Here is a 143,445-nt window from a genome sequence, read left to right on the forward strand (position 1 = left end):
TGTGTGTGCGGCAGAGAGAGAGGGGAAGTGTGTGTTCCCTCTGAATTTTGAATAAACGTTCCCTCCAGTGGGGCTATGCAAATTACTGTCTGTCTTATCACAAAGGGGGAACGCAGGTGCCATTTGAAACGGATTACACATCAGCCACAGGAATCAGGGCTGAACCCCTTCATTAGCATAATAAGACACTCTTTCCCTGGGCTAGTCTTTGCCATACCTGCTGGGGGGGTGTGGTCTACGACATCACCCTCAACTCTCTCCTCCTCCTCTCATTTTGATCAACACAAGCTGGGAACTGTGTCAACACGCCTGAGCTCAGCTCTGCTGCTCTGCGCAGTGCTCCGTCTGGCTAAACAGGCCCGTCCAGCTAGCGTAGTAGCAGCGAGACACTGACATACATTATCATCCAGCAGGCCAGGCGAGTAGCTGTGCCAAAAGCATCCAGATCTCCCTCGGCTCCTCTCAGAACGGCGCTGTGTTAGGGATGTAACCATGGTGACTGGTTAGCTGGGGGGAGGGGGGGGGGCAGAAGAGAGAGCAGCAGGTGTCTGCTCGGAGCTGTGGGGGAAGATGGCGGGTCTCCTACCGTACCTTTTCACCACCAGAGTGAGTGTCTTGTGGGAGCCCTTCACCAGGCAGATGGCCTCCTGTCTGAAGCCGCTCAGGGGGACCTCGTTGATGTTAACGAGCTCGTCTCCCACCTGGACACTCGCGGCCGCCGCCTTGCTGCCGTCCTCCACCTGAAACGGAGACACTCCACAGATCAGCACTGACACACAGTACTCATAGCAGATTCAACCATTTTCACTAACAAACACAAACAGCCTCAGAATAAATAGAATATAATAAACGTTTGTTTAGAGACGGCAGGTGGGTGGGCTTATTTCTAGAGAGGGGCCCTCAAAGGGTCTAAAAATGCATCAAAGAGTCCCGAGTGTCGGCCAGGCCGCGTCGGGGTGGAGTCAAAACAAACCACATTGTGTTTGCGCGCCGAGAGGAGCCAGGACACCGCAGGGCCCTGGAAGGGCGCACACCTGGAAAAATACAGCCCCCCAGAGGGCGGTGGGGTGGGCTGGAACCAGCACCAGCACCAGCGGTGGCGCAGGCTCACACAGATGCAGGCTACACTCCCAAGAGTTGTTAAGCCATCGCAACCCCATGACATCCCACTCTCGCGCACGCACACGCACGCGGGGCTCCGAAGGGAAGGTCGCCAAAAGAGACGGCACGGCCGCGCTCAAAAAAGAGAGCCGGGGCGAACAAGAGCGGAGCTCCTGGATACCAACCATGAGGGCCGTGGACGTCATGAGAGGAGGGATGGGGGGAGGGGGAGGGCTCAGAGGGGAAGAAACAAAGTAGGGATGCATGATATATCGGCAATCATATCAGTATCGGCTGATGTTAGTCATTTTTTTTATATATCGGTATCGGTCCAATGTGCAAAACAGGGAAGATGTGAACAATTATTTCTGTCTAACTGCTGTTGTGTGTTGTTTTTGAGAGGAAACAATGTGTAAACCTATGATTTATCGAATTTTCCAAATGTTTTGGAAATAGAGTTTACATGTGTTTTTCAGTATACAAAATGTGATTATCATGGAAACTTGTTTTTATAAAGAACATATCGACATCGGTAAATATCGGTTATCGGCCATAACAGCAATATTGATATCTGTTATTGGTATCGGCCAAGATTTTCATATCGGTGCATCCCTAAAACAAAGGCTGGGAGAGAGCGAGAAGACAGAGAGGGAGAAGGAGAGGCTGCTTGGCAGTTAGCACAGAAACACGCAGTCAAGCTCTGCAGCTGACTCCACTGTGATCGGAGTCAGGGGGCTAGGGCTGGGGGCGGGGACTGGGCTGTATGACTCAGACACAGAGGCATGTGTATCTTTTCACCCAGCCAGGTAGAGGACTCGCTGTATACCAGAGGCCAGATAGCACCAGCTGAATCATATTTCCCCTTTCATTATCCTCCAATAAAGAGAGGATTTGGAGAAACTCAGAGGTGGGCGGGGGGGGGGGGGGGGGTTGGGGGATTGATTGTGAAGGGTAACATTTTCACGAATTCCTGAAACGGTGCGTAATGTTTGTTCTTCCTGTGCATGGCATGGCCTTACAGCACTATGGAGTCCAGGTTTATCTGTGCCTCACATTGCTACAGTGACGGAAAGGTGTAGGCTAACAAAGAGTAGGACAATAGATCACTATACTTCTCACACTGACAGCATCCCAAACCTGGCCCTATCAAAATCAGTCCGGTCACAAGCCTGCTAAAACAAACTTGCTGCAGACATCTGGGGACCTTATCTAACAAGGTCAACACGTTCATACCGAGAACAGTGCTTGACCAATCGGACCCACTCATTCTGTTCTAATCTGGCTGCATACGCAGTAAACTCTGTTTATTATTCCAAAATCAGCAGGTTTGACTTTCGTGGGCCGGTTCCACGGAGGCCGGCGCACAAGCAGGGCTAAGGTATTTCAAGATACCTCAATAAGCCCCTCTTAAAATAACCGGCATAATTCAAAACAGCCGCACAGGATGCTCCTTTTCTCCACAGAGAGAAAATAAATTGCTGAAACAATGGAAAAGGAGTTCCTCGGAGGAGCAGAGCTAGGCACAGGCAGCAGAAAAGCCTGACGGTGAGCTAATGGTCTTTTTCCCCCCCAACGTTCCCATTGTAAACCCTGGGCTTGTGTCGGGCGGACGCGCTATCTCCTCAAGACCGGTCTTCCTCTGCGGTTCCATCGCCCCCCAACCCCGTCATCCTGGAGTCCTCCGTGTCCCCCAGAAATAGCCCTGTGTCTCCCTCGTGTGCGGCTGAGAGGAAGGAAGTGGTAGTGGCGGATAAGGAAGGGGTCTTTTTCTGCTGACCGGCGTCCTGTGCTGCCAGGGCGCCGTGATCAATAAATCAATCAATCAAAGCTTTATTTGTGATCGCGGAGCATCAGTCTGGCCCTGCAGCACCTCGCCTACGCGTAGCTCAGTGATGAGGCCAGATGACCAGGCCTGGACATCTCCAGGCGTTAACTAGTGCGGACGTGAGTCACGACGCGGGGGTTTCTGTCTCTGGCCTGGTCGTAAATCTGCTGCTGGGAGTAGGTTGGGGACTGAGGCTAATGGAGACAGAGCGCATTATAACAGAGCCATTCCTATGGGTATTCCACATGAGTGTGTTGGGCTATTTGCTAGGGAACAGACCTTCACATACCTACTATTTCTTAAGCCTTCTAATGTGGCCTTCATTTCATTAGCCTTTGAATGTGGCAAATGGCCTATAGGAAGTCTAGTATTGTTAAGACCTAGCCTGATAAGACAGAATGTGAATTCGTTACACTCCATTGTGTCATGTAGCAACAACCAGACCAAACTTCAGTGGAGCGGGGCGGGTGGATTTGAATGCCGAGGCTAAATAAGACCTTTTGTTGTAACACCTTACAAACTTTGTTTATGCCCTACAAACGTCCAGAACACAGGCTCCAAAGACAGACACAGACACACACACACACACACACACACACAATCCCTGACTAGAAACATGCCCAACTCCATGTTCAACATTCCACTATCCCATTCCCATCCAACAGGATTTTTCTTACCAACAAACCTTGAACCATTCCCTCCCCTAACACATACAGAACCACCCCCCCCCCCCTCCCACCGACAGTGATGGAGTCTAAACATTCCCTGGTGTGGGTTCCCATCTGCCGACCGATACCACTTATGTCAAATAATCAAACCCACTCAAAAACATACAATTTGTAATTGATCAAAGATTAAGATTGTCTAGATTTTTTTAACTCGCAGCTAAGCTATTCTTTTAAACAAGTCAAAGGACCTACAATGTTCCAATCAGACATTCACCCTCCATACTACAAAGGTTGAGCAATACCCAAACAGACCAGAGCAGGAACTTGTCTCACAAAGAATGTTTAATTGGCACAACCAGTTTGTAAATGTGGGTAGGTGATTGTTCAGGACAAAAAACATGTCATGACATGTTGAGTTCCAACGTTTTTCGATTTTCCACTGCAGCCTTAAAAGCAGTTTTGTAATGCGAAGAAGTGTTTCCTGAGAGCGTGTATGAGGTGCGTGCAGTGTAAAACAGGATTATTTAGGTTTATTCAGACAGGGGACTTAAACAAAGTCCATGAAGATCTTTGGCAAAACATAAGGTATGAGTGGAATGTTAAGAATTTTAATTAGATCCAGATTATTTTTTCAAAGTTTAAACAATGCTCTGAAGGTCTTCAATCTGGGCCTTTATGCTCTTTTCATTTACGAAAGTTATGAAGACCATAAATGAGGGAAAATAACAGAGCCTGTAATGTCAGCCCTCCCCTGTGAGTACTGTGTTCCTGCGGCTAGTACACTAGAGATCACCAGCACTGGCTGCTGTGTGCTCATAGTGGAGTAAGCTATATAGAAAGAACAAGACAGACGGCATGATGAAATGTGATCTTTACAAATAAATCTTTCCTTCACACACAACAACACAGACAATGAATCCTAAGTATTAGCCTAGGCCTGGGCTACGTTGCGCATTTGATAACAGAGGACATCAGACTTAAGATATTGTAAACATCATCACCACTAAGTGATGTCTATGAGTAACAGCGACCCTGGGGCAATGGGAATTCATCCATCTCGATCTTACCCTCTTCATCACTTTGCCTCTACACCTGGATTCAATTCAACAAAATCAAAGACGGCAATCTGAGGAACCCTCCAGAGAAGCTCTGGATCTTTAATCCTGGCTAAATTTATCACAGATGCCACATCATGCCATTCCAACAGGCTTCAGGCTGTCAGGGGTAATTCAGTACATTTGGAGAATCTAGCAAAGCTCCAACATTCCTCTCCTGTTCCTGGTACTGCCAGTTACTCATGGATGGGACTCTCAAGCTCACCCAAAACACTCAACACTAATATATAAGAGAGCAAAGCTTGAGTTAACAATTCCCTATAACCTACTGGAGCTGATAACAGACACAAACATGCCGCATACTGTGAGTGCAATTAGGCCTACATCACTTCACACCATGAGACTTAAAAAAAGAAAAGAAGCAGAGTATTAGCTCTACACAGTCCACATCTGTGCTGATGTAAGCTTTTTAGTTCATGGCGTCCAATTTTCCATGTGATAAAAAGAAAGCACGTTGTCATCAAATATTACCAAAGCTAAACAATTTGTTAATCATACCTCTAAAAAAAAAGAAGAAAAAAAAGAAAATCAAAGACTGACATTGGCGTAGCCTACATTGGGCTACAGCAGTTCATGTGATACAAAGACAGTCAAAAATTAACATCTCACCAATTGTTGATGTGTGACCGTTGAGGTTTGAGTACTGAGACCAGGTCCCCCGGAGCTCTGCTCTGGTATTCAGTGACGAAAGGTATCGAAATACTGCCAAGCCTAAAACCAACGTTGCGATACAACTGGGAAGTGGATTACACTTAACAATTCAGCAGTGTGGCCAGACCATAAGCTTTCAGCCTCTTAAATAGCCTACTTAAGAAAATGGCAGGAATTCTGCTCATTTGAGTCACATGTCCTTAAAATCTACAGAGTACAGGTGGTTGCTACTCTGCTGCTCTGAGCTCATACAGTTCTCGTGCTTAAATGGAACGATATGATATACGTGTGGTGGACTTCGGACCTGTTTGGGTCAATACAGAAATGACACACAAAAGCAAGCAGACGACGAATTCCAGACAAACAGGAGCTGGCGTTTCTCCTCCTCAAATTAACCAACAAGGTCCTTTGTGGTAAATCATTAACCAGCCAACAGAGAAGTAGCCCGAGTTAGAGGGTGATTTTATTAATGTTTCCCTATCACTGGCACTCACCTCTATGCAGTTTGCACATTATGGTTAATCTCACAGACCAAAACACAACTATGGGAAAGAGATCTACATTGTGCTTTAGCATCAAATATTAGTGGACAACAAATTGCAGCACTGCTGTATAATATAGCCTAAAAGTCTCCCCGTATTGCACAGGCAACCTACAGGCCACGTGATACTGAACAGGGGCCTCTTTGGGAAGAAACACTGGAATGTGTGTCACATACCTGTGGAGGGGATGGCGCAGGTCATGTTTGATACAGAGACAGCAAAGCAGTTTACAGTGCGAACCAATATGGGGCTGCAGAACATGGAGCTGTCACTCAGCTTGGCCAGACAGGTTTATAGAGCAGGAATATGACTTCATAGACCCGGATGACAGAAGGACTGGGGGGAGGGGGGGGACGAGGAAAGCCTGTGTTCTTTTTTTCACACATTAACTGAGTTTTCCGTCAGCTTCCGCTGGTAATCTAACTCATTCACACAGGCAAATTCATCACTGGTCCTCGCCAGCTCTGGCTGACAAGCATCCTTTTACAGCAGGAAGCATTTGTCTTAAGTCAAAAATCTTAGGAACATAAAGTAACAGAAAAGCACATAGCTGGGTGTGAGTGAGGTAGGGCCTCAAGCAACGGGCAGGTACTGTAGCTGTGAATCACCCACATTTTGGGGCCAAAAATCACCTCGTCGAGTGATTACCTTTGTTATGAGTAGAGGTTCTCGATGCTCCCGGCCTCCTCGGAGAGTAAACCCCCAGGGTGCACCACCAGAGAGAAGCACATCCACAAGCCTCCAGCCCTCACCGTCCCTGGTCCTCTGATCCAAGTCTCCCGGCCTCTCCATCACTTGCCGATGGCTTTGATCTGCATCTGAAAGTCGGGTGTTACTCCTACTGTCCCCGGTATCCATGGCACTTTGAGGAAAAAAGATACAAAACACACAGCAGTTGTTTTCCCTGGCAGTAGAGGCAAATTAATTTACTTTACCGCAACAATTGACTACATCCCTACAGCTGCGTTGACACCTGTTCACACTCCAGACTCTCTAATGCTCTTACGTTAGAGAATTAAACACAACGTGTTGTCCACATGCAGGCGAGCTAAATAACCTCTCTTCATCTTCATCGACCAGCAGCAATACTTAGGTTTTCGGTTTACAAGCCAGTGGCAACCTGCAGGCAGGCAGTACCACATTTACTGTAACTGAAGCAGATGGTAACACACAAAAGGCAATTCTGATTATGATTGGTAGGTTTCACATAGCCTTCACAAAGTTCAGAAAGGTTACAGCCAGCCAGGAAGAATAATACGGGCAAAGGCTCGTGCTCAACGGCGTTTAAGTGACTTACCTAATGTTAATGTTAATGTTAATGTTAATTCAACTTGCTGAGAAGGACTTCGCTTGCTTGTCGCGCTGCCCAGTGGTAACGTTAAACAGCTTTCCAGGTTACGCATTCTTCATATCTTCACTTTGCCCTGATAAATTACCGGACCAATTTTAATAAACAGAGTTGTTTACGGACAAACACGCTAGTAATTCGCCTTTCGCCAAACAAACGTTAGCTCGCTAGCTAGCAAGCCTGAAGTCTGTAGATTGCCTGCGGTGCTATTGGAACTACGGATTAGCCTGCTAACGTTAGCTCAAAGCAACATGAATGACCAGAAGAAGGGATGGTTACTGACAAGCGCACAACCCAGTCAGTCAGCCAACCAGCCAGCCAGCTAGACAATAGACCCTGCCACCGGCTGCGCAGCGCAGGGATGTGACTGTGCAAAGTCAGCTAGCTCCCTAGTCTTGCTAACGTAAAAATATCGTTATACGCTCGCATAAAAGTATACAGATTTATACCACTGATATAACTAGCTGGGTAAGATGCTAATGGACAACGACTTACAACATAAGCAGCTAGACTAGTCAGGCAGATACAGAAACCATGAGCGCTCACTCAACAGGTTGATGATGGATGCAATTAAAGTTGGACAACACAATAGCACCACCTGGTGGCGGTGGACACGTTTAAAGATATCTTGCTTACTTTATCGTTCGTATTATTTTGCTACATAGCCAGCTAACGTTAGTTTCTCTGCTATCTGATAGCTCAAACTTGTCTAGCTAGCTAAACTTACCTGATGTAGTCACACCATGGAGTCACACTCACGACCAAGCTAACTTAGAATAGCTAACATTAGCTAACAGTTAACTTTAACTTAGTTTAGCTAGCTTTAGCTTAGACCTTCAACTTTGCTGTGGTTGCAACTTAAGTTGCTAGCTAGCTAACATTGTAAAATCTAGACCAGTCCAACGGTTAGAGTCAATATCAAGAGTTACAAAAGTATTTAAACATCCAGTGCTACAAATCCAGCGTTTGCTGTAGCTTGTGGGGTGCCAAGTTTTTGAATCAGACTAAACACAAGAGGACTTTCAGAGGTTGGGCGAGAACACATGCGTTACCACGACAACACTACTTCTCTGCACTGGGTAAGGGTCGGGAGGAGGGCCAGTTGTCCTCAACGCGGAAATTGATTACTGTTTTTGGTGTCGACGTTGACGTTAACAAGCGAGCAACTAACTAGCTAGCTAGCTATAAAGTTAGCTGACTTGGTAGATAGCATTATCTTTAAACACTAACATGCTCAAAGGCTGGGGTACGTGGCTTGGACTAGAGAGTGCGCCAGGTCCAAAGACATTGCGGATTGAATCTGCTGATATTACTGATGTTAAAGACGAGAAGACCACTGATAGTGAAGAAGTAAACATACCGACCAGTGTTGACAGAGATGGCGAGGATCGGCCTCAGCAGCTTCTGCAGAAAGCAAAGGGGTTAAGTGGTAAAAGCTATGTGATATAACAACTGCAGGTGTCTTCTACCAACAGATTGTCTAGATGAGCTCCATGCCATATTAATTATTTCTTTTCATAGCGCATGTGACATATTTTCTTTGTTTCCTAAGGACGCCTTTTCAACTTTGCAAGCAGTACCTCAAAGAAACTATCAGAATCCGTTGCCGAGACGGCTGAAAAAATAAAGAAGAGTGTCGAGGAGGGGAAGATCGATGGTATTATTGACAAGGTGCATCTGTCGCTGATGATTCCCCGCCAGTGAATTGACTATGGCCGGATTTCCCGAACGAGTTAAGAAGCACTTAACTCCAAAGTACTTCTTAACTCCATTACAAAGGGTTACTTAAGGGTTCCTTAAGAAGGTTCTTTATCGGGAAACCCGGCCAATATGTTCTGGATATGTGACCGTTTCAAAGTGATCTAGACATAAGTTGTAATTCTTTATATATATTTTTTTACCAATAGACAATTTGGGGAGATTTCCAGAAAGAACAAAATAAGTTTGTTCAGGAGAGAAATGCAAAAAAGACTGGCAAGTGTCACAGCTTTGTTTTGATACAAATTTGATATATGATAAGACTGTGGTATCTACACATGTTATGTTTTGTATTTTTTTATGTGTACGTTTATTGCTCCCCCTAAATAGATGCTGCAGTTCCACCATGGGTTGGTTATAATGAAGAAGAGACCATACAGCAACAGATGTTAGCCCTCTCAGCTGTGAGTGTGAACAAGAGTGCCTATACAGAATCAGATTAACACAGTTGAGATTTTTTGCACACACATCGTTGGTTGTTACAGGACAAGAGGAATTTTCTGCGAGACCCACCTGCTGGCGTGCAGTTTCAGTTTGACTTTGAGCAGATGTACCCGATCGCGTTGGTCATGTTGCAGGAGGACGAGCTCCTCAACAGGATGCGCTTTGATCTGGTCCCCAAACAGTGAGTGTGTGACCTGACTGAAATAGTGCTGTTAGCATAGCCTTATGTATTGCTCAGTCTTGAGGTGTGTGGAGCTTGATGAAACTCTCTCTTTTGTGTTGGTGTCAGTGTGAAGGAGGATGTCTTCTGGAGGAATTACTTCTACCGTGTCTCCCTGATAAAGCAGTCTGCTCAGCTCACAGCCCTTGCTGCACAGCAACAAGCTGCGAGGGAGAGGAAAAACAGTTCCAACCCTGACGATGATCAGAAGACAGGAAGTAATATAAATAAATAAAAAATTGATTATGAATCCATAATCACATTATAAGTAATGAGGCTTCTGTTGTACTACTATTTATTTAATTGCTTAATTATTTTACAGATCTTGTGAGACCGAAACCCCCTCCTACCATCAATGCCAAACCTGAGACCAATGAGGTAAGAGAGTTAGTTTTCATACCGTTTGCACATATCTGCCCACCTGCCTTGCAGTTATTGTGAATGTAGATGAATACTTCATACTTTCTTCTATCAGAGACCAGACACAGTCAGCTGATTTAAATGAGACTGTGTGGTCAGTCACACTCTCTCTGTATGATGACAGGATGAGGCGGACATCTCCACCTGTCCAGGAGTGTCTGAGTTTGTTAGCGATGCCTTCGACTCCTCCAGCATGAAGAAGGAAGACCTACGCAGAGAGATGGAGCAGCTGGAGTTCACAGAGGACGGTAAGCAGTGGAGGGTCTGAGAGAGACCACAAGGGCTAGAGGCCACAGACTTTGAAGTCTGAGCTTTTTGGCTCCATGAGTCAAATCAAATCTGTTTATTATCCCATCACTGTACACGAGTGTACCAGCGATTTAAATTCTTGGGTGCGCGAACTACCAACAGTTACCGTATTTACATATAATAAAATTAAACTCAGCATATTAAACAGACACAATATACATATAGTACACTATAGACATGTAGACATACAGTATATACACTACAGAAATAATGGACATATGCTACATATAGACATATGATACATTATCAACATAATAAACAAATGCACTATAAACAGATGGCATATACAGTATAATGCACATAATGCACACACTCAGGAGTTAATAGTCTGAGGGCCTGAGGGAAAAACTACCAGAATGTATGGGGTCGTGTCGCTTTTATGTCAGAGCAGAAAGAAGGAGTAGGAGACTGTTGTGCTTTTCAGATGAGACGGCAGACTGGGAGAGGGAGCTGCAGCGGGAGCTCCAGGACTACGAGGTGGTGGCCAGCGGGGAGAACCCGGGGGAACAGTGGGAGAGGGAGATCGAGGAGCTGCTGCAGCAGGAGTAGAGCAGCTCTGCAGGTCCACTCCAGCCTTTGGAATTCCTTTAGTAAAGGAGATGCGGTAAAGGACCAGAGATAAGCAGCTGTCGCCCACGTCGGGGTCGGAACTGGTGTCGCCGCGTCACTCGTCAGTATTACTTTCAACCTCAGTGATCTTAGGTCCTCTGACTTATACAAACGCGCTTTGACCACCTCTTATCAACACTGCTTTAGCCAGCATTGCCACCAAAAAGCTAACAGTTCGACAGTGTGTGGGTGGGCGGTATTTATATGGAGTGAATTTAACCAATTCAGCTTGGTTACTGTACATAAGCACCCTCCATTTTACACATCGGCTAGTGCTTCAGGGCCATCTTGGACAGCTCATGTCCCAGGCCAGACCACTTCATTCAGTTTGTGCGTCCTGGATGATGTTCATACCCAAATGAGAGTGGATAATCAATCAAACAGATTTGAAACCTGCCTTGATATGCTAGTGTAGAAGATTATATTTATACCTTTCATTGTGACTTCTGTGTTTCATGGATATAGATGTGAGTGATGCTGGCTCTAGGCCTCTGAGGATGTGTGCAGATCAGGCATTTTGTTGTCATGATAACAATCCACTACAAATCTGTGCAGAATCTTTCTAACAGAATTATCTTCATCATGATGATTAAAAAGTACATAGATCCATAACTGTCAAAGGGGTTTATCATGTACACATTATATGCAACAAAATGCCTGATCTGCACACATCCTCAGAGGCCTCTTAACTTTTGTATTTGGATGTGGTTATTGATATAATCTTGCCAGTGAGCCTTACCCCAGTTTAGACCAGAGATGTCAGTGCTGCCAAAGTGTTTTAATGAAATCCAATGCCACATGTGTCTGTCTTTTCTATCATTCTTGCTATATTTTGTCTTGTTTCATCTTGTCAAATACCCCCACTATTTGAGTGGTGGGATTGTGATAAACTGGATGTAATTCATACATTGCTGTTTTGAAGTAGCCTAAGCCAATTAATATTTTTCCAGTTGTTGAAAAGATTTTAACCTGTTTCTTTTTAGCCCAATAATTCTGGCAAAGTCCCGACAAATAAATATATTCTCTTAAAACCAATCAATTATCAATTTGCCACTTTGTTGAACTACTTTTTATGATCTTGGGATATCTCACTATATAGATGGGGAATGAATTGTCAGTTCACAAGAAGACACCAACACTTATGAATTGTTGTAAACAAATTAAATTATATTTTTAAGTTGGAACACCAAATACTGGTTCAAACAGCAATACATGACAGCTCTCCAAACAAATGCAGACATACCTGTCATTACTGACATGGAGAGGCTGAAATAAATGAACACATGATGGTTGACATGCCCTGCACTTTGGTGAACTTCTTGTTACATCTGCAGTGGCTAAGACTAGTGTGCAGTTGTACATCACAAATCACAGTGGCACATTTCTAAAAAATAAATACAAATCTTGGCACTAAATTCAATCTTTGTGCTTACAAGTATGGTTAAATGTGACTAAATACAGTAGTTGAACTGATTCAAAGTTTTAACATATAATTAGAATCAAGGCAATTAAACAGGAAACAAAAACAACTCTTTGGTTTTATGTTTTTATGAAAGTAGTTCACCCATTCCCCGGACACAGGGAATATGCAGCTCTCAAATACAAATCTGAGGACACTGAATAACACAGTGCTTACTTGGGATTGTGGTAAAAAAAAAGAAAAAGAAATCTTCATATTTATGTGTCTGTGTTTGGCCATCTGAATGTACACCACTCATTACATGCATTTAAGCTGTGGCTCGTTCCTGAATTAGGCCTAGTCAGTTTTGATTTTAAAAAAAAGACAAAAATAAGCTTTTCACTGTATTATAAGAAAAACTGCAAACTTAATTAATGCCCAGTCTTGCTAAACTATATTCCCTATGTTGTTCTCATTTATTGACAGATAAGAACACGCTATTGAAAATCATTCTGAACTACTGTGGACATGCGTGCTGATGATAAAACAATAACCCAATGTGAGATAGGCTACCCTGAACAATGCTGCATTGTGCGTTGGTAAAAAGATTAAATGACAGGTTGAGAGGTGGCATGTGTGTCTGTGCGCTACATTAGCAGACAGGAGCATGTGTGTGCCTGTGTGTTTGTGCGTTACATCGTTAAGCAGACAGGAGCACGCGTGTGCCTGTGTGTGTCTGTGATCTGTGTGCGCTACATCGTTAAGCAGACAGGAGCGTAGCTATCAGACAGAGGAGGAGGATAGGTAGTGGTTGAGCAGGGACCAATGTTTATGTCAGTCCAATTTCTTCCAGTACACTGCGCGGGGTCTCTGTTTCCTACAAAAGGACAGGGGGCGCAGTTGAGAGATCACACTCAGAACAACAGTAATGTTGTTTGGGAAACGCACTCGGCAGAAAATCCTTCACTCACTTCAACAGCCATGCAGTGCAATGTACACTCTCAGAAATAAAGGTACAGTGGAGATACGTTTCGTTCTTTAAGGTACAAAATTCACAAATTTACCCTAAGGCACAATCTTGTTCCCGGGGGATACTAATCAATTTTCCAAGTAAAAGGTAGTCTATAGCCTACGCTACACATTGCTGAAAGGTAGGCTACTGCTGATATCAGACAGACCGAATTGTCAACTCGTTAAAGGAGTAGTAAAGGGAAAATGCATGTTTAGCCCTGTTTTAAGGTTACTTATGATCATATACAATGGTTCAGATCAAAACGTTGACAAAGCTAGCATTTTCGAGAAAGTTGATAATTGCTCTACCACCGTTTTGGTCAAACAATGGGCGTGGATGGGCATCTTGAAAAATCATTCAAAAACATTTTAAACTCTCGATTTCAAAGACAAGAAGCTCACCGAGGGTGTAATTGGTGTCCGTTGGTGTTCTGACATCAAATTCACCGCAAAGTATGAATCCTGTAGGGTTTTATTGATCATTTTATGAAATCCATTGACTTGTATTGAAGCGACCGTTGTAGATGTGTAGATCAATCCGCAGAGGGGATTCTGAAGCGGAACTACTTACGTTAGCTATTGTTATTGTTTATGTTGCTAGGCTACCTAGTTTGCGGAAGTTTACACACGTATGTGCTGCGACTAAATAGTTATATGCTAAATATGTAAAAAAGCCTTTCCAGATGAACTAGAATCTTACTTTATGGCGAATTATATGTCAGAACGCCAACTAACACCTAGGTGAGTTTTCTGTCTTTGAAATCGAGAGTTAATCATGTTTTTTCAAGATGCCCATCCACATCGTATGACCAAAACGGTGGTAGAGCAATTATCAACTTTCTCGAAAATACTAGCTTTGTCAACTTTTTGATCTGAACCATTGTATATGATCATAAGTAACCTTAAAACAGGGCTAAACATGCATTTTCTCTTTACTACTCCTTTAAGAATCAGTCAACTTTGGAGTGGGCGGATTCGTACTCTGGGCGCTCCAGCCACCATGATGTGTGTGTGTCTCAGCATTGCCGCCCACACCAAAGGTACGTGCAGGCGTTCTCACTGTGTGACGAATGTTTGTTTTGTTGATAGTCCATGATGGCCAGCAGTTTGGACAGCATTCGTCTCCTACTGCACAGCATTCACCAACCTACTTCTCATCGGCCACCTTCTGGGCTGGAATGTTGGTATTCTATCAGCCCTCTCTCGGTAGCTATTTTTGTGCATGGCTTTAAGCCAGCACCTAGGATAGCGTTTGTCACTCAGCTTCCTTACTCTGGTCAATGTTGACCTGCATTTCTCCATTGGCACCACAAGAGACAGTAGTCCCAGCACACCAAAATAAAAAACACCATAATCAACCCGCCGATCTCTACTGCACAAGTAGAGTAGCGGTGAAAGTATTGGACTCCCACCCGGGAGATCGGGGTTCAAGACCCGATGGGTATGATTTTATGGGACTATACCCCAAACCTCCAAACGTTCATCCATTCACTCCAACTTTTGACCAGATAGCACACAGATATCGGTCCTCCATCGGAATCAGACCGAATCCGCTGGAGTGTTTCTACTGGGGAGTGTCTAAAGAGGCACCGTTGTTAAACAGCTGCAGAATTTCTGCTGGCGAGTCGGTAGCGGTCTCCGAGCGGAATTCCACTTGCATTTGCACGTGCTGACGCCCTGCCCTGTTGCCCTGCCCTGTCGCCCTGTCACATATTGAGGGAACATTTGCTACTCAAATGTTAACGCTACTTATCGTTGCGGCAGCTATCTTAGCTAGCTGACACATTTAGCTAACTAGCTAGCTAGCATTAAAGGTAAAGGTAAAGTAAATCTCACTCCAAACCTTTGGTCAAACTTGGCAGCCCTGGTTGTAAGTCTTTTATTAGTATAGAGATGGATAACAGTGTGAGGGATAATTATATTTGAACAAGGTGATGAAAGTGTACTGGTTCAATCCCTTAATGGTGAGATTCTACCACAATGTTTTATCATTGCTTAGAAATGCCCGGTAGATTAGTGTTAGCCCTAGGTTGCTAGCAATGGCATCGGTAGGGATTTTGATAGCTTCTTCATACTATTATGTAATCTCTGGTTATAGGCTATTGGTAGCTAAGAGTAACTGTACTGTTTGACTTTATGTTCATTATGCTCTGTTGTCCAAGTATGTTTTAGTCCACGTTCTTTTTCATTGGCTACAAAAATGTATTACTGGTGAAGGACTGTTTTCGGCCACAGGAGGGCAGCAACAGGCTTAGATAGACTGTTTCAGCAATTCAATGACTATTTGAGTTAGGCTATTTAGTTATTTGTGTAAGTATTTCTGTTAGTTATATATTACATTTCTTTATTATTTCAGAGACCACACACTCACTGTCTGTTTATGTAAGTGAAGAAAATGAAGGTCAAATAATGCTTATTTAAAGGTTATTATGATTAGTAAGGCACCATTGGTTTGATGCAATTGTGTAGGCTAAATATTCTTTCTAATAATCTTAAAAGGAACTGATCACCGTAACACTAGGGGACATTTTAACTAATCTCTACCACTCTTTCTTCGCCTCAACTAATTATCTATCCATCTTCATCCAACTTCCTCAACAATAACCTGACCATTGTTTTGCTTCAGCCATGGTGTGAGGAAAGGGTCTAGGCATGAGGAAACGGTCACGGTCTCTGTAGAGCACTGTGGGAGGATCAGTCTGCTACTGATGGTGACCCTCTGCCTGACCAGAGTGTTGGGTAGGGGATGGGATACATTGTCCATGATGGCCAGCAGTTTAGACAGCATTTGTCTCTACGCAACTACTCTCAATGAGTCCAGGCTGCCCCTGGAACAGAGCCCCAGCACACAGCATCAGCCTCAAGCCCAGCCTGAGAGTGCTGTCATTGTGAACTGGTGGTTTAGGCCCATCTGCCCCAACCGTACAAATCAGCCACATTGTGTATGAGCAAAAAATAAGTGTACTCTACCCTAAGGCGTGCAGAGACTATACCCTTCAACAACTGCAAATCAACTGCCCTTTTAGGTACGGGGGGCTTGTACAGCACCGCCCTCTAAAACGTGCACTGCTTTTCTCACCTAAACATCCCTGCCACTGCTGAACCCTAACGTCCTGTAAGGCCCTGATGTTCCTCACCTTGACACACGCCTCGTCAAGCCCTGAAGGTGCGTAGATCCCTATTGTAATTTTAGTTTTTCTTATTATTTTCCTTTACCCCCTCCAATAACCCTTGAAGTCATCAGGCAAAAATACTGTAACTCGGCATGTTGCAACTACAGACTATGGGTAACTACGCCACAAATCCAAGATGGCGGAGAAACCGGCATTCAAAATGTATATAAAAAAAGGGCCACAAAGTTCAAGTGCTTATAATTTTGTACAACAATAATCTAGGGAGATTAAACTCACTGGATACGAAGAAGGCACTGCCATGTTGTACCACGTCGAAGCATTTGCGTGACTCTAGCACTTAGGACATGGTCAGTAGCCTACACGGGCTGGTAGTGGGGGTGCAGGCAGGATGGTAGTACATTATGCACTATGTGTAAAGCCATGCCCATCACACTTTCATTGTATTTTCATTGATGTTATAACTCAAATGTGCTGTAACAGTATGGCCTGTTGATGGGCTTGTTGCTGCGCTCATTTGTTGCTGCGCGTGCCCATTGCGTCTCTCATTTGTTGCAGTGTGGTCGTTGCAGTGTGGTCACTTGAAGCTTGACCCCGTATAGTCGCTTGTGACTTTAATTTAGAGCATGTTACTGTAGGTAGAGGCACACACAGTACAACTTTGTACCCATAGCTTTGTACCTTAAGGGTACCACCCCAGTGACAAGCATTTGTACCTTTTCAGGGTCTTTTTTGTACCCTTTTTTCTGAGAGTGTACCCTCAGATTAACATTTCAGTTTGAAGGCCTTTGAAGACAGTAACATCTCCCCAGAGGACGCCCCCACACACCACAGTGGTGATGCATGGTAGGGTATCTCCCAATCAGCAAAAGCTCTCCAGATGATTTAAAGTCAATTACATTTACAAAAACCAAACTATAAGAAATGATGAGACCGCAAACCAGACGAGAAAACGTGAGATGGATGAGAAAACATGAGATGGATTTGAAAAATGACAAATTACCTTTTGTGGTGATATGTCCATAACAAATGACTGGCATTGCCAAAACTAAAATGACCTACATTTATCTTTATTATTATCATCTCATCATATTTATCATAAAGAACCCAAGATCCAATGAGTCCCCACATTTGCAAGACAGATGTTTTGTCTAGTTCCATCCAAATGCAAGTCATGTGAATGTCATCTACACTGTATGATGCATGGTCAACGGAAACAACAAAATCCACAGTAGTTATAGACCTACATGTTGTAGTCATAGTTTATGTAATCTATACTGTAAAACAGAGTGACACAAAACGGAGTTAACACTTACTTTGGCATCCTAAAGGTTCGGCACAAAGTAAAGAGAGGATTTGTGTCAGAACAGAGGAGAAAATATCAATTATTTACTCCTGTGAAGGGATAGATGAATCATTTTCCACATACTGATACTTAAGCTTTTCCATTTTCAGCAGAGAACATTCTACACACATATCCAGATCCATAGCTTCTAAATTATTCAATAATTACAGGCTGTCACTGTTGGACAGAACACCCCTGCGCTGTCGGAAACTTATGGTTCACCCTGTTTATCTTCCTGGCAGATAATGTGTTATGTTGTAATACAAGCAGTTTTCATCGTTCTAGGGCCAAACATCTTGTGTGTGTGTCAGAGTACTGGTGCTTAACTTTCAACAAGATGTAATTTATGAAGACACAATAGCCCACCACTACTCTTTCACCATGTCAAAATTACTAGATTGTCAAACAGTATCTTTGAGATGTATAATATTTATTTATCTTCCATTATCCAGAGCAACACACTGTGTGATAAAAACACTTAGTGGGTTTGACTCCTTAGATATTCTATACTGTAGGTGTAGCAAATGTAGCTACTTGGCTATTTTTTTCAACTGTCCGAGAGAAATAACTTGACTATAGTTTTGACTCTGTATAAAACCTGCTACTAATTAGTAAGGCACATGCACAAAAACATACAATGACATACAGAACATAGTGGTTAATATCTACCATTGCCCATCCAGAAGGACATTGTGTGTTTAATGGTTTGATTCAAACATGAGAACCTTATCTCCAGTCAATGACAAATCAGTGCAAACAATAAAATGACTCATATCTAGTAACTTCTCACACAAACAGAATTCAGTTTCTCTTACCTTAAATAGGGCCTCCTTACAAAGTTAAATATCTGATAAATCATTTCTATACATAACTTTTTCTATAAATAACTTTCAAAAACGTAAAAACTATATCTCAGTGAATTGCTGAAGAATGGTTGCTCAAATCCACTAAACTCACATTCATTAGAACAGAGGGGACATGGTCTCGCTAAGATATACAGTACTTTGTAACTTCCTATGCATGATCTATGGTGAATCCACCAAATGGAACACAAACACAATTCAATGACTACAGAATTAATAAACAAAACATTAGAACAAAACCGTAGAATGAAGAGTCCATGGCCATGGTAGTAAAAACACATGAAAAAGGCCATCACTTACACGTTTCTCAGGGAGTAGAGGGACTGTATTAGGCATACCTTACACTTCAAGCCATGCACTATTAGCAGAGAGACATTGGAAACACTGGAGGTCACACAAATGTGTTGAACTTGTGGGAGTAACTGACAGTGGAATGGACCAATGATGATGTGACGCTGATGCTTGAGGCAGAGAGGGAGGAGCCAGGCACTCAGGGGAGGGGCTCAGCATGCAAGGTAGGTAGCAGAAGTAGCAGCAGTAGTAGTGGCAGCTGTTCAGTACACAGGCACATTAAAGTACTCATGGCGGGGCTGGTGGGGAGAGAAATGCACACAGCTTACAAGACATTACTGTACAAGCCAAGATCTCCCCCCCAGCACACACAGCATCCACAGCAAACAGACCAGAAAGAAACAGCAGCAGGCAGAGCATTGTCTACTTATCTCCCTCTCAGGCCGAACTAGGGCGGGCAAAGGGTCATCAGAGGTTATCACTTTCGAATAAGACTGTGCTATTGTGTTGTAATTTTTGTAATCTTATTTGAACAGGAAAATCATTGGATTCCAGTGATCTACAGTACTGTAGAGCTTGATGGAGAAGTAATACCCATGTGGTATTCTCTGTATGGCATACTAGAATGGATCTAGCTTGCTTTCAACAAGCAGAACAGATCTGTTGGCTGCATTCTGATCACAGGCCTTAAATGGCATTATAAACAAAAGGTATAGTTATATAATATACCTTAAACTTACAAATGCCAAAACACTGAAAGCAATACATCCAAAATCAGAGTTGTCTTCAACTGGGACTGTATCTGTAGACAGAGCTTATAGACAGACTCAACAGGCTTCAGGAGATAAGGAGAAGCAAGCACACAAACAGACACACACGCACATGCGCATGCACACACACACACACACACACACACACATGCGCACACACACACACACACACACACACACACACAGTTTCCCAGTAACATACATAAATATTTAGTAACAGCCTCCTATGAAGACGAATGGTTACCATTGTGGGGGGACCAGATATATGGGATGTAAACTATATTCATAAGTAGGGACACAGCGGGCAATACTGTCTGTCTAACTATGAGGGCTCTAAAGGGAAATCCACTATTCACACATGTACTGTTTACGTATTCACCTCAGTGGCTCTAACTCTGGAAAAGACCAGAGGATTCAGAGGCCATATTTGGGACCAGCATACCTGTGGGGTAAACATTGTTTGAGGGGGAGAAAATTAGCCGAAACCTTTTAATAACACTAATTACTGTTGCAGTAAGACACAAGTTTCCCGCAGACCACAAGAAAGAAACGTTCCTTATCCGATTAATCTCCCAGCACTTAAATACAGACCTCCCTGTGTGGAGAATCTGCTGAGGCAGTTATTGAAATGACCAACCTGTTTGCTTGCACTCCAATAGCAGCAGGCTCTAGAGAAAGTTTTCATTAAAGGCTAATTAAAATAGTTTCACCCAAATCCCTGGAGGATTGTCTTCCTCCCGTGTAATTACTACACTGTGCCTTATTAAGCCCTCAGACCCAATTCCTAATTTTAGCTCTCTCCCTATACCTTATCTTTCCCCGATTCTACCAGCTGGTGTGAATATGGTATGGAGACCTGCAACTGCTCAGTGGTAATGCTGCGATAAACACTTTCAGCTTCTAGACTTCCTCCTCCATTACTCCTACTTTTATTTTACCAGGTTAAAAACCCACTCCTCTAAACCTGGTGCAGGATATGACTAGCTTGTAACGAGGCCTGACTCTGCTTACTGACCATGCAGGTAGAGAACTCAGCAACGGTATAGATGAGATATGGACATACTAGTCATTCTGTTCAATCATGTCCTACTAATGAGGAGGAGGTGTATTATGTGAAAGACAGCAATCCCCATCATCTGGAGAAGAATTACTTACCACGTTAAACAGACGTTAAACAGACGTATTTCCCCAATTCAACAATGGCACTTAATTTTCCAGTTTAAAGTAATTTGGCCTTTGCAGATTATCCCAGACAGGTTTGCTCATCATGGATACTTAAATATGCAGTCATTACCCAAAGTATTGACAAATTAACAGCATGACACCACTTGGCTCTCTGCTACAGCTGGTGTTTACAAAGAGATAAAAACTGTACCCCGTACACAAATGCACTGTACCTAAATAAGTTAAGTATGAACTGTCTGGGGAATCAACAACAGCCTGAGGTGGAAAATTAGTTGTAATTGCCAGATTGAAGGAACATTCCATTCCTTAGTCAGAATCATATCATCATCCAATCCAAACCATCTCATGGCCATAGTGGTTTCATTCAAAAAGATAGTCGTCTCACAGGCAGCATAGCTTCTGCCCCTGCATGCCTGTTTGGTATCTTTTAAACAGCATTGTAACATAATACAATAATACAATTCTTTATCAATCTGTAAACATCATTCAGTAGCAAATCTTGTCTTAAGTTACAACGCTGCCACTATCATCATATGAGATGAGACATATACAGTAGGTGTTGAAATATGCTGCCTGCTTCAGACTTTGTGAGACTGTATTCAGACATGACCAAAACCTTCCAGTTTGGGTTCATGTCTGATGAGGTCTCTCCATCCTGCTTTCCCCCCCAACAGCATTATAAGGCACATGTTCCATGTGAGCAGAATATGCTGCATGCAATCAAAAGGACGCGCCACTCAGTGTAAACCCATGCTGCCTGAGCGACAGCATCAGTCTGGTATTTACCAAGCACTGGGATGGAGGCATGGACTCTAGCCCCTCTATAAGATCTCCTCATTGGGTAAACCTCCCCAGTCTTCACTCTGGCTCGACAAATACAGAATCGAGCCAATCAGAGACTCGTCTCGTGTAGTCAGCTGTGGAGCGGGCACTAGAGACTCGTGGCTCCGACTTCAGACTTCCAGAGTGAATGAATAACCACGATGACACAAGAGGAAACAAACGAACTGTGCCAACCTAAGAGGATGTACACGGCAGTATAGGGAGGGTGAGGCTCGTTCTCACAGCAGGTGGTAGGAGGGAGTGGGTGTGCTGTTGAGAGGTGAGAGGAGGGTCAGGGGTCGGGTGAAAGCACTAAACTAACTTTTAAAAGAAACTGTACAGACTACTGTAGCATCGTGGGAGGAATGTGGTGTGCTCGGCTTCTGCAGCACTGCTCTGAGAGTAAATAAATCCCTGATCCAGCTTCTTTCACAAAGACTAATATCCTTGGGGATTGATTTGTGTTTGCGTTGCTTGCTAGAGGTTCTCTAATCAGAATGGCTCCCCTCTGAATAACTCAGCTTTAACTAGAGCAATTTGCAGAGTGAGAGAGGAGACTGTTGTACTGTAGTACTGTGGCTGGCTGATGATATCTGCAGTATAGCCGCAGTCACCTGTTGGTTTCAGGGCTCATGCTGCATGATACAGCAGAGGCAGACATACAGAATAGCTACAGCTGATATAATGGAACAGCTAATTAAGCTCCCCTCTAAGTACAATTCTCATCTAGGTCAGTGTTCTTTGTGTGGTCTCCACAACACAAACAATGGGACTCTGTTCCAGGGCTGCATGTCTGTCTCCGCTTACATAAACCCCAAATCCCATAATATCACATGGAATGTCTGATTACTACAGAGATCAGATCTGCTTCTGGGACTGTGGGTGAGGTTCTCTGCGATTGAGAAGTGCTTCTTTCCCCCGGAAAATCATAATCCTCCATCATCAGACTAATCAGGTTCCAGAACAGTTGATACGGTGAGAGGAATATTTATCATTAATTCTGAAGTGCGGCTGAGCATAGCAATCTTCAATGAGACTCGAGCCGCGAGATGGGAGGAGGACGAGTTCTTTTCTTCCTACCGAATCTCATGTCTATGAAGTATTGCTCTCAGGAAGGCTGCTTAGGCTCTGTTACTGGTTAGTGTTTAGGACTAACTACATGATATAAGGATTACTACTTGTAAACATTAAGAAAATCCCATACCAGTAACAACATCACGTTACTGTCAACAGTATTATTCAAGTGAGTGACTTGTTTCACTAAATATACACTAAAAGGAATAGGAATATTGTTGTTGCTGGTATGCGGTTTTGTGCACTTACTCGGTACTACAGTTATAGAGCTAATGACTGAGAACTACAGCTGCGTTCTGCTCTGTGTAGGTCAATGAACTGTACCTGGGAAGAGACGGATGGGAAAGTCTAGGTTCTGCAGATCACAAACGGGAGTAGAGAGGCAGAGATGGGGAGAGAAAGGCACGTCAGCTGTGATCAGAAGCAGAACATGGAAACTAAGATGGGTTCCCTATGGAGGGGAACAAAGGCCCACATCATCTGCCAAATGGAGGTCTTCTGCATTCATGGCTGTATCCATGTTCTTCATGCTTTTTCAGCTGAAGCAATAAAACGATGTACGTGTCTAATCCATGTTAGGGGCAATTACACGCATGTGTGAGACTATGATGCTGAGCTTGTATCTCCTTGTGGTCCTCACCCAGTGGTCTGGTTATTTTCTGACTCCTTTAGCTTCACTAAAGCCAATAAACAGTGGCATAGTTCTCCAGACAATGAGCATGGCATGGTTGGGTGTCAATAGATGTGTGATAGTGGTTATTCATAAAAGGATCGTTTGACTCCCAGTAGGAATGGTGCAGTGCAATGACTTCACTTTAATCCGATCTGATCCCTTTATCTTGACAATGAATTGCCAACACATTAACTTGGGGATAAGTAAGCTTAGGTTAGCTTGGGGGGTCAGCTCACTGATTGGGGGGGTGGATTGGAGAGTCCAGAGTGGAGCCTTACCTCCTGCAGCAGATCAGCCTGCTCGATGGCCTTCAGCACGTTCTTCTTGGAGGTCTCCTGAGCCTCACCCCCTAGCAGGAACTCATCCAGGATGAAGTAGGCCTTCTCAAAGTTGAAGATTATATCCAGTTCACACACCTGCAGAACAGAGACCCAATAACACTGCAACAGACCAATATACTGTATATATATTATATAACAGGAGTGCTTTTCTGCACTAGTTGCACTGATCTAGCTTGACTGAAGCACTATATCTATCACTATGGCAAACAGCCACAGACTGACTGTAGCTGTCAGGTGTGTGTAAGTGTGTGTGTGTTGGAGGGGGGGGACGTACGCTGCCAAAGTACTTATCCAGCAGCTCTACATATCGGTGGATGATCTCCAGCGTGATAAGCTCATTATCCTGGTCCTCGATGGCGCAGCAGAAGTACAGGCTGGCATATCTGAAACAGCACAATGAGCAGGATTCAGCACAATTCTAAACGTACACCAAAAAAGAGCAAACCCCTTTGAAACAGCGCCAGTGCACACTGTGAACCTGACAAGAGGCTCCACTAATACCGTATAAATATTCAGTGAATAAAGGAGCAGTGCTGAGTGTGTGCATTCCCCCCCCCCACACCCCCGCTAAGAACGGAGGAGGTGAGAGAGAGGCGTCGGTGGTGCTTTCCGGTCCCGTTACAGTAGAATAATCGGCAGACTTGGGATGACTCGCCGTTTATCGCCCGAAGAGGCCGGAGACAAAGCGCAGGCACAAACCATCTGTCCTCCGACACCCCGGAGCTCCCGGTGACATATATCACCTCCCCTGACTCACGCCAGAAGTGCTGAGCGGGTGCTTTTCTGAAATAAAGTATTGCTGTTTTCAGCATATGGGATTCATTTAACGCCTGGTACAGTAGCAGGCTGATGAGTGCTGCATCAGTCAAGACCTCCTTTTCCCCGTGCCTTCCTCATTCTTTATCCCTGGTAATCCCTGAGGCAATCTCATCGCATGTGACTACGGGCTAAGCGTGGACTCAGTTGCCTGTTCTGAGACAGGGGAAGTAGGTAGGCTGAGGAGACAGTTTGATTTGGTAGCTGCACATTCACCAGGAAATTAAGTTTTCAATCTGTGACAGACCGAAGTATCTCTGCAACACATCTCAATTTCTAATCCCTCAGATCATCTTTGATTTTAAGAGTTTCTTCCTGAAAAACATACATTTGGTACAGAATGTAAGCCTTTCTTTTTCTTACGAGTTTGAATCCTGATTGTTTGAGTAATCAAACAGCCCTGTGAAACATGAACACTGTATATTCTGTTAAGTGCTGCCATTCTAATATGCTCTCTGTTGGCCTTCAAGCTACGAGGTTGTGGCTAGTCAAATCTGTTAAGTACGTGCTTAGGGACTAAAAGTTGGCTTCTGTTCACGGTTCTCTAGATAATCTCAGTATGCTGCTGTCTCACTGGACCTTGAAATGAGGAAACCAGCCTGTGGTCATTGGTAACGAGCTGTCAGGTCCTGACTGCATAATCATTGATCAACACTTCGCACCCAGAGGATTCATAGTAATTAAGCTCAGTGACGATGCTGAGGTCTGCATTTTCTCCCTCTCTCCTGCTGCTTAAACAGCCAGGCAGATCTCTTCCTCCGTGACCTGTAACAAGCCATGCTGACCTGCCAGTTTCTAGGTCAAGTTGTTTTAGTATTTCAATAGCACACACTGTCTGTGCCAGGGACTGAATATCTGAGCTTTACATATCTAAACCGGGGGGTGTCAGTAACAGATTCCCTATAAGTAAAACAGTAACCACTCTCTAACCTACACACACAATGAAATGATAGAAGCTTTTCCCAGGACAACGCGCAAGTAGGTTTATTTGTCATGACGTACAGGGTACCGGTACAATGCAAAAAACAAAGTGTGATGAGCGAATAGCATCTTCTGCATGCTGGGTGTGAGTCTCAGTCCTGGTACGGTGGTACTTTATCATTCTAGTAATATCACTGTCAGGACAGTGTGAAATTTCACTCCAGAAATGAGACGTGCTGCTTTGGGAGATTCGCAACCTCTGTCATCAGCTAGTGTGGTTGTGTGGATACATGAAATGATCATTTCTGAAATAAAAAAAGTGTGTTTTACTCATCGAACTTTGACACTGACCTCTTGTAAACAATCTTGAGGTCGCGCCACTCTAAAAAACTGCACATCTTTGGCTTCCTGGCCAGGACTGTCTGCACCAGCTCGCGGGTGATCTTCTTCTTCTCCTTGTCAGACAGGGGTACATACCACTTCTGAAGCCTGAGCTTCCCCTGCCGACTGAACAGCAGCATGAACTGCATCTGGACGAGCAAAGAAAAAATATTTAAAAACATAGGTAGAGAGACCAGATGGAAAAAAAAAACAAAAAAACATTAGGGACCAGATGAAAAAGTAAAAATATTAGTAGAGACCAGATGAAAGGGAACAGGAAGGGATCAGCGGGATGTGAGGGGGGATTGAGGAGCAGGCAATGGATTAAAAAATAATAAAAATAGTGGGGATTAGAACACAATTAGCTACAATATAATTAGAGATGAATGTGGCATTGCAAAGATGATAATATTTGACTTATTGACAGTTTGGAAAATAACAGACTATAGAAATGTAGCTTAAGTGAAAGGAGGATCAGTCAATTAAATCTATTCACAGCCAAACTCAAATTGCGCAAATGAGTTCAAGAGCATGGTAAATTATAGCGTAATCCACCAGTGGATGAACCGCATCTAAATTACAGCATTCATAGACATGCTCAACGTGGTCGACGCGTAAATATTTCAATGACATATCAGGTTGTCACATATAATGTAGGCTACCTAGGCATACCTGCCTGGTGCCAAAGTAGAAGCATCAGACCAGCTACCAATTGCGCTCGACCAACATAGCGGTGTTCAGACTTGACAGACGTCAGCAAAGGCGGAGAATGACTTACTAAATATTTAAAGTCAGGTCTCGAAAATTGCATGTGCGATAATACTTACCTTAGAGCATGAAGTATATTCCTCACGAGGGTATGTACTCAAACACTGTCACGATGAGCAGCCTATCCTACAGTTAGCCTTTGCGTGCGTTTCTCTCGGAATCATTCGAGGCTTATCGGCCGGTAACTTATTCCAATTGGTCCAAAAACCACTGTCTATAATTACTATTGGTTAGAATATGCCATTAGTCCCGCCTACTCAGTGAAGTTGAAATTCGGGATGTGTTTGGCTGTTCAGCCCTTCACTCAGAATGTCACCCCAAACGTAGCCTCAGATTTGATGCAATCAATGAATGACAACTCTATCACACCTAACAAAGTGAACTACTCACAATTACAAAACCACAATCAAATTACAAAACCAAACCACAAAACAATCACAACAAAACTACATCACTTATCGGCAAACACAAACAAAAGCACAAAGCAAAATGCAGTGCTATCTGGCTCTAAATCGACAGTACACCATAGCAGATTATATGAGCGTGGTGACTGATCACCTAAAACGAATTTGACCAGGTAGACTGAGTGAGCACAGCCTTGCTATTGAAAAAGGGAGGCAGAGGAAAACCTGGCTCCCTGCAGAGTAGAGGCTGTGCTGTTACTGCGCCCTCAGTGAACCTGAAAGAGCTGCACGAAAGCAAAGGCTTTCTTAATCTATTAGATGAGAAAAAACTGCCCATCCTACTAGGAGAGGATTTAAAAACAAGTAGGTTAGCAGCAGTCTGTTGCTGCCTGACAAACTGAGGGACAGTGAGTGAGTCACCTGACACTGTCGTTACATCTGACTTTTTTTTTCCTTTTAATTTATTACCGATTTACCGTTGCTGCTATATTGACAACTGTTTGTCTTGTAGCCTAACTTTCCTTGTTCCTAATTAATGTTTTTTAATGTCCAAACTCTGCTTTGGCAATATGTACAACGTTGCGTCATGCCAATAGAATTGAAATGCTATAATAGATCGAGTAGTACATAAGCTAAAGCTCTGCAAGTGTTGAGAAAGTTTAACAGTTGCCATCTGGTACCATAGACCTAAAAGGTGCGTGCCCCCTAGTGGCTAGAAGACGGCAGGCCAACTGTACACCTGTGACTTTGGCTTGCTTTTGCCACACGACTTGACATGAACACTTTCCATCACCACACTTTCTATTACCACAGTTCGAAAAACAAACTCAAAACAATAAGCATGCTACAAAAGGTAAGTACTTTATTGCATTAAATTATGTACAAACGTAAAATCAGGCATTAAAAGCGTTGGGTCGCAGGGTCAAGCAGCATACACTACAGGAATGTGGAGTGTTCCCAGGGCAGAATGCACCTCTAGCTTGGTGATAGCACCGCGTCTGTTCAACTTTGATAGTCGAGCTGCTTCTGACCCCACCTGTTGAGAAAGCTCTTGGGGAAGATGTCTTGGCAAACTGTGTAGCCTGGTCTTCATGGGGCAAATCTGTTCAGAGTAAAGTCGAGATAAGTGACATTCTGCAATCTGACTAGATACAGGAATTAACTGGTTTTAGAGCGGGCCTACCTCCTTGTGAAGCCTGTACATGTAGGTTAAATGAGCCTCAACCCTTCTTGGCTTTACATGCAACTTTTTGCCGTTTTTAGCCATTGCAACTCCAGTGTTTTTCATCTTGCAGTTGTTGTTCAGTGGGTTCTAGCAAAACAATAACCTACATAAGTAATTTCACAGCAAAGTTCACAACCGTTGACTTGTTCAGTTAATTACTTACCAAGCCAAACCTCTCAAGACCACAGGCTCCTGCAATCATTTCAGCCCAGGAATATTTATACCGTTTCCAGATAGCATCAGATGTCCTTGATTAGTAATTAGGTGACAGGACAACGAGGTGATCATGTGATGATCAGAGGGAGTTGCCAGAATGCTGTAGGTCTATGCCCCTACTTGTGCAGTTACATACGTTCATACTCCATATGCTCATATCCACCTGTAATGATTGTATACGGTATGTATAATCTAGATTATTTTAGTTCCAGCCTTCTGATAAGACAAGTTAAATGCTTTGCTGTCGTATGGTAGCCTACTGTAGGCCTGCTTATCAGGGAGATTTGAGAGTAGAGAAGAGGATGCAAGCTAGATGTCACGGAGTGACACGCATTTCAGACTACACACAGGCAGTGGAACCTTTGCATTCAAAGAGTACCAGTTTTGGCCTTATCATTTACATGGACCCTGGCACATTGGGGGATGTGGTGGGTGGGAGTTGTGGGCAGATATGAGCAGATAAAAGGTATTAGATAAAGCCTTCAGTGGCCGGTGGATTAGAATAATCCTCTAGCCTCGGGTAGCCTATCTCTGCACACATCATATTCCTGCACACTCCGGGAGGAAGATGGAGGTAAACGCGCACTGGGCGGCTCTCTTCTCAATTCTGCTCTTTTCTCAGAGTAAGTTTGTCCATCTCTGCTCCTCTCCCATGACCTGCTGATGGTCGACATCTGTAGACATCTGTTATTCTCTGCTTCTCCTTTTGCTGTCACTGGTGGTGGCTGTTAGACTAGATAGGCTAATGAAAATATTAGGTTATGTAGAATTCTGTTGTCTTGGGGGAGGTCATATCACTTTCTGGATAAAATCTAATTAGTTTGGAGAACTATGACACCTGATAAGTAAGATGGGGCCAAATGGACAATGCCAATTGATCATGCTTGCCAAAATCCATGACTTTTTCTTCAAATGCACTAATAATGTGTGAACTCTGTGGTTAGGCTAGTCTGAGTGGTTCCGCACGTAGGGCCTAGGCCTCTGTCAGGGTTATCAGTTACTTTTTTTCAGTTTCTTTTTTTAATCTACACCCCTTCACCTGTTTCTCTCTTTCTCTTTCTCCCTGCTCCTCTGTCGGCACAGTCCCAACTGGTGTTCACATGGAACAGGTAGGCTGCTGTCTGTCATCAAGTGTCCTAATGAAGGCTGAAAGTGGATTCTGACTGGCTCTGGAGTTGCTCAGTGTTTTAACACGATCCTATGTGTTCGTCTGTGGGCCAGGAAGAGGATGCGCAGGAGCAGGACCAGGAGGTTGCCGAGACGTGCACGTGCGACTGCGATGGCGGGAACTCTCCCGCGGTAACCGCGCCACCCGTCCTGACAACGGTGCCGCCTCAGAGCCGTCTTCTGAATTGCATGCCAGGTGAGGACACCGACCACCCAGCTGTGGTTCCCTCGATCTCACGCTGGAAACACTTCTTCAACTAGCTGTGACACACAAGCCCTCATGTCCCTAGCCAAGCAGCTCGACTATCAAAGATGAACAGACGCGGTGCTATCACCAAGCTAGAGGTGCATTTGAGATTGGGAAGGTGACTTTTAGAGGATGTGCGGTTAGGGCAACGATGACGTGCATGTCATAAACTGTGCCAGGATCAGATGGATAACACTCATGCTACTTTTCTTTCTGACCGTAACGTAGGATGACTTGGTGCATCTGCATATTTTTAAGCTTTGGACTATAGCCAAGGTTTACGTATAGGGACTTATTAGTAGGATAATATTTCATAATTTCAGACATAGGAATTGACAAGTTTGCTTTCCTGTGGTTTTGCACAATTATGAGTGAGTGGAAATGAGATGGCACTTACAGCTGGTGAGAATGTCAGCAGGCAGCCGATGGTTTCCTGCTGTTTCTCTCCCCCTAATTTGGCCGTGCCTATCACTGCGGTGATGCAGAACCGTCCTTATCCACCAGCCTGTTTGGATTGAATTCAAGTTGCAAAATGACCTGCTCTGTCCTCATTGCGTAACAAAATAAGCGTGAATACAGCTTTCTGGTGGGACAGATGACAAGGCTGCAAGCAGAAGAGGAGAGAGAGAGAATGGCATTATGCTGGATGCTGTTAGATAATCCCATTACTAGTACAGCAATGTGATGAGCAGATTAAGGGGCCTGAAATAGGGCATGTCCTTCAGCCTAAAACAAGCGTGATGCTGGGCACAGCAGCACACATGGTGGGGCCCTCGGCTCCTTTTCCTCAGTGTGGTCATGCCAAAGATCTGGGAGGCAGACAGAGAGTAGCACATCATCATCACACTTAGCTGGATGTCAACCCTGTGTGTCTAACCAGAGGATGAGCAGTTGGATGACATTGCATGTATCTCGCAAGTCCTTGGTGTGACCTGGCTGCATTCCCTGTGCTGTGTGGCTCAGCGGAATGTTGAGGCATCATGTCCTCTCTGCAGGAAGCATCATCTACATTTACATCAGCCATCTGCCAGCCAAAGATATTCAATTGAAATGTATCAGATCGATTTGAAGGTATTGAATACACAGCATAAGGGCAGCATTACACCATTAAATTACTGTACACAAGCAGTCAGACTACTCCTGGCAGAAAAAAAATGTCAAACTGGAGGAGGTGAATCACAGATGTAATAGCATTTGATGTTGGCTTTTTGCCATATTTGCTCTGTCACGCCAGGATCAGGGCTCTGGATGGATCATTTGTGATGTAGCTAATCATATTAGGATGCCAAAACACTCAAACAGTGCTATTACATTTCTTTAATTTGCCACTTACTATGCATCTGTCAGAGAATATGAAAAAAATAAAATGTTATTCCTATTGGAACAGGCATAACATGAAATATATCATGAAAACAGTTGGTGGTTATCTGGGTGAAACTATTTGATATACTGTATACTGTATGCCTGCCTTCCACAGAGTGCCCGTATCACAGGCCCCTGGGCTTCGAGGCTGGCTCTGTGACACGGGACCAGATCAGCTGTTCCAACGAGGAGCAGTACACTGGCTGGTACTCCTCCTGGACCTCAGGCAAGGCCCGGCTCAACAACCAGGGTTTCGGGTGAGTTCCCCTCTGACGGCACTGCCACAACCCCATCCACTGGCTCTGGCCTCTAGACATTTCCCAAGCTCAAATGCCTGCTTACAGTCCTGTTGTGCCGATGGGAAAAACATCCATTTTGACCCCCTTTCTCTCAGGTGTGCCTGGCTCTCTAAGTTCAATGACAATTTGCAGTGGATCCAGATCGACCTGAAAGAGGTGGCCGTGGTGTCTGGCATCCTCACCCAGGGCCGCTGTGATGCAGATGAGTGGTTGACTAAGTACAGCGTCATGTACCGCACCGAGGAGCACCTGAACTGGATCTACTACAAGGACCAGACAGGCAACAATCGGGTAAGTGGACAAGAGAGGCACCCTGTAAAAGTCAGAATAAATAGGGGGGGAAAAAAGGATAAATGTTTTTCAAACATTTGATTTCTCTGGATATGCGAGGGGGGCGGTATGGTATCCATCATTGTACTGTTGATGACGTGGACCGTTATGACTCCTCCTCGCGCTCGCCCGCCCAGGTGTTCTACGGGAACTCGGACCGCTCCTCGTCAGTGCAGAACCTGCTCCGCCCCCCCATCGTCGCCCGGTACATCCGCGTGCTGCCCCTGGGCTGGCACACCCGCATCGCCCTGAGGATGGAGCTGCTGATGTGCATGAACAGATGTACCTGAAGTTACAGCACAGCCCTGCAGTCCTCCAGTTACAGCCACGCCTCCACCCCCCCAGTCCACTTCACCCCTCTGTCTGCCCCTCCCTGACTCTTGCCAAAAGGTGGCCACTGGTCCAGTAGAGCTGCCCTGCCTAGCAGGATATAGCGCGGCGACCCGGAAGTGATCCCCTTCGTCCTCAGTTACAGTATTCTCTTCCTTCACGTCGGTCTTGTGTTTTTCTTTTGGTTTGGTGTTTTTCTTGTGTTTTTCTTTTTCTATTGTGTATTTTTTCCCCCCTCCATTTTTTTGTGAAATTGTTTTGGGTTTAGCTTACATAAAGGATGGATGTCCTGTCCTGTAATGCAATGTACTGTACTGTCCCAGTCTGTCTATCTGTTAAGGCAATAGAGTTCACTACTGTGCACCCTGGAGATTCCTCTTTCATTCTCTTTCAATTGTACATTCAGGGCAACTGTTGGCCAAGCAATAAAACCGTGGCGAACCAGAGAAATGCCACTTATGCAAAGGCACATGTACAATGCATAAATTATGCAAATACAAAGGGATGCATTTACTGTATAATGACAGTTGATTCATTTTATTGGATATTTTATTGACTGTAACCAATGTAAACATGGATATTCTAGAAGAGCTGACCTTTCTCCCTGTAGTTGCTGTTCCTGTGAAAATGCTCCCTTAAAAAAAAGCTCCTAATAAAACATTAACTATGCTACTAATTTATGCCTGTAATAAAAAGCACAAACATAATACTTTGTTTCATACAGTTAAGTAACATTTTCAGTTATAAATATCACAAAAGAAATAATCACACATTGGTATTAATATAATACAGTGTTCTTGTCTCAACAGCAAAAAAATAAAGATAATAAATGGAAACAAATCTGAACAAAACAGAATTGTGTTGAGAAGAAAGTGTTTACAGTCCTGCAACTTTGAAGTACCTAGAATACAGAAAACACATTACATAGGAGAGTCAGAGCGTGAGACACCTGTGTTCTGTGAGCATTCAGGGCTCTGTCTGTGACTGGCTAGTGACCACAGAGGGAGGAGGCATTTGAACAAAGAGTGAGAGTTAAGTTAGTTTCTGACCACCAAGTCTGTTTAAAGTGCACCATTCAGAGAGAGAGAGAGAGAGAGAGAGAGAGAGAGTGTGTGTATATAGGTGTGTGTGTGTGATGACGTTCAGCCAGGCTACTCGGCATGGCATTCATCCTCCCATGAAGAAATACAGATCAGCAAGGAAACAAGTAAACCGTTCACTTAGCCAAGATGTCCTGTCCCATAGGACTGACATGGACAGATCTGCTCTGCATTGTACAACACCACTCAGAGAGGATCTGCTGTGTTTTAAGTCGACATACACAAGCACAACACCGGTCAATAGTCTTTCTCAGCTACTAGTAATAATATAAAAAATATCTTAAAAACTTCAGTTTGGATGAATAGGTGCCGTCCACAGATAAAGGAAGTACAGAGGACCATTTTTTCCAGAAGGAGGAATCTTACATCCAATATCAACTTTAGACTTATTTGAGAGCTATTCACAAACTGCTCATATGCATTTCAGTACCAATAGACTAATAGCAGCATTAGTTCATATAGATCTTACAGCTATACAACTTGAAAACCGAGTGTACATTTTTCTCCTAATGTATGATACAATATTGTTGCTATTGCTAAAGTCATCGGCAGTTGGCGTAACTGGCCAGGAGATTGTGGTAGTGTGACAACAGAAGCAATGCTAGTAAGCACAGCTGGGGCTGTGTGGCGCCGTTTAACAAACTGTTCTGACTTTTTACTTTACATCAGCAACACTTACATTCTGATATACAATTGACTTGAATAGATCAAAATATATTGTGCATAATGTATTTACCCTGAATATAAGAAAGCTGGATGCTAAATGTTAGTTGAATCTCATTACAATAGATCCTTAGTTCCCCTGTTGGGATAAATTATATTAAGTGCAATGCTTCCTTGTGTACTACAGGGGCGGAGTAGGTGATGCTAATAAAACAACTATGTTACACTCAAACAGTATTGCATTTTTCTTTTAAAGCACATGCACAATACAAGCTGTTTTGATTGTCAACTCACATAAATTACACTGACTACAGCAATGGAATTGAAAGATAATTGCTTTGAAATGGACAAATTGTGTTGAGGTGAAGTGCAGATGGGTTCGTAGGGGATCTCTAACCAGTATGACAGGGGACATCTAGAGGCAGACGGTCAGATCAGAAAACCAAAAGTCTCTCCAATGTATCATGAATGCAGTACAAAGTAATAGACAAGACGGACCAAAAATCAATAAAATCTTAATTGTTCAGACGCCTTTAGATAAATGTAGTCTTTATGAAATATGGAAATACTATGCCATAAAATTTAATATATACTTATTGAGAAGAAACTAAAACTCTTAACACTTAAATAGCCAAACTCTTACATCTTAAATAGCCATATATATTATTCATTTGTAATGTATATACCGGTACTTCATAACAAAAATTTATATATTCAGCATTACATAGATAATATTACAAATTCTATCAAACATGGAAGCTTAAAAAAAATAAAATAATTGAAGACGTGAGAAGGCCCACCTTTGCGGCTTATTTGCGAGCAGTGTCCGACACTGAAGGGTTCTGGACGGGAGCGAGGTGTCCAGCGGCACGGGGGCCTGCTGTGGGTGTGGAGGAGTGGGAGGGACTACAGCGCAGTCTCTTTCAGGTCATTGAGGTTTGGCATCCGTGAGCGGGAGGCGCGTCCGAAGCCGTGCCCGTTCTGACCTCCCTTGCCCCCCATCTGCTCGGGGTAGGGGTTCCCCTCGGTGGCGCGGCCCAGGGCGGAGGCGTGCCAGCCGGACTCCAGCTGTCCCGGGAGGGGGTAGGCTGCCTGGCGGCTCTTGAGCTGGGGGGTGCTGAGTCCCGGGAGCCCCCGTCCCTCGCCGAAACCCCCTTTAGAGGAGGGCGGGTTGGGCAGCGGCTGGAAGCGCATGTCTGAGGGGGCTGTTTGGTTGGAGGGTGAGGAGGAGAGGTGCAGGAGCTTGCGCAGAGACTTGAGGGGCTGGCTCTGGGTGAAAAAAAAGTATAAAAAGGTGACTTAAAAGGTACAGTATAGCAGAACTATGGACTTGTCCGTATGCTGTTACCGACACAAGACCGTCAGGCTGATTATCAACACTCAACATCGACATTCGAAAGGACGTGAAAAGAATCCAGATGCGTAGTAGTAGTAGTAGTAGTAGTAGTAGTAACAATTTTAGTATAGAAGTAGTAGTAGTAGTAGTAGTAGTAGTAACAATTTTAGTATAGCAGCAGTAGTAGTAGTAGTAGTAGTAGTAGTAGTAGTAGTAACAATAGTAGTGGTCCTGCTTCTACTCGTAGTAGTTATAGTAGTACTACTAGTAGTAATAGCAGTAGTAGAAGTCTAGTAGTGGTGGTGGTACTGTAGTAGTCGTTGTTGTAGTTGTCATAAGTACTCGTAGTAGTAGTAGTAGTAGTAGTAGTAGTAGTAATAGTATACCCCCAGGTATGAGTGTGGGGATATAGTCTGTCCAAGGATTAACTATACCCCAGGGGTAAAGTGTCCTAGGATATTTTAACCCCAGGCCTGAGTATTGTGGGGTTACCTAGGGGGGATTAATCTGTTTTCACTTTAACCCCCGGAGGTTAGTCTGACCTAGGACACTTTAACCCCGAGGTTAATCTGTCCTAGGACACTTTAACCCCCGGGGTTAAAGCGTCGGGGGGGTTAATCTGTCCTGTTACACCTGGACTGCCCAAGCTGGGGCGCGATAGGAGGATCTGCACGTACCTGGGAATCTGACGCTTTCTCCGGTGGCCAGTCATTATCCCGGTCCCTCTCCTGATCCCTGTCTCTGCTCTTGTCCCGGTCCCTGCTCTTGTCCCGGTCCCTGCTCTTGTCCCTGTCCCTGCTCTTGTCCCTGTCTCTGCTCTTGTCCCTGTCCCTGCTCTTGTCCCTGTCCCGGCTCTTGTCCCGGTTCCGGTGGCGGCTGCTTTGACTGGATGACCCAGATGACCTGGAGGACTTCGGTATGACCATGTGATCCACCGCGTCGCTGGGGACCTATCAGCACACAGGAAACGGGTGCCAATCAGACATCAGTATGTCACAACCCTGCCCTGACAAGCATCCCCCAGAGCATGCACTCCACAACACAGCCCTGACCCACGGCGAGGGAGGACGAGGAGGACACACCCGCCAGGTCCTAACAGGGGTATCTCAGAGTCTTAGAGGGCAGCTAATGGTTTCTCAGACTCAGGTGCACTGTCGCCCTTATTCAGGCGTACTGGACAAGGTCTCCCTGAGGGATTATGTTCGTCACATTCATTGTTCATCCGGCCCACAGTCCCACTTCCCAAGAAGCCTTTGTGTGACTCCATCTGGCCAGATAACATTTAAGATAAAAATAAAGATAAGACAAGACTTTATTGATTGGGGGAAATGAGGTGCCCCCAGGGGTAAATTTAGATGGGCTGTCGTCAGGTAGAGACTCCCAGGAACACAGAATAGATATTTAAATGGGGAAGGACCATGAATAGGGCTCCAGACCCTCATCACATAGCTGCCTATTCTCTCCAGCTGGGGTAATTGTGCCGGTCTGAAATGGAAGGTGGCTAATGTAGGCCCAGGGATAATGAGTGGCTAGCTCTCCGGGGCTAACAGAAATGCGTCTCTGGCCTGGCCTTTCATTCTCAGCCTCACCGCCTGTTTCTGTGCCCAATGTGATTCCCTGTAACGTTACACGCTCATTATGTGTCCACCTGGCCCCCTTGGAGGCATCAATGTCCCGAGGACGAGATCAGACACCGCTCTGTCCCTCTCTCTGTACGGACCTCTGACCCTGAACTAGAGAACGTCACTAACCAGGACCTCCAGTATGTTGCAGTGAGTGTGGGAACAATCTCCCGTAGACCTCAGCTGTTTCCTCCTCCCCCATGGAGCTGGGGTGTATTTTGGGGTGCAGCAGGAGTGATATTGTGCAAGATTTCATCAAGCATAATCAGCTCCAGGTGTCAGAGGAGCCATGCAAACCCCCCCCCTCTTTATCATCATGAACCCACCCCCGTCCCCGTCTTTCCAACCAGCCCAAATCAGCCCCCCTTACCCCTCCCCCTCCCAACCCCAAATCCTTAACCCTTACCCCTCCCTCCACATGCTGTTGACTGCCCGGCTGGAATCAGTGGTGAGATCACAACCCCTCAGACCAACGGTATGGAAGAAACTGCCCTCCGGATCCATAGAGCAACTTACATGAACTGTCCAGCCATATTTGTCCAACATGAGCAAGCCCAATTTTGGAAGGAAGGTCGATCTACCAACGCCATTACAATGATGTCCTTTATACACTGAATAAGCTTTTTGTACTGTAAATACATATTCACTTTATCGAACACAAAGTACTGTAGCATAATTCTATGCTACAGTACTTTGGAGAAGTATCTGTAGAAGTATCACAGAAATATCCTAGATGAATTGCTTGATGGATCACTTAGGGTTTTAGTTTCATATTCATCATAAAATGATCATCATAAAAAACACCTTTAAAAGAAAAGTTTGGAGAAAAAAAAAAAAAGAGTTGATTAATGGTGTTAATGGCATGCGATGCACGGTGGAGGCAGGGTTATATGGAGTTAGAGTAGCAGTAGTGTACAGTGAAGGAGTGCTATACCATGGGTGAGGACACTACAGGGAGGACCCTCACAGACGAGCTATGCTTTATGCTATTCTTTGAGTTAAACAGGGGGAAAAGACATTTCTTGATGTTTGGAGTCCTTCCTTCAGGTTGTTCCGTCTGCAATATAAGAGGCACATGACTACAGTGGTAGACAGGGAAACTTGATATAGGCTTAAACAATAATAACAACAACAACCAAAACAACAACAACGTATGATGTTTGTTTTTTTCTTATGATAACATACTGTACAAGACACAGGTAACAGAAGCCATACAGAGACTGACAGACAGCTTTGCATTGTTTAAATAGACATACAGCGCATGTAGCTGTAACATATGCCCAGTATGATGCCCTCTACAGAAACCACCTGGATAACGGAGGGGGTGGGGGGGGGGGTCCGTGGTACACAGGGGGGTGAGACAGAACCGGAGGTCACGGGAACAGAACCCACCGTTTGGGACTTTTTCTTTTTCTTCTTCATTGCTCTGAAGAAGCCCTGTTTCTCCTTCTCTTTGGACGGCTCGGTGGGGCTCATCACCACGGTCTCCGGGCCGGCCCTGATGAGACGCAAGGAGAGGAGGCTGAGCTGGTGGCGCCGAGGCCACACCACCGCCCCCACACACTCCTCCTGAACCACCGCACGGCGGACCGCCCCCACACACTCCTCCTGAACATGACCAGGGTGGTTGTGCACCTCGTAGGTTTGTGTGTTAGTGTAGGGTGATCTGTAGGGTTTGTGTGTTAGTGGAGGGTTATCTGTAGGGTTCGTGCGTTAGTGTAGGGTTATCTGTAGGGTTCGTACGTTAGTGTAGGGTTATCTGTAGGGTTCGTACGTTAGTGTAGGGTTATCTGTAGGGTTTGTGCGTTGTGAGATGACCAGCCTCAACATGACCAAGGGAGAACTGCTCACCAGGGGTCGAAGGCAGGCTGACGTTTGGAGTGGCTGGTGCTGCCGTCCCCTGCCACCGCCGAGGCCCTGCTCTGGCCGCCGCCCTCGTGGAAGTTGTCTGGCCGAGGAGAGGGCACTGTTCCCACGCCACGCCGCAGAGGTGACACGGTGATCGGAAAGAAATAGGGATAAGCACTGACCGTATGGCATAAAAAAGTGAACTGTGCCAGGCAGGCAGACATGACAGTGGACGAGGGACAGGCTGACCTCGGTAGAAGCTGCCCACCCGCCTGGGCATGGACTCGCTGTAGATGATGCGGTTCTCTTTGGAGGAGACCCCGTCCTCCGGGTGCTGGTCGTGGTACATGCCCACCTGTGACAGGAGGGGGGGGGTACTGGCTGAGTTAAACGCAGGGAAGAACTGGCCTATCTGAGAGGAGATGGGGGGGGGGCTAGGGTTTAGTGAAGATCTGTTGTTTGATTTTGTACAGAGCCATTAATCCACAAAGCGGACAAGAGGAAGAAACAAGAAAAGTAGAAGGAGGAGGAGGAAGAGGAGGAGAAGCAGTAAGAGGAGGAGGAAGAGGAGGAGGAGGAAACGGGAAAAGGAGGAGGAGAGGGCACAGGAGGGAAAGGAAGGTGAAGCCCACTGGAGAGAGAGAACCTGGACTGGAAGACATTGTAGATAAAGTAACAACGCCAGCTTTTACTAGTGCTGTTCACTCAGAGCAACAGTCCATATAGAAAAACCTAATTATAGAAAAAATGAATTATTAGAAAAACCATATTATCCCACTCTGAGGACTCAAGGCTACATAGTTCATACAGTATGATGAGCTACAGTCATCCTTCAGAGGGAAGCAAGGCACACAGAGAGAATATTCAGAGAGTATTTGATGCACTGAGAGAGAGAGAGAGAGAGAGAAAACGAGATGGAGAGAAGGAGGGGCAGAAACAGAGAGAGACAGAGAGAAATAGAGAAGGAGAGGCAGAAACAGAGAGAAAGAGACAGAGAGAAACAGAGAGAGAGAGAGATGGACAGACAGAGAGAGAAACGGAGAGAAGAGGCAGAAACAGAGAAAGAGAGAGCCAGAGGGCGAGCGAGAGAGACAAAGAGAGAGCGAGAGAAGGAGAGGTGGGGCGCTTGCGGAGGAGTGGGTGCGCGGGGGCAGCGTTTTCGGACCTCGCTCTTCTGCCGCGGCATGTGAAAGGAGCCGGCGTTGTCCCGCGTGGAGTCCCTGATCGGAGGTCTGCTGTGGCTCACCTCTTTGGGCACCTGCTCACTCTGCTGCTGGTGGGCGGGGACATTAACACAGCACACGCACTCTTAGGCACAACAATAGATACTGCAACACTGCCACAGCGAGCCACACACAAGGGTTCAGTACAGTAGGTGTGTAGCAGAGCCGTACAGTAAGGCACTCGCCAGCAGCGGTCAAGTGAAAAACAATACAGAGGGGAAATGACTCAAAATAGATAATTGCCTGTTACTGTTTTCTCTCCTCACTTTTTTTCTACTGGGCCAGCAGGAGCTCGGCAACACCCCCCCCCCTCACTCCTCCCCCGCACTGACACAGGGCTGCACATTAACAGCCCGCTAGCCGTCCCCTGTCAGAGAGGCATGGCTTCATGTGTCGTTACAATTACAAGCCAGAATATCGAGGAGCCCCTTCTCTGCGGGGGCTCTACATGGCGCTTGTGTGTGTGTGTGTGTGTGTGTGGTTTAGGGGAGGTGGCTGGCTGCTATGGGACCTGGGGCTGAGGAGGGCGGAGGAGGACTGACCCTGCTCATGTCGTCCTCCCTGGACGACCCTCCGGAGTGTCGGGGCAGGGTGCGGTGCTGCAGCTGGGGGGAGAGGAGCTGGAGGCTGCTGGCCCTGGTGGGCATGCCCTGCCCCGCCGCCAGGCCCCCCCCGCCGCCGCCCCCCTCCGTCCCGTGCGTCCTCTGCCGCTCGCGCCGCACGTACATGGAGTGGCGGTGCGGCCGCTGCTGGGAGGAGAAGGGGGAGGTGTAGCCCAGGCCGTAGGCCAGGGCCTCGTGGGGGGCGGACAGGGAGTGGACGTGGCTCCCTCCCCCTCCCCCTCCTTCTGGGTCCAGGCCGTCAGGGGACTTGGCATCCTCCGACGTCTTGTGACGGGAGGAGGTGCGTCGGGAGGAGGAGTCCAGGGTGCCGCCGCCGCCGCCGTCCCTCTCGGAGCGCGTGCCGCCCCTCCCCGCCGGGCTGTGGCCCTGGCGCTCGCCGTGGCGCGCCGAGGGGCTGCCGGGGGCGTTGAGGTCCAGGCAGCTGGTGGGGAAGTAGCGCGACGCCGGCTCGGCGTCGCCCAGCAGCCGCGGCTCGCTCAGGTTCCCTACGGACTTGGCGTCGCCGAGCGTCGCGTGGCTCTTGGACAGGTTCAGGTAGGCGGCGGCGGCGCCCTTGGAGCCGTGGAAGGAGGAGGAGTCCGGGTAGCCGTGGCGGCCGTGCTTGTCCCCGGACTGCAGCGTGTTGTTCTTCCCCTCCACGAACGAGTGGCGGTGTTGCTGCTGCGAGCGGGCGTTGGACTTGAGGTACTTGGCCCCCGGGCCGTCGGAGGAGGCTTTGACTCCCGGGTTGAAGTCAAAGTCCCCCTTGCTCTTGGCCTCCTGGGGGCCGAGCAGGTGAGGCAGGTTGTTGTTGGCCAGGTCCTTGCTGCAGGAGGCGGAGCGGAGCAGTGTCGTCTGCGGCTGGTGGCCCTTGGGGTGCAGGGTGGGGCTGAGGCTGGCGTTGGCGGACACGTTGCCGTTGAGGAAGCCGTCGTTGCTGGGGTGGAGGTCTTCGTGTCGGGGCAGGCTGGAGCAGTCCCTGCTGCTGGAGCGATGGTGCCCAGAACCCTTCCCCCCCCTGGGTGACACAGCAGGGAGGGAGAGAAAAGAGAGAAAAGAAAGAACATTTTTCATTTTTGTTTTTCTTTGTTTCGCCAATCCTTTGTTGATCTTGTCTGTTAAGTTTGATTTGAAAGAGAAGAGAAGAGAAAAACGAACATTCTGGTAAGATTTAAAATATAAATCCCATATCCCAGTATGTAAATTTACTCTCCTGTCTACTGCATGTGCTTGGAGCTACATTGCGGTCAAAAAAACATGAACATCAACATTAATAACACAAAGTGAGATGTTAGTTTAGTTTAGTTTATCTTAGTGTTAGTTTTCTCTCTTCATCAAAGAATTATAGTAGTGTACCCACCACCAGTGTGCTGCCGTGTCAGTGTGCTCTCCTGACCTGATGGGGGCGCTGTTGTCTCCGTGGTGGGGCTTTCTCTTGGAGGAGCGGACCGGCGTGGGTGTGGGAGGGCCCGGACGCTCCACCAGTCGCTGGGTCTGGAAGGCATGGTGATTCAGGCTCTGCTCTGTCAGGAAGCGTTCCGTTGGACTCAGCAGCAGCAGGTTCTGACACACACACACACACACACACATGTGCACGCACACACACATGCACACACCCACGCACACGCACACACACACACCGACACATATACCCAATAAGCATAGTTAGAGACACATCACCGACAGCCACCATTAGTTCCTCCCAGCAAGCTCAACATTCAAGCTGTAATGAGTCATCGTCATTATCAGAGCTGGAATATTCCAGGGACATTATGTTGTGTTGCACTGAATAGAATTTTGAAAACACAGATAGTTCTGATGTTTCGGTTTTGCCTTGACGTGTCTCCTTTCTTCTGCTGAAGGCATGAGGTGACTCACATAAGGAGAAGTTTTTTTATAATGCACATTTATATTTAGTTCCATTTTAACAGCCTCAAGATTGTTTGTTGCAAACTCAGGTTGGTGGTGAGTCACTGGTGACCAAGGTGAGCCTTGTCTTCTTCCAAATGGCCCCTTGGACCGTGAGGTGGGAGATTCTTTTCTTTTTGCCTCCCACCTAACATTATGAAAGTGCTGTTATCTCCGGCCCTCTCTGGCACATTTAACCGTTTGTGGCGCCTCCCTGTTCCGAGCGGCTGGGGGGCTGCAGGGGAGGCCCCTCTCACAGAACATGCAATTACTGTTCGCGTGGCCCTCCATGATGTCGCATTAGTCATATCAGCCCAATAATGAACGCCAACAGCCAGAGAAAACAACCCAGAGAAATAAAGAGACTGGAATGAAAGTGGAAGCTACAGGAATTAAAACATATGAAAAACAACACCTTCAAATGACATTTAAAATGTATCTCGTGAATGGTCAGTTCTAAAAAGGCTGATTAATAAAGCAGCGAATAAAACGGCTCATTCTCTAAAAACTAAGATGCCGAGATGAATTCAAAATGGGTCGGTAATTTTTGTTAGCAATGAGTCACTGCCTACAGGAAAAAGCACGAGTGCGCCAGCTCTACCCACCAGCTTGACACGAGCCTGTTTACAGCGCAGACAGAAGCAGCACTAGAGCTGAGATGGAGCAGGGACATGGCACTGATGCATTTAAAAGGCCAGGTGTGGAGAGACATGTACTGTAGTGATTCACAGGGACACGGTCTCAGAGGCAAGTCCCCTGCAAAATGTTTCAGTGAGTGGAGAGCCATGCTACACTGTAGATGATGCTATTCTATAAGACACTCAGTAGTCCAGTTTGAGTTTTGTGAAAAGTGCTTACAAAAATGAAATGCATTATCACCTTATTATTTATTATTGTTATTATTATTACTCCCACAGCAGTTGCCCTGGCTCCTAACCCCTGACCCCTACCTTCATCAGGTCCAGGAGAGCGCCACTGATGATGCCCAGGTACCTCCTGTCCAGGGTCTGAGGGTGGTTCACAGCAGGGAACTGAAACACACACACACACACACACACACACACACGGCAGTAACATCCTGAGCATACGATCATCATTAAATTATTATTCCAGAAGCCCACGCAATATGATAAAAACCGACACAACCGACCTTAATGTTTTGTCAGGAGCCAGGCTGACTGGGTTGGCTAATGAGCTGTCGGGGTGATTGAGGTCAGGTACAGTAATGATAGAGGGATGAAGTGTGTTACTGCTGACCTCAGACCAGCTGAGACCACCTGTCAGGTACAGTAGCCCACCTGTCAGGTACAGTAGCTGGGGACACGAAACCGTGGGAGAGACAGGGCCAGAGAGACACCAACTCTCCGGGCGTTAGAGCCCCTGCCGCCCGCAGACTAACTAGCGCACGGAGCACAGCCCGAAGAGAGCAGGGAGGTGGGCGGAGCTCCGGGTCATCCTGAAGTGCGTTGGCGTTTGCTTGTCAGTTAACCTTTTTTTTTTTTTGCATACAGGGACGATAAACTCAGTGAAGCGTAACAAAACCGAGGAGCCTCGTGACGTTTTGAGCCAAAGAGTCCGAGACAGAATCAGGTTAGCCGCTGTTGACTCGCGCTTTCCAAGGAACTCTAAATGGCTGTTAGTTCCTGGCCAGGGGGAGGGGGAGAAGCAGCATGGTGCAGAGTGAGAGGCGGTTTAGAGACGGATATAGGCCTGTTACTTTGATATATTTAGGTCTATTAATGTACCACAACACCAGCACCAGCCGCAGCAAATACCAGCCAGATCTTCATCATCATCATCAGCAGCATCATAGCCTTCCCTCAAACAGTAGCATAGAGATGTATAATGAGTCACTGTGATCCAATCAGTCACGCCACAGCAAAGCCAGCCAGGAGAGCAGGAGAGGAGAGGGGAGGAGAGGCGAGGAGAGGGGACGGGAGGAGAGACACGGGAAGAGAAGGAGAGCAGGGAGAAGACTGAGAGAGCGTTAGTGAATAAAGGGACGGAAAAGAAAAAAAAGAGATGGGGCGAGGAAGAGAGACAGACGAGCGAGAGATGGAGAGAGAGAGATGGAGAGAGATGGGATGGAGAGAAATAAAAGGAGAGAGCGAGAGGGAGATATGGAGAGAGAGATTGAGAGATGGGGAAGATGATGCTAATGAGGTAGAGAGGAAGAGACTGAAATAAAAGGACAGAGGGAGACAGAGGGAGGAGGGTGAGAGGGAGAGACAGCAGAGTGAGTGGGTGAGGAGGGGAGGAAGAACAGAGGGATAGGCGGGTGAGGGGCGGGGGGGTGAGTAAGGGGGCGTGACCTACCCGCAGCCCATGGAAGCGGGGGTTGTTGTAGAAGAGCTTCATCTGTTCCGGAGGCAGGGGTCCCAGGACCTTCTGGATGGTGAAGAGCTGGTCGATCTCGCTCTCCCCCGGGAACAGCGGCTGACCGTCACTCAGCTCCCCCAGGATACAGCCCACAGACCACATGTCCACCGCCTTCCCGTAGGGGGCGCTGAGGAGGAGGGGGGGGGGGGGCGTGGGTCATTAATGCTAGTCGCGAGAGCTGCCGAATCTTAGCGTGACACCCCTCACGTTGGGAAGGGTAGCGCTAGGCGGGCCATCTGGAGCCGTTCCTGGCCAGGGCAGCGAGGGACAGACTCACCCGAGCAGGAGCTCTGGAGAGCGGTACCATCTAGTGGCGACGTACTCGGTGTAGTTGGCGTCATTCCCCTCCGAGAGGTTGCGGGCGAAGCCTGGACAAGATGAGCCAACAGAGGAAGTAAGGAGGGGGGGGGGCTGCGGCTGTGCCCACTAACGCCGCTTCGGCACCGACCAATCAGGGGGCGGAGAGCACAGCTTTTGAATGTTCACTCCGGCAGACATAACAACCCCATATCCAAACGGGAGGAGTGGCGAACATTGCGCGGCCGACATTATGCTGCCAATATGGCGTGAGGGACAGAGCACCTGCTCTGGCTCCCTCTGTGTTTGGTAGAGATACAGGAGGCTTTCAGAGGAGACACACACACACACGGACACGTGCGCACACGCACACACACACACACACACACAAACACACACACACACACACGGAGCACTGGCAGGGAGAGGTGCGTGTTGCTGTGAAGGTTGACAGCAGTGATCACACATAGATATGGGGTTACTTCAGAACCGGGAGGCTGAGCTGTGAGAGGAAGCGGAGTCGGGTGGAGCCCTGCGGCACGGAGCTCTGACAGCGAGGAGGCGTGGCGCTGCTGCTCACCAAAGTCACACAGCTTCAGGATGTCGTCGGAGCTGATGAGGAGGTTCTCCGGCTTGATGTCTTGAAGAGGGAGGAGAGAGGGAGAGGGAGGGAGAGAGAGAGGAAGGCACCTCATAATACTGCCTGGCAGTGGAGAAGGGGGGGGGGGGGGGTTGTCATCAAATCAACCGTAACTGTAACACCTCTCTCAGCCACATGCTGTGTTTCTGCCTCACAGTGAGGTCAAACAGAACCGGCTCGGAGGAAAACACAGAAGCCAGATCAGAGGATAGGGACATGGTGCTTTTGTCACAGACAATCAGCAACAGAATGTTCCGTCGGGTCATATCCGTGCGGATAGAAAATCCATAATATTGTCACATTTCTGTCTGGATAAACACGTCCCAGGCAATCTGGAGTCCTGCTCTGCTCGCAAGACACTTGCCAGAAGCTGACATCATGCGTAACAGACGGTTCGACCGCGAAGCCACGAGACGTGCCTCCGGTCTGCAGATTGGGGGGAATGCTCGGACTCTCGAACCACTGCCAACTCTGGTTCGTGCCGTGCTACCGGCCCAGCTCTGTCCCTGCGCGGGTGGGGATGTTAATGGTGGGGATCTCAGTGGTCTCCAGTAGCTAAACATCACACTCGTACATCTCGCCTCTTACCCCTGTGGACGATGTCGTTCTTATGGCACCAGTGGATTGCCTTGATTAACTGGTAGATGTAGTTTCGCACTTTCTCGGACGGCACGCCGTTGGGCAGCTCTTCCAGCAGCTCCAGCATGTTCTGAGAGAGGGAACCGAAACGGTCGAGTTTACCAGACGGTTGTTAGCTGTTTAAACACCGTTCGTTCACCGTTCTGGGGGTTGCGTCGGATGGCCTCGAGGCTGCGAACTGTAGGTCGCCTCTGCGGTCGCCTCACCTTCTCCACATACTCGAAGACGAGGTAGAGCTTCCCTCTCCTGCGAAAGGCCTCCTTCAGCTCCACGATGTTCTCCTGCTTCAGGGTGCGGAGCATCTTCAGCTCCCGTAGGGTGGTCTCTTTAACCTCTTCATTCTCTGTGGTCAGCAGACGGACATACGGGTGGCCGCGGGGTGAGAGAGAGAGGGAGGGAGAGAGAAAGAGAGCGAGACAGGCCGCAGGGTGAGAAAGGGAAAGAGAGGGAGGGAGAGAGAGAGAGAGAGAGAGAGAGAGAGAGAGACAGATAGGCCGCAGGGTGAGAGAGGGAGAGAGAGAGAGAGAGACAGACCAACAGACGGACAGGCCGTGGGGAGAGAGAGAGAGGGAAAGAGAGACAGACAGACAGACAGGCCATGGGGAGAGAGAGAGAGACAGACAGACAGGCCGTGGGGAGAGAAAGAGAGGGAGAGAGAGAGAGAGAGAGAGAGAGAGAGAGAGAGAGAGAGAGAGGGAGAGAGAGAGAGAGAGAGAGAGACAGACAGATGGGTCATGAGGAGAGTATGCAGGTAGGAGAACTCATTAGGTTAAACGGCAGTTGAAAGTTAAAGACTGGACACAGAACATTAGAAAAAGGAATCTGGCATTGTGAGAAAGAACAGTGTTACAGTGTCTTTCCATGAGAAAATAAATGAGAGCTCAGTGTCACATGGGAAATGTTTTTCTGCAGCATCACAGCAGCCTCTTACCTTCACTGTCCTTGAACTTCTTAATGGCCACAATTTCATTGGTCTCCTGCAATAAAAAAACAAACCCAATTAGGATCAGCCCCGCTCAGGAAGCTTTATAGCAAACAAACCCACTCGCGTGCACAGACACACACCCACCCACCCACACACAAACCCACACACACACCCACACACACCCACCCACCCACACACACACACACACACACACACCCACACCCAAACACCCACACACATACACTGGGTGCACTGACTGACTGCACACACCAGCAGAGGATAATGAAAGAAACGCATCAGATCTCATCTTATTATGCACGCTGCTCGCCTCAGTTCCCCTAAACGCCGGCTCCCAACAATAGGAGCAGCAGAGGAACAGACTGGTACAGCGTTCCACACAACAACGCAATTAAGATAAGGGCATCGCTATCAGAACGGACACAGAACGCAAAGGTGACTGAGCGAGCAACATAACAGTCTGAACTGCACAACGATGTGAGTGCGCAAACTGAGATCGCACTCTGTCTCGTTGGTACACTGACTCTTCTCTCTGGGATCTCTGTAGCTGGTCTCTTGTGTTACACGCTCATCCCTTTCAGCTCTCTGGTGTTCTCCGCATGTCCTACTTAGGCCTGCTGGAGCTGCCCGTTGGCGCCAAGCTGTGCTCCACTTTCCTCCTCAGGCAGACACATAGACAGACAGGCAGATAGACCGGCAGGGAGGGAGACAGAGAGGGAGAGACAGACAGGACAGGCAGACAGACAGACAGACAGGGAGGGAGACAGAGAGGGAGAGACAGGCAGACAGACAGACGGGGAGAGGGGGGGGGACAGGCAGCGAGGGAGACAGGCAGGGAGACAGGCAGAGAGACAGACAGACAGTCAGACAGACAGAGACAGTCAGGCAGACAGACAGACAGACAGAGACAGTAAGGCAGACAGACAGAGACCGTCAGGCAGACAGACAGTCAGGCAGGCAGACAGACAGAGACAGTCAGGCAGACAGACAGAGACAGTCAGACAGAGAGACAGACAGACAGTCAGACAGACAGAGACAGTCAGGCAGACAGACAGAGACAGTCAGGCAGACAGACAGACAGAGACAGTCAGGCAGACAGACAGACAGACAGACAGACAGACAGACAGAGACAGTCAGGCAGACAGACAGAGACAGTCAGGCAGACAGACAGACAGAGACAGTCAGGCAGACAGACAGACAAGACAGACAGGCAGTTTGCCAGCCAGCCCTCCTCTCAGAAGCACACAGGGCTCTAGGATGACTCACAGCAGGTTTAAGATCCGGAGGATCACAGCCGTGAACACAAACATCGACTGGGCCTGGATGGAGCGACGGGATGCAAACAGAACGGAGGAGTAGAGGGCGAAAACAAACACACAGGTTAACATGCTAAACATGTCATCCTTCAACATTTGCCGTTTAAAAAATCAATTTAGGTCAGGCCTACAGTGGGACCCAAATATATTGCAGCCGTAGCAAAGCAAAGCATTTTCAATTTGCCATTGTGGGAATCCATCGCAGTGGCTAGAGAGAGAGAGAGAGAGAGAGAGAGAGTCTGTAGGTGTGTTTGATACCACAGTGGTGCCAAGTCCCGCAGTGCTGCGTTGAAGGAGGCTAATTTGGGACCCGAGCCACGGCACGTCCTCTGCAAACAGAGCGTCACGCGCAAACACAGGCTATGCTAATGACTGATGTTTGCCTAGATCCAACAGGTACTCCCCCACTTGCCTACATTCGGTACGAACTAAAGTTGTCATACTCATACCAGTTCTGTGGGGTGTGTGGAGGGGTTGCTTGATCACTCTCCTCCTGTCCCTTGTGGTAATTATGAGCATGATTTAAAATAAAATAACACTTCAGCTGACACCCATCTCCATCACGTGGGGCCGGCTCCTCCCTTCCTGCGTGTTCTGGTCAGGGGCCGCCCTGCGTCTCGGTCGTGCCGCGCGCCCACCTCTCGAGCAACGCTTTATTTTAAGCCCTTTTGGAATTCTCGAGTGGCGCCGGATCGGAAGGCTCATTTATCTCGGAGAGGCTGCCTACTGGAGCCGCGGTGCAAAGCGTTCATCACAAACCCGCCTCTCGCCACCTGTGGGGGCGCTAAGCGAGCGTGAGGGCCACGCCGAGGCACCTCGACTTCCCTGCCTCAGCTCCTCCTCACGAGGTGGGTCTGGCTCTATGAAGCTCATCTTTGAAATAATCTCAACAGCTTGTCTGTGCTTGATGGGTACTTGTCTGATTGAATGGAACCAATGGGATGTGTCCCACCTGACACTTCAGGAAGACTCAAGCAAACGCTAAAGGAGTTGAAAGGATTTGTGGCCTGCATGGCTTTGTACGAAGATAAAGAACGGGAATGGAGCAATTATTTTGAAAGGGTTAAGACCTGGATCAAAGACAACATCGAAGTTGTAACAGCTGGAAAGTTGGTGGTATAAATATGGATTTTCTGCCAAGGCATGCTCTCTGTAACCCAGTGGACTTGTGATGTTGACAGAACAAGGAGCCTTTGTAGCGTACAGTAGGTAGACTGGTGGGCTGTAATGAGCCCAGATAAACATGACAGCATAATGACTAGTCTGGGGAAACATCAGGTTCATCTATCCATTGGTGGAAATAAATAAAACTCAGTGCCAGTTCAACAGACATTTTACCACAGGCAGAAAATTAAACTTGCATGTTAAATCATAAACCAGGAATAAACCAATAAACCATGAATAAATTATGAAAAGGCACAAAATATACACAGTTTTGAAAGTTTAATATTTTGGCACACTTGAATGGAAAATCCTCTGTGGTAGGATATGCGTTAGGGTATCTGACGATTGCGAGTCACAATATGAGTGTAATCATTGAACTGGAGAGTTCAAAGGCCACAAAAACACCTCAAAAAATTATCCAAATTAAGTAACGCTAAACCCAAACATAAAAGCGGAGAAATTTGACAGATGAAACAATTAATTTGGGCCATCACATCAAAGATCACATGGCTGTGCGTGGGCCATGCCAATTGGACCATAGCCATGTTAATTGACAGCGCTTCTACCCACGAGCCCTGGTTGTGGGCTCCTCTAACACCATAGTGAGGACGAACAACAGTCAGAGAGGGTGAGTCAACAGAGCATGACAACAACAGGTGGAACAGGGTCAGACTGTCTGCATTCAACAGGGACAGAGAGACACTCCAGCAGCAGCTCAAAATACCAGAGCTCTATCTGGGGACTACGGGGAGCATAGAACATTCCCCTCTCCAGCTCCCTCTCACCTTCTCTCTACACTCTCCCTTCTGATGGGTTTACGTAGTCAAGTCCTCCACTGAAGGTGACCTATTTACCGCTACGTGCAAAAGTCCTTTTTTCCTGGCCTGTCCCAGTTTCTGTACAGGGGGTGCAAAAATAACCGCTCCCTTCAAAAGGGGGCAGACAGATTTTTTTTGTGTACAGAACGATCCCATATGCTACTATGACTTTTAGCTCATCTAAAAAGGGTGGACAATATAGATTTGAAATAAATGTTTCTAAAACATGAAGGTCTAATGCATCAAGAAGTTGCAAACATACAACTTAATGATGTAGCCAACTCCTGCTGGCTGACTGTTTCAGTCCTATGTCTGTTTAATAAGTTACTTATTAATTGAATGGATAATAGAATGTGGGTAATAGATAACAGAATGCGGCACACAGTGTAACGCAAACATTAACTAGCACCTCAACGCATTCCATGAGTTTGGCTTATTCCATAGGTTATATAAATAGGGCCTACTGTACTGATAGTGTCTGTGGAGGTAGTCTAACTCGAGTCTACCATTCAATACGCTGTGTGCGATCAATAGGTTGTGTCATTTGACTGCTGGTAGCTATGAACATAAAAGTTGTGACCCTACCCACTGTAACCTTTAGGGTTATGTCAAGACTAAAGGGTTGTGCTGTGCCTCTTTCCGACCTGGATTGCCGGGGGAAACCATTAGAATTACTGATTAGAGCAGCTGACTTTGCACAGTCGAATTCCTCAAGGCGTTGCTCTGTGGTTAAAAAAATCCTCACCACCACTGCACTGTTCACCCTTTTCCATCTAGTCGCAGGATTTACTGTAGCCTGCACGGGCACGTAATGAAGTTGGGAACAATAGCAGCCAGTGGAGTGCCTCTGCACTTGGCTTACCATGGCGGCACACGGCCAAGGCATGAGGTTGTGGCTCATGTTTCACAGAAGTGAATGCAGAAACTGACATGGACACAATGAGCATAGAGCATCAATGAAAACATACAGCACATAAGAGACAACAAACCCTCCTGGGACGTGTGGCGATAGGGCCTGTCTGGCATGCTCCCTATGCCCCTGTGGTGTGGTTACTACTGCTACAGCCTCCCTATTCCCCTGTGGTGTGGTTACTACTGCTACAGCCTCCCTATTCCCCTGTTGTGTGGTTACTACTGCTACAGCCTCCCTATGCCCCTGTGGTGTGGTTACTACTGGTACAGCCTCCCTACGCCCCTGTTGTGTGGTTACTACTGCTACAGCCTCCCTATTCCCCTGTTGTGTGGTTACTACTGGTACAGCCTCCCTACGCCCCTGTGGTGTGGTTACTACTGCTACGCATGGATACGAGAAAGGGCTTTTAATAAGTTGTCGTGACAGACATCAGACAAGAACCGTACTGTAATCCACACTATTTTCAGAGGGAAGACAGAAGAGTGCTGACAACTAATAAAAAAGTTGTGTTCACCACATGCCAACCTCTTGTTTAGCTACTACTGTATCACTTTACTGTAGCCTACCCCTTGGGATTTTGCTGTGGGATCAATACTGCAGTCAGCAGAATCTCTGATGCAGTGTCTGGCAGCATTTGAGAAGGTGATATTAGTCGCACTGTGTGAAATACTGTACAACATAAAGCAGGTGGGCAACTCTCCCATATCTGGCGTAAGACTCCTGCTTTTGATCTTTATATTAGTGATAAGTCTATAGAAACATATTTCCATAGGGCGTATGTGTGCCAGCTAGTGTTGCACGATAGGCCTACCGATACTAGAAAGGTACCACGATACCTTGCCGTCAAAAACGGTACAGTACCCCATTTTATTAGTACCGGTACTTTAAGAATGGGACGTATTTCCGAGTTGTGTCGGGGCAGTGTGTTGGGAAAGTGTGTCGGGGCAGTGAGCGTGTGTCTCACTCTCCCGTTTCGAGAACGAGAATGACAACGAGAACGAGAATGACATCCAAGTTACACGTAACGTTTTGTCAGCGTTGCTAGAAGTTATCAGGGTTACATGGAAACATTATTCAACACCATTCACAACACTGCGAGCATGCGCGTGCCTGTTGTAAACAAACCCTGACAGTTATCTAAGAAAATAATTTATTTCAAACGCATTTATTTAGGGTTGCCTGTCTTCAACTAAAGGAAATCTTGGTCAGCCTGTTCTCAGGCCTACATTTCCAAATTAGGGTGAACCTATTCCTTAGTGAGAAATTAACTAGTAGGCCTAATTCGTTAGCATACTGTAAGTTATTATTGTTGTTGTTGTTATTTCTTTTGATGTAGGCCTGCTAGACCAGGCGCTTCCACTCAACTCGCTTCCACTCGACCTCAAGCCGGTCTACCCTGGATCATATTCCATAATAACCTCTCATTTTGTCCATCCATCCAACTGATTTAAATAAATGCACTTTCCAATGTCTGAATGAAATCATGAGTTTCGCTAGTCTGATCGCACTCCCCGTTTGAGCTGCCAATCCGAGTCTTAAATCAGACTTTTTCTCTTGAAGTTCTGGTAAAATCAAACATGTTTAACATTATCGGAAGTTTTTAGTCTTAAAGGGGTAGTGTGCTATTTTGGACATTTAGCCCTATTTGTGGTCTGTCTACCATGAACCTGTAACAGAGACCATTATTTCACTGATCATTCCAGTATTGAGCTAGCTGAAGTTTTATGCTCTCACTGGGCTACAATGGAAGTCAATGAGGCATACGTAAATGCGTTGGAAAAACACTGATAAAGTGGTTTTCTGAGATGGGAAGAACAGGGTGTTATCTTACCAGTCTCAGTATACTCTCCAGTGAAATGTATCGCAGTCCGAATGTTTTTACATGTTTGGCATGGCTTGGACATAAGCATTCCCCTGGCGCTTGTTCTCATTGTTCCAACAGAGTGCAAGTCATACTGTACCAAACACCTACACATATTCTGATTGCGATACCTTTCACAGGAGAGTATACTGAGACTGGAAAGAGTACACCATGTGCTTCCCATTTCAGAAAAACACATTTATCATAGTTTTTCAAACACATTTAAATATGCCCCATTGACTTCCATTGTAGCCCAAAGAAAACCTGCATGAAAACTGCAGCTAGCTCAATGCTGGAATGGTCAGTGAAATTACAGTCTCTATGTTTCAGGTCCATGGTAGACAGACCACAAATGGAGCTAAACGTCCAAAATAGCACACTTAATGCAAACGACCTGCATGATCCCAGTCTTTGCAAAATCGTTAAGTTTGTGACTAAAAACTCCACATCTAGATTGAGAGAGGGTATCAAACTTTTAAATCTTTTCGACATCTAGTGTATGGAGATTGCACTTTGTCTAAATTATATCATGTTGCTGCTGTGTCTTTGGAGATTGCATATTGACTAATGCATAAAAGAATAACATAGATAGAACAGATTAGAATAGCAGATATAACATATTAGATAGAGATAACATATTCAAATTGAATAGAATATCCTCACAAAATGAAATCAAGTTAGGCCTATTTTTTTTTTTTACAATGCTGCACAACCATGCATTTTAGAGAGATTGGTCTTGGACTTTTGTCAGCAGCATCCTGCTTAAAATACACTCCCGCGGCTATGTGCGGAAGCAATCAGTCATCAGTCTTAACATAAATCATACAATTCGGAAACTCGTAGTCTATTTTATCAATATTGCATAGGGAGGAAAAGTAATCTCATCGCCCCCTAGTGGTAGTGTTCCTAATGCCGAGAGAATGAATGGGATTTCTCATAGACACGTATTTTGAAAAATTATATCTTGGTCGAAAAGTTAGTAGAATGCCTTAAACGGCAAATACTTGGAGACAAACTTTATTGATTCTGGTGATCATAGTTGATTTTCAATCACAATCCGAATTATGAAAATATTTTTCTTAAATTCCATTGACTTTGACTGGAGGAATGGAGCAATTTCGAAAATTTGAAAGAAGGCAAAATACTGTTTGAAATTCTCACGGTTAGTAGGTTATTACTGTAAAGACACCCACAAGTTTTTGTTTTGATAACTTCACCGAAATGGCTTCATATTAATTATTCGAAAACCCGGTCTATGGGAGTTTACATTTAAACTCCTCTCCAATAGGAATAAATCTGCTAGGGGCGCATGTTTTCACTTTCCCTCCAGCCTATAGCCTATTTTTTGTAGTTTTCAAAGAACGATCTCGAAGGGAAGTGAAAGGGCTGCTCAGTTGGTTACTCTAGACAGTGGCAGAGGATTTCCAAAAGCAAAAGCACCTATTTGGCAATATTAACCTCATAACATAAATGAGGCAATCTGTAAACTCTGGATCTCGTCATGCCGTAACGTGAACACCGTTGCCCTGTGCTGCGAGGCTGTGAGCCACTCTGCTGCGCGCGGGCAGAGTGAAGGAGAGGGATCAGTAACCTGGCTCCCACCTCTGAATCTGAATGGCAATTCAATCTGAGTGTCAGACCAGTGGAGCAGAACAGACATTTTCAGTTGATAATTGTAGCATCCCAAGCTTATTATTTTACAAAGAAGAGTTTTTCTTTTTTAATTTAATGAATAAAATAATACAAATATATATGTAATTTATTTAGTTTAAACAGTTCACATTCCTGCTCCGCCTCAGCAGACAGCAAACACTGAGATCAGTAGACTACATCTGACATTGTATTATTCCATTAGTCTACTTTTCCTGATGTTTTAGGTTTTTGCCGTGGTATCGTTTCAGTATCGGTAACAAGATTTTTTTAGCAGGTATCGTATCAAAGTTGTAATTTTGGTATTGTGACAACACTAGTGCCAGCAAAAAATCTCACGCCAGCCAGTGAGCAAAATAGGGTGGAGAGAGAAATCTGGTACACTGTAGGTCTAGGTAAAGTAGGACATGCCTGTCTGGTACACTGAATTTGCTCCCTAATCTAGAATGAACAGGTTGATACCAGTACTGTAGTTGTAGAGTAGCATGGAGTCCCCTGATGGCATTTCCACCGGTCCCCCCTGAGAAAACACAGACAAGGCCATCCGTGTGTCATTAAACTCACGGCCACCCTAGACCTAGTCAAACGATTCACTGCTGCAACCATTAATTTGCCTGGCTTTGTCCACAAAAAGGGGAAACACGCAGCAACAATGATACCAAAATGTTAAAACACACTGTTTAGCCTATAGAAGTAATACTTTATTAGATGTGCGTGTAAAGAGAGTAAAGTAGAGCTCACGTCAGGTGTCCTCACTAGTGACAACACTGGCTATCCTCCCTATTGAAAATGTTGTTTTTTGTGTGTGGCTAAAATTACCTCATGCTATAAAAGCTATCCTCATATTCCATAGGCAACTATAGGTATCCAGAATCTCATTATCTGATACAAGTTATTGAGACCTTCAAACAACTTTCAAACTAGCACAAACCAACAGTATGTCCTGCATCAGCTTGATCGGTCCCTAGACACCTGAATGAGCAATGTGTGCTCTATCACTCAGAAGCCCTCAAACCAAACATGTCACATATGTGACGCTCCATCAACCACTCAGGATGATTAATAAAAGATGAGCCTTGGTTTCTAGACCAAATCTCCTCTGCACTCCAGGGCATTGAAATCCAACGACCGTGAGAGCTTCCTGTCACTCCTGCCTACTGGGGAAATACACCCATTAGCTCACACTCTGTTCGAAATTTGTGACAATTAATTGCAACCATAGAAGTAACTTAACGTCTATTCTATTCTACCATACTGAACAAAACCAAGGTATGCATCGTGTGAATTAAAGAAGACACACACACAAACAAACACAATATACGCAACCTTTGTACGCTATAGACAGTGAACCTCTCTGAGTGTAGTTCTGTAAGCACAGCCAGCTGCAGAGAGGATGCATGACGCACTAGTTTGACACAGACACAGCTGTTTTCCCTGACCAGTGAGTCTGCCTGTCATTGTCAACAACCATTCTTATACCCTTCTGGGCCATAAACTGCTCATTCACTGTAACCAAACACAATTTAAGTGTGAGTGAGTGAGTGTGTGTGTGTGTGTGTGTGTGTGTGTGTGTGTGTGTGTGTGTGCCAAAGCTGTGTGAGCATGCATGAGCTCAAGCAGTTCTTGAAAAAGCAACGCACTGTAAATAACTACAAGGGAAGAATATGGCCACTTTGAAACGTGAAAGCTACAAATATGTTGCTAAAAAAAGGACAACTAAAATCCCCAGCCTATTGTATTGGGGATAATTGGGACCTAATCATATAGAGTGCTGTTGTGTATAATGGAGATACCACACTGGTGCTTGCAGCTGCTTTTGGAGATGGCTTGGGATCAATCAGTCTGGATTATAAAGCTCTGTAATTACAGGCTGTGATTCCGGTCGACTACATGGCTTTCCTTTTTTCTCACACTCATCTGGATGCATTCATCTCAACATACGCTTTCTCTTTCGCTCACACACAGCACACTCAGGGCACCATCTCTGCTTCTCAGAAATAGGCTTGCTGGTGTTGTAGACACCTAGAGACTACGCCTCTGATGTTTGCCATGGACCCGGCCACGTAAATGTTCAATAATATCGACTTTGTTTAGGTTTTTTCTTGCTCTGTCTGAAATGTGTTCCTGTTATGTCTGTTTGATGTGATTGTATAATATTCGGCTGGAACCCAATTTCTCCATAATGAGGGATAATCAAGTTTTCTACTACTGCTACTAGGTCTATACTGCAAATGTCTATCTCAATTCCTACTGCAGTGCCATCATCTCCTTAAATGGACCAGCAAAAGAGGACAGGGGTATTAAATATACAGCATCTTGTCATACTGGGTTTATGAGTTAGCTGAGTACTTATTCATTAATTCTGCTTGTCATAGTTGTGAGTGCCTGAGCACTCAATGCAGGTCTCCAACCATGAAAAGTAACACTACCACATTCTCAAAGGTTTTGATCTGTGGCTGTCTTGAATACACAAAGTGCACAGACATTTGAATCCTTCAGTTCACACAAAAGTAGGGCAGAGATCCTACGTGGACGCCTCTCCTCCTTCCTTGGCTGTCACCGCGAGTGTGTGTGGTACCACTGCAGCATATGGTCTGGTCTTCTCACCCATGAAGGCTACAGTATCTAGGCTTGTTTGGAGGAAGCAGTGGAAGATGGGACCGGGTTAGGGATGGAGAGCCCATCTGCCCTCATCAGCAGGGGAGGGCACAGTGGCTCTCTGTCGGCATGCCCCGACTGCTGAGGTGATTGGTCAGCCTATAAATAAACTCTTGTTACACTTGCAGCGGGGTGGATGAGGATGAGGCTTAGGGGCGAGAGCACAGTGGTGACCTGGGGCTGTTGGACTGCCTCCTAGCCCCGGGTGGACTAGATTATTAACCGGTGGACTAGATTATTAACCGGTGGACTAGATTATTAACCGGTGGAATAGATTATTAACCGGTGGACTAGATTATTAACCGGTGGAATAGATTATTAACCGGTGGACTAGATTATTAACCAACACCCTCAACTCTGATGCTTTATCCCACAGCCTGAGCCCAGGTAATTCAAACTAAAACACACTGTAACTGCTAACTACCTGGTACCAAATGGTCCACTGTGGCAACTGCATCGATTCATAAAAGAAACTAAGTCCAATGCAGTTAAGAAATTAAGTTACTGGGTGAGCCTGGGTGTTTTTGGTGGATTATCTTCATTGAGATTAGAGCTAAACTAATCTTTATCGTTGAAAACCAGAGCAGAGATAACAGGATTTTCAGATTATCCCTGAGAGTCTATGGTAATAAGATATCCCCCTGAAGGCTCAAAGAAAACCACAGTAGTAAAGAAATACCAGACACAAAGGACCATTTGATTCAGACGTTTGAACCCTGCTTTACATAAAAGCTTGATATAGTCTGGTTATGTACAGGGCCTGTGTTCTGACAGCATACATTCTGTAAACCTTGTACTGCAGCGTTGGATCTCACCTTGTGTCTGCACTTCAGGACAACACCATAGGCACCTGGATGGAAAAGAGACAGAGTGGGTAGAGTGTGGTTATCATCACACACAAGTATTCATAATGCACTTTACATTATAGCGTACAACTACATTAGTCTACTCCCTATGTCGTTGGAAATAATGATCTATGTTAGGGAATTATAGGCTGCACAGCCCTGATCTCAGTGCAGGCAGAGCCTGGCTGTAGGAACAGCAGGGCTGGGTGGGTTAGTACAGTAACTGGGACATTCAGTAAGTGTTGGAGAGCCTCCATAGCTCTGATGCTATCAACTCTCTGGCATGACATCCCTACCCAAGAGCTGTGGGACTGAGGAGGGGGCAAATGAGGAAGAGTTCAGAGGAGCATCTCAATGTCACCAGTGTGAGAGCAAGCCTCCAGGAAAGACCCAAGACTATCCTTTCCTTCAGAGGACACGGCTCAAACGTTTAACTGAGGTCCATACTGTATCTCATAGCATCAATGCATCACAGAGTGTTCCCAGATATTGTCTGCTGGCCCCTTTAAGAGGCTCATCCTGGGGCCTGCCTTCTCTATATATGGAAAAGGAGGTCACATTCACAGTGGGGAACTGCAGTAAATTTACATGAGGTTAAATGGGATGAAAAAGACAGGGACTCGGCCTTTGACTAGAATGATAGATGGAAGAAAAGCGCTAATCAGTTCAAAATGTAATCAAAATGTTGTGATGTTTCAGCTAGCCTAGTATTAAATAAAAATCCTTATAGATTTACTGCATATCGAAAAAACAATCCGAAAAAAGACTACATTCACTTAATTTCGAGTAGAATGTTTGTTGAGAAAGGCCTTCAAATAATCCCTCTGATTCAGGTTTACTCAATCCATAAAAATCAATATAATTGATTGACCTCGTAAATGGAGTGCAAAAACTTTTGTTCTGTCAGTTGTATCTCAAATGGAGTATGTGTAGACTTAGCCTTTAATGTCAATGTCATTTTATTTATTCACCATACAGTAGCTGTGCAGTAGAGTTGAGTTGGATCCCTTCACCTCTCCTTCAGTGAAACATGGCATGAAACTAGATAATCCTTTCAAGGTGAAATAGTATCAGAGCCTGGACAAGCATGTAGGTCCATTATGGCCATCTCTAAAGTTTGCCTGAGTCCGTTGTGGGAGCGCGGGGAATGAAGCTGAGTGGGTGACTAGCATCATCACCTCAGGGCATATGCCACCCCACATCAACCACTTAGCTTAGGAGAAATGGCTAGCCCACCAAAAAAACAACAGGAGACCCAGAACGTTGGAGGGAAAGTTGGTGGATGAGACAGCCTGCAGTAGGCCTACATCATGCAGACTGGTATTGCTGTTGTTTGCTACACGCACAATTATACATACTGTAGACATGAGAAAATAAGCAAATCATTCAAAATGTCATATCTCATGGTAACTCAGCACCCTTACCTTCACCTACAATCCCAAGGACTTCAAATTTATTCATTACATCACCGATGTCTGGAATCTTCATGAAGTTGAAAGGCAGCTGGGGTGAGGTCAGCAAAGCTCACAGACAGAGGTCCCAGCTAGGGGAGGGTGTGTGGTGGCCAGCTGTGGGCTCCAGTGGGGGCTCTGCTGGTTGTGGACCAGAGCACACGCCACATGCTCCTTTTAATTCGACCCTGACCTGGACACAATGGACATAAACAACACAAGTTAGCTAAGCCAAAGGCTGTGACAAACAACCAATGATCACAGCGGTGAGTGAGTGAGTAAGTAGCCTTGAGAACCCAATGGTTCTCGAGCCTAGCGGCCCATAGGGCAGGAGCCTATCTCCTGATTCCTTAGCAGGAGGCAGCTTGATGTACAAGTACACCCCCTGGACATGACGAGTTCCAAGCAGGGAGGCATTGGGTACCATTTTTATAGTCTTTGGTATGACTCAGCTGGGGATCGAATCCCCAACCACCCAATCTCAGGGCAGACATTTAACACTGTGACACTAGTCACAGCTGACAGTACATGCAAGAAAGTAGCCAGGTCCCTTCAGCTTTCATCATCGCTCAGGAGTAGGCCAACCATCAGGTGAAACACTCTTCTATCAGCCTTTCTCTGAGACAGCGTTAAATTGGGCGATATCCGACCCTAGGGGCTTGTTCGGCGGAACACAGAATATGCAAATCATTTTGGCCTAAAGATACCCCTGATCCAATTTTCAGTTCCTATCATGTCAGTTCATTTTCCAGTTGCTACATTTCTGGTTTCATCATTTTCCCCGCTGGTGAGCTTAAGGGCTGACCGCCTACTCACCTCCTCACTGTGCTACAGTACATCTCTATGGGTCCTGTTCATCAGTAGTATGCAACAAAAAATACTCTAAAATAAACTCTAAAAATCTCTTAAATAAACTCTGTCTCTCCCGTGCAGTAAACATTGCAGATGCTCTCTGTACTGTACCATATGTACTGCACTAACCTTCCTGACAGCAATCAAGACGAACAGACGGATGGAAACCCTGGACAAGACTGGGGAGGAGCATGGGCAGGATGGCAACAGGTGACTCTCCTGCTCAGCCGCCCGTCTCTCTAGCGTTGTAAGGACCCATTTGAGTCAATATGGGAAAAAATAGATTTTCCCCCCTGACCTCTGTCAACAAGACAACTGAGCAATACCCTTGGCAGTGGTTTGCCTGTTAGCTAGCCTAGCCTGTAGCCTAGTGTTTTGTTTTGTTCCTTAATGTGAACATGAATGCACTGAGAAGGCGGAGCAACGGATAATGTCTTCATGTCTTCATGTCGTCTCTAACAACAGGATGAATCATGCGTGGTAGTGGACTGAGTCAGTGAAAATCACTTCTTCACATCACAACATCTAGAAATCCACTGCCAGACTGATTCTAACTAGTCAGTTACAGTACAGTAGCACAGTCCAACTGAACATTAAAGGGTGGTTATAAGCTCTACATAAAACTAAGTAGAAACTAACAGCCCTGATTAAACAAAGACCAGATCCAAATAAGACCATTCAACACTTTAAGATACAGATATTGCCTGAATAATTGCCTTGATTAGAAATTGCAATGCTGCTAAAATACGTCAAGTGCACTTGTGATCATTAGAGCAGCCTACAGCAGATGGAAGCCATTCCACACAATAAGAGATGGCAGAGCTACATTAACACATGCACATCACTGGGCTCATCAGCAAGGACCTGTATATCTTTAGCATCCGGGCATGATAATTTCCCCTGGATCGAACTGTCCTTCCAATATTAAATTTCTTCATGAGTTCATCTATCACTTTTCGGTTATTATGTCTAAGCCATAGTAACAAAATATTATTCTCTTCCGATGAACACTATGTTCTAGAAACTAGGAACGTTTTTTTCTTATTATATATTTTTTGTATAAGTAGGCTAAATACGATGTCCAAAATAATCAATCCTTCACCGGTTTCAGCTTTCAGCAAGGTAACATTTGGGCTGTCTCATTTTTTTTTCATATTTGAGGACAACCAATCGCCCTGTTGCTAATTGACAAATCGTCCCACTCCCCTCTTGAACGCAATACACAAACGACTGCTTCGAACATGAGGGGTTAAATCCAACAAGCAACAAACTGGCTTATCAATTTACAGTGGGTGGTATTGCTTTCCCAGCTAGCAATCATTTGTTCTAAAAAATGTTCTAAGAATGTGAAAACATTAGCAGAACGTGTTGGGAATGTTCCCCAATGTTGTGGGAACATTCCCTGCTGGGTTACTTCTGCTCATATTGAGGAAATATATAGAGGGGTGAAGTATCATGTTGAGGGGTGACACTGAGCATTAGATGAGCAAATTAAAAAAAAAAGTGAAAAGTGTGTGTGTGTGTGTGTGTGTGTGTGTGTCAGTAGTATTATGATGATCTTGAGGTGGCCATCAAGCAAATCCGCTCATATCGACATAAGCATGCAGGTCCGATGTAGGGAGCTACAGGCTGCAGCCCATCTGACAGTATGTGACGTTATGCTACACAACTTAGGCCTGTAGTAACGTTATATCTCATTACTGACCCACGCGTTAAAACATCACACAAATTTAGCTAAAGCTAGCAAGTGACCCAATTACTAAGACATTAAACACAAAAACTGATCTGTTATGGTGCTTATTTGGTTGGCTGAGATAAATCAGTGTCTATGACACTGACATTCACATTTTGCCCTTGGCTTGATAAGATAGCAACAACACTCCCATCTAGCAAGAGCAGGCTAGCTACAGTAGCTAACGTTAGTAGGTGTCGAGGAGCATCAGCACTGGCTCGCCAACTACGTGCTGCTTCACAACGGCAAAGTGCGAGACTAAACAAAAAAACAAAACGTTATTTACAACTGTACAAATGTCATTATCAGCGTATGTACGGAGGTTGACATGATACGTTACTCACTTGGTGTCTGAAAATGTATAGAACTGGTCCCATTTACATCCACTACCATCCAGGGCAGGTATTTGCATCGCAGCAGCAACAGTAACCAGACTCCTGTGGTTGACAACACCCACCACTAGGCAAGAACACCAACAGCTTTTGAGTGTCATGCCTGTATCCAATCAAAATGGATAAAGATTCTACCGCCTTCTTCTGTGAAACCAATGAGAGTACAGGGTGTGCTATTATTATGTTGATGATTTAAGGTTTTTAATCCCTTAACAGATTATTCAGATTCTCCTTATCTAATGCAATCAACCCTTTCAATTTATTCGTGATTGTATCGTACAAGACTGTTCCTCGTTTTATCACCACCCCTTCAAATGAAATGCATCTTTCTATTATAATGCTAATTATTAATTATGTACCGTGTGCATTAATGAATATGTTGAAATATATCTAGACTACATTTTTACTGTCCTCATAACAATAACTTTATTCATTCTCTCTTTCTTCACCAATTTCTGGGTATATATGTGTATGCATTTGTCTGTAGGCCTACTCAGTAATAGAAAACTTGAATGCAATTGAACTAACTGTCAGTGATTCGATGAGCAAGGTGTTAGTATTGGGTTAGAACAGAAGATGCCATGGCTTGAGGGAGTTTAAGCAGGCTTTGAGGGAATTAAGTGCTCTAGATATAGCCCAAATCATAATGTTATGCATGAATTCACTCATAAATTATTCATTGATTATTATTGGTTCATTATCAGACAAAGCTCATACTACATAGGAACGTATGTTCACATGTAGCCTACTTAGAAGATAGTTGATTTCCCCTGCCACCTACTGGACAGATTAGTACCAAACAAATCAGGAAACGTACCTACTGTTGGCAACATGTTTTTGTTTTTAGGCTTTACAGTGTTTTTTAAAATGTATTTATTACTGATGTTCCATACATGACTACATAAACAAAAAAATATAATTTGTACAAGTACACTCATTTTAGATGGATAGAGAGAGACAAAGGGAGAGAGAGAGATAGACTTATCCCCAAGGGAAATTGGTGTTATAGTAAGGAAAACAAAAAGGCACAATCAGGACTGTTATAATAACTGTTACCCTGTACCTAAGAATCCAAGACTAGCTTGCCTCAATGGCTATCACCCAGTAGCCCATACCTTTGTGGTGATGAAATGCTTTGAGAGGCTGGTCAAGGACCACATCTGTTCCACACTACCCAGCACACAGGACCCCCAACAGTTCGCAATTGCCCACATCCTCCACACTACCCTATCCCACCTAGATAAGAGCAAGGGGAACGTGTTGGGTTATGTAAGACTGCTGTTCATTGACTACAGTTCAGCTTTTAACACTATAACTCCACCCAGGCTCGACACCAAACTCAGGGTCCTGGAGCAAAGCAGCTCCCTCTGTAAATGGATCCTGGACTTCCTGTTGGATAGACCTCAAGTGGTAAAGGTAGGCAACCACACCTCATCCTCCCTCACCCTCAACACGGGAGCCCCCCAGGGCTGTGTTCTGTCCCCACTTCTGTACTCCCTGTACACACACAACTGTACAGCCACCTTTGACTCAAATTCCATTGTTAAGTTTGCCAACAACACAGCAGTGATAGGCCTGATCTCCAATAATGATGAGAGGGCCTACTGAACCTGGAGGAGGTAAGGCTCCTGACCCAGTGGGGTCACAATAACAACCTCCATCTGAATGTCAGCAAGACAAAGGAGATGCTGGTGTACTTTTTAATCATCAACGGGACTCCTTTAGAGAGAGTGGACAGTTTCAAATACCTTGGTGTAGAGATCACCATGGACCTATTGCTTATTATATAACACAATGTATTATAAATTATGTAACACAACCATGCATGAAAATGTCAATATATCTCACCTGTGGGATTATTTATTATAGCTATAGCATGTACTGTACATAATACACCCATGCCTCCACCCCCCACCCCTAGGGTTATTTATATCAATATACTGTATAGATTGGTACTTCTTGTGTGATTTGTAAATTGGGTATTGTACTAGTTTATCTGTAACAAGCACCTCAGAGAGCATCTCGGAGCCGCCAGTTATATTTCACTGTGAGTGTACATTACATGTGACGAAAAAAAGAAACTGAATCTGTTACTGTTAACTACAAATTGACTCTAGTAGTCTAATTGTATAGCATCCATGAACCTGGGGCATGATAGAAATTGGTGCATGCTAACCCAAGCTAATGTAGTGACTCCTTACAATAAATGCATTGTATTTGCATTACATAGTATTTTTCTATATTAAAAAATAATTTACATAAATGTAAATAACTTCAATATGTATTTCTCAAAATATGCATGGAACACATCATTAGTCAACATAAGGTGTTTTCCATAGTCTAGTAACTGGGAAAAAAAGGAATGTAATAAATTATGTAGGCTACAGCCTAGACCTACAACTGCAGCATCTTCTTTCCTATTTTTGTTCATTATCTTCGTTTACCTATAGGACAAAACTATAATTTCTTAATGTAGGAAGTAAATGCATGCACACAAGAACAGTTTTTATAGGCTACCCTTACAGGCAACTTGCCTACATAACCTCCTACAATCTGCTAGTTTGTGCATCATCAAGCTCGCTGCTTCCAAAAAGTGGGTTTGGTAGCAGTCATGCGCATTAGGTCATGAACGACAAAATATGGCAGCTTCTGACGAATAGAGAAACTGTTGGGTACTCCTTCAATTTCGATAGAAAACGGCAATAGTAAGTCGATTCTTCTAAAGCACAATGACATTTTCAAAGAGCACTAGTTGAAATTATATATATTATTAATCATGACTCGTGATGAAAAACTGTGTTTCATTGAAACGGTCGCTCGGTAACAGTGTAGCTAGCTAGCTAGTTACAGTAGCTAATGTTAACCCGTCAAGATAGCTAGCGAGCCATTTGTTAACTATAGTGGTATTCGTTAAGGTGTCCCTTGCCGCCCCGCGGTGCGTTTCGTGAGGACAAACTGTGGCGGAATCCCGCGGCACCAGCCAAATGTCTTGAAACGTTATATTTTCTTCAAAAACATCGGTAAAACTACAGTTGTGTTGGCCGTGTCGATGCTGCTGTTTAGAAAATAATCCACTTGTCATTAGTTTTCCGACCACGTGACGGGTTGTTGTACAAGTTAATTCAAAACGAAATATCAGCTTGTGAAGGTAACTGATCTTTGGCTGAGCTATTGAATTAGCTGGCCAAACAGCTAAAGTCAAGAAGTTGACGAATGCTGTCTGACTTGTACACATTTCTGTAGCTGGCATTTCAAGGCTTCATAAAGTTGATAATAATGGACATGATAGAGATTTCTTTAGTTTCGTTAGCTCGCGTCGAGTTAGCAACGTTATATAGTAGAATAACTACTGTATTGCTTTGTAAACAACAAGTTTAAAGCTAGCTAGCTAGCTGACTAATGTTTTTAAACGAATAATAGCTAAGGTCACAGGCGGTTTGGCTCACTCACTCACTCACTCACTCACTCAGTATTAGTCGGCAGCCTGCATTTGTCATTGCTCACATTAAGGCACAAAGGCACGATTGAGAGTCTACCCAGTTAGCTACAGTAGCAACTACTACCCAGCTAGTTACCTAGTTAAAGCTTGCCCATAAATGCTTGCTATTATAAATGCTTATGATTGTTTTGAATGCATTAACAACATCCATATTTCAATTATGTTTTGAGTGAGATTCATGCTCATCCAAATCTCTCGATTTAAAGTAGGCCACTGACAATTCGAGCTATGGAGAAAAACTGGATTACAAAACCCTACTCCTCACTTACATGGCATAATAGTGCCCTTATACCCTCTCAGAATCCTCCGCTTCACTGTCAAAGAGACGCACCATGTGAGACTGGGCCTTTTACATGCTGCCTGCAGCTCTGGAATACCCGGCCTTTCCCCCCAGCGTCTGAGAGGCTGATACAGTTGGAAGATTTCAAAACTGGGCCAAAGACTCTTATTTATACAGGCCTTCCTATTTTTTACCATTCCTCTGAATTATGTGTGCACTGAATAATGTTTCTTCTTCTTCTTTCTGCTATGCACATTTTGTGTGTAAAGTAAATAAATTAAAATCAATATTAATAGTAGTGGTATTACATGTATTATTACAACTATGGATGCACCGATGCATTGGCCGAACATCGGCATCGGCGATGTTGGCCTTGTTGACTGCCATCGGCCCATCGGCAAATAAAATGACATTCCCCGATGGTAGTGACCGATGTCGCAACAATTAAGGCTTTTTTTGTTGGAAAACGTAGCCTACCCAGCTGCAGATTCAGAGAAGATCCCTAACGTAACGCCGCAAACACAGGTGTAGTTTGCTTTCCAATTAAAGTGAAATAAAAATCTTAATTTCTTTGTTTCCCTGGCACAAAAGGGAGAATAAAAATAAAATAAAGTAAACATCGGCCATCGGCATCGGCCATCGGCCGGATTGTTATTTTAAGCATCGGCATCGGCCCAGAATTTTGCAATCGGTGCATCCCTAATTACAACACAAACCATGTCCATAATTGTCCAGTTAGGTAACATCTACATACTTCCTTTCTCAGAGCAGTACAACAGGAGGGGCATAGTGGCACACAGGCTGAGCAAGGTGCACCTGTCATCCCCACAGCAACCATCAGTATTCGACATGGGCAGGACTTCACTAAAAGGTAATCCAGGTTTGCCATCTCACTTCCTTTGTACATTCTGAGAGTACATATCGAAATAGCCTCCTTTTTAAATTCTCTATACTTGTTTATTTTCAGACCAGAGAGATGGCAAGAAAGAGAAACCTGGAAGGAGTATCCCACCTCCGGGACCTTCTCCTGCAACCTCGAAAGGTTGGTAATGTCCTATGCCTAAAGGTAATGTCTTATGCTATAACTGCTAGCATTGATAAACAGTGCTACTCTAAAGTCATGGAGGTGCTTTGTTTGTCCGGATGATTCCTGTTCCAAATGGTAGTGTCTATTGGGATAATCGCTCTTGGTTGGTCAGACTTAGTCTAATGAGTTGATACTCAACAGTAGATTCTTCCTTTACTTGGAGAGCCTCGAGTGGTTCAAAGACCTCTACATTCACAACATAGTAGATTTACTTGATTCAATTTATGCTGGAGCTATTTTGTAAACAAAGCCTGTCTACCAGCCTCACTGTTGGTTGTATTTCCTCAGAGTCTTTCAGTTGGGAGGAGTACCTGAAAGAAACATCATCCACTCCCGCTCCTCCAAGCTTCTTCCGCCAGGTATGTATACATTTGCCTTTCATAGTTCCTGCCTGTTACTGTTTTGGATGAAACATTTCCCTTCATGACTTTTGATTAGATTGTCAAATAATGCTCCCTTTGTCATTATAGTCAACCAACGATAGCAAACAAATACAATTTCTGGCAAGAAAGGCTACATTTTTAGATATTAAAACATTGAAATTGCTGGCCATGGCACTAGTTCAACCCCACTATGATTATGTGTGTATGGCCTGTAATATTAGTTCCCTCAGTACATCAAAACAAAATTACAGACTTCTCAGAATCAATTGATAAAATGGTTGTCATTTGAGACAGAAGTAATCATTTGAATCTGGGTCTCATTTGAGTGGCTCCGTTCCCAAGTATTTAAAAATCTATTTTAAACTTCTCAGGGAATCTCATGGATATGCCACTAAAGCAAGTGGAACGGATTTGCCCCCCTGTTTGAGTGAGGCTTGGAAAAACACCTTTCAGTAATCAGCAGCCATAGTATGGAATCACTGACTGTACCATCCCAGTGCTGTTTAATTTATATGTTGATGATCTGTCAAGACAACTGAGAGCATGTAATACTGGATGCATGATTGGTGACCTGTTAGTGAGTCATCTTACTGTATGTATGCAGATGACCTTGTGATATTTAGTCTAAGCAGTGCTGGTGGACAGCAGCTCCTTGCTATCTGTGCAGTGTATGGTGTGGAGCATGACATTGTACACAATGCTAGTAAGAGCGCTGTATTATTATGTAGAGGCAAAGAGGACACATTTCAGAAGTTGCCTGACTTCAAGCTGTCAGACAATCTTGAGGTCAGTTACAAGGTTAAATGTCTTGGTCATTTTATTACTGATCAGTTGACAGGTTATGTAGAGATATACAGGCAATGCTGCAGGATGTATGCCCAAGCCAACGCTCTTGCACGGAAGGTTTGGCACGTGCTCAGTTGGAGTGAAGGTGTCTCTGTTCAGAGCATTTTGTACGCCACTCTATACTGCCCTCCTGTGGTCATGCTATAGAAAGGCTTGTATCCTAGGCTAGTATGGTGTTTGTAGATGTTCAGACAAAAAAATCACCACAAAGTATGCTTCCGATCGGGTTTTATTTATCATTTACCATAGAGCTATTTTCACTCGCAGTACATACGTTTGCAAACTTCCGCCTGAACTTTGGGAGGTCTTGACTGAGTTTGGCTACCGTAGAAGAAGAAGAGCCGCTTCCGGGTCACAGGTCTACACAACAACAACAACAACAACAACAAGTCGAGAAGCCTAAGGCTGCTTTGCAGCTGGTATTTCATTGATAGTGTTAGGTAGAAGTGTTTGTTGATCTTGCTGCTCTGTATTCCCTGCCTGTGTGGACGTCACATGTTGGGTACGAAAGCAGCACATATTACACAATGTCAATTGCAACATAAAGTTGTTAAATCTTCATTGCAACAAAGTTGTGAATAGACTGACATTCATGAATCTGTAAAAAAAAAAAAAAAAGTGTTTGTTGATCAAAACAAATATGGGTTGCCGATTAATCTAAACATCTCTGGGTTTGTTCTCAATACAAATCAATATATATATAATATGACCAATAAAACCCAAAGCATATTTTGTAGTGATGTTTTTGCCAGAGCATCAACGGACACCAGTGACCACTCAGTGAGTTTCCTACCTTTGAAAATGAGAGTTTGATGTTTTTGAGGGATTTTGTCTATGCACCTATGGATCCATTGAGTGTGTTAGCGGCGACAGGCTATAACTCGAGAGTGCACCGTTTGACGATACTTTGATATCGGCCATTGTATATGATCGTAAATAACCATAACATGGCTTATTATGTTAAATTCCGAACCTGTCCTTTAATTTTATTTGGTATTTTGCTTAGGTCAGCCTGTGCAGACCATTGCTGTAACAAATGAGGACGACAGTGTAAATAAGTCTCAGACTTAATTGTGTGTGTATTCCTCCACAACGCAATACATGTGATGATTGTGGCCTAACTGGGCTTTTAAACCTGTGTGTGTATTTTTAAACTCCTTTAAATAAATGCATTCATTCATTCACAGTCCAGGGTCCCTCCCACCAATGACTTCAAGGTGGGCATGAAGCTGGAAGCTCATGACCCACGCAACTCCACCTCGGTGTGTATCGCCACAGTGATGGGCATCACGGGGGTGCGTCTGCGCCTCCGTCTGGACGGCAGCGACAACACCAACGACTTCTGGAGACTGGTGGACTCCTCTGATATCCAGCCCATAGGCACCTGTGAGAAGAATGGAGACATGCTGCAGCCACCACTGGGTACAGAGACTCGGGGGCGTGGGGCGGAGTTGTCTCACAAATAGATTCCTGAGATATAATGTATTCTCTCTCTCTCTATCTCTCTCTCGCTCTTGCTCTCGCTCTCGCTCTCTCATTTTTTAAAGGTTTCCGAATGAATGCATCCTCGTGGCCCATGTTCCTACTAAGAACCTTAAATGGAGCAGAGATGGCCCCAGGAACAGCTTTCAAAAATGTACGGAAAACTTTATTATTGATCAATCAGACGAGATATATTGTGTTTGAAGTTAAAAGTTATTGATTATATGTTTATCTCTGGTCTAAATTCTCCATGTTAAGGAACCTCCAAGGCCTTCCGAGAACCACTTTAAGACTGGAATGAAGCTGGAGGCTGTGGACAAGAAGAACCCGTACCTCATCTGCCCCGCAACGATAGGGGAAGTGAAGGGCGATGAGGTCTTTGTGATGTTTGACGGCTGGAGGGGTGCCTTCGATTACTGGTGCAAATACGACTCACGGGACATCTTCCCCGTGGGCTGGTGCTCCATCACCAAGCACAGTCTGCAGCCGCCAGGCAACAGTGGTGAGTGTCATCCTGCAGGGGGAAACAGAGATCTATTTCTGCTTTTGGTTGTAGAAGACTGGCACTGAGATGTAAAACTAAAGGGTTGTGGGGGTCTCTACTAACTGATCATTTTTTCCTGAACAATACTGTACTGGTAAAAGACAAAGTCCCTCTTTGATTTTTAGTTGAGGTAACAAGGTTACAGGCTCCTGATTATTCATGTAAATGTAGTGGAGAGCCTTTGTCCCCATACTGTACATCCATATTGAACATAAATAATTCTCCTTTCTCCTTTCATATTCCTCAGTGAAGGATTATTATAACGCTAGAATTTGTACATGCTAGGATAGTGTCTTTATAACGCTAGGATTATTATAACATGCATAATTGTGATTTTGACAGATAGGCTTGAAAGGCTGAATAATACTGTATATGTTATTACCTTCGCACCATTGACAGCGCAGAGAGAGGTAATGTTTTTGGTGGCGTGTGTTTGTTTGTTCATTTGTTAGCAGGATTACGCAAAAACTACCAGGCCAATTTTCACGAAACTCATGGAAGGGTGTAGCATGGTACCCTCATGAGACCATCCTGATGTCACAAGCTCACATGGGTACTCACAAATCAGTCTGGAGAAAACTTTGAGCCCAATTGGAAAACAATCTCGCCAATCGGTGTTGGTTCTGAGGAATTTGAAATACAAACAGCTACGCTGGTCTTATTTGGGCAGGTTTATGACAGTGAGTAGCAGTTGAGAGATTTCTTTCCAGATGATTCATCCAATCACCTGCCAAGTAGAATCTTAGAACCCATTCAGTTTTGGAGCCGATCTGAATCACAAGGCGGGTCCATGAGCCGTTTCCTGGTTTGTCCGTTCACCTCTATTAATTTTTTGGACTAGGATTACGCAAAAACTACCAGACCGATTTTCATGAAACTTGGTAGAGGGGCCAACATAGAACCCATTTAAATTTGGAGGTGATTTTAATCATGGGGAGGGTCCACGGGCCGCCCAAACACGGCCGGCCATTCATTTTTTAGTTCAGGTTTATACTAAGACTATGTATTCAGGGACAGAGGTCTGTGTTCTGACTGCTCTCTGAGCACCATTTCTAGTTTCATCGAATTTCATTTGACTATTTAATCTTCCTTCCCCGCCTGAGGCAGTTCAGTTTTGTTTTGGGGTCTCAGGCTTCCATATAATCACATTTTTACCATCTCTTATTTGGGAAAATGTTAATTTCTCTTCCATCGGTGGCAGTCCACATATAACACTGAATCCTTGTAAAACTGATTGAAGAGGGTTTCCTCTCTCCTCCCACCTACTACAGCATATGATTGTTTAGCGTGATATTCAAATTAGGTACAATCATCAAAGGAAATGCACCTGCAGCTGTTCATCCCCCCTTTTTCCCCAATTCTGGTAAACTGTGAGAAACTGTAGTTTGGGGGAGAGACTTGAGTCAGGGCTGCTGATCCATTTGTATCCAACCAAGTTTCAGTCAGACATACAGCCTAGCTTATGATCATATATAAGATCATTTAAAAGAAATGTCTTGCCATCGACATATTCTCTGGGTGGGGGGGGGGGGGACTGGCTCGAGCTACACTTTGTAAAAAGCACAGATATCAAATTGTCTGTGGATATTCCATTTGGTCTGTTGCTGGCTTCTTGAGGTTCTTGAAAAAGATAGGCATTGTCTAATCATGTTTATAGGCCTACCACTAGAAACGCTAGAATCACAAAAAAATATCAGATCGGAGTTAGCTACTTTGTTGAAAATACCACCAGTGTGCACTGAGTCAATAGGATCGGGACCTAGGGGAGATGGATCGGTAGAATTTTCAACCACGATGTCAACGCCTGAGGGAAGAAGCCATGTTCTCGGAGAGCAGCCTGGCCCCCAGCCGGTTTGGGTGGAGACCGTCACGTTTCAGTAGGCTAGGCCTCTCCCAGAACAGGTCGAAGTTGGAGATGAAGGGGACTCCTAGGGAAGTGCAGTAGTCCTGTAGCCAAGTGTGAAGCCAGAATGTTCTGGACCATCTCTCAGCACCCCTTCGGTATGTAGAGAGGGGCCCAGAGATGAGGATCCGTTTTCCAGTGTCTAGCAGGGCATTTATCAGTGGTTTAAAATCATATTTTAAAACCTCTGACTGCCAGGCTCTGATGTAATTTTTTGTTGCACGTAGGATGATGGGTTCGGCCTTGGCGTAGCCGGCTAGGAAGCTTGCGAGATGGAGATCAGACTCGAGCACCTGGGAAACAGTGAACTCTGGAGGAGCCTCCAGATGAGGGAGAGATGTAAATATAATATGCTCTGACTATAGAGTTGCCAATAATAATGGTGGAGGTGGTTGAGTCAGGAGGGAGGAGGGGGTGGGGAGGAGCTGGCTGAAAGGAGGGGCTTTGTGGTGCTATCATGAGCTGAGTGCACCAAAAATAAAATTACACTTGTTCAAATGAAGCCGATAAAACGACTCATTCAGAAGTCATTCGATCCTCGAGGGCGTAAACACATTCATGCATAAGAAAATATGGTATTTGATGGTTGTGGGGGCCTGACAGGATAATGGACATGAGATGGGGAGATGGCGTGATGATGTGTGGAGGCAGGGTTAGGTGCAGCATCTTCTCCATGGTCATGTCGAGTTGGAATGGGATCGTAACTATAACAAACAGCTTGTTATAACAGCTTGTCTTCTACTGTAAATTCACCATACTGCAGACCAGTGATAGGTAGGCTACATATTTTCCAGGACTGGTGGTTTGAGCTCAACACTTTGTCTGCACATTTGGTCTTTTGGCTTTAACCTGAACATTTCTCAAATTTGGATATAATATTTTGCAAAATAAGAAATCTACCAATAACTATTCAGATTCAGAATGGCAGGATTTTGTTCTAAATGCGGTAGGCTGATGGTCAGTGACTGATCTGACCGTAGACAGCCAAGGCAGTGCGTCTGTGTCTGGGGGAGCACTGATTAATCATGCTAGTTTGGGCTGACCTCCACATGACCCCTGCGGCAGGACTCCCACGTCGAGCTCTCCTCAGGCAGGGCAACCACCCCCCCGCCCTGTGATTGCTGCTCCAGTACGAGTCCCAGGCAGAGGGAGGGAGGGAGGGAGGCAGAGAGAGAGGGAGGGAGGGAGGGAGGGAGGGAGAGGGAGAGGGGGAGGGAGCACGGAGACGAGGGAGATTGATGACCGCCTCTCACCACCTGTTTACACGGACGGATCATGTTTACATGTGAAGGACATAGTCCAGTCCCACAACGGGAGCTGGAGTCTGTGTGTGTAGAGATAGAGCCCTGGATGGATGGGATATGACTGCGTCTGCTTGCTATGAAAGAAAAACATATCCTCCACTGTGAAAAAAAGAGTTTAGCAGCTGTTGATATTTCCAGGCCACTGGATCCTGCTTTGTTGCAGTGTGCGAGGCCCTGGGGAAGCTTCGGTTACCATAAGGCCTCCTAACTAGGGGTGTCTGGGAGGTGCAGTGCCCCTGAATAAGGGGGCAAGCCTCCTGCTGCTCCTCTATTGGTTTCCCCAGGCTGTCCTAACCTGCCCCGCGAAGGGGCTCCTACGCACTCCAACATAACCCTCCGAAGCTTGGGAGGGGCTTAGAGGAGTGCAGTCCCCCCCTTGCCGTATGTGTGCCTCAGCCCCCCTCTCCACTCCACCCCCCTCCTAATGTGAATCAGTCCGTGTCTGCACACGCCGGCTCCTCTTGTCAGCGTGGGCTTTGTTGTGGGCTCGCTCCGAATTTAGGGGAAGAAAATTACTGTCTACTTCTTGCGTTCAGGCCGTGTTCGGTCCCGGGGATTCCTTAGTACGATCCAGACCACTGTGTACTAGCCGAGGAGACGGACCTTGCCGTTACGAGGGCATCCATGAGAATTTAAATCCTTTGTGTTTTTTTCCCCCTGCACGGTGAGTTACTCTGCTTTTGTTCCGTTTCTATTTTTGGCCGTGTTCTCCTCATACATGGTGGTAGAACCAACATGTCTCCACAGACTCTGATGGGCAAGGAAGGAATTCCCACACTGTTTGAATTCTGGCTGATTGTTCCTGCTCACACATTTTTGTAAAATGAAATGTAGTTTTTCCGTTATGTTCGTTTTCAGTTTCTAGTCAGTTTCCTCTTGCTAGGAACAAGTGTGCATTGTTTGAATTTCCGTTGGTTATGATTGAATGATTCAGCTTCATAACATGTTTTTTTTACCTCATAAATATTCAGATAATTTAGGCTATGATGATTGTTTTACAAGGAATTGTCTTTGAAAGCCATTCGAAAGCACATAATTTCAAATTGCTGAACATTAAACAGAACCATTTTGTATAATGAAAGTTTGGTGGACGGCTATCAGAGTTCCTGCTGTGTTCTGGGTTCCGGCTGTTAGCAGACCATGAAGCAGCCCATAGATGTGTATTGAGGAGTGGTTTGAGTTACAGTCTGGGCTGGTCTCCTGGGAGGAGCTGAGAACCCCAGGCGGAGAGGGAAAGGAAAGCAGGAGGGCGGGCCGTGTTGGCAGACATTTAATACAGTTTCCTTTGAACAAGCGAGTATCGTGGTGGCATGTTCCCCCACTATACATTTGTTGCACTTTCCCAGATGCCATTGTTCCATGGCTGTGCTACCGAGATATACCCCCCACTGCACGGACACCGCCCCCGTTAGACAGGTCTGTGTTGTTGACAATGAACCGGCTCAGAACCTTAACCCTAGAGCTGGCGCGCTGGGAGGAAGTGGAGGCTAGTTAGATGGTAGCACCGTTTCCCTCCTCACCCCTCCCCTCCCCCACCATAGAGGAGCAGCATAGACAGAGCCCTCAATCAGACCCAGACCACCCCCCCCTCACCGCGCAGGTCACTGGGTCATAAGGAAATGAAACCCCATATGCCTAATTTGCCAGTGGGGGCTGCATGGTAATGGATACAAACAACTCTCCTCTCTTTAATCTGGTTTTCTGAGGCCCCCTCTTCCCTACTTCGGAAATCCCAGGGGTGCAAGGAGAAGCACGGGAGGAAGCGTTGAGACAGATTCATTGGATTAAACCATCTGCCTCTCCGTGTGTGACGTGCGTGTGTTCATCGTGAATGTTGTGCCGTCCCCTGAGGCTGTATGCCGTGTGTTGGAGAGAAGCACTCCTTGTCCCGAGCTCCTTGTGAAGCCGAACAGTCCCAGGTCTTGTCCTCCTCCTTCACCCTCTGAACCAGCCAGTCTGAAGAGCCTGGAGCCTAGGAGCCCTGCCTGCCCCCCCCCCCCCTCCTAGTCACTGCTGCTGAAAAGCCAGCCCTAATCCCTCTGAAGGCCCCCTTCATTTTTAGCCTTTGTCCCTCAGTCTGGGACTCTCTCTGGCTGGGAGATAGTTATCTGCTCCTCGTTATTAGAACTGCATGTATAGACCAGGAGGATCCACAGACAAAGAGGGGTATGTTTCCATGAATGGGGTAACAGACCAATGCCTTCTTGCGACACCATTTTGTACTCTATTGGGTTGCTAGCTCCCGGTGACGTTTGAATGCGATTTCTTAATGATTCGCCTGTTTACAAAGCGTCACTGCGGTACAATTCTCCTCACTGACAACTCGTCTCATATTTGCTCAGTCTGTTTGAATTCATCTTCGGAAAACGCCGTCCTGAGAGATTTTCCCCTCGATCTCAGAGAAAGCGCTGGCGTCTTTGTTTTGAGCCTTAACCATCTTGCTCGTTGCGCGGCCTCTTCATTGTTGTGTGTCTAGCTCCCCTTGAAAGGCTGATGTGTCACTCCAGCCAGGGCCAATTAACACAGGCAGGCCTCACAGGCAACGGGGTGTTCCTCCAGAGCTTCTGCCGGAGGAGAACGTCAGTGAATGGGGCTGCTCTCTCCCTCCCGGCTCAATCGCACCGTGGCGTGTGTTGCTGTGTTTTTTTGCAGTCACCCTGCCGAAGAACCTGCAGATCCTCTCGGCGTCCCCCTCCAAGCCCAGCAGGCGCTCCATGCAGTCCCCCTACCGGCTCCCCAACCCCCTGCCCCCGCTGCCCGTCAGGAAGGGGGTGCGGGGGCGCAGGTCCAAGAGCGAGACCATCGCCCTGCTCAAGGCTGTGGCCGAGGCGGCGGCCAGCGCCCGGAACGGCGCCGCTCTCCCGGGCACGGCCTCCGGCCTGCAGCTGGCGCCCAGTCCCCACAAGAAGAGAGGCCCCAAGCCTGGCAGCAAGGTAGGAGCCCAGCGTCTCTCTATCTCCACACAGGCTCTCAGGCATCAGGAACAGTTTGGGGATAGTCACTGTTTTAGCGTGGTATTGTTGGTCTGAACAGTCTTGATTTGTGTGTGTGTGTGTGTGCGCATGTGTGTGTTTTCCAGAGGAAGCCTCGGGTACCCCAAATCCCTGCCCAGCTGAGCAACATCCAGGCGCCCCAGGACAGCCCCGCCCGCCTCAGCTCAGTGGTCTCCACAGGTGAGGCTCCAGCCCGCCCCTTCCCCACACTGACCTCACTGGAAAACTAGCCATTGCTTAGGCATCAGCCAGTGAGGATCCTGGTAAAAATCCTCATCCCTCCCCCTTCAATGACCTGGAACAGTGTGCACCACCTCTTAAAATGTTTTTGCGTGTGCGTGTGTGTGTGTGTGTGTGTGCGTGCATATGTGTCTCGGCCCAGTGTGTGTGTATGTGAACAAGCATGGGAACTGTGGGCCGCACCTGGACCGGAAGCAGATGCAGCGCCTGCCGGATCACTTCGGGCCGGGCCCGGTGAACGCGGTTCTGCAGCAGGCTGTGCAGACGTGTCTGGACTGTGCCTACCAGCCCAAGGTGCTCCTCAGCGCCCTGCAGACCCACTCAGGCGGAGGGGAGGTCGTCAGAGGTAAAGGGATAACTCAGTAGAAAGGCTTAACGGGCCAGATGTGGGGTACCACAGCATCTGTGTGCTCCTTTGGGGTTTTCTTCCATCCGACTGGATGAAGACGCTTAGGGAGCCTATTCCAGCACGCAGTTGTTCATTTCCTATTTGGCGAATAAATACAGTACTTCCCCAAAGGCTGGAAGCTCAGATGAGAGGAGGAATTAGGCCTATGCATTGATATTAGTATTGAGATAGAGATTTTTATTTTGCTAAGTAGGCTTGCTATAAGGAGTATCTCCAAGTCTGTTGGTGCAATAGACATGGTGCAACAGTGCAAGAACAAGACAGGACAATGCAAAATACAATAACAGTTAGTTATATATTAGTTATAAAGTAATAAAATACAATATACATAAAATACATGCTGCAGTATACATTAGGTGTAGTAGTATTGATGCCACTGTACTGGTGTAGTAGTATTGATAGATCAATAGGTGCTATTGAAGCCCTCTCACTGCGCAGAGAGCATTCTTATGACAGATATACACCAGCCTTTCTCCTCTGTACCAGACAGTGGGTGATGCCGTGTGCAACACTGTTGTGTGTTGACTGTGTCGACCACTGTGTGTTGACCGCTGTGTTTTGACCGCTGTGTGTTGACCGCTGTGTGTTGACCGCTGTGTGTTGACCGCTGTGTGTTGATTGCCCTGTGTTGACTGCTGTGTGTTGACTGCTGTGTGTTGACTGCTGTGTTGACTGTTGTGTGTTGACTGTTGTGTGTTGACCGCTGTGTGTGGACTGTTGTGTGTTGATTGCCCTGTGTTGACCGCTGTGTGTTGACTGTTGTGTGTTGTACTTGTGTGTTGATGGCCCTGTGTTGAGCGCTGTGTGTTAACTTGTGTGTTGATGGCCCTGTGTTGAGCGCTGTGTGTTGACTTGTGTGTTGATGGCCCTGTGTTGAGCGCTGTGTCCCTGTTGCCCAGTGAGGACAGACGGCGGCGTGCGCCTGGTGAAGCTGCCGTCGGCCTCCAGCGCCTCGTTCGTGCTGCGCTTCCTGGAGACGATCTGCCGCCACCTGCAGTGTGACACCCTGTTCAGCAGCCAGCCCTTCAGCCAGTACTACGACAGGACCAAGTCGGGTAAATGTAGTAGCAGAAAATACACACACATCCAAGAGAGAAAAGCGACAGGTGATCGACCAAAAACTATCTAACTAAAGAAAGAAGAGAGTTCTGCACACCGTTTCAAAAGCTCCCAAAGGGATTTAATAGAGCACAATGTTTGGGCCGGTGTGGTCTTCCTTAGGTGCTTCAGGTTGCACCTGAAGAAGGCCACTCTGGCCAAAATGTGGTTTATTAAATCACTTTGGGAGCTTTTGAAACAGTGCGCAGACCTCTCTTCTTTCTCCAAGTCGGGTAATTGTCTTGTGCGGGTGCACACATTTTAACGGCCGTGTGCTGTAACGGCTGAGCAGAGTCGGTTGGCGAGACTCACCCCTGTCCCCCGCTGTGTGTGTGTGTGTGTGTTTGTGTGTGTGTTGACAGTGAAAGAGGAGGCGTTGGAGGCCCCCGCCCTGACCCGCGGTGGGGGTAAGCGCCCCACCAGGGACTCTCCGCCCTACGCAGCCCCCCTGTCCCCCAAGCTCCTGCGCACGGAGGCCCACCCCTCAGAAGGTACGACGGAGAACCAGAACCAACAACCCTCTAACACGGCTGCGTCCAGTCTCACCTGGCGGTGGACAGAAACGGTGGCGGCAGAGATTTGTTGAATACCTAGTTTTACCTACTTTTAAATGAGGGCTGTGAGTGCCTGGGTGCCGTACCTGTAAGTGGCTACCGTATGTTTCTGGAATTTTCTTTTGATTTGTTGTACTGCTGCTGTATCTGTGTTTCAAGGCCCCCCTTTGAAAACGAGATGATTCATCTCAAGGGGTTTATCTCTTCAATAAAGTTCATAACCAGTTAGTGATGTGAGACATAAGAAAACGGCGCTGTGTTGACTACCCCTCCAGCAGAGACCCTGCCCCACGAGGAGAACGGCCTCCTGAAGGAGCAACGCTTCATGGACTCGGCCTCCAACTCCATGACCCCCCGGCCCCAGCCCCCGCGGAGCGCCTCTGAGTACCCCTCCCAGGCCGGCAGCCCCTACTACCCCGGCCACGCCACGCCCCTGCGCCGTCTGGCCTCCAACCCCGCCGACCTCACCACCACGCACACTTACCGCCGGGTGGAAGGTAGGCCTGCCGGGACCCGTCTCTCATCTCCGGCTGGTAATATCCTCCCTGGCCGTGCCATAGCTTAGCTTCTGATGATGTAGCTTGACATTCTGTTGAGCAGCTCTGTTGTGTGGATTGTATTGTGGAAGAAATGAATAATCCAATCTTGAATTTATGGACGAAATGACTCTTTGATAATCAGTAAGGAAAACTTGCGCAGACCATCGTTAATTCTGTTATTTATTTTTAGCGTGGATGGAGAGAGGAAGAGTGCAGTCATAGCAACGTTTCTCTCTGACTGGGGCGGTCCCAGTCAGATACATCTATACAGTTAGACAGCAATATCAAGCATCAAGAATTGTATGCTTACTGCTCTGTATCTAGTGCATTTTCCAACCAAATTTTTCCACTGCTGAAAAGCCAAATTTTCCCCTAGGGGTGAGGGATCTATCTAATCCTTTGCTCATGATTGGTGCTGCAGTAGGAATCTGAATCTTGTCTTGTTTTGGTTCCCCCAGAAGATAAAACAGAACAAGGAGTACTTCATAACAGGCCTCAGCAACTTATCAAGGGCAGACGGGAGATTGTACCGGCGGATGCGCAGACATAACTCATTCCTAACTGCAGTACAACCATAGGCAAAAGCACTATACTTTATTTGAAAGCAGGCATAAACAATACGTAATGTTTAACGAAGCAAGCATAAGCAATGACATTCCTTTAACTTCCACAGTGTGTTATCTGTTTTCAAGGTTATTTCAGTTTAGAGAGCATTTTACAACTTGGCCTCACCACATTTGACAAAAGGTTACAATTATCTCAAAAGAATATAGGGAACTATAAAAAACACAGTCATATCAATGATAAATAAAACTGTCAATGCATGGTGTTCAGCTGTGTGTGGTGTATGGTGCTGAGGTCTTCCTGTTTTCTCTTTGTGTGTGTCCAGCCGCCAGCTCCACCACGGGGCCCGAGGCCCCGGCTTCAGACAGGGAGACCCCCAGGGCCCCCAGCAAGAGCCCCTCCACCTGGTCCATTGAGGAGGTGATGCAGTTTGTGAGGGACGCCGACCCGTCAGCGCTGGCCCCGCACGCAGAACTGTTCAGAAAACATGTGAGCGCACCCCCACCCCCTCCCGATTCTGCACATGGTTCATCCCATATTTCATCAGGCTGACCTGCATCACCACCCCACATCACACCACTTAAAGCTCTCTCTCTCTCTCTCTCTGGCTTTGTTCACACGGCAGTGAAATGTGACCCAAATCCGATCTTTTTGTCTACATGTGACTCAGGTCAGATTTTTTCATGACCGTCTGAACAGCGCAAGTCACATGAAATCTTTTTTTTTTTTTAATCCAACCTGGGTCACTTTCAGAGGTGATATTATATCGGATACATGTCTGATGTTTTGCAACGCGCCCGCCGTCTGAACAGTCAGTTTAATGCGACTTTTACGTCTCTAGAGCGGTGACTTGCAAATTCGTGAAGCGTTCCACTGTGGTGTGCTTGTGCGGCATACTGCACGTCACAAGACAATCCTCATCCTTCTTCTCGTTACATTTGCTCATACCGTCGCCGGCTTCCACTGCACAAACACTTGAAAATCAACCCGTAGTAAAGGCTAACTTAAGTTGTGGTTGTAATATTATCCATGGTTAACGTTACTTCCGTAAATAGTACGCTGCTCGTGACGTCCTGACGTCTTTGTTATTGTTCTTCTGCGCATGCGAGTCTGTTCAGGGCCATGGGCTGTTCACATGGGAGTCAAATATAGGTTACATTTAAAAAGTAATGTGAACAGCTAAACAAAAAAATCGGATCGGTGTAAAAAAATCAGAATTGAGCATTAAGACCTGCCGTGTGAACTAAGCCAATCTCTCTCTCTCTCTCTCTCTCTCTCTCTCCTTCCTTTCCTTCCTTCCTTCCTTCCTTCCTTCCTTCCTTCCTTCCTTCCTTCCTTCCTTCCTTCCTTCCTTCCTTCCTTCCTTCCTTCCTTCCTTCCTTCCTTCCTTTCTTTTGGCATCTCACGCCAAACCTAGTGGCAAATATGAAATTGAATTTGAAAAAGGTCATTTGTGGAATTACTTATTTTTTCCAGACAACAAAGGGGAAATCCAACGATTTAGCTATGACGGTGTCATTATGCTCTCTCTCTCTCTCTCTCTCTCTCTCTCTCTCTCTCTCTCTCTCTCTCTCTCTCTCACTCTCACTCTCACTCTCACTTTCTCGTGTCTGTCTGCAGGAGATAGATGGCAAGGCCCTCATGCTACTGCGGAGCGACATGGTGATGAAGTACATGGGCCTTAAACTGGGACCTGCCCTCAAGCTGTGCCACCACATAGAGAGACTGAAGCAGTGCAAGCTTTAGCCGTGCCCCAGCCACTCCCCCCCCCCCCCACACACACACACAGGCAATAACCGGCACACAGAGACTGGATCCAGGAGGGCAGTGGGACCCAGCGCACCATAGCACACCGAAGGACACACAAGACAGGTTAAGACGGACAGAATGTCTAGACTCAATCCCGTGGAAGGTCCAGCCACACTGCAGTGGGACAGAGAGAGACGTGTGTGTGGGGGAGACAGGGCGAGAGCACGGCGGGCGCGTTACCTCATCTCCTCATCAGTGAACAGAGAGCTGTCGAAGCCAAGAAGGCAGAAGTGACTTGATAAAATCCCAAAGGAAAATAAAACTAAACGTATCTCTGTCGTGTTTACATGGCATAGCACAGGTGCACACAAGAACGTTCACTTTTTATTGAGGTAAAACTTTTGATCCTGGTTTCGGGATCTCCAAAGATGGAGAATGTTTCTTCTTATATTAACTTTTGTTATTATGCTTGTCGAAATGCCTGTCAATAAGGAAGGGGGGTCTGTGTTCTACAGTTTGTGATATCAGATGTTCTTCTCATTTCGGCTTGTTTACTGTACTGCATAGCTTGTTCTTAGTTCTATATTTCAAGTCTGCTTGATTCTCTACCAGTCCCGATGTTGTCCGTGACCGTTTTCATTCCGTTACCCTCACTGTCAAGGTGACAGGAGCATAATGGTGAAACCCATGACCGTCACTTGAAACAGCTGCTCTTAGAACGTAGCATTGCCAGCACACTGGCATTGTCAACATTACTGATGATCAGTCCCATTATACATTTTCTGTTGATACGCAAACTCATGAGTGAGTGTCTGGCTGTGTCCTCTGTGACTGAATTGTGTTTTACTTGTTGTTTGCATGCTGGCGGGTGGAGGTGGCATGCTGTGTGGTTGTGTCATTGAGGGTAGTGAGAGATTTGACTGCCCCCTGCTTGCAGCATTCATGTAGAAGCTTGTTTCTGTAATGTCCTGATCTATGTAGAACTGTATGGAAGAACCCTAAGCTCTAAATCAATGCTATTTATTTCAAAGGACAGTTAGTTATAGAAGTGTAAATGTGTCATTTCCAAGGGCTTTTTATGTTGGGTTAAAATGTGATGTTTGTACCAGTGTCAGAAACACTCAAGCCGGTTGGTCCAGTTTGGACTTCATTCATTGTTGTCATTTTTGACCGTTACAATCACTGTTATCAATGAGAACAACTCTGGTGTACAGTTTTATGGGTTTAACCATGAATATCAGCAAGAAGAATGTACATTTTTGTAGAAAATGAAATATTTTAATGAAAACATATATCCGAGGTAGAAATGTGAAGATTAGAGGTGGGGGGAGTATTGCAGACAATGTATTTTATACTGCCTTCTAATACTTATTACAGCGCTTTTAGTTCAAATTCCCCTCTATAATACAGTAGACATTGCCTTGCTTTCCTTTGAGATGTCTCAGGTTTAAATGGTCTTCATTTGTACAAACTTTTGTAGCGTACCGTTTTGGATGTTATGAACTAAACCTACATTTTCCTCTGTTATTCCCCTGGTGACTTTAAGTACCTGTTGTGCCATACATGCCACACACATGCTGATAAATTCTCTTTTCCATCTTGAAGTACTACAAAAAAAAGTATTTTGTATTCATCAAGGTCCCACCTGAAACCAGTTTTCAAATTGTGTTGTGTTCATGATGTTGTGCATTTTATAAAGTTACCAAAAGAAAAGCTGCCAGTGTCCCTTCTTTGTGCATGCTATCAAGAGGACGGAGTACTGTAGGGTCCGTCTAGAAGAAGTTTAACAGAATCAGGGTTTTTACACAATAACAAAGGAACAGAAATAAAGCCAGGAATACACAAAGCTGCTAAATCCATTTATTTGTGTAATCTTTCACCTGCATTGTTTACAAAACATGTAACCATCAGATGGTTCACAATAGAAAATTTCTGTGCAGTACTTTGATATCTACAACATACAAATGAGGACATGTATAGAGAATGGATGACTTTGAACAGTAAAAAAGAAACAATAGCTTCCATCAATTAACGGCTTCCGTCAGCCTCCATTTATGTCACATCTGCTTGAATGTATAATACTGTAGTACAAATAGTCATGCAATTTAGTATGATAAATCAGGCTAAAATGATGGCTCTACCAGTAAAGCCTACAGTAGAAAATGTAAATAAGGGTGTGTGCTCTATCTATGAAGCCATTGTTGCAGACTGTATAGGGTTTCAAGACGAGTCACTGAGCTGAAATGCCCTGTCTCTTTAATGCCAACCAGAGAACCTATTCTTCTCATCGCCCAATTAAAGTGTGAGTAAGTACACAGACAGGAAGAACAAAAACAAGTTATTTCACCACTAAACATGGTGAGCTGCTGACATCCTAGTTGAAACATTCTACGTGAGTTCCCCTATGTCTTCGAAGCCAGACTGGTGAAAACACTCATCCAGACTGACGGTTTGGAAGTAAAATGTCCCCCCAGGATCATCTACTGCCAACTCAAATTATCATTATAAATAGAATGTCTGTAGAAAATAATAAATATCAATGAAGCACAACACTTATGGTCCGATGTCTTTTTTTGTCTTCTTTTTTTTTTTTTTTTGTTATCTCACAAGCTGTGCGCTTCATAGTGAACCTTCTGATGCACTAGCTGGCGCCAGCAGGATTTAGTCTTCCTCACTGAACAGTTTCTAAAGCCGACATTTGGTTGAGGTCCATTCTAGGCATACGCTGTGACTGATACCTTCCTGCCACAGTAGGACTAAAGGCCACTTGTTTTCATCAGCCTCTATGGAGCCTTTTCAAAGTCTCCCTAATTACAGGATGTAGAACCACATAAGGCCTGTACAGTTTTGGGCCTAAATAATAGTCCACCTATGCGTGGAGGTACCTATATCGATTCTTCACACATTCTTCTAAACTTCTATGACAAAGTGCATCCAACAGGATCAATACTTACACACAGGTACACTCACCAACACATCTCTAAGTATGAATAAGAGGACAGGATAGTTACACAATGTGTGCAAAGAAAACATTAAAGGTGACACAAAACACTTGGATCAGGGTTTAACCAGTACAGACTACACACATTAAGATATAGAGGAGGGAGGTTTCTGTCTGAGGACATACAGCAGATATGGACCAGCACTCCAACACACCTTTCCAAACACCACACTGTATGGCATCACACTTCTATCAACCAAAATGGCTGTTTCTTGACTAAAACTATTAGCCATTGCAATGGATACTCACGGATAAATGCACTAGATAGGAAATATATTGCATTAAAGCAATATTTTATTTTATTACATTGCCTCTTCCTCTGCTTTGCCTTAACATTGTATGTTACAGGTTGAAGTTGAGGTGTGGCTGGTACTGGACTGGAGAGCGATACTTTTGGAAATACAAAGTTACTTTCTGGAACGGATAAAAACAAAGCTTTGATGAAGATTTCCTTTCAATGTGAAGAGTGTAAAGAAAGTCTAGAGTTAGGTCCCTTTTTCCTCCCATGAAACAAAATGATGAAAACTGTGCTTTGTTGCCACTGACAGTCATTTCCGTCATTCAATAAAGTTAATGAAAGTGTGGGCTGAGCCCTGCCACGTCGCTATTAGCCTGCCATGCTAACCCCCTCCCCATCAAAGAAGACGCTTCGCTTCAGTGAGCTACTGATGAATATGGCCATTCCCAGTGATGGGACAGGTTTAAACAGTCACAGACAGCCCCTGCTATTAAATACAGCTCCATTCTAATAATGTTACCCGAAGAACGTGGTGTATCAGGTTTCATGGCCTCCAGTGTGCTCACATAGGTATTAAAACACATGGAAGTGAACCATAAACCCCAAAGATGGACCCTGCTTGTAGTTTTTAGTTCTCAGTTAATGTCGAGGTTTAACAGTGTCATCTGGACAGCTCATTTACTTTCAATCTCCAGAAACAGTTGATTTCATTCATGGATTTGGGAGAAATTGTTCTGTATACCCAAAAGGGAATGCATTCATAAATATGCACACCTTTTTATAGTGCTTTTGCATCACTGGCAAAAGCTTGTAGCTAAAAATCAACATTCTGCGTCTTTGATTGGAGAATGTCCCAGCATGTGGTTTATATTCTGGTGTTGTTCCTTTTAGCAGGGAGGCAGCTTTAGACATTAAACTCCTCCACTTCCTCCTCCCCTCTCCCTCTCTCTCTCAAGCACTTTCACTTCCTGGGGAGAAACGCTGCGAGTCGCTGCTTCTTAATGGGAAGAATGTGGATCTCCTGTGAGCTGACCTTCTTTAGTTTGATGGCCCTGTTTTTAGGGACCTTTTTGAGGGGGTCGTTGGGGTCGCGCTGCTCCCCCTGGGTCCTGGACGAGGCCCCGTAGAGCTGCTGCAGGGAGGCCCCCTGGGCGCCGTCTCGTTTGATGGAGAAGTTCTTGGTGGACACCCCCGAGAGGCCCTTGATCTTCCCACAGAGGATGGCAGGAATCGCGTCCTTCACCGACACGATAACCTTGGCGGTCTGCGAGGTGCTGACTATCTCGAGGTTGCCCGTCCCGCCGAGAGAGGTGTCCCGACCCAGAGCGCCGCCGCCGCTGTCCACGACCCACTTGTGCTGCCGGCTGAACTCCACAGAGGCCAGGCCACTGAGCAGCTTGGAGTCCAGCCTCTGAGTGCACTCCACAGGCCTGAGCAGCCCCAGAGGCAACCCGGCGCTCTGGGCCCTCTGACCGGATAGACACTGCCGTTCTCTCTCGCCCCCCAGCGGGGCGTTAGAGCCGCAGGACTGGACGCACGTCCTCCTGGCGCCGGCCACTGACAGGTCGAGGACGTTTTCCTGCGGGGAGGGGGGCGCTTCCTGTTTAGGCTCGATTGGACAAGCCTTCAGGGACAGATCCAGCGCCTCCCCCTCGGCCGGAGTCGGGGAGGACGGGGGGCCGCGCCGCGGGCGAGGGGGCGTCGCGAACCCCCCCGGCGACGGAGGAGGAGAAGAGGTAGAGTACGTCTGGGTGCTTTTACTCACAGTGAAAGCTTGCGCTTTTGGCAGGTTCCCCTTGGAGTCCTCCGTCTGAGGGACGGGGATGGGGATGGGGAGGGGGATGGGCAGGGGCACCGGTAGAGGGACGACAACGGGATAGGGAACCAGGAGGGTGGCCGGGGGGACCAGCGGGGCCAGCGGAGAGCTGTAGGGATGGGGCAGAGGAGGGGGAGGGAGGAAGGCAGAGGCGAAGGGGTCCGTCGGGACGGAACCCGGCGAGGAGTTCCCCGGGACGGGGAAGAGGTCCTGAAGGATGGCCGTGAACGCCGGGTTCTGGAGGAGAGCCAGCAAGCCCGGGTCCTGGGCCTGGCCGGGTTTCTGCTCCGCTGCCGGGACGGGGCCAAAGGTCAGGGAGGCATTCTGACACAGGATGTTGTTCTGCAGGGGCAGGGCCGCGCAGGGGGCGGCCTGTGGGATCATAGAGGGGTTCAGGTGCTGGAAGAGCTGCTGCTCCAAGACCAGGGGCAGCGAGACCGGGCCCTGGCTTGTCATGAAGAAGGGTGCTGCCCCCATCTGGCCCACCTGAGGCGCAGCTGCCCCGGCCATCTGGAGATGGATGGGCAGCATCACGGGACTCTCCCCCAGGCAGATGGGCTGCAGGACGGTTGTGGCCACCTTCAGAGCCACCCCTCCCGGGGCCTCTGTGGCTGGGTTCACCACCGGGGGTCCCGCGGTGGCGTCCACTAAGGGAGCGAGCCCCCCCTTGGTTAGGCCCTGTCCACTGGCATCCCAAGAATCAGCAGGAATGATTGTGTTTACATCGTTCACCAACTTCCCTCCCCCCACCTCGCTGCTACACACGACGGTCTGAGAGCTCGCCATGGGAAGGGGAACGTTGTCCTTGTATATGTCCTCCATGTTCTATTCTACAGTCTGAAGAAGATACCCCTCACCAGCTAGTGACAGGCTCCGTGCTTATCCCATCGGTGTACACAGTCCTTTAAAAGTAAGAGAGAATGAGAGAAAATTAAATCACAGGTTGTAAAAAAAATACTGATCTGTTGAGTCGTTGGTTTATCTTACAGTATCAACAAACAAGTATTAGCCATGAGGTCTGAATTCAGATCGTTTCTGCAAGCCTATGTTTTATCCACTAGCCTGCCACATAAATGGCTCGGCTGAGCTCGGGCAAATCACTCCATTATGCTCCCTGGTAGCCCCTGATTACACACATACTGTAGAGAGGCTTCCCCCCTCCTTTCCTCCCTCCATCCCTCTCTCCCCTCTTCTCCTGTGGTTCAAGACTTCAGTTGAAGAGGTTAAGCCTGGGGTAATAAGCCATATGTAGCTGAATGGGGGGAAGCTTTTCATTTTAGGGGCCAGGTAGCCCCCGGCAGTTCTCTGAAGAAAATGTACCACATTAAGAGATGGTCCCCTGTCACTATTGACTGGGTTTAACTAAACCGTGCATCAATAAAAGCTGATATACAGTGTAGAGGTACCCAATTATGATAACAGTAGGTTCATACTTCCTCGTTTCCAATATTGACACAGTGAGGTAAGTCATACGACTTACTGTATATGCCTAAAACAACATTTAGGGTGGCTTATTATTGTGGTAGGCTAACTTTTATTAAAACATTGCAGATGAGAAATTAGATTTACCCTTCACCTTTTCATGTAATGTTCGATCTGCTAATCTACACTTTCTGCATCTAGGAGTGACAGTGACATCGTCAATCATTTAGAAGAATGTAGGGGTCAACATATTTCTTTGGCAAACAAACATACATACTTTAAAAGCTACCCGGACCATAAATCAAACATTAAAAGTTTGAAATGTAGGCTATTAAATAGCCTGCCAAAACACTGAAATAAATACTAATTCAAAGGGAGTATAAATCAGAGTCCAGACCTGGAACAGCAACAAGGAGGTTTCTGGGTAGGAGATGATTTATTCTGGTGAATATTACCTTACAGGAAAGACTCATCATAAAAACCATAAATATATTTGCAGCACGAGGCCAACCATAGCAACAAACAAAAATCTAGGTGTACTCAAAGTTTTGGAATACTGGTGGTTTGAGAAAAGGGTCTGCTTTCATTTACATTTCCTAGATCCTGCCGTTCCGATCCAGTAACTATAGATGAGAGGCCACGCGGGACGGTGCTGCTCCGCCATGGTGTGTCGTGCGCCGGACGGGTTGGCTGCGCTGTTGTGACCCAGACAGCCTCCCAGTCCTCTGTGAGACACCGGACATACCAGGTCAGCCTGCATGTCAATGGCTCCCAGTCCTCATACATCCCCTCAGGATAAAATGTTCCAGGGGGGTTGAAATCATCAGGTTGAAATCCACCATATCATTGTGTTCAATGATAAATAATAACTCAAGACATAAAACAATGACAAAAGTGGCTCAGTATCGCCAACAGAATGTCAACCAGCTGGCCAAACCACAAAGGAAGGACCCTATTTCAAATTTCTTTTAACCAAATCGCCTCCATGTGTTGTTGGGTTGCCTTACTGTATGATGCAGAGGAACCTTCCTCCCCCAGGGCTGCGTTCATAGTGCTGAGCAGCAGGGCTGAGGCCTGGTGACAGGCCCCTGATGGAGCCCATATAGGATTCCTGAGCCTGCCGGCTGGCTGATCGCTTTGTCGCCATTGGACACAAGGGACAGGTCTAGTGAGTGTGCGCCTTGGGAATTAAAACATGCTCAAACACACCCTACTAGAATCTAATAAAAGCATATGTGTATTTATAGCATGAGGCCTCCATGCTTGTCTTTTTCCAGCCCGCCAGGCAGTCGGCCTTTATTTATAGAGTTCGTAAAAAGGAAGGTGTCCGTTCACTGTGAATGATGGCCAATGAGATCATGAGGTTGCGAGAGCGTGCGTACAGTATAAAACCTCCCATATGGCTTCGCCCTGGCGTGCTCAACCCTTGTTAGTAAATAAGTCAGAGTTGTTAGTGTCATTTTGTTGCCGTGGGAATCTGTCCATGTGAATGCATTCAAAAACATAGGAATCTATGAATAACTATCACTTGAAGTAAGCAAAATGGAAAAATGACAGATGCCTAAAAAAAACTTTTTAGCGAATTCCTGTAATTTGTAATAATAAGTAATAATAAGTCTTACTATATCATTGACCTGAGGCATCATGGTTTAGTTCACAGTCAGATACATTAATACGATATTAACATCAAAAAGCCACAAAGGGCATGTCTTTCTAATCACCCTGATCACTGGCTGTGAGGGTAGTTCTCCAGAGGGGTAAGAGCATCGTGTGCATCTTCCCTAAGGTGGTCTGATCTGGGGACCTGGCAGGAGGGCAGTCCTGCTGTCGAGTACCAGCACCAACCCGGCTGTACATGACTCACTCCTCTCACACCCCTGACCAGAGGTCCTGTGAAATCAGCACTCTTCTCCTTTGGATTCAAGAAAACGAGCATGCAAAGGATAATATGCTGAATTCTCCTTGTATGTTTCTCATTCTATATCATTTCATTTCATTTCAAACCTTTATTTATACTCGTAAAGCACTGAGGTTTCCCTCATTTACAGTGTTGACGAGTTCACACGGATACACAAATAACAACAGAACAAATACAATATACAATAATAATAATAATAATTAAAAACAGTTACAGGTCAAAGTACAAATGCCAAGAGCCATGGATTTAAACTCTGCAACTTAAGGAAGAACCTCAAGCTTTAGAATCTGTTGTAGAGTATTCCAGGTATAAGGAGCATCATGGACAAAAGCAGATCTACCGATATCAAGTTGTAGTCTACTCTATTGCTTTTCCCAAATATAACTGACGTTACACCTTTCCAAATTCTAGCGTACTCCAAACATTAGTACCTTCTGGTTTGTGTCTCTAGTTCAGTCCCATTAAATTGGCAGCAGTCCAGTCTGACTTGCTTGGACCTAACTCCTCTAAAACCCGCACAAATTCACAACTGCACTTGCAAATTTCCATTGAGAATACATTATCACTACAGTCACCCCTCTCTTCATGTGACTTGAATACTAATGGTATATCACCTCTGACCCCCTGTTTACCCTGCTGGGAGGGGATTGAGTTAACCTTGTGGGCTTTCCCAAGGTCCTCTGGTGTCATCATCTGACTTGCATCATTGACCATCTCCACAGAGGCCCAGGAGTCAGGGATGGGTATAAATAATCACCAGAGCAACAGTGCTTTAATTAAATATGAGGTAATCTAAGCCTCCACACAACAGAAACCTGAGAGCTTGTCAATGCACATCCATTACTATTACAGCTAAACATCACATGGGAATCCAGTATCACAATGCTATTGTTTTGACAAGAGGGGTCAGAGTGTCTGGGCAGTGTACCGTTTAAAGTCACAGTATCACCTCTTCTGTTCAGTAAAATACAAAAGTGTAGCTCGAAGGCTAAATCGACCAGTAACTAAGGAGAATTGGCTAGACTGGGCAAACAGAGAAGGATAGCAATTCTGGTTGAACCAGATGAAATCACCCCCCCCCCCCTCCCTCTTTAGTGTAATGATTTCCACATTTCCTTCTTCGCTTTGCCTCGTCCAAGGAATGTGCGCCATACAGTCAACGGCAAGAAGAAAACAACAACAACACCCACAACAGTGACAAAAGCAACACTTCAGTTCAATAACACTGTCCAAAACTGAGGAGGAATGCAAAGATGTGTCCAAGTACACTCAGCTAAGAGAGCTGGACATACAGTACTCTTCTTCCTTGTTAACAGTTCCTAACCTTTCTTTGACAGGAGTGAAATTATTAATTACGCTTCACAGCAGTGGAGGCCAGCTCTGTTACGATATGTTGTGCACACTGCATGCTCTGCTTATGTCAAGTAGTGGTTCCACACCTTTCACAGAGCTGCTGAGCGGAGGAACACACAGGGAGATAGAGGACTACAAAGAAGCACGGGTGGAGCCTGCAAGGTCCAGACCTAAATCATCTGATAGACACCCTCTCGAATTATCCCTTATTACAGACATACATAAAGCCTAATCTGACGTTTCACACACCCACCCGCCTATCTAAGCAGGGCTGGACTCAAATCACATTACCATTATCATACTGTATTCAGAATCAAGATTAGAGTGATGTTACCAATCATGACAGTGGAAACAACTATCTGGCTCCTCCAAAGAGAAACCTTTTGGATTTTTAAACGTAATACCATGGTTCTCCTCGGTCTCAATGAGGAAATAGATTATTCCCCATTCTTGTGACCCACACCCTTTTTTGTCCTTTTTGGGTGGTTTGGAGGGACTTCTGTTTTGCTGTTCAGTATGGCCATACTACTTGTTTCTTGTATTTTTCTTTTGTTCTATTCTGTATAGAGTTTGTAGAATTTGCATTGTATTTATATGTCCTGTGTGGCATATGGGGCATTTGTATATATTTTGTTCAATAGGCTACTCACCTGACTAAGTAGCCTACGTGAGGTCACTTCCTCCCTTTATTCTATATAGGCTATGTGAGAAATGTTTGTCTTGATGTCAGACACCCTGATGGAGGTCTGTGCTGCTGCAGCGCATAGGTGCGTGATTTTAATCTTTGCTACGCAGTAGCCATGTAATAAAGGCTTTTTAACACCTTTTTTCCTATAGCATATATACATCTGCCCTTGGATTCTGCTTTTTGGATCAATCTCTTCACCTCTTCCCAAAGAGCACCTTGTTATTGAAGTTCACTTAAATCCAGACAGACACACTCTTCTCCTCCTTTTCTAATCTGGAGTTTAAACTCACGGTCTCTCTTTACATTAAATAAACCTGCACATTATGGACTGCACAGTATTTAATCAGTGGTAAACAGTGTACAGGGTTCTTAAGCATCACAATATTATCTTACAATGCTGTAAAGGACACCACTGAAATGTTAATAAGTTGACACTGGCCTTGTTTAATGTGATTCTAGCTTTAAGACTGTTGATTAATGGAGTAAGCCTTTATGTGCACACATAAACATGTTTTAAATGGTGCACATCTTATTCAGTTAAGTGCATGGCCATTGATCAACTTCAACTGTACTGTACCTTTAACAGAGACATAAATATGTTCAGAGATAAGATATATTGTATCTAGGCCTTCAGTACCTCCATCCAGTCAAAGCAATACTGAATACTTATTTAGTACAGAATGTATTATTCCTTCTCATCTAAAACATATTCAAAACATTAGCATTAGAGGCTATGCTGAATGATAATATTCTCTTAAAATCATTCTAATGCTGGGAGATCAGACATTTGTGGTGATACCAGGCCTGGCAGGCCCACAGAGCATCACAATGCTAGCATTGATTTATCTACTGTTACCATTCTGAGGAAGGGCCTTGTCCCTCATTACCAAGCCCTAAGAGAAAACCAGCAAGTATTTGTGCTTCAAACAACAGGGCTTTACTGTGTCTTTTATTGCTTCCAAGGCAACAGTCAAGTTCGAATTTTCCATGGGCCGGTTAGCATAAACAGGAATAGCTGCATCAATGTAGGCTACATCACATGTCTTTATTTGCTAAATTAAATCACTGCTACGTACCGTGAATGCACATGCACATGATTGACCCATAATACTTTGACCCATAATACTTGTATTGTTTACATAATGACACTATGTTTTGGCTGCTGCTTTGCAACATTAGGTTACAGCTCTCACATAGTCACAAAACAGAAACCAGTTTCTATGAGCAACAAGCCTTGTTTACTGAAAATATCAACCAGTCTATTGTTCTGAATCAAGTGCGTTCAAAAGCAATGACAGCAGCAATGACAGTAGAACGCACATGAGCATAAACAGGGTGAAACAGCCAATCTGCTTATCATCATAAGGGAGGCAACTGCCACATTATTTCCAATTGCGTGTGCGTGCGTGTGCACAATAATTGGCTTCTCCTAGGTTCCCTTTAAATGAGGGCTACCAAATGTACCGGTAGCTATATTACGCAGAGATCGAACATTCCAGTTGCTTTTTTAAAATTAACATATCCCTATAGTAGGCCATGAACAATACATTTATAGATAAGACCATCAGATGTTTTGCGCACACTGTAGGAACAGCGCTCTCGATCAGGCGTAGGCTACTATCTCCAGAGTAAATAGAAGGCGTTTATTTTAGTTAAAGAAAATCCTGATATATCCATATACCATGCAAATGCTGGTCCCGGAGGTTGGAATAAAGAAACAAATAGCTTTGGTTCATCTAAAGACCTCTTAATGAAATATCTTAATGCAATCGTTCATGTAAAAATATTTCTCAAGAGATAGGCTATAACTAAATTAGTCTACTTACCATCCCGACATAAGTTTGCGTTGTAGACTTTTCCAGAGCCGTTTTTTACTCGGCGAATGGCAGAATTGGCTTGTTATATTATGTGATAGATAACGCTTTTATATCCCCATCATCGTCCTGACGTTGCAAGCCTCGATTAATACCCCCAAGAAGGATATAATCCTGTGACAGCGCGGCTGCGCGCGCAGCTGTGGATAGCGGGTCCTCTCTTGGTCCTTCCTCTCTCGTTTTTTGTCTGAAGCTGCATATTGCGAGGAGATTAATCAAAATGCCCCTCCCAATGAAGATTTGTTGAAAACTCGGTGTAATTATTGGATTTATCAAACCTTTTTACGCCACATCAAACAATTAGCGTGACGGTCTGTTTCAGCGGAGAAAAAAATATTCAGAAGCTGCTGCAATATAACATCTCTGATTAAAAACGTAGGCTACAGTTAGGCTATTAGGTAACTACATTTTGGTACCCATTTCTATCCATAACGATTTCAAAGCAATATTTGCTGCCATGATAATGGTTACATTGAGTTTGCACACTATGTGATAAGAGCAGAGACTGGTCTGGTTGATGGAGAGGGTCTGTAGAACGGTGATGACAGGCCCCCGGGTCTCCTATCAGTTCCAGGCAGCCTGGAGCTCAGCCTCAGGGCCCAGGCCTCCCATTGTTCCTTGGGGAGCCAGTTTAATGCACATTAATGAGCCACCCAGTGGCACGAACACAATTCTGAGGAGGTTCCTTAGTTCCTCCCCCACGACATTTCTGATCTAAATACATTCTACATACAATACTAAATACATTCTAAACCATGTGTGTATATATATATATATATATATATATATATTGATCATTATATATATATATACTTCTTGATCATTATTACACTGTTTGTATTATGTTAACATCTTACCAGATGTACAGGATAAATAGCTTTATAAGACAGAATATGAGGAGACTGTCACTCATCCCTAAATGAGAATAAAGCCACTGTCATAGCTAAATAGTCGGATTTCCCCTTTGTTGTCTGGAAAAATAAGTAATTCCACAAATGACCAAAAGAAGAGAGAGAGAGAGAGAGAGAGAGAGAGAGAGAGAGAGAGAGAGAGAGAGAGGGGAACTGTTAAATAGAGGGAGACCATTTAATGAAAGGGGTACAAGCCCAGACAGATCAATGTTTTGGGGTAGCATGTGTAGCATGTGTGCAGAGGATGCAGTATGAGGGGTCAGAGCTGAATTATTCTGAATTTGGGTCACCCCATTGCCACCCCCCTATCAAAACTGGAATCAGACATAACAGAAACATGAACAAGCCTCTGCTTTCTGGCACTCTGCACTCAGTCTGTACAAACATCAGCTTCCTGCAGCTTTGCTTCAAGACAGCCCAGTGACATGTTGCATTAGGGGGGTTGGGAACATCTGCAACATCTTGAATGTGACGTGCGCGTTGTAGCCCCCAGCAGCTCACTTTTTGTCTATAATATTATTTTCCACACCACATTTTCATTGTCCCTAACAAATTCGATTGGATACAAATACATGTTTTATGCTGGCATTTGAAGGCCAAATATCTAAATTAGTAAAATCCTCATTGAGGTCATATGGGTACCATGTGTTGCTTACATATAACCTTATTTCAGTCTACTGTACACAAGGATGAGAGTTTGGGCAGTGTACTGTACTATATTGGAAATTCAGAACCCACATTCATGTACAGTATGTTTTTGACAAGCTATATAAATTAGCAGACAACTCACTGTGGTATGGTATGGTATGTAGTTTATTTAGTAGGGACAATGCAAATGTACATAGTTTCATCGCAAAATGCAACTGATGTTCTGCATATGGAGATTATAGCTTTCGCTAGTTTCCAACTCTAGTCCTTAGTTGGGCTTGTGATAGTATTTTAGACTTGTCTAGTCCAAAGATTTACCAAGATACGTTCAAAAGGTTGAGTCTGGTTTATTGAATGAAATCAAATACTTGCGCAAGGACTTCCTGAACAACGCAAACAAAGGTGTTTTGTCAGAGAAGTGAAGTCAGTCACTTCTGGCCTGGCTTATATTCATTCAGAACACAGGTAAGTCTTTCTAGGATTTCATTGGCTGAGTTGTCTATGCGTCATCGTGAGGGGACGGATATCACACAGTGAAAGGAAGGAATGTGGGATGAAACTCGCTTTGAATAGAGACAAAGGTCTGAGTCAGGGCAGGAAGGACAAGGTGTGGCCTTTTTGACTTGGACAAAAGAGCGAGGCAGAGCTATGCAGAGTGTTTTTACAATCACAAAGGGGGGGGAGAGTTGGTGTTTTACATTAGACTGAAACTGGGGTTTTGCAGGGGACTTGGGGGGAGGTGATAATTACAAAGACAAAGGCTTAAGGTGTTTGGATGTAAATTCCTGGACAATCCCTCATTTGTGCCTGAACAGGCACACAAAAATAAAATATAAAATCCAAACACAGTGTAAACAGTCAGCTATGCTATACATGTGGAAAGGAAATAATCTCTCCACTAGGTGGAAACTTTAATTATTTTCTCTCAACGTGCAAAATCACACACCAAAACCCCTTGCTTCAGAAATTTGACAGGAAACAAGATAAAAAATTGACATGATTATATATTATTTATAGTCTAAGAGTGGACAACCATTCACCAAAAAACAAACTTGATTAAACAAGGCAAAAAAAAGATAAAATGGTTACCAGTGTAAGAGGGGCAAAAAACCTCTTGGTCAATTTAGAGGAAAAACCCAAACTTATTTATCAACTCATGTTTCAACAATTGCAACTCTTGTAAACAAATATGATATTTTCCAGATTATTTCAAAGTTCATTCACTCTTGTGAATAATCGCATGTGATGTCCTATGGAACATAGATTCCATGTGTGCGTCTCTGAATGTTTAATGTAGGTTCCAGTGTGTGCGATCAGAGGTGCAGTCCGATTGCTCATCAGAGGAGAATGTCATCTGGGGAATGCAAGGCGTCTTCTCTTCTAGATCGCAACTTCGATGTCGCGTTGCTTGAAATCAGTTATGTTCAATGTTAGTGTGTGCAGGTGTGTGTGCGTGTGTGTGTGGTGCATCTTGTGAGGAGGTGACCAGCAAGGTCATTTTTCCTCCGATTCCTCGTCAGAGGAGAGGACAGTGTGATGGCCCATGGTTTTGGCCTCTGAGCCCTCTGGTTCAGCTGCATTCTGATCTCCTGGTGTTTGCGATCCCTTGGTGGACCGTCCTCTGCTGCTTGGACCCGTCGGCAATGGCTTGCATGGGTCCAACGAAGTCCTCTCAGATCGCTGTCTGCGTGATGAGTAGAAACTGGTACGGCCCGAGCCACCTCGGCGAGTTCCAGCTCCTTCGTCTGTGGTCGTGGATTAGGACCCAATCCCCAGGAGAGATGTGATGCAGGAACCCCTCCTTAGCCTCAGGAAATGGCGGTCCTCACTCTGTTGGAGACATCTGTTAACATCCTCCGCCACCCCTGTTTTTGAAACATGATCTGGCCCGTGGGCTAGTTTGAAAGCATAATGAAAACATGAACGAGGTAGTACAGGTTTGTCATTAGGCCCTAGATACAGGTTAGTTTGGTGGTGGAAATGTGCACTTAGTCCTTCATTTCTTTTTCTCCGCAGGTGGAGCAGATGCTTGTAGGTCAGAAATGTAGGCTCTTGAACTGAACCCGGTCCATCCCTGTACTGCTCCACGTAGGGCCGGCCCGGGTCGTGCTGCTGGAGGGCTCACCTCGGCGCTCCCGCCTCCAGCACAGGCTGATGAAGTGCTCCGTCTGTGGATCCACAGATGAGAGAGACAAACAGAGACAAAACAGAGCAAAAGAGAGTCCTCTGGTCTGGTCTCCCTGTTCCCTTCTTTGGTCAGGAACGGTTATTCAACAGTCTGTAGGAGATACTCAGAAACATGGTTAAGCGCAAGCTCCTGCTTTGGGGAAAAAATGTTGTTATTCTGTCAGGAAACTTAAACAGGGTGTCTGTTCAAGTGTCATTTTAGAGCCAGTCTGCAGTAGCCTACAGTGACATCAGGGGCAGCGTTAGAATGACTTCAACACGCCCAGTCCCCAGTCATGATCAAGGCAATTGGATTTGGCTCTAGCAGTTCTCTTGCGATTTTATGAAAATAAAATACCCATATTCTCGTCTCAACAAAACAACACCCCCTAAGGGTGAAAGCAAAAATTTCCTGAAGTCAGGATAAAAATAGAGATGGGTCAAAGAAAATGACACTAAAATGAACTGGCTTCATTTACAATTAACTAATCAAAATACTCCATCAAAGCTTTATTTGTATAGCTAAAATTTGTATATCTAAAACCTCCCTCTTCTGCATTTGAGGACAGAGTATTTGGGCACTGCTCCTGTTTCATACTTATCTGTCGCTCACAGTGAGTAGGTGACATGGCGTTGGTCTGCATCTCACGAACCCCAGATCGCCCATCTGTAGGGAAACAGGCCAGTAACCTCCGGTGTCCTGTGCCCGTCTCCTGGTTCGGCATTCACCCATCACTCCCGGAACGACAGTTGTCTGTAAAAAAACCACTCAGAAAAAACACTCAGGCCCGATGAATGTGCCTCAAACTATAAACATGAGATATTTAACATAACCATTTAAAAAAAATATAATTGGGTTATGAGATGCTGCATTCAGATTAAGACACTAGCAAACCTTATCTATTCCCCCCACTATTATGCACAACCCTTATGTCTTAAGCTACATATCAGAAAAAGAGACAAAACAAACAACAGTTAAAACAGACCAACAGCAGGTTCCAATGTCCCCAGGAAGGCATGATCCCATGATCCAGGCTCCTCAAAGACCTGCCGCCCAGGGTCCATAGCACCTGAAAATTAAGACTCAAAACACAGACTGGGTTCAATAGCAGAGGAGAAGGCCTAATGCCAGCTCCTCAAAAAACACATTATCATTATATGAATGAAAAATTCATACAGTAGAAATGCATAAAACGAACAGCTTATGGCCATTCATTGACTATTGAAACAAAACTCCTGAATCAAACACCTATTCAACCCTGTCAGACTTTTGAGTTCGCTCTACATCTATTTTATCCTGTTTATTTCCCTTAAAAATTAAAAACTCTCTATCTTGGCTAGTTTAAAATCACCCTTATGGGTTGTTCAAGGGAAGTCCAGCAGGTGGCGCTCGACCCCAAATCGGAGGCTCTTCCTTTTCATTCAGCTTGCGGTAACTGTGACACCGTTCAATCCAGTGGCCATACTGACCACAATGGAAGCATGAATCATCTCTATCTTCACTTCGATTATACCTTTTTCCTCGCCTAACCCTACCAGAACGCTTCCTATTGTTTCTCTGTCGCCACTGTGGTCGTTGTTGGTTCCACCTCGCACCAGCAGTCTGATTGTCCAGCTGTTGTAACTGAGCAGCTTGTAATCTGGCTGCACCTAGCTTCATTTCTTTCAACTCCCTCTCTTCAATGTGATCACGAAGACGCTCCGCATAGCGGAAATGATTAACAACTTCTTCGAGAGAAGTCGATTCCCAGGTGTGGCACATCAATCTAACTTGGTCGGACAAAGAGGAGAGAGAGTTATTCATCAATTGTTGTTTCAAAATCTTTTTATAATCGGCGTTCGCTTTGTCCATGCCACTGTGTGCTGCGAAAACTGATTCTAGTCGTTCCCAAAATATCTCGAACTGTTGATCGGAATTTTGTTTGCAATATGTGATACGGTCCCAATCCATCTTTTTAGGGAATCGAGTTTTGATTCTGTTCAACAGCGCAGTGTTTTGGTCAGAAAAATCGGCATGATTAAAAGGCAATGTAATGTCAAACGGATGTTTCACATCCACCCATTTTAGCCCAAGGCACTGTCTCATGATCATGGCGATTTCCTCTGCGTGAGGCTCATACATACGAACTAAACTGTTAAAAAGATTTTCAAACTCGTCAATGTCTTTGGTTGGATCGGGCAAGGTTTTAGCTATTTCACGTAGTTCATCAGAGCGCCAGGGTCTGTAAACCGTAATCTCTGGAGTCCAGGCCGCATAACCAGCTGCATAATTTATTTGTGAAGGGCGAGGAACAGGGTTTGGGCAGCGTATCAGAGGCGCGTGTATTTGCGGTCCCTCCAGACTATCTCTAGCCATTTGCAGTTGTTCCAAATTAACCTTAGCCTCAGATATAGCTCTAGCCAAATCTTCCTTATACCTCGTAGAAAGGGGCGAAATGAGAGAAGGGGCGTGGCTAATGGCGGGAGCATGAAAAGGGGAAAGAACAGCCTGGTTGGGTGTGAGCACGGAGCAACGAGTCGACTCTGATTCTAAATCAGAGTTATTCTGCTGGGGAAATGGCGGAGAGACTGTTTGCTGAATCTCCTTATCTTTCCTTCCTGACCCAAAAACCCGCTCTCGTGCTACTCTCTCCCAAATCTTAAAACCAGACCAGTCTACAGAATTAACAGGCTTTTCCCTTAACCTAGACATCTCAACCACCTGTAGCTGAGCCCGAATCTTAGCTAAAAATTTAACACTAAATGTCAGATATGGATGTAAGAAATCGAAAATGCTTTAGCACATAACGAAAATCTGCCAACAAACGCTCGCAGAATAATGCTTCAGCGCAACAATCTCCTCAGGCTAGCAGTAGAATCCTGTGACCTCCTCTAGCCCTATGTTATTAGCCGGGGTTACAGGGACACCTAGTGGTGATCCCAAAATGTTGCATGTATGACCCGGATGTGGTCTTTGGTTGTGCGCGGGGAAATTTAAAGAAACAAATCCCAAATAATCATGACGCAGCCTAAAAACCCCAAAACAGCAACGAAAAGAAACCTTATGGTTAACTCACGGCGGGAAAGAATACAATTTCGAAGAAACAAACATTAAGACACATTAAAATTCGCTTAGTACTCACCCAGTCAGGAATCTCTTTGTTCTCCCTCTGGCTCAAGGCGGATCACCGGGAGTTGTTTTCCTTATCTCCTAGGCAACCAGCTAGCTAGCCTACTGGGAATCTAGCAGAAATGTAACAGTCTAAAAAGGGTACAAAACAATACTTTACCTGGATCCATGGCGCGCGTAACAAACATACAATCAAGAGCCGAGGCTCAAAAATGCAATCAAAAATCCCACTGAGCCGGCGAAAAATAGCGCTTAGACAAACATAAAGACAACACAACCCCGTTCGGGGACAAAAAACAGACACTCCGGAGGTTAGCTGGTAATCGCACTCACTGCGAACTTCAACCCATTTGGAAATCGCACTCACTGCGAACTTCAACTCATTTGGAAATCGCACTCACTGCGAACTTCAACCCTGTGGGAATCGCACTATCTGCGAACTTCACTCTGTGGAAATCGCACTATCTGCGAACTTCAATCCTGTGGAAATCGCACTCACTGCGAACTTCAACCCTGTGGAAATCGCACTATCTGCGAACTTCAACCCAAAACGTTATCCTAGAAGTGCACTCTCACTTCTTAACTACAGCCGAGCCGACAAACAATCTAAACTGTAGTCTACATCAACTGTAAGGGAGCGAGTCCCAAACCCAAAATTGCACCTCTTCTGAAGAGAACCCCCGGTAGCCTAAACAAGGACGAAGTCAAAACGACAATACGATATAAATATGTATATTGCTGTTCACATCTCCTTGGATAGTTACTTACTTAATACCCACGCTGGGGTTTCCTGTTTTCAACCAATCCAGACCAACACAACTGAACCAAATCAAGGCAAATACAACTCAGAACCACAAGAGGGTTCGTTTAAACGTACCTGTGAGCCTCAGGAATCCAGTGGCAGAACTGAGGAAATAATCTCGGCTAGCGCTCTGGCGCAAGAGAGAAAATTGATTTTCCAAGCCCATATGGACCGACACGTCTGTCGATCAGTCCTATCCACTGGAATCCCGGCAACACGCAGGTAGTCCTCCCAGATCATCCGCGTCGCCAAAACTGTGATAGTATTTTAGACTTGTCTAGTCCAAAGATTTACCAAGATACGTTCAAAAGGTTGAGTCTGGTTTATTGAATGAAATCAAATACTTGCGCAAGGACTTCCTGAACAACGCAAACAAAGGTGTTTTGTCAGAGAAGTGAAGTCAGTCACTTCTGGCCTGGCTTATATTCATTCAGAACACAGGTAAGTCTTTCTAGGATTTCATTGGCTGAGTTGTCTATGCGTCATCGTGAGGGGACGGATATCACACAGTGAAAGGAAGGAATGTGGGATGAAACTCGCTTTGAATAGAGACAAAGGTCTGAGTCAGGGCAGGAAGGACAAGGTGTGGCCTTTTTGACTTGGACAAAAGAGCGAGGCAGAGCTATGCAGAGTGTTTTTACAATCACAAAGGGGGGGGAGAGTTGGTGTTTTACATTAGACTGAAACTGGGGTTTTGCAGGGGACTTGGGGGGAGGTGATAATTACAAAGACAAAGGCTTAAGGTGTTTGGATGTAAATTCCTGGACAGGCTTTTAAGGAAAGAAAGGGGAGAGAGACCCTGTCAACCACATACATTCCATATATTTTTTTAAAGAAAAATAAAGCTTTGAAATTAACACAAAATACAAAATGTATATCAAATTTATCACAAAATACAAAAATACAAAGTAGTAAAACTTAAGAGTGCGTACAGCTCTGATTTTGCTTCAGACAGTCTCACACTTTTATTGAAGCCTTTACTATGTTGGATTAACTTTAATTCTATTGGAAGTGTGTTCCACAATTGAGCTCCTTTAATAGAAAAGGCTGACTGACCAAAGGAGGTCTTACGCCGCACAACTTTACAATTCCCATTTGCTACGCCTCTGGTGATCCTATTACTATTTTGCCTACTAATAAATAGGCATAGAACTGCTGGTGCCAAATTATTGAGACATTTAAAAAACAATTTGAGAGTTGAAAAAACTAAAAAGCTATGAAAACTGAGCAGATTGTATTGCTTCAGTACATGACAGTGATGCAATCTCATTAGCTTTTTATCCATTATTTTTAAGGCTTGGTTATACAGGGATGCCAAAGGCTTGACTGTGGCCAGAGCGGCTTGGCTCCACACAGTAACACAATAAGACATATGCGAACAATGCTAGTTTCATTTCAATGACATAAATGGTTAGAATTTATTGCCGCCCCCCCAAAAAATCAAACTGACCCCCCAAACCTGACCCTCATTTCAGGAGGATTCCTTTTAATTATAAACATGGGATTTTATTCTAATCAGGGCCTGGAGGGAACGCACTGAACAAATTCCCAGATTTCCCAGTAGCAATAGCTTCCTGAGGCACACGCTAATCAGACAGATGGTTCATGCGCTAATATCATCCCTATGGTGATGGGAAACAAGGTTGCTGCTGTGTTTTTTCTCTCATCTTCCTCTTGGACTTGGCCTGCTATCTACAGATAGGCTGCTGGACCAGGCAGTTTCTCTCCATTGTCAGACTTGGAGGAAAGTTCATGGTCAGTACCCTTTGATGGGTGCCCATGAGGGTCACCACTGAGGGTCACCAAACAGTCAAGCGCTTTGTTTGCATTTTTTCTCCACACTCCAAGTTTCAATTCAGGAAACATGCAAGGAGAACAAAGCAGTTCTGTCCATATCAGACATTGCTGGCCAGAGCTCTCACCCCTTCATATAATCTGGACAATGTTCAAAGTACTGCCTGCCTCTTGACTTCAAAAGACTGTGGCACACTATACAGATTCTCAAACAACGTGATTTTGTCTTTAAAAGGATAACCTTCAACGTAGTCCTATTTCTTTTTTATATATACTTTTTTTGGTACATATTATATAACTGTCCTTTCAAAGCCTTGTGTTATCATCTCAGATTTCCTATTTTCAAAACAAGCCATTCATACAGTATAAATTCTCAATGAACTACACCATGGGCCAAACCGCATAACATTCTCTGATTAGATTAGAACAGCTCTGGAGTGGCACCAAACCATGACTTTAGAGACAGATTTACACAAAGAAGAACACAAAAGATCTTGTACTGTATATGTGGAAAGGCTCCAGAAAGATAAGATGATAGAATAGTAAACATAATAATCCCTGCAAGATTACTACAACAATATGGAAATGGACTGACACGTGTGTTATCTGAAGGTGTTGCAGAATCTGCAGCAAACCTAGAGGCTTGTATAAGCCGCTCTGTGCAACCAGGAGGAGAGAAGCCAGACATCCTGCTGAGAGAGTGATTGATCTTCCTTCCAGAGTACATGGTTAAAAGAGAAGGGAGGAGGAGGGGAAGGGATGAAAGTGAGGAGGATGAAGGGAGAAGAGTGCATCCATTATGTTGAAGGCAGATCAAAATTATGCTAGAAACCAAATTTGAAAATGACAAAAAAAGAATCACACCCAGGTGGTGAAGTAAGCGATGCGTAGGTTCATAAGCAATCTTTACGACCCTCTGCTAGTTAATTGGTGTAAATCTCATGCTATGAATGGACACATATGTCACGTAAACGGTTACCCTGAAGGATGATATGTTTGTGGACATATGCGCACAGTTCACAGCGCCTTGGTTAGCTAGCTCACTTCTACAAAAGGTAGAAGTATAATGTTATTCTAAATGGTTAATATATTGTGCGAGGGACTAAATGTGGAAGACACTGTGATGCACATAGTTCAAAGAATTTAGTTCCACTTCGTGAGCCGTTTGACTATTTATTCTCCTACTTAAAAAAATAAAAAAAAATAAAAAAAATAACTGGTACCAGTTACCGATTATAAATTGGCGTGCATAAGTGCGGCCAACAGAAAATATGCACTCTCAAGCTTACTCGCTCTCTCTGTCAAGGCCCATAGGGTGAAAAGGTGAGCACAATCACCTATAACTGCTTACCGCCCAAGACCCGGTGTACAGAAAGTGACAAAAAAACATGTTAAACATAGAAGATACAGCTAAGACGTGGCTCCTACAAGTAAGTTGAACTATGCTACTGTATATATTTTTACATTTTCAATAATCGTAAACAGGTGTAAACATGCTCATGTTGCAAAACTAAATCTGTGAGAGATTAGCATTTGTATTTGTACTGTTTAAACCTAGGAAAAACAATAAATTTGAGACACAGGACCGCAGCCTCCTGCCAGGGGAGAGTGGTATGGAGCGATTGTGACTGGGGTGGGAGGGGTCGGCTGCAATCTTTCTAGCCCGCTTCAGGGCCCTGGAGTCATGCAGGGTCAGGAGGGAAGGCAGGTCGAAGCCGATCACCTTCTCAGCAGCACATGACGTGCTGCAGTTTGGCCTTGTCTTTGGCTTTAGCGGCGGAGTACCAGGTGGTGATGGAGGAGGTGAGAATGGACTCGATGATAGAGGTGTAGAAGAGTGTATGAAGGTGTAGAAGAGTACCATCATTGAAAAACATAGACAGACACAAATACATTCATCAACATTCAAACTCAGAAAACATGTTTGTATGACACTATCTTGGACAGACAAGAACTTCGGCAGGCTTCAATAATCAGTGGTCCACTTCCCCACCCAGTGCATGTCATGTTGATCATTCTCAGTGAATGTGGCTGTAGTTGGATAGGAAAGGGTGCATTGGCTTAGAATATCCATTAGAAGATGGTGATGAATGTACAGTATGTGTGTTTTCTAGGGTTTATCCATAGTTAATTGTGTTTTTCCAAAATGTTGTTTTCGTGAAATGTCGTGTTTTTGCGGCATATTCTGTTTTTGCTAAATGTCGTGTTTTTGTGATGTGTTATGTTTTTGCAAAATGTGTTTTTGCAAAATGTTGTGTTTTCTTGAAATAACGTGTTTTTGCGAAATGTCGTGTTTTTGTAAAATGTTCTGTTTTGAGAAATGCTGTGTTTTGAGAAATGTCAGTGTGTTTAGCAAAATGTAGGTGTGCTTTGCACTTCAGGGCCACCATAGTAAATACTTTCCATGACAAAATTAAACATGATGCATATCAGTAGTTACTTGTGCCGCCGCAAGGCACGCCAGTAGAGTGTTCACTGCTATGTGTGTTTGTGGATGTGTGGGTGGCTGGATGGGTTTGTTCACACCATAGCTCGAAAACAAATAACCCAATGACATAACATATATTCCGCCCAAGTTACCCTGGACCTGATTACATTTTGGAGCGGATCTGAATTACTGTACTTGGCAGATTCACAAATTATTTCTCTTTTGTTATGAATGGACATAGAGCCTCATTTACGACTTATCCATAATGTTGTTGATTCATGGAGAACATTTCCATGCTGTCTCTCATTTGGGCGAGAGTTTTTTCCTATGCTGGGATAAGGGAATGTAGATAAGGACAGCAGTAGCTCGTCCAACATTGGCCGTACCTCACAGGACAAAAAGGGGCTACATGTGGCCCAACATGTCGAAAGAAGCGCTGGGGCAAAATAACTTGGGAAGTTGGGAGTGCATGACACGTACTGGACAATGACCTACCAAGAGAAGGCATTCATTTTTACCAGGGTCTCTCAATGCCAGATTGCACGTCTTACATCTGCTGGTCCCAGCAGACGCAGCACATCATTATTTTACCATCTTACAAATGACCTGGTGAGTCACAAGAGGTTCATTTTTCTCACAACTTTGGGACCCATCAAAAAAATGTCAGGCTCATCCAGAATCATCAGGAACAGCTCCCCATCAAACTTGACGACCCCCAAAGTGAGTCGTGGAAGACATGTCCCAGCCAATAAAATACATTTGACCCCAATTTCCGAACAGTCATTTAATCCTACAGTTAGCCATTACAGAAGAGAACATGCCCCCAATTGAAGATACCTCCCGAGTGATATAACTGTGCTGCTGATGTACAAGGAGTTTGCTACAACCACCAATGTTCCTATGAAATGTAACAGAAAGCAGTGAAGAACAGCAACATCAGCTTCACCAAGCTGGGAGAGGACAGTGCGAGCAGTGTCTCCAGCATGAGCTCCATGTGAAGGCCGAACACCAGGCTGCCAAACAGGACTCCACTCGAGACTGCTCCAGAGAGCGGCATCACTACAAGCTTGCTGCAGAAAAACAACAAAGTGACAACCTGTCCATCCGCAGGGTGGACCTCCGGAAAGTAATCATGCTGCCTTGAATGCCAGGGGTGAAGACGGTAGTCTTCACCAAGCGGATCTCTGTCTTCCATGAGACCTTTTCCACAGTTGGCAAGAAGACCGGATCAAAGAAAAAGAGTATCTCTGTGATCTGGCATGAGGGGATAGCTAGGAGGAAGGCAGAGGAAGTGGTGTCTGTGCTCTGCAAAGGGAGCGTTATGTCCCTCATCTTGTCTTGTGGATGGATAATTGCACAGAACAAGAATGGGTGCCTCCTCACGACGCTCACTGTGATGAACCACAACTCCAACTCCATGGAAGACATCACACTCAGATATTTTGAACCAGGGCACACCTTCATGAGTACTGACAGTTTTCATCATGGGGTGGAGCAGGAGATGAAGAGGCGGCCTGGGGGTGTTGTCCTTGATTTCCGGGGCTTCGGCAGTGTAATTGCATCCTCTAACTCTGGAAAAGTGGATGTGGTGGAACTGCAAAATGAGAACACCCGGCCATGGAAAGCAGGGCACTTCCATGACGAAGCTAAAGAATGTGCCTCATCTGGCAAGGATGGCAGAGATCCAAGGATCAAGGAGCATGTGGGCGAAACTCTCCCACAATCAGGAGGAATTCACAACAGTGAAGAATGAAGAAGACTCTTGACATCCCTGAGCAACTCAGGGGGATTGGGAGACAGAAGGCAGACATCCATTCAAACAATCAGACATTTTTAAAGATATTAAAGTCAAATATCTTAATCAAACTTTAGTGTTATTAAAATGAAATGTAAAATATATAATTACAATCTGATATGAAATATTATATTTCCCTTTTTAAGAAATGCATCTGTTTTTATTAAAATCAAATATCTGAACTAAATTTCAAAAGTTAAAAACATGTAATATAATAATATCAACACATTTTACTGTGATTCAGTGTAACCTTGTATTTATTCATTGTGTTCAATAGTAAAGACAAGGAAGAAATTATTACTGTGATTGTAATATCAAGGCAACAAAAGAAAATGAATACAATGCAACGTTTGATTGATAGGAAATGTATATTCTCTTCCTGCTTCCGCTTAGGCGCTCTATTTATTTTTTTAAATCAAAGAGTATGGAATGCCAAGAGGGGACACTCCATTGATTCTGCTATGGAACATACTCCCAGCTGCTCAGCTGGGCTGCTGCCATTTAGGACTGTCAAGTTGATTGCGCAACCTGAATGTTGACACTTGCATTTACAAACGAATAATAAATCATCCGGAACAAGAAATGAAGGAGGTGTGGGATGGAATGAAAACCATCACAGGCTGCAAGCAGAAGAAGGGTAGTACAGCAGGCGCTGATGTGAAGAGAGCAAATGAGCTCAATCTCTTCTTCAACCACTTTGACTGTCCACGTCCAGTGTCAACAGCTCCTGCCTGTCTGACCAGCAGCCCCACACCCACACCTCCCCCCTCCTGCCTGTCTGACCAGCAGCCCCACACCCACACCTCCCCCCTCCTGCCTGTCTGACCAGCAGCCCCACACCCACACCTCCCCCCTCCTGCCTGTCTGACCAGCAGCCCCACACCCACACCTCCCGCCTCCTGCCTGTCTGACCAGCAGCCCCACACCCCCACCTCCCCCCTCCTACCTGTCTGACCAGCAGCCCCACACCCCCACCTCCCCCCTCCTACCTGTCTGACCAGCAGCCCCACACCCCCACCTCCCCCCTCCTACCTGTCTGACCAGCAGCCCCACACCCACACCTCGCCCCTCCTACCTGTCTGACCAGCAGCCCCACACCTCCCCCCTCCTGCATGGCTGCGACCCCCCCCCCCCCCACTCAAGCAGCAGCTGCCCAGGCTGGCAGCCTCAGCCACCCCACCCTCTCCCCTCCTCGTCCTCCCCCCCATCCTCCTCCTTACCCACAACACCCCCATCCCCTCCCTCACCTGTCCTCTTCACCCTGTACACGTCGGACTTCCAGTACAACTCAGAGACGTGCCACATACAGAAGTACTCGGACGACACTGCTATTGTGGCATGGGTGAGGGGAGGACAGGAGGAGCTGGAGAGGGGGGAGGAGGAGTACAGGGGCCTGGTGAGGACCTTTGTTGCATGGAGCCAGTCAAACCAACTGCAGCTGAACACGTCCAAAACCAAGGAGCTGGTGGTGGACCTCTCCTGCAACCAGTTACTATGGAGAAGGTTGATTGGAGATGGTGGAGACCTACAAGTACCTTGGGCTGCAGTTGGATGACAAGCTGGACTGGTCAGCATGTACAGAGGCCATTTACAAGAAGGGTCAGAGCCGGCTCTACTTCCTGAAGAGGCTGGCGTCCTTCGGCATCTGCAGGAAGCTCCTGCAGATGTTCTACCAGTCCGTGGTTGCCAGCGTCCTCTTCTACGCTGTGGTGTGCTGGGGAGGTAACATCAAGAAAGGAGATGTGGGGCGGCTGGACAAGCGGGCCGGCTCTGTGGTCGGCATGACGCTGGACCCACTGGAAACAGTGGCGAACAGGAGGACCATAGAAAAGATACTGGCCATCATGGACAATCCCTCCCACCCTCTCCATCCCACTTTCTCAAAGCAGAGAAGCACGAGCAGTGACAGGCTGCTGTCACTGCACAGCAATACAGACAGACTGTTAGATTATTTTGTACCGAGAGCTAGGGCTATAACGATTATTACATAATCGTCAAACCGCAATTATTTTTTCTGACCACGATTGTTTTTTTTAACCGCGGTTATGATTTTTTTTTTTTAATAAATAAATATAGATTTTTTTTTATTTTTAAAACATTTTTAAATAAAATAAAAATCTGTTGCAGAGTTAATATGGTAGCAACCCTAGTTCAATGGAATTATTCAGCTTGTTGGCACTTGTCCTATACATTCATAGCAACTAATGACAAGAGACACTGTATTAAAGAAGTAAAGAAGCACTGATGCATTGTCCACTTCATGTGCTATTTGTATACTCCAAATTTAATTTCATCTTAGTTTTTCAATGCTTTTTTATTTTTATTGAGGAGGATATATGTTCTATGTAAATGTTGTTAACATTCATGATATTAAAGAGGCGTGGTTTTAAACCACAGGTTTACTTCATAGGCTGAGTACTTGTGTTATTAGGCCTACATTATCTGGTAAAATGGTAAAAATGTGTCAGAACTCGGAACCCACCCACCCTCACTCACTCACTACCCATCTCTCTCTCTCTCTCTCTCTCTCACAAACACACACACTCTTACTCAAATCACGCTGACATGAGCATCAGTGCCAGGGCCGGCCCGTGGCATAGGCGAAGTAGGCGGCCGCCTAGGGTGCCAGATCGGCAAGGGGCCCTAGTGGTGTGATGCGAGCCCCCCCCCCCCCCCCCCCCCCCCCCCCGGTTAACAACTCTGACAATAATCGCAATTATTTTTCTGACAATTAATCATTAAGCAAAATTCATAATCGTTACAGCCCTACCGAGAGCTATCAGGCTGTTTAACTCCTAGGTTCTAAGGCCCCATGTTTTTTAAGCTAGGCAATTCTACTCCACATTTTTATAAGTTTTAAATAAAGGTAGTTAAAATGTAAAACTAGATACTTATTTATTTGGTCAGCTCAGTCAGTTTTAAGCCTATAGTTTTAATTCTCTATTCATATTGCAATGTTATGACCTCTTTGTTGTTGTTTTTTATTGCATCTGTGTCTGAGGCCCAATCTCAAAACACCTCGTAAGCCCTCGGCTTATCCACTCCCCCTCCGTTTGCGCGTTCACGGCGAGTTTTGCCATGTTAAGGGCCGTCCCAAACCAATGAGCGCGCAGTGCGCTTGGAGTGCGAGTGGGCTGTCAACCCCTTAAATAGCAAGCCTGCATCGGTGCAAGCGTGAACCCCAAAATATCGCTCACGTGCGGCACAGTAGCCTACCTAGTAGCCTACTGTCTGTCGCCTCACAGCAAGAACAGACAATTTCACAGGCGACGCGAAATTGTGTGTGTGTGTTGTGTGCCATGTCGCCCTCTGGCTTACCTCTTTACGAAGCTCCAAAGTCGACGAGGATGGCCTGCATCTTGTGTAGGAGTCGTCAAACTTAAAGGGGGCAATCATGACCCTGACCAGAAGTCATCGACCTTGAGACTGGTCCTCTGAGACAGAATCAAATAGCCTATCAAAATGTTTTCCCTCGTCGAATCTATTGGTGAATCCAACAGCACTGACGAGGCAGACAACTTTGCTGCAGGTCGGTATGAAATGTAGCTAAAATTGAACTACAATGATGTCAAACCTGACTAACGTTCTGACGTTCGAGCACGTGCCCAGGAGTCTCCTGAATTATCAACACCAGTTCATAAGGTTTCCAGATTAAACATGCTCTAGTTGTAAAGAAAGTTTGTCAAGTGGAGGATTGATGTTGCCAGCCACGTGTATGGCTGTGTTTCTTTATGGCATAAATGATTGATCCACACTTATCAGGCTTCTTTCAGAGTAGCCATCTGACATGTCAAAGTAGGTGTTGGGCGTGCTGGCTCACTTGAATGGCGGTGACACACGAAATAGAAGAACTAAATGGAAGAAAGGGACCATTTGATTTTTTTAAATGATGGCCTACCCTGCTTTTATGTGTCAAAATGGTTGCTGAAGGCATACTGATAACCTGACCCACTTATCTCCTGTATTTTCTGTAGGCCTACCATCTTTTCAAACACAACAGACAGCCATGCTCTGCCATCCAAGACAGAAAACAAACCAAGGTTCAAACAAGCCCTGAAAAAAACAGCTGCATGTCATTAAGTGAGTGCAGTCAATGGCTCTGATTACATTGGGAAAACCGGACATTGCTGCAAATCGCCTTTTGGTGTCGGTCTGCTCCTCCACAGTGTAGGCAAAGGGAACCTAATGTACCGATCATTCATCCTAATGAGGCCATCCCAGACTGCATGCATTATTGCGCTCAGTGACAGCTGTGATAACCCAGACCTGTGGGGAAAAGATTTAGCAGGATTAGATCATTCCCAGCAGGGGCGGCAGCCACAAGGGTGAACAAGTTAATGTTAAGGTTTGCTGACCAACTGCTGCTGGAGGTGCCAAAAAACAGATTAAAGTCTAGAGGTGTCAGGGCTTTTGAGTGCCCCTCTAGCCTGCCCGTTTATATCAGATCATCCCGGAATCTTGATATTTTTAAATCATCCCTAAAACACACTTCTCCCTGGCGTTTCACTCAGTCTGAGCACAAGCCGGGTCTATGTTTCATGTCTGTATTGTCTGTTGAAATTCCTTGTTTTTACTTAGGGCCCACCTCTGTACAGCACTTTGGTTGACTGCTGACATTTTAAATGTGCTTTATAAATAAAGTTTGCCTTAATATACACACCTGTCGGCTAGTTCCCGCTGGTATGTCCCGGTTGCCAGGAAACCCAGAGTGGTTATAGTAAGCTACCTGTGCCAAAACATGTAGGCTAGGTCACTTCAGTATGTCCAAATGTGAACAACGCACCCATCATTGCTATTCATTTTGGAGTGCTGCCTTGGCCTCATTATTCAATTTTATATGTGGTCCGTAGGCCTAGCCTGTGTTGGCACTGACATTGCGTGGTGCGCCGGGTGATCCTTTCTAATGCTGGACCCAGTGCAGCACATAACTCAAAGAGCCCGGCTCTAGGGAGTCCAAATCAGCTGATTAGCCATTCAGCATCATGGGCCAGCAGATCTTGTTGGTCACGGAACACCCGCCCTTTTGATCCTCCCACCATCGTCTCCGGGGTCAGCAACGGCATTGCGCGCAATGGCATTGGCAAGGTTATCCAGCAGCCCAAGCGACATAACCGAGGCACCGCCAGGAGCCCCTGGTCGGATGACCTCAGCGACCGGCTGGTTATGTGAGCGTGGATGAGGTCACAGATGTAGGTGGGGGCACCTGCGTCGCCATGTACACCATGGTCAGAGTGGGTGTAGCCTAAATGTCTGCACTTTTTCCCGTCGAGTTTTGGTTTGATAGATCACGTAGGCTACTTGGCAGAGAAAAGTGTGCATGCACAAAATGGGGGAAAATGGTGTGGAACAAGGTGTATACACAATGATAAATGAGGCCCCAGAGCAGGAGAGAGAAGGTGCAGTCTGAAGGATGTCCACCTGACTTGGCGAGACAGGGTTAAGAACACCTGAACCTGGCCCGAGATGGCTGGATCTCTGCCCCTTACAGCAGGCCTGATTTTGTGATCAGCTCACAGATGGGCATGGAGCCATCTTTCTACACTAGCATGGTTGAATGGGCAAGTAATGCTGTCAATGAACAAAAACTTCCAGTCCTGTCTTCCAGTCCGCACTGTTTGGATGTTGAAGAACATTGATTTGTCGTGAAGCCAGTGTTGTTCTCTGTCTCTGGGTGGTGTCAAGCCAGATGCCATACTGATGAAGATTTTACACCACTGTGAGGTAAAAGTAAGATCTGAGTTTTTAGAATGGACAATCCCCCTGCATACATTTAGCGAAGCTCTTGATGGTTGTTGTGTACCAGGCTAGTTCATTGTTGTTCCAGTTCTTGCACGCAGCAGTTCAGAGACTAGAGGAGAAGGTTGACTCCCTCCAGTCAAATGCAGGAGCCCAGTCACAGGTTGGTGTTACCCAGTTCTGCTGTTGCTGACCATCAATACAGTCAGGTATTAGGTTCATGGGTTATGCTGGTGTTGTTTCTATACGTGCATGTTGTAGTTTTGCTATGAAATCTACTGTATGATTATAGGGGACCACTAGTAGCTCTATAGTTAAGTTCAAAATCAAATACAGGTTACTTCACAAAATGTATTGTATTTGTTTTATCCTCTCAGCTGCCTGGGAAAACAGGCTCCGGCCTCATATACTCAACAGAGGTGAGAACCTCACATCTTTTGTTTTACCCTGATCAATGAATGTGTTTTGATTGATCCATACAATATCACTACTGATTCAATAGATTTTAGATTAGATTCTTTCTTTATTGTCATTGTCATTTCCACAACAACGAAATTGAAGTGCATCATCTGCAGTGCAAAATTTAAAAGACATCCAGAGAATAAATAAGACATCAAAAGGACATTAAAAAAAAAAGTTTAATGTGGTCACTGCTTTGGGGTAGAAACTGTGTTTAAGCCAGTTCGTTTTGTTTTTGATTGTCCTGTATCTCCTGCCCGAGGGGAGTAGCTCAAAAAGACAGTGTCCAGGGTGTGTTGTGTCCTTGATGATGGAGAGGTTGTGAGAGGTCTGGTATTTGGGCCATTCAGTTAAGATTGATCATCTCCAGAATGACCTCGCCAGCAAAGGCCATATCCCCTGAGGTCCCACTGTTTCCAGGGTCTTTTTGCACACGGTGATGCTGCAATTGGACACAACCAAAGCCTGACTTAGTGAAACTCTCCTTCTCAAATAAGAGATGAGCCCCCCAGGCCTCAGGGTATGAGAGCGGTGGTCAGAGGAATCACTCGTGGATCCCTCTTGTGACGGAGGGCCTCTATCAGCTCTCCAAACACTCTCGGCAAGGCCCAGAAGAGAAGCCAGAGGCAGAGAAAGACCCCCTAAGAGAAGTCACAGGCTAAGGTGGCAGCAGAAGTGACGTCCACTGAGAGTGCTGTTGGCCTACGAGACGGGGAATGATCAGTCAAAAGTCACCTCTGAAAAGTAACGGATGCAGTTGGCGGTAGAGCAGCTAAGCTTATCAAGCTTGACACCACCATCTCCAGCAGAAGATCACATATTTGGTCGGTTGGGTTTATGGTGTTCCAATGCTACACAGTTTCAAGTAAAGCATGCGCCAGGCTCTGCCATGTGCTCTCTTGTGTCTGTGCCAGTCAGATACAATAGTCTTTGTGACATCCTGGTTGATGGAAGATCTTGGCAGTGCTGATCGGGAGGCCATTCCGGAAGGTGCACATCCCCGTGTCGATGTACATGAATGGGTTCAGACAGGCCAAGGCACAGATGGTTGTGGCCCTGGTGCTGCATGCCTCCCCCCCCCCCAGGAAAACCCGGCCCGGCGGGTCAAGATGCTGGACCCCAATAAAGTGGAGGCCATGAGAGGTAAAATGATTTATCGTGTTAAGGCCACAACCTGAATTCTCAGTCTGTAGAATACAACCATGACCCGAGTGCTATTCCAGGAAGTGGGTTTGAATAACTACAGCTTATTCAATGTCCGAGGCTTGAGTTACTGTGTCTCCTTAATCACGCTTCCTGGAATAGCCCTCTGAACAACCCGTCATTAAACTGAGCTTACCTTGTTTTGTAGAGCGGCATGCTGAGATGTTCCTTCGACAGGAGCTGGGTGTCAGAGGAATGGACTGGGTGGATTGTTAAGGAGTTATCAACAGGACAGTGAAGGAGACGCGACTGAAGAAGGTACAAGTAGGACATGGAGACATTCTCTTAAATCTACTGTAACTGTTATGCACTAGTTACGATGTGTAGCAGCTCTTCAGCACTGTAACAGTATTGTTTGGTGGGGTGCCCCGGTAGCTCACCAGGTAAGGCGCGCACCATATGAAGGCTAGTCCTTCGCGTGGCGGACCCGGGTTCGATTCCCGGCTCGGGTCCTGTGCCGCATGTCCTCCCCTCTCTCTCTCCCACGTTTCCTGTCTCTCTACACTGTCCTATACCATTAAAGCTTAAAAGCCCTAAAAAATATCTTAAAAAACAAACAAAACAGTATTGTTTGGAAAATACAGGACAGTGTTGTCATGTCTCATTCAATACAGGGGTAGAGGCAGAACTGGGGTTGCAACTCTGATGAGACCAATGTCCATCCCTCTCACGATTACCACAAGAAGCTGATGAAGAGATTCTGTTTTCATGGCTGAGTTACCAAATATCACCGCCATGACCGCCATATTCAATATTGTTTCTAGCTCTGGGCCTAATATTGTTTGAGCTATGCTAATATGATGGCTCTCCACACCATTGTTTACCTTCAGCTAATTTTGTTTGCATGTGAATATTTTCAGAATCTGTTACAAAATGCAAACAAATACTGTATTGCATCCCTTTACCTTGAATGTACGACCTAATGAAAATATTCTACAAATAAATGTATAAATACAAAGAGTCTCACTCTACAATTTTCTGAACACAGAGGGAAAATCAGTACAGAGGTTACCAAAAGTGACAAATAGTTCCCCCTTGTGGGTACTTGCAAATATTTTCAGACATCAGATGAGACAAGAAAACCTGTTCTGTGGTCAGGTGTCGGTAGGTGGGGCTGTCTCCTTCCCCGTCCGAACGCTCCACATCTGTGCTGCAGCAGGGTTCACAGGCATCTCAGGTGCTGGTGGAGTGGATGGTGGTGAACGCGCTCTGGCTCGCTCCTTCAGCTCATTGGGTTTCATCATACTGTATATTTAGATCACTAGAGAAGACATCTCTTCAACTCACCGCACTTGAATTCTCAAACAGAACTTGTAAAGTGATGCACAGAGACGACAGTATTTTTCAAAGCAGTCACATTTATTGGCCTCTTCTATGCACATTTACTAATCAGCCAGTTTTGCTGGCAAACAGGAGAATATTTATGATGGGATTTTCACAATGTTTACTAAAAAATAAATACAAGACGTTGCACAGCTCAAAAATATACAAAGGCTTGGAATTAATGTAAACTTTAAAACATTTTACAAAAGAAACAATTCAACAACCTTTGCAACATTTTTAAAAGGTGTTGTATTTACAAGTTTGTACAAAAAATACAAAACAAATCTGCAAATCTGGTGTGATTTGAAGCATTCAGCCTGAATGAGATGCGCCTAGTACCATTCAGTTACTCTGTAACCCTCTTTTAGTATTGGTGTATGTTTTTAAAAGCATTGATTCAATAAAGTAACCACTAACGTGTACACATTTATACCCTTTGGCAAAATAATCAACTGTGCACTACTCTCCCTAAGCATGCTCAGGTATTGAACCATGAAGAAATATTCAAAGGAAAGTCAAACAGTATTGAGGAAGGTTCTATATAAATAACCTCAGGTACAGCAAGAGACAAATGAAAACTTCACAAACCCCTCTTTATCAGTGCAAAAGTCTAGATTATATGTTCAGTTGTCGGAATGATACTGTAGTTCACAGACTCAATACCCATTGTGTACCCTGTACTAGAAGATGGTTACACAGTCCTAGCTTTATTGTAGAGCTTAGTCCCAATATTAAGAAAAAAAATCGCTGTTTCTGAGGTCAGGAAGCATTCATCTGTAGATTCCATCTTAAAGCCAAAATTAAGTTAACAGTTAGCTTGTACCTAAGGACATACAGTTACACCTGTAGTGCCTTTAAGAAGATTCCTCAAGAGGAATATGGCTACATAGACACTAAAATTGTTCATATTTAGAGTTTGCATAATGAGATTTTTCCTATTGGTTGAGTACCATTTTGTTAAACAATGGTCATACTGTACTTTGATAAAACCACATCTAAGTGACGTAAAATCAATTATGGCAACCGAGAAATGTTAAGACATAAAGGTCACAGTCTCCCCGTAGATTCATAATGTTGGAACATTCCAAATTGTAGCTTATAGAGTTGTTGATGTCGTCTTTGAATGGCAAAGCTAATTCTCACTAATTTGGGTTAATGTATAGGAAACCTCTAGAACCAGTGTTTTGTTAAATAAAGCTTTATCAGTCTCTCTAGATCATCTTTATAAACAAAATAAGTCTCTGAATAAAATATTTCATCATTAAAAATACCATAAATGCATCTTATACTTTCATCAAAAATGTCATATATTCAGGTTACCTATTATGTATGCCAAATGTTGGAGACCACACAGATTTTCAGAGTAACGGTTTGATTTCTCATGTTCACAGAATATTCTGTTTTTAGTAACAAAAATAAATATATCTAAATTTAGACCATTGGAAAAGAACACTAAAGGATTAGATTCAGGTAGGAGAGGAACACGGGCATTTGATACAAATAACAGCAAATGCCAAGTCTGAATTAAAATTGTAAAATTCTCTTCACAGATACACAACCTCTTAAACTGACCTGGCCATCTAAACAGTGTAGAATCAGACCTGGCAGTCAACAGTCCATGCTTCAGAGTCAACTGTACAAGTAATGACCACAATTCTAGCCTGGAAACATCTAGCTTTCTATCTCACCAACAGGGTTTTCATGCTCAACTTTGCCACTTCCTCCTGTAAGACCAGATAGGCGACCTGTTACAAATCCTCAAATACTTCCACGAGACATACACTTTTCAAACTTTAAATTGAAAAAGATTCCCCCTCACCTACCAGATAGGTAAACTCATTTTTGTTCCACTCATACACTTTCCACTTCCCCTTCTTAACACTTCATAACACATCAAAGTCAACAAACCACATCATGTCCTTCTCTGCGATGTCCCTCCCCCCTGCTCTCCTTCTCTACCCGCTGACCTCATGTCCACTTCTTAATACCTTGACCCCAGCATCCCATTCCCTCCCCAACTTCCCATAACAGATTGTCAAGTTAGTTCTCTATTTGATATTTCCACCTAGTGTTAGAAAATGCAATATTATACAGTACATGTAATGTACAAACTGAGACACGTTCAAGTTATTTGAAAAAATTCCTGCCAAATGATAATATTCATCTAAATCCCATAACATTTCTCTACTCTATTGCATGCTGTTTATGAAGGGACTATTTGAGTAAAACATAATATGAACACACCACATCACATTCTGGTAAATGTTTACAGTAACTGCTCTCCAGCTATGGACATGGGTATCTACTAGCTTCACAGCTTTCCTCCTGCTCTCCCTGGCACAGTGTTCAGTTTGGGATATCTCAACATTTGGTCACTGGATCCAATTTATTCACCCATGAGCCCAAATGTACAAATTGTTTGTGTATCTAATTGCAAAGGTATTCACAGAATACACGTTGTAATTACTGTATATTATTGTATTCATCCGAAGGTATTGATACAAAAAAGATCAATAATTATTCCTAGGGTATCTGTATTCACGAAGGTCAACTTAAGAAAATCCTGTCTATATGTCAGCACATCTTCAGTTGGGAGGAGAATAATTCTGGAGAATTTATAAAGGCAGATCTCTTCTTGTTTGAGTATGACTTGTCTCTCTGACTACAGAGATAAATGTTGACAGATAAAATCCAGAGTCTGCCATGTGCCATAGACCGCTAATTGTTAGGTATTTAAACAACCCTTTAAACTTGTGGTAAAAAGTATGTATATACTTCGTTATATACATTTTCTATACATGTGGCATTTCCCCTTGAATATCATAAAAGGGATATTCTTGAGGAATTAAGAATCAAGTGCAAAGGATTTGTGGTTCATGGAATAGTAAGATATCGTTCTGAGGACTCATCTAAATGTGTGTAGAAGCTTCTAGTCAGGGAGGGTGATCAGTCGAGAGACACCTCCCTGCCTCCTGCTTGCTAAGACCCCCTAGAAGACAAGGCCACAGTTAGATTGTCCCAAATGTGTGTGCTGTAGACACAGTGATGTGAAGATACAGTACGATGTATAATCCCATGTATAATTTCCCTTCTTGTGATATTGACAGGACTCCTCCTCCAAGAGTCCCCAGTACAGAACAGTACAGTGCTTATGTACAGCATATTAGATCCTCTTTCTGTAAAATGACCTTTAATGGAGGGTGTATAATGTGTCTCCCTGTCTGTTTTGCTACTGTGCTTTCAGTGGAGCACAAGGGAATGATGATGCCCTATCTTTTATAATATCTTGTTATCTGTGTGATACTGTATTGAAAGAACATGGTTCCTGAAAGTGTTCATGAGCAGTGCTACATGTGATAAATGTGTATGGAGCTTTCTGTCACTGACTGTTTAATGATTCTTTTTGCTCTAACAATTCATTTAGTGTCACCAATTTTGTCATTTAGATAAATATTCAAAATGTTCAAAATCTTAAAAGAGTTTTCAAACGTAAACTCCTCTCCTACTGTATGTCAGTAACACATGTATTCCAAAACAGCTCACCACAGTTCAAAATGTCATCCTGGAAGAGTTCTTTCAGATCCTGTTTAAACCAGATAATGTCCCCCCCTGTTCCATCTTTTTGAATGGTGAGCTCAAGTGAGGGGTGCTGTGTCCTAGGAGGAGCCCTGCGAGGATCGGTCGTCGTGCGGACTCCCGTCTGAGTTCTCCGTCTCGCCCTCCGAGATGGCCTGCATGGGTGCGATGTACAGCCTGCTGCGGATACTGTAGCGGCTGCTATTGGCCGGGGGAGGGATCCTCGAGCGTCCCTGCCTGGAGGCCGCCGAGGTGGGGAGAGCTTTCGGGGAGAAGCCCTCGGCGTTGGCTTTGGGGAAGGGTCCGGGGATCTGCTCCGCCTCCGGTGGGGGCGGCTGCTGCGTGGGGGAGAGAAGAAGCTCCTCGAGCTGCCGGGCCCCGTCCCACAGGAGGTCCCCCGGGGGCTTGGGGGACACGGGGCTCTTCAGGATCTCTGTGGCCGACATGCGGTAGCTGGAGTCGGAACGGCTGCCCTTCTTAAGGAGCAGGAGTTTGAACTCCTCGTTGGAGGTGCTGGACTTCCTGGCGCTTCTGTAGATGGGCCCGGGTGTTTTGTGGGGGCCGGTGGGGGACATCGGGGAGGCTGGCGTTAGCGGGGTGCTGGGTGGAGTGGCAGGGGTGCCGGGCGGGGTGCTCCCAGTCCCAGGGGAAACAGCCGAGCGGTTACGAGCACTCAACTCACCAGAGTCCTTTCTGCCCAACACTTTCCGTTTGGACCTGTGAATGGTCGAGGTATACCAGTTTATGAACCTGTGATATTTTAGGCTTTTACCACATCTGATGTAGGAGAATCAATCAGCACTCACCTGTGTATCATGGCGAAAAGATCCTCGGTCGTTCGTGTTTTGGTGGGAGACAGGAATACGCTGTCGTCCTCAGCCTTGGTCTGCTCCTCAGTCAGAGGAGACCCGTTGTCACCGGGGGTGGACTCTGCAGGAGGAGGCAGTTTACTTTGTGTCAATACAACATAACCGAAGAATATATTAATGCAGCAATGTGGTGAGGTGTGCTCCATTTCCTGTCCAGGTAATTTAAAAATCTCACTGACTCGAGTGTGCCTCCTCACGGGCGAATCTTCTGGAATATACACAATATAACATACTGAAAATGTCTGTTTGACCCGTGACCTCTCACCTTTGATGATGTAATCCTCCGTATCTGGCGTGGAGCCATCCTCCCCGCTGTCCTGCGAGGCACTTCTGATCGCAACACCTGACGACTCACACTCCACCTCTCTGCTGCCCACATCGCTGATTGGATAAGCTTGCGATGTTTCACCCTGATCACTCGTAACAGGCACTTTGTCAAGACTGTCGGATCTCTTGGTTAAACTGTGCTGAGCGGAGAGGGGAGCAGCTTTCGCGGGACACAACAACGGGTCTTCGTCAGATGGCTCAGAACTCTGGGATCGGTTCAGCTCTGATTCGCTGCTGCTGCTGGGAGACGGAGGGGCCTTGGCGGAGACCCTCCCCATCATCTCCTCTGCCTCCGAGGTGCCAGTGCCCTCTGTGACACCCTCCCTGCTCTGAGACAGCTCCTGGTCAGGGAGGGGCTGGTCTCCTGGGGCTTTGAACGCTGTCATACTCCACTGGGACACGGGGGCGAGCCTGTCGTGCCTGAATCTGACCTCGGTTTGCCACGCCCTGGCGGCAGGTCCCTCCTGGGGGCTCAGCAGTGACTCACAGAACTCCTGAGAGTGGGAGTGATGGGCGTCGTATGCCGGGGGTTTCCTGGGCTCCGACGTCTTGCTACTGGAAGTTGGGCTGATGATGTTCACAGTGGGGCATTTGGGCCTGGTGGCGGTGTCGGGGCTGGGCCAGTCGCGGCCGCCGTCTCCCTGCTTCCCCACAGACCTCAGCTGGACCGAGCGTAGCACCATAGGGGTGATGGCCATGGCCGTAGAGGCGGGGCCCTCCGAGTTAGCTGCTGCGCCTGCTTTTCCGGCCCTGGTCTGGCCCTCTGCCTTGGCTGAGACTGAGGCTGCCACCACAGCCTTCTGCCTGCTCTCATTGGGGATGTGCATCGGGTTCCTGTAGGCCGAAGGCTTGCTGATGACGTTGTGAAGGGCACTTAGGTCAAGGTGGGTGGGAGCAATGATGGGCAGCTCCAGCTCTCCGGAGGACAGAGAGTGCTGCAGGGAGGAGAGGGAGGACTTTCTCTCCGGGACTTTGGGCTTCCTTTTCCCACCAGAGGGCGACAGAGGGCCAGGGAAGAAAGTGGAGGGGAAGGAGGAGGTGGGGGTCTCTGACTGGCTGGAGTACCCACTGGAGGGGGATGCCAGGCCTGCCAGTTTGTCAGGGGAGGCCAGCTTGAAGTCCCCCTCCACTGAGGGGAGAGAGGGGGTGGTGGCCCGGGACCCTGACTGCGAGGTCTGGGACTCCAAGCACTCCTGGGACTTGATGCATTCGATGACAGTCGTACCCGTAGCGGTGCTGGAGTTGGACAACGACCTGTAGGGGTCGCTGTTCGATTTCAAGTCATTGAGGAGCCAGAGATCTGCATAGTCGGACTGCACGGCCCCCTCGTCCTTGAAGGAGCGCGTGTCGGTGGAGCCAAAGAGGCCCGGCGTCTCATCCCGGCCCCCCACCCCCCAGGCCTCCGGGAAATCCCCCCCCAGAGCAGGGCCCTCCGCCTGATCGGGGGCGCCGGCCAGGGCCAGCTGCAGCTTCCTCTCCCTGGAAGACGACGGCGGTTGCTGCCCGCTTGTTATCTTTGGTTCGCTCTTGTCGGAGGCTTTAGCCTCGCTGTTGATTTTCCTCAAGGATGAACTCCGTCTGGGCGGAGAGGGCTTCACCTTTGGTTTCCTTAAGGAGAGGCAGCGTCTCCCCAGGGTCCCGTGACCGCTGATGTCGGACTGACTGTCCGAGCCGGCGGGTGCATAGTTATAAGTGAAGCTCTTGCTTCCTTTAAGACCACAGTCAAAGTGCATGGAGGTATAGTACCCTTCAGTGTCTATGGAGTAGTGGGAGGCGGTGTCTTTCTCTGACGACGGCTTGTCCGAGAGGCTCTCGTAGGTGGCCATGCTGGCGAAGCTGGGGCACCCCAGGCTGCCCTCGGGCTCCCTGCTGTGCTCCGGGCTGAAGTCGTGCGGGCAGGGGGGATCGGGATGGGGGTAGGTCCACTCCCCCTCGCTGGCGGTGCTGACCCCGGCGTCCTCCAGCAGGTCCATGGCCGTGGAGGAGAACGAGCCCGCCCTCTGGGCTCGGAGGCCCGGCAGCCTGTCGCTCTGGTAGGGGTCCATGATGAACCCGCCTGGGTCATCGCCGGCGTGGTTGCCCGCGTTGAGCGACAGCTCCGAGTCACAGTGCGACGATCCCGTCAGCGGGGGGGAGGCGGCTGGGGGGATGGTCTCGGAGGTCTGGGAGGGGCAGGTGGAGGAGGAGCCGCTCCAGTTTCCGCTGGAAGACTGGTGGTCCTCCTTATGGTCCATGGGACCCCCCAGCACCCCTGTGGTGGAGGCGGAGTGGATGGGGCTGCTGAAGGTGTCCGAGCTGGAGGAGATCTCACAGCTCCCCAGGTCCGCCTTCCGGGGCATACGGGACCGGCCCCTGTCCATCCAGCCGTGGTCTGGGCTCCCCGGGTGCTGGCTGTACTTCAGGCTGGCCAGCTGGTGGTCGGGCGCCGCCTGGTCATCCGTGCTCTCTTCCTCGTCCTTCAGGATCAGCTCTCCGGGGCCTGAGAGGAAGTCCTCCGCCTCGTAGGGCGACAGCTCCTCCTCGTCGTCGTCCTCGTCGCTGTCGTCATCGTCACGGCCCTCGTCCGCCAGGCGGCCCCCTTCGCGCGGCAGGCTGCGGGATCGCAGGCGAGCGCCCACCGAGGCGCTGAACATGGCGTCGACGCCGTCCGGCAGGGCGGAGATGTTGCCGGTGGAGTGGGAGAGGGAGAGGGAGACACAGGCGCCCTGGCCCCGCTGGGCCCGGATCCTCCTCCGGGAGGGCGCCGCCGCCGCCGCCGCTGCAATCAGGGACTCCTCCGTCTGGCAGCCCGAGTCCTTGGTGCCGAGGCGGCAGCTCAGGTCCTCGTTACACAGAGCGAGGTCCGGACTGGTGTGAACGATCACTGTCCGCTCCCTGGCCACAGGGGACTCATCCGAGTCTGGGAGGGGAGAACGTGACAATTAAGAACTTCCCCTAATAAAGACCACAAACTCATGAACCTTACCAAGAGAGAAATGGATTTCTAAACCAGCAATGACCAAAAATGATTATACATGGCTGTTGCAAGACATTTGTATTGACATCTAAAATGGCTACAGTTCTGACGTAACAGGACAAAAATAATAGATTGATGTCAGAACCCACGCAATCTACCATTCATACCCTAATTTCAACCCATTAAAATGTTCCCAAAATGCAATCAGGTAGAGCTGTATCGTCCACACCAAGAAAGCAGCCAAATCCATACAGAGCTGCTCCCATGAGATAGGATAGGGGCACCTAAAAGGTGTTTCTACATCACAATCTTCAATGGCAGCTAGATTTACTACTAAAAGACTGAAAATATCACTTCTGCAACATGTTGAAATGAAGACCTGTTTCACTATGTGTAAGCCTAAAACATTAATATTTCACTGACAAAACCAGGTTTGCTGTATAGTTACCCTTGAAGAGGTTTTTCGACATACCTAGGTCTTGCTGCACCTGTCTGGGGATCCCAGTGATGGTCTTCCTCCTCCTCAGCTTCCTCCTCCGCTGAAGCACTGACTGCGAGTGGACCAGCGAGCAGCGGACACTGGCGTCTCTGTCGAAGCCCACCCCTGCAGGAGCACACGGCGCATGTGAGGAACCTTTGTGCGCAGCCCCTGTACCCCTGCCCTCTCCTCTAATTCTCACACTGCTGCTACAATACAGCATCCGTGATCCGGGACACTAATTCAATCAAATCTACTTTCCTATACTGTAGTAGTAATTGTTAAGAAACACACAGACTTGTAGCCATCTATCTCATGAAAGTATGCTATTATTTACTAAAATAGCCTAAATACAGTACCAATGCATGCATTATGAGAGAGTATGCTGCTAATGTCAATTCAGAACCTGCACTTGCTGTATTAGACTCCCTTGATGTACAGTAAATGAACATGTTCTCAAACATCACAGAAATGATAGGATGAAGAAGAAAAGTCCATAACCTGGGTACAAAACATTTCACATCATACAGGAAAAAAACAAAACCGACAACAAACTGAACACAACTTCATCATGCATGTCGACAGGGTTCACAAACCGAGGACACAAAAGAAACCAGGGCAAATGGAGTTACCAAACACTGTCCTGCAGTCCTACCAGAGATCAGCCTTCGTTCCCTGCTGCCTTGTTGTGAAGTTGCTCCCTCAATAAAGTTCATGACTAGCATGTGACTGCAGCCTCGGTTTCTGAGCACCGTGGCAATTACAGCTCTTTGCCTACAATGTGCAATTTTGTTTCTTAACTGTCTCTGAGTCAGCCACTCCTGGCACAATACAATATCTCCTTCAACTGCGTGCAAGTGGGAGTAAATATATTTGGACAGGCTCTTTAACATTTGTAACGGGACTAATTGGCATTCATGGCATAGCATCTTGCCTCCTTGCAATTCCAGGCACAAACAAACAGGCCAAAGACAACCAGGAAGTCACCAGTTCATGAAGCATGACTTGCACATTTTAACTAGATTCCCTGAAACAATGTTGAGCTTGTGTTTTACTCAGCAGCTATGATCTGCATGTATTTCAGGCTTTGTTAGCTCTTACGCTCCATGGGAATAAATAATTGAATGCTAAATATAGACGAAGCCAGTCAAAGACAATTAGATATTCATCGTCAGAGGGACGGTCTCTCAAGGACATCAAGCCCTGTGATTTACTGTGGATGCGAGCGAGGCACATCCCAGCAGTTATCGGATGGAACGCCACAACTGACCGGTGAGGTCAAGGGTCATCGTGTGTGCAGTGCAGCGTGTGATCCAGGTCTCCTCCCTACCCTACATACACAGGGAGGTCTAATAGGACACGTATAGGGGAGTGGTGGTGGTGACGACACTGACAGGCATGTTGGATGGGACATTTAAAACAGGCAGGCTCACTGAGAAAAGCTGACATCGCTGAGGGAGAGGTAGCGACGGACGCCTCCTCTGAAAATAATACACAGCAAGTTCAACACACAACCCAGACCTGCCTTTGTCTATGGTACAGGAGAACGCCATGCAGTACTGACACTTAACACCTTGTTGTAGCGGTGGCCCAGGGCTACATCATGTTGTGAATTAGCTAGTATGCAAAGGGGCGTTACTGGAACCAAGAGAAGATGGTACGTCATCATTTTGGATGAGCTTCATTTAAGACTAAACAAAACGTACACATTGTGAATTTGTGACAGACAGGGACAGGGAGGCAGAGAGGGATTTACCAGTGACGTTAATGGGGATGACACATGAGGTGATCACTTTGGAGTTGGTTTTCATCCTCTCCTCTGGGGTTGGCAGCGGCAGGGCTCTGGACCAGTTAGTCTGCTTGTCCAGGGTGGAGGGGACGTTAGGGATGGGACACTTGGGCCGGTGGCCTAGAGCCACCACCTCATCGTCCGGGTCAGCGTGGGCAGCAGCCTGGAACAGATGGACAGTAACACGGTCAGGTATGGCAGTTGGCCGGGATTACGGGCGACTAAGGGGTGAATTACAGAACTGGGTCAAAATACTATTTGAAATACTTTCATTTATTTTTCTGCCGACGGTTCCTCTTGTGTGACACAATGGAACCAATGGGCCGTTCCCAAATATGCAAACTCCGCCCCCCTGACACTCCAGACAGACGGAAGTAAACGACAGGGTGACTGAAAAGTATTTAGAATAGTATTTCGACCCAGGACTGGTTAATGGCAGATCTCTCAAACTCAGCTCCTGACTGAGTCGTGTGATGTACTTATGTACTGATTCGGTTTGTATGTTCTTTTGAATATCTTCAAAGGCAGCCAATTATTTCAGGTTAAATAGGGAATACTTTCTGAAATTACAAGCCATTTACAAGGGACACAAGTTTGATTCGGAGACGGCTGGTAGAGCCACAGCAGGGATTGATTAGAGTGAAGTCAATACACCTTCCATGAACTGTGTCTGAGATCCATAGTATAATACTGGAAATAAAAAGCTTGACTTAAGATGGAATAGTACTATCAACATGCAAATATGGTTCTTCATGCAATGACCAAGCATTATAGAGGAAGCAAGGAAGAGAAAGCTAGAAACTGTTTACATTTAGATAAAGCTTTACTCTATGTCTGCCACAACACATTGAGGGATGTGTACAAATAAACGGTCAAGACTGATTTTAAAAGTTACAGAAAGTAAATAACGGGACACAAGCATGAAAACTGAGCCAACAGACCATGTCAATAGTATGTGTTTTTACTGCATAACAGAAATAATGATCTCTGCGGACTGTTTGCCTTCAGAAAAAAAGAAAAAAAATCTGCCGCCTGGAATGTGAAACAACAACAAGTAACTGCACACACGGAAAATAGATTTGACAAACATTGTAAACAGTCATTTCTGTAAAAGTCCCAGATCTTGAAGCAAAACAGACTCCCAGCTCACGCGCTGACATCGTGTCAGCAACTATGTGACTTTACTTCTTAATGAAGGTTCATTCAGACAAGCTGAAAGGACATGCCTCACTGCGGAATCTGCCCGAGTAACAGCTACACGAGAAGACCGCTGTACTCGGTCACATCCAACACAAGCCAGGATTTCACTCAGTCCCCCTACAGGAGTATAGCGCTTCCCCAAACCTCAGACCAAGCCCCTGAGCCAAAGTTCGCAACTTTTGGGGGGCTTCTCTCTTTGGAGCTTGGCATGCAGTAAAACTAATCCTCTATATCTTAGTCTCCATTCTGAATACATGTGGGAGAAGTGCACTTACCTTTGGATTCCCAGTGAGAGACGCATGTGAGACTGGGAGTGATTCTCAGGCTACCCTGGTTCCCACCCCCCCGCGCCCCCCTCCCTCATGGTGAAGCAGCTCTGGGGTCTTTGTGCTCTATTTTCCCAGCAGACCAATGAGGCTCTGACAAAACACTAGCCACAAAAGGAGTCCGTTTCCTTGGAAACATCTCCCAAATAAAGAAAAAAAAAATCAAAGGGTGTGCATTTACAGCTGATTTGTTTTTAGAATAGCAGGCTCATTGGTTTAAGGAGAGAGTGAGAGAGAGAGAGAGAGAGGATGAGAGAGGAGAGGAGGAGGAGAGGAGGAGGAGAGGAGAAAGACAGAGAACAAGAGAAGGAGGGACGGAAGAGAGGAGGAGGCCAGCAATAAAAAGGCAAAGGCAGCATTTTGAGGTTTGTGTCTGGCCCCTTTCCAAGGGCTATTTTCATTAGAAAGGGGATCTCAGGGGTGAAGCAGTGTGAAAGAATGTAATTCATGAGGACTATGAGCAACAATTTAGACGGGGAGAGAGAGAGAGAGAGAGAGAGCGAGAGAGAGAGAGAGACAGTGAGAGAGAGAGAGGGAGAGTGAGGGAGAGAGAGGGAGAGAGAGAGAGAGAAAGAGAGAGTCTGTAGAAGAAAAAAGTAGAGAAATCAACTGTCACAGCAACACACAACCATAAGTAGAGTCTAAACATGGCTAGCTGATTGTCCAGTCTCTCAGAGCAGGGTACCGAGGCGGGGTTTTAGGGGAACCGCAGCCCAGGGGAATTATGGGTAATCACAGACAAGCTGGATCCAGCGGAACCTATGATTATGGAATTCCTAGCTGCCGTGCTGCTGTGATCGAGGCCCTCACACACAGACATTCCACACGTAGCACAGCTGATGCTCGCTACGTCTGACCCCTCACGTGACCTACGGAGTGGTCAAGCTCTGTGGCGGACGTATCAAGGTGTATGACAGAGCGGCGTCACCTCACTTTGTTTCATCTTAAATCTTACATCTGACAGTTGAGAGCAGCAGAGCTGGCGTGGGCGTACACACACCAATCTGGCTCGAATGTTCTTTTCTCAGAGGTCTGTGCAGACAGATGGAGAGCACCAAGGTTCAGAACCGCAGACCGCGCAGCTACCAGAGAGGGAACCGTGACAGAACGGTGTTAGAACACAGACAGACAGGGTCAGGGATCTGGGAGAGGGAGACTATACCTTTTTGCTCCAGGGAGAGAAGTGGCAACATTCGGTGGAGGAGGAGAAGGAGGAGGAGGAGGAGGAGGAACGGGTGCTTTCGAACTACAACATGAAAGGTAAAAAAAAAACACGAAAAGGACGACAAGAGATGAATGATGAGGGAAATTAAAAATGGAAGCAAACAAAGGGGGCTATTGAACAACAACACCGTGGAGACATGAAGGGGCTAACCCAAACACATGGAGAATGCAGGGAAGGGAGAATGTGCATACGAAGGGCCAGTCTGGTCACTGGGCCTGTGAGTGTACATCCTAAGACTAGCGCTGAGCGCCAGATGAGCACCCAAATCTATCACGAGATCTGTTGGTAGAGAAATAATCGATGTTAGTTATATCTGCTGTTAGAGAACAAATGAGCCCAGCAGCCTCTGTTAGCCTGCAAAGGAGAGAGAGAGAGAGAGAGGGGGGTGGCATGGCAGAAATGGGCACCATTGACCAGAGAAGAAGAAGAAGAAGAAGAGAAGGCCTCTGTCCTGTTTACCTGAGTCACAACTAGCTGAGATTCCACATCCCTGACAGGCTTCCGCTGCTGCTGCGTAGGAGAGGAGGAACACACAACAGGACTTCCAGTAAACACATGGGAACTACTGATACACTAAAATGCACCATATATAGAGAACGTGAACTCGTGTCCTGCATCTCGCTCTCTCTCTCTCTGAGGATAAACAAAGCAATGCTTCATGTCAAGATGAAAAACATTGATGTGACTCATGCAGACAGGAGCAATCCACCTTTGGAAATTAAAAATGGAAAAACACAAGCCTTTTATCATGGGATCTAGGGTTGACAGGAACAAAAGGCACAACACAACAACGTAACAATCTTTGGAACGACCGGAGTGGAGATCCTGTAAAATAATTTTACAAAGATCCGGCAGCCGTGATCAACGACAAACACAGGTACAGTACAACAAGGGGTCATGCTGTGTGGAGAGCCAGACGACAGACAGACAGACAGACAGACAGACAGACAGACAGACAGACAGACAGACAGACAGGCCTTTCTACCTCGCTCTGCACTGCCACCGAGCGCCTTCCCGTATCTCTCACAGACCTCTCCTATCCGTGACAAACCCACACATGCAGTGACTCATTAGACAGATCTGTTAAGAGTGGCTTAATCAGGAGGAGACATCTGACTAGACAGGTCTATGGTCAGTCATGAGACAGATATAAATAAGTATATTTAGTAGAGTGTCCATGGTTGTACCAAAAGTACAGCTCGTATACAAAGGTATAATCAGATTATTAATACCGATATTTATAGAACCCGTGTAGATAATGTAGTGAAATAAGTGTTGTTTGCTTGGTGTTGAGAGGTGGGTAGTGATGGTGGTGCGCTCTTTCTTACCGTCTGCAGGTGCCTGCCCCTCTGCTCTTGTCTGAGGCTGCGTGGTGAGGGGTACGTGGGCATAGGGGGCGCCACTGAGATGGTCACTCTGCGCTCCCTGCCACTGTCTCGCTGTCTCTGATGGTGATCTGACACACAAATGTCAGGGTCAAGCAGAATCCATAAACACATTCTTCCCTTACTCACACACACACACACACACACACACACACACACACACACACACACACACACACATTACACACACACACACGCACACACACACACACACACACACACACTCACACAAACAGATACACATACAGATACACACACACATGCAGCCACACACACACACACACACACACACACACACACACACACACACACACACACACACACACACATGCAGCCACACACGCAAGCACACACACGCACACACAGAAGGAATGTCAACTGGATACTCACGGGGCAGAACAAAAATAGGGACATGTCAAATACTACACACTACACTACTCCAACATCTAGGGTGTAATGTTGGCTTTCTATTCACTAGAGGGCAGTGTGTATCTACAGTCAAACCAAAATGCAGACCTTTACGGCGGGAGGCACGTGTCCCAGAAAAGCCTTGCGCAATCATGCAAAACAAAAAGATGAAAACAATTCACCGAAAACATGCATCAGAGACAAAAAAACAACAGACTGACCCAGACAGAGAAAGGAGAGAAAGAGAGAAAGAGAGAGAGAGAGAGAGAGAGAGAGAGAGAGAGAGAGGGGACACACACACACAGAGGGTGGGGGGCGGTCTGACAGAAAGCTGCAGCAGTGTATCATAGCTATGGTCCCAGACAGTCCCATGGTGTCTAGCTAGACTGACAGAGAGTCTAAGTGGAGGTAAGGGCCTGGAGCTGGGACCTGAGGATAAGGGGCTGGGACTGGGGGACTGAGACAGGGACCTGGGGATAGGGACTGGGGGACTGGGGATAGGGACTAGGGGCTGGGGATAGGGGCTGGAGCTGGAGATAGAGGCTGGGGATAGGGCCTGGGGATAGGGTTTGGGGATAGGGTTTGGGGATAGGGGCCTGGGGCCTGGGGATAGGGGCTAGGGATAGGACCGGGGGATAGGGTTTGGGGATAGGGTCTGGGGATAGGGGCCTGGGGATAGGGGCTGGGGATAGGGGCCTGGGGATAGGGGCTGGGGATAGGGGCCTGGGGATAGGGGCCTGGGGCCTGGGGATAGGGGCTGGGGATAGGGGCCTGGGGATAGGGTCTGGGGATAGGGTCTGGGGATAGGGCCTGGGGATAGGGGCCTGGGGATAGGGGCCTGGGGATAGGGTCTGGGGATAGGGCCTGGGGATAGGGGCCTGGGGATAGGGGCCTGGGGATAGGGTCTGGGGATAGGGGCTGGGGATAGGGGCTGGGGATAGGGGCCTGGGGATGAGGCTGGGGATAAGAGGCTGGGGATAAGGGGCTGTGGATAAGGGGCTGGGGATAAGGGGCTGGGGATAAGGGGCTGTGGATAAGGGGCTGGGGATAAGGGGCCTGGGGATAAGGGGCTGGGGATAGGGCCTGGGGATAAGGGTCTGGGGGATGGACCCGGAGCTCACCTCGGTGTAGCACCCGCAGGCTCTGCTTGGCCTGCCAGTGGAGCTCCTCCACGCATGTTGGCCGGGTAGAGGGGTGGAACACGTTCCTCTGCTGGTGCCAGGGGGCTTGGTAGTGCGCTGTCAGCTTGCTCTCCACGTCCAGGTCAGACACGGCTGTTAGGGGGGAGAGAGAGAGGGACAGGAGCACGCTCAGTTAATTAATATGTCCAAAGAAGGACGGGTGTGAATCAAACAATAAATGAGCAATTCTGCAGATTAACATGAACTTAGCGGGTGCTCGATGGGTTGCGATAGCAGGTTCCGCACCACAGCAAGACTAGACATGGGCTCTGGCTGCACAATGAGCTCCGTATGAATGACACAGACACACAGACACACAGACACACAGACACACACGCACACACGCACACACACACACACACACACACAGACACACAAACACACATACACACACACACACACACCCGGTCCTGCTCATGTGCTTCTGAGATAAACTAAAAACATGCCTTGTAGAATTAGATTTATATTGGAGAGCAAATAGATGGTGAACTCATTAGCATAATTACATCGACATACTACTCCAACCCCAAATTTCCCCCACGGGGATCATTAAAGTATCTTATCTTGTCTTGTCTTGTCTTATCTTATCGTACTCTTATCTTATCTTACTCTTATGAAGGGGGTCTCATTACTTCGTTCCAAATCCTCTCTCAAATGATGGAAGAGTAAATTATTATCTCAAGTTTGGAAGGAGGACATTTAATTTCCAATAAAATGAAATTTCACCCCCCTGACCCAGCCTGCCCTGACCAGACCAGACCCCCTCCCAATATGAGCTCCTACAGCAGAAAGGAACATCCACGGACACTGGCCTGACCGACCGAGTGACCGAGAGCCCACGGAGGAGAGTAATCGCTAGCCTGCTGAGCGTTAAACTGGTAAAGAGGACCGCTACTGATAAATCCTGGGTTCCAGTCTCAGCTCTTTGGCATGTCAGGGGCCTTTGACTGCCATAAAACACTGTGGTCCATAAACATATCAGGGGAAGCATTTATTGAGCAGCTTGAATCAATCCCCAGACGCGTCGTAAAGCCTGGTCTGGGTGTTACGTTAATACACTTCCCCTCAGGCTGAGGGGATATGGGGGAATCCTACATAAATTCACACTCTCTGCCATGGCCCAGTGGAGGTGACAGAGATAATGATATTACATGACTAAAAATCCCTCACAGCGTGTTCATGAAGGTGTGTGTGAGAGAGAGAGAGAGAGAGAGAGAGAGAGAATGAGTGTGTCTGTTTGCATGAATGAGTCTGTAATCATGTATGTCTGGGTCAGTGTACATGTGTGTGTGTGTGTGTGTGAGCGTAATAGTGAACAGTGTGTGGCAGTCGTGCCACCAGGTCATCATTAGTAAATCCCAGCGGAGACATGGCACGCTCCAGCAGTCCCCAGTCCTCAATGAGGTGAGGTGAGGAGAAGGGGAGTCACAAACACATACAAATGTCCCAGCAAAGTCATATTTCAGAGATTGCTCCACATTCCAGCCCACAGGTAAGGATTGGTAACAAGCCCTCAGACAGAGAGGGTATTTTCTACCCTAATCCCACACAACAACAGGAGCTAAAGCCCGTGGATGCCAAACAGCGATAATCACATTCCTCAACACTAGCAGGACAATGACCAGACCCTAACTCAAGACATTCGCCTCGGCCAGACAATGGACCTAAATGTAACCTGAACCATGGAGGGATTACTATGACCTGACACCTGAGCTACTGATGTCCTGACCCTTAACCTCTACCTGGGGTGACCTCACCTTCTCACCTCCCCCACCTCCGCAACCCCATCCCCATGCCCAATTACAACTACCCTCCTTGAAGGAAGATGACTTCAGCTGCTGTTGTAGCGAATGAATGAATGGGAGTGAATGGTGATGGGCGTGGTCATCACATATCCCTCCAGTAGCCTATCAGAACCCCGCTGCTTTACCATGAGAGGGAGAATACAGACCCCGCCCCCCAACTCAGATTACCCATGGTGCATCCCAGGGCAGAGGCGGGACCCAGGGAGAGATTCAGCAGATGGAGGGAAGAGTGAGATAGGGACAAGGTATCCGCTTGGGAGTTACAGTATGTGTGTCCATCTACTGCAGTTCATGCAGTCAATCTGGCAGCTTTCACATCCCATAATCATCGTTGTAGCAAGGAACAATAGTCAGCAGAGTTGTTCTTCCACAATGGAACCGTGGAAATCGAAAAGACAGTGTACATGCCTCATATCCATGACAGCGCGTACACACACACACACACACACACACACACACACACACACACACACACACACACACGCACACACACACACACACACACACACACACTGTTATATGCATCCAGTCCTGGTTAGCTATAATTTCAAATCCCATGTCATGTATATATGAATGTTTATCAGTGTGCGTCTGCAGTTTTACCGGCCAGTCTCTGGGTGGCGCTATGGAGTTGAGGTGTGTTTGTGGTGTAGTTAAAAATGACGCGGGAGGCGTCAACCAGAAGAGTATGTGGAGCGTGTGTGTGGCTGTCCACGACGCACGAGGACGCAGGGATTGATTCCTTCAACGCAGAGAGGATTGGGGCTGCCTTCTGCCCAGGGATTGTGTTGCTACTGACCTTTCAGAATGAACAGCTTTTAACCCAACCTGAACGGACAGAGAGAGAGAGAGAGAGAGAGAGAGAGAGAGAGAGACCGGGCAGGTGGACGATGCAGAGTCACGAAAGCCAGAAGTTGTCACTCGATAGGCATACCTCTCTCTCCTCTGGTCCTATGAGGTTTTGTGCTGGCTAGGATAGGTTAATGTAACCTGTGCTCTGTAGAGGAACGGGGGTTCCTAAACTGTGCTGTCATCCCCTTTCGACAACGTAGCTGGCCTGGAAATAGGTACAGTTATACACACACACACACACACACACGCACACACACACACACACACACACACACACACACACACACACACACACACACACACAATATCTCTCTGTCTGATGCTGCACACTGACAATACATAATGTGGGTGGGTAAGGCAGGCTGCGTCCCCGATGCTGTAGTCATTAGTACACTGAAGTATTAGGGCAGACAAATCTAGGTCAGAATCTCAACCAGGCTCTGCTGCAGGCTTGATCTCCTCAATAGTATGTTCTGTCTGTATGACCAGGGCTAACCAGAGCAGTGAAAGGAGTTAAAGAACACTATACATACAGTATATTACTGTACATTACCACAGAATAATTGCTAAATGGTGGTAGTAGTATTTCAGAAGTATGACGACAGCTTGTAACTTACATGGCCAGATACACAACCGATTGACATGGTGCTCTGATCTGATGAGACTAGAGGCACCGCACAGCCACGTACAGGGTCTTAGTAACTGAAGAGAGGGTCTTAGTATCTCTAGGATTTACACGGCTAAGCCTAGGATTTACCAGACAGCTGAATCTAACAGACTTCCTCCTACCTGGCCAGCATCTGCGGCCGCTGGCTCCGGTCCCGCCCCTGGCAGCGGTACCCCGAGACGCCGCGTCTGACCGCCCCTCCGTCCTGGAGGTGTAACCAGCAGCCCTGGCCCGGGCCGTGATGACTCGACTTTGTAGTCGGGGCCAGCGGCCGGCTTAGCGTTTCTCTCTCCGCAAGAGAGAGCCAACTTTCTATCTACTACGGCCGATTCGGAGCCAGTTTTCCCAGAAAACGGCGCAGCGTGTCCCTGCCCCCTCCTCCTCCTCCCTGCAGCCCCTTCATCTAGACTGCAGAACATTTTGTTCGCCCCCCTACAGATGATCAAAGACCCCTCTCCCCTCCCCCTTACTGCAGACTACACCAGACTCACACCTGACGGGTACAGAGACAGACCACACCTGACGGGTACAGAGACAGACTCACACCTGACGGGTACAGAGACAGACCACACCTGACGGGTACAGAGACAGACTCACACCTGACGGGTACAGAGACAGACCACACCTGACGGGTACAGAGACAGACTCACACCTGACGGGTACAGAGACAGACCACACCTGACGGGTACAGAGACAGACCACACCTGACGGGTACAGAGACAGACCACACCTGACGGGTACAGAGACAGACCACACCTGACGGGTACAGAGACAGACCACACCTGACGGGTACAGACACAGACCACACCTGACGGGTACAGAGACAGACCACACCTGACGGGTACAGAGACAGACCACACCTGACGGGTACAGAGACGGACCACACCTGACGGGTACAGAGACGGACCACACCTGACGGGTACAGAGACGGACCACACCTGACGGGTACAGAGACAGACCACACCTGACGGGTACAGAGACGGACCACACCTGACGGGTACAGAGACGGACCACACCTGACGGGTACAGAGACGGACCACACCTGGTTTCTGTCTGAGTAGAACTCCACCTCTATAACTCTGGCTAGAAGTCTATCTCCGTCTCAAAGAGATAGATTATCTCTGTATATTGGACTTCCAACTTCATCATTTTATTGTACCAATCCCACGGTGTTATCTGGCTTTAATTAAGCCACTTTACACTCTCAGCCTCTCCTCCAATCACTTCACAGTGTGCCGCTGAAGATGTAACACACAGGTGCTAGCTAGCTACCATCCACCGCCTAGCAAATGATCCACACCTTCAGGGGGCGTCGGCCTATTCATCTACAGCCCCTTCGCACGTAAACAACAGCTAAAACAGCTGAAGGCCTCCGACACCCTCGACCCTGCTGACCCACTGCTTCTCTGCTGGGGCTCTCTCCCTCCCAACGCAGGCAGCAGCTGTAGGGGCTCGTGGTGCTGGGTGGAGGCTGCTGGAGGCACATGAAAGCACGGGGCCTATAGCTTCTACATGTGTGGAGGAGCATGCTGTCCATCAGCTGGCCCTGACCGTTTCGAGACGATCAACAGGCCAGGGCCCAAACGGCTTTCTGGGAATGGCTGATTCGAACCTTTAGATTACAGAGGTCAACCTGGCGATGACCTCTCCGGCTGTGCCCACGCCAGGACGCTGTTTGAATCACGTTTATCTTGTTAATCTCGAGTCCGCCCTGGGCGGGGTGTTTGTGGGCGGCAGGCTCCGACACGCAGCGCTGACATGCTGTCTGCCGTGGTCCGTTCCTCCCTGCTGAGAGATGAACTGCTGCTCCCTCCCTCCCTCCCTCCCTCCCTCCCTCCCTCCCTCCCTCCCTCCCTCCCTCCCTCCCTCCCTCCCTCCAGTCCTTTGCCCCCCCCCCCTCCCATCCCCCAGACAGCCTATCAACACCCAGAGACAGACCTCTTTCCCGGCACCAGTCAGGGCCCAGTCCCGAATGATTATCCCGAATAAACTGGTCTCTTCCGTTCCAGTTTAATAAAGCCGCTAATCTCTGGTGTAGAGACTGTGCGTGTCTGTGTGTGTGTGTGCGTGTGTGTGTGTGTGTGTGTGAGCGGGAGCACTGCAGTATTAAACGTTAGACATTCCACTGAAGCCTTCGAGAAAAACACAACTAGACCCAACTAGACATTCAAGAAATGTTTGTGCTGTGAGGAGCACAGCAGATGACAGCATTCTGAGTGGGTTACGGCAGGCGGGGCTATCACCCAGTATGAGCCCAAAGAAAACATGCCACCCCTTCTGTCACCTCTCTGACCTCCTCCCTCCCTCCTGCCAGTCCAGCTGAGTGATCCTCAGTATGGCCCTCCAGGGTCGGGGACAGGAGCAGGGGGTCAGGGGATCCGGGCCTCCTGGTGACAGCGTCAGCCTCTTCCCCCAACACCTACTGGGTAAACTCTCTCACCCCCTCACCCCCTGCTTCCACTAGGAAAACAACAACACGGAAAGTGTGACAGCGAGCCGGAGAGGAGATAACAGCCGAGGTGAAGGGAGAGTCTCCAGGGGAGAGAGCGGCGAAAGGTAGGAACCGGAGCGGTGGTCTCTGATCTGTCTCCGCTCGACCCGTCTCTGTCTCCCTCGCTCCGGGTAGGAACGGCGCAGCGTAGGCTGAGAACGGGGAGACTGGGTTGATCTCTCTCTCTCTCATCTCTCTCTCTCTCTCTTTCTCTTCTAAACAATCTGCACAACACAGCTACTCCTGTCTCTCTATCCCAGTCCTCAGTAGGGCTTCTCCAAACCTGGATCCCTCCCCTAGACTCCCACCACCAAAGCCCTCCATCCCTCTAGTGCTCCTCTCCTCCTCTCCTCCATCCCTCCAGTCCTCTCCTCCTCTCCTCCATCCCTCCAGTCCTCTCCTCCATCCCTCCAGTCCTCCCCTCCTCTCCTCCATCCCTCCAGTCCTCTCCTCCTCTCCTCCATCCCTCCAGTCCTCCCCTCCTCTCCTCCATCCCTCCCCTCCTCCCCTCCTCAGCCCTCCAGCCCCAGAAAGAGGGGATGAAAGCCTATGTCCTCAGACTGCTTCAGTCTGTAATTACTCACTGCTGGCTCAGACAGGAGCCTTGCCAAACCCCCCCCACCCCCCCCCCCTCTCTCTCTCTCACACACACACACACACACACACACACACACACACACACACACACACACACACACACATACAGAGCAACACTCTTAACCCACAGCGTGGGAAAGCATTGCGACAAATGCTGACTATTCATTTAGGTCACACCTCAAAAACACAATCAAAAATCCCCAAAGACAAACAACAACTTTGTATGTAAGCAAAACAACAACAACATCCTCAACAACAGGCGCCTCAGACCCGTGGCTGCAGAGCAACACTTACAGTACAATGTTTCAACAAACCAAAGCCTGCATGCTGATCTATGTAAACATTATTAACACTGTAGCCACACTATGCACACACACACACACTGGGTCTCGTCTACTACAGACTCAGCGAGTCAAGATGGCATCTAGGCCATTCTTAGTACCTTACCTCTAGTCTGGCGGGGCACACAGCAGCCTAGAGCCATGGCAGTGTGGGCTCAGCTCAGCTACCGGCAGGGTCAGTGTGTACAGATCAGTCTCCTGCACGTCTCTCCTGCTACCTCCCCCTCCACTCCTCAGTGACTCAGCGCAGGCCTGCGTGTCTCTCCTGTCCCTCACAGAGACGTCCTGGATCAGCTACAGCACGGTAGCTACTCCCCTCAGCTCTGCTGCCACACTGACCTGCAGCCTCACCGCAACATCTGCAGGCCCATTCACACACGTGCACAGCGCACGCACACACACACACACACACACAAACACAAACACCCCCCTCCTGATCTGGGTACAGATGGTGCAGTCCTGCTCTGACTTGGGCCACCTCCTCTAATCTGTTTCTGGTCTGCTGGAGGAGCCTACTGGGGTGGGGGGTGCTAATCCACACTGGTCAAACAACAGGCGCTGCTTTAACCCTCACTGAGGGAGGGGGGAGAGCAGAGGAACGCAAGAATGTGAAGCTATTTACATTCTGAGCTCTATCATGCAGAATGAATGAATGAATGGATGAATGGTCTCCTTAAACAACTCCAATACATTCAATAAATGTTCAAACAAAATATTTGTGTACAACATAAATAGCTATAATGTTAACGAGTCATCTGCTGTACACCTACTCGCCACTTGTCACTCAAAGGGTTGAACCATCACATTCATACCATACATGATATAATGCCAAAAACAGCATCAGATTAAGCTCTAAGCCCATCCGTCGACTAGCCTACGTATCCTATCCCATTGGTGTCCTCGCTCAGCAACACTGAAACGCAGAATCGGTCGCGCTCCGTTAAATCAGAATCATCACTTACTGGTGAATGAGGCAGCCTACCAGAGCCACAGTCTCAGCTGTATCAGTGCACCTGAGTCCCCTAACAGTTAAGCCTCTGCCACGCCATGCGGGGGGCGGGGCGGGGTGGGGTGCGGGGGTGGGTGCGGGGGGGGGGGTGGTCGGAAGCCCGTCTCCTCATCCCTAACGCTGCTGCTGCTCCAGCGGCGACCGCCGTCGGCCACGGGAGAAAGCCCCTCTGTGAGCTCTGATTAGCGAAACACAAAGAGAGGAGCCCCCTGGCCATGAGGGCTGGAATAATACCCGTCTTTCTCTTAATCCGGGCTAAGCTGGCGCCCCCCTCCTCTGACGGCGCCCGTGGTGCCCGGCGGTCCCCTCTGCAGTAGGTGAGGGTCTGGAGGAGGGGCCGGGACTACACGCTGTTTTCATGCAGGCGGGGGAGGCCGGGCGCGGCCTTCACCCCCCCGGTCCCCCAGGGGGAGGGGCCCAATACGAGACGGGGTGGGGATGGGCCCAATACGAGACGGGGTGTGACTGTAACGCAGGGAGAGAGGGCGAGTGGAACGTGAGCGCAGCATGACAGCGTGTGTGTGAACGTGTGTGAGTAGGGGGGTGGGGGGGGTTATCTAAAACGAATCGAACAGCACTTTCGCTGTCTTGCACCCACCACTACAGTGTGTATTAGTATCCGTCATCACTCCCCTCCCTCTGCCCCCCCCCCCCCCCCTCCCCCCGTTCCCGAGAAGAGGCTGCGATGTACTTTAGGCCGATACGTGATGTCCTCCAGTACACATATAAATGATTGATTCTAGGTGGACTGAAGTGCCGCGCTCCGTGATGATGTTATAAATATGTGTTTGTCGGAGTCGTGACTGTGGGCTGAACAGCGTAGCAGAAGAGTGAGGGGGTGGCAGTGGCCACCATCTTATCTCCAATCACAGACAGAGCTCCCTTGCCCCATTTAAAGCCACCTCGTTTCCCATTAAAAGCAGGAGTTGTCAGTCCAGTTACATATTAAACAAATAGCAGAGGTTGTTTGTTCCAGCGTTGTACAGTCAGTTCCGTGTCCAGGGTCAGCTTGTCTTAGTCATTGTCGTAGTGTGTTTCCAGCTACATTTCTGCCACGGGCTAAAAACCTTCAAAGAATTCCATTGAGAGTGGATACAAGTGTTTGTGTGTGTTTGTTCTGGATTAGGAAACTCTGTCTGTGCTCGAAACAAGAGATGAACCATTGATGGGCCGAGTCCCCTCAGTGCAGATGGAGGTCCAACACTAACACAGGCTTGCTGACCGGCTCACATAATAGAAAACTCAGTCAACACTGGCAATTATACAGAACTCCAATCCTTCCTTTCTTACTCAACATCTTACATCATGTCCCACCTCTTCCTGTATTTTTCTTTCTCTTTCACAGACGCAGACGCACACACACGCGCGCACACACACACACACACACGGTTAGATCATGGCAGGAACACCTGTTCTAGGGAACTTCCTCCACTCACCAGGATCTGTTCAGCCCGCGGGGGTGGCGGGCCTCTTTGATCTGATCCGGGGAGGGGGGTGGGGAGGGGGGGGGTGGGGGTGTGGCTCGTGGCCCCCAGGATGAAATGTCACCAGGAGAACGAGCATTCTCAGCTCCTGCAGGTAGGCGGTTGGGGGAGGGCTGCCGAGTTCCGCTGCGATCAGCGCCTCCGGCCTGCTTCCTCAAACAGCGTCACGCCAGCTCACGGATCAAGCTATACCATCTACCGTACCATGACTGTAGAATCCACTGACTCACATCGAAAGTGACTTACAGCATAATTCGCTTTCACGCTCACATTCATTTCTGCGTATCATTCATTTATTCATACAAGATTGTGCAGCGTGTGAGTGTGTGTGTGTGTGTGACATCTCCGATGTGAGCAGCACGGTATAACACTGCAACACGCGTAACGTGTCTCGACTTGACGTGATACCGTAGCCGTGTTTTAATTGCGGGCCCCTGTGAAGTCTGGCTCCGCTTCCTGACTCCGGGCCCCGATCCCTAACCTGCGCTGGCGCTGCCGCAAGCCCACACACGCACGCCATTTGTTTGGTGGAACTAAATCATAGTGTGGCCGCCATGACATATGGATCCTCCACCAGGCCTCTGGAGCCGTGCCTGGAACTGCGAACGCTCTGTCTGCGTGTGGTGGGATGGGGGGATGCGGAGAATGAGGAGAAGGGAGGAGGAGGAGGAGGAGGAGGAGGAGGGAGGAGGAGGGAGAGATGGGGAGAAACCCAACCCAAAACACAATGTTCCCATTAGGCTGATGATGAAGAAAGATGTTCTCTTTCACAATAAATAACAAACAAAATAAAACAAAAACGTGCAGCCTATCACGAAGAGGAGTGACCCGGGGTTCACTCTGAAGCACGCCCTCAGAAAGTCTTTCTCTGGAAGCCCGGAGTCTGACTCTGACAGCCGTGGCGCCTGAAGCCAACGATGATCACCTTGACCACAGAACAATTAGCCGTGGAGAGCACAAAAACAATGTCCAAGACCACTAACCAAACCCAGCAGAAACCGCCTACCCGAGACTTCACACCCACAACATTTAGGCCTACACCTCAAAAGCTACCCCCTTTTGTAAAACATCCACCACAAAAGTCAGTG

At 46.4% G+C, this 143,445-nt stretch overlaps 8 protein-coding genes across 17 annotated transcripts in view; 3 read left to right on the forward strand and 5 right to left on the reverse strand.

The window, feature by feature from the left end:
- shroom2a (shroom family member 2a) overlaps nt 1–1,367 on the reverse strand; it is a gene marked incomplete at its 5' end in the record, with an annotated part of 24,394 nt that extends 23,027 nt beyond the window's left edge. The window contains 2 exons of the mRNA XM_084444450.1: nt 592–740; nt 1,287–1,367. Of these exons, the coding sequence (XP_084300576.1) occupies nt 592–740; nt 1,287–1,367 (230 nt within the window). The remainder of the gene's footprint in view (nt 1–591; nt 741–1,286) is intronic.
- Nucleotides 1,368–8,405: 7,038 nt separating this feature from the next.
- On the forward strand, nt 8,406–12,013 carry LOC311314050 (synapse-associated protein 1-like). Of its 3 annotated transcripts, XM_084444343.1 has the most exons (9): nt 8,406–8,679; nt 8,803–8,921; nt 9,158–9,224; nt 9,339–9,412; nt 9,494–9,633; nt 9,742–9,890; nt 9,995–10,050; nt 10,217–10,340; nt 10,826–12,013. In XM_084444343.1, exons 1-9 carry the CDS (start codon nt 8,481–8,483, stop codon nt 10,948–10,950), a joined length of 1,053 nt encoding a protein of 350 aa, XP_084300469.1. In that variant the 5' UTR covers nt 8,406–8,480; the 3' UTR covers nt 10,951–12,013. The 3 variants fall into 3 exon arrangements, with proteins under 3 accessions (XP_084300469.1, XP_084300470.1, XP_084300471.1); XM_084444344.1 differs by lacking the exons at nt 8,406–8,679; nt 9,158–9,224 and having other exon boundaries at nt 8,802–8,921; XM_084444345.1 differs by lacking the exons at nt 8,406–8,679; nt 9,158–9,224 and having other exon boundaries at nt 8,802–8,921; nt 9,339–9,633.
- A 1,225-nt stretch (nt 12,014–13,238) lies between these two features.
- Nucleotides 13,239–26,188, reverse strand: LOC311314699 (AP-1 complex subunit sigma-2; the record flags this gene model as incomplete). Of its 5 annotated transcripts, none has more annotated exons than XM_084445149.1 (5): nt 13,239–13,286; nt 17,868–17,876; nt 23,853–23,990; nt 24,190–24,298; nt 26,004–26,182. In XM_084445149.1, the coding sequence occupies 5 exons, from the start codon at nt 26,180–26,182 to the stop codon at nt 13,239–13,241; spliced, it is 483 nt and encodes a 160-aa protein (XP_084301275.1). The 5 variants fall into 5 exon arrangements, with proteins under 5 accessions (XP_084301275.1, XP_084301276.1, XP_084301279.1 ...); XM_084445153.1 differs by lacking the exons at nt 13,239–13,286; nt 17,868–17,876 and adding exons at nt 19,314–19,349; nt 20,200–20,262 and having other exon boundaries at nt 26,004–26,188; XM_084445150.1 differs by lacking the exon at nt 17,868–17,876.
- A 3,558-nt stretch (nt 26,189–29,746) lies between these two features.
- Nucleotides 29,747–32,341, forward strand: LOC311314117 (retinoschisin-like; the record flags this gene model as incomplete). Its single annotated transcript, XM_084444451.1, has 5 exons — nt 29,747–29,755; nt 29,868–30,009; nt 31,538–31,679; nt 31,817–32,012; nt 32,189–32,341. 5 exons carry the CDS (start codon nt 29,747–29,749, stop codon nt 32,339–32,341), a joined length of 642 nt encoding a protein of 213 aa, XP_084300577.1.
- Nucleotides 32,342–32,927: 586 nt separating this feature from the next.
- On the reverse strand, nt 32,928–63,272 carry LOC311314506 (cyclin-dependent kinase-like 5). Of its 3 annotated transcripts, XM_084444883.1 has the most exons (19): nt 63,186–63,272; nt 60,231–60,450; nt 58,777–58,811; nt 47,570–47,615; nt 46,845–46,981; nt 46,588–46,708; nt 45,940–45,999; nt 45,340–45,430; nt 45,000–45,189; nt 43,634–43,714; nt 42,172–42,338; nt 40,716–41,793; nt 40,116–40,220; nt 39,200–39,305; nt 38,954–39,068; nt 38,495–38,600; nt 38,037–38,159; nt 36,158–36,430; nt 32,928–35,413 (listed from the first exon to the last, which is right to left on the reverse strand). In XM_084444883.1, exons 2-19 carry the CDS (start codon nt 60,292–60,294, stop codon nt 35,051–35,053), a joined length of 3,261 nt encoding a protein of 1,086 aa, XP_084301009.1. In that variant the 5' UTR covers nt 60,295–60,450; nt 63,186–63,272; the 3' UTR covers nt 32,928–35,050. The 3 variants fall into 3 exon arrangements, with proteins under 3 accessions (XP_084301009.1, XP_084301010.1, XP_084301011.1); XM_084444884.1 differs by lacking the exon at nt 36,158–36,430; XM_084444885.1 differs by lacking the exons at nt 36,158–36,430; nt 38,037–38,159.
- A 2,601-nt stretch (nt 63,273–65,873) lies between these two features.
- LOC311313775 (sex comb on midleg-like protein 2) lies at nt 65,874–84,321 on the forward strand. Of its 2 annotated transcripts, none has more exons than XM_084443970.1 (15): nt 65,874–65,938; nt 67,779–67,883; nt 67,980–68,054; nt 68,388–68,458; nt 70,516–70,750; nt 70,876–70,964; nt 71,069–71,312; nt 77,214–77,494; nt 77,641–77,734; nt 77,937–78,140; nt 79,103–79,258; nt 79,664–79,792; nt 80,131–80,352; nt 81,284–81,447; nt 82,579–84,321. In XM_084443970.1, the coding sequence occupies exons 2-15, from the start codon at nt 67,862–67,864 to the stop codon at nt 82,702–82,704; spliced, it is 2,112 nt and encodes a 703-aa protein (XP_084300096.1). In that variant the 5' UTR covers nt 65,874–65,938; nt 67,779–67,861; the 3' UTR covers nt 82,705–84,321. The 2 variants fall into 2 exon arrangements, with proteins under 2 accessions (XP_084300096.1, XP_084300097.1); XM_084443971.1 differs by having other exon boundaries at nt 80,134–80,352.
- A 2,586-nt stretch (nt 84,322–86,907) lies between these two features.
- On the reverse strand, nt 86,908–88,584 carry rai2 (retinoic acid induced 2; the record flags this gene model as incomplete). Its single annotated transcript, XM_084444452.1, has 1 exon — nt 86,908–88,584. One exon carries the CDS (start codon nt 88,582–88,584, stop codon nt 86,908–86,910), a length of 1,677 nt encoding a protein of 558 aa, XP_084300578.1.
- Nucleotides 88,585–121,047: 32,463 nt separating this feature from the next.
- The window catches only part of nhsa (Nance-Horan syndrome a (congenital cataracts and dental anomalies)), a gene marked incomplete at both ends in the record, with an annotated part of 63,689 nt that continues 41,291 nt past the window's right edge, over nt 121,048–143,445 (reverse strand). The window contains 8 exons of the mRNA XM_084444453.1: nt 121,048–121,684; nt 121,774–121,897; nt 122,102–125,062; nt 125,592–125,723; nt 127,354–127,549; nt 130,075–130,158; nt 131,466–131,593; nt 133,052–133,204. Coding sequence (XP_084300579.1) covers nt 121,048–121,684; nt 121,774–121,897; nt 122,102–125,062; nt 125,592–125,723; nt 127,354–127,549; nt 130,075–130,158; nt 131,466–131,593; nt 133,052–133,204 — 4,415 coding nt within the window. The remainder of the gene's footprint in view (nt 121,685–121,773; nt 121,898–122,101; nt 125,063–125,591; nt 125,724–127,353; nt 127,550–130,074; nt 130,159–131,465; nt 131,594–133,051; nt 133,205–143,445) is intronic.

This window comes from Borostomias antarcticus (assembly GCF_949987555.1).
Source record: "Borostomias antarcticus genome assembly, chromosome: 10".
NCBI lineage: Eukaryota > Metazoa > Chordata > Actinopteri > Stomiiformes > Stomiidae > Borostomias > Borostomias antarcticus.

Coding starts and splice junctions, on each gene's coding strand:
- LOC311314050 (XM_084444343.1), top strand. CDS start 8,481: ATGCTCAAAGGCTGGGGTACGTGGCTTGGACTAGAGAGTGCGCCAGGT. Junction 9,413..9,493: donor AGATGTTAGCCCTCTCAGCT/GTGAGTGTGAAC, acceptor TGGTTGTTACAG/GACAAGAGGAATTTTCTGCG. Junction 10,341..10,825: donor GCTGGAGTTCACAGAGGACG/GTAAGCAGTGGA, acceptor TGTGCTTTTCAG/ATGAGACGGCAGACTGGGAG.
- LOC311313775 (XM_084443970.1), top strand. CDS start 67,862: ATGGGCAGGACTTCACTAAAAG. Junction 71,313..77,213: donor GCAGCCGCCAGGCAACAGTG/GTGAGTGTCATC, acceptor GTTTTTTTGCAG/TCACCCTGCCGAAGAACCTG. Junction 78,141..79,102: donor CGGAGGGGAGGTCGTCAGAG/GTAAAGGGATAA, acceptor CCTGTTGCCCAG/TGAGGACAGACGGCGGCGTG.
- LOC311314506 (XM_084444883.1), bottom strand. CDS start 60,294: ATGAAGATTCCAGACATCGGTGATGTAATGAATAAATTTGAAGTCCTT. Junction 40,221..40,715: donor GGGAGGACGACATGAGCAGG/GTCAGTCCTCCT, acceptor GCCCACCAGCAG/CAGAGTGAGCAGGTGCCCAA. Junction 39,069..39,199: donor GGTGGGCAGCTTCTACCGAG/GTCAGCCTGTCC, acceptor GCGTGGGAACAG/TGCCCTCTCCTCGGCCAGAC.